General features: G+C 41.8%; 1 protein-coding gene across 1 annotated transcript; it reads right to left on the reverse strand.

Moving 5' to 3' along the window:
- Nucleotides 1–11,563: 11,563 nt before the first annotated feature.
- LOC141245881 (zona pellucida-like domain-containing protein 1) lies at nt 11,564–113,300 on the reverse strand. The gene is made up of 11 exons (XM_073669090.1): nt 113,246–113,300; nt 112,861–113,019; nt 99,272–99,501; nt 59,186–59,370; nt 55,815–55,887; nt 54,729–54,826; nt 34,495–34,575; nt 29,507–29,678; nt 23,844–23,952; nt 14,940–14,963; nt 11,564–11,780 (listed from the first exon to the last, which is right to left on the reverse strand). Exons 1-11 carry the CDS (start codon nt 113,298–113,300, stop codon nt 11,617–11,619), a joined length of 1,350 nt encoding a protein of 449 aa, XP_073525191.1. The 3' UTR covers nt 11,564–11,616.
- Between the last annotated feature and the right edge of the window lie 30,879 nt (nt 113,301–144,179).

Below are 144,179 nucleotides of genomic sequence, written 5' to 3' on the forward strand. Positions count from 1 at the left end.
ATTGCAGTCCGCAGCCACCCCGGAAAATGGCGCGTTCATAGAAGCGCCATCTTCTGGCGCTGTACCCAACTCATCCAGGGCCCTGATGCGGTGGCTCACTGGGTAATAAAGGGGTTAGGGCCAGCTTGGCATTATCAGCTGGCCCTAAGCCCGAAATTCATGGGGTCACGCCAATATTAGACATGACCACCATGAATTTCTAGTAAAGTATTTAAAAAAAACACAACACCCAGAAAAAAGTCCTTTAATTGAAATAAACACACAATTCTTTATTGTTCTAAATTAAACCATACTTACCATCACGCCCATTCCAGCTGAAGCCAACGATCTCCTGAAATAAAAGAAAAATAATAAAGCAACATCATCCTTACCTTTCCATGGTTCCCATGACAGCTTCAGCTCTGCTACATCGAGATGACAGGCTGGACCGCAGCAGAACGCTGCCATCCTGCCTGTCATCCCGCAGACACTGAGAAGCGCAGGCTTGCTTGCGCTCCACAGTGTCTCTCTGTGAGGGCATCCAGATGAGCCGAGTTAATGTCCAATGAACTCGGCTCACCTCATGCACGTCACTGACAGCGTGGGAAAATTCTCCTGCACTCAGCGCTTCAGCGTGGGAGAATTCTCACACTGAAGCGCTGAGTGCAGGAGAATTCTCCCACGCTGTCAGTGACGTGCAGGAGGTGAGCTGAGTTCATTGGACATGAGCTCACCTTATGCACGTCACTGACAGCGTGGGAAAATTCTCCTGCACTCAGCGCTTCAGCGGGAGAATTCTCACGCTGAAGCGCTGAGTGCAGGAGAATTCTCCCACGCTGTCAGTGACGTGCAGGAGGTGAGCTGAGTTCATTGGACATGAGCTCACCTTATGCACGTCACTGACAGCGTGGGAAAATTCTCCTGCACTCAGCGCTTCAGCGGGAGAATTCTCACGCTGAAGCGCTGAGTGCAGGAGAATTCTCCCACGCTGTCAGTGACGTGCATGAGGTGAGCCGAGTTCATTGGACATGAACTCGGCTCATCTGGATGTCGTCACAGAGAGACGCTGAGCAGCGCAAGTAAGCCTGTGCTTCTCAGTGTCTGCGGGATGAGAGGCTGGATGGCAGCGTTCTGCTGCGGTCCAGCCTGTCATCTCGATGTAGCAGAGCTGAAGCTGTCGTGGGAACCATGGAAAGGTAAGGATGAGGTTGCTTTATTATTTTTCTTTTATTGCAGGAGATCGTTGGCTTCAGCTGGAATGGGCGTGACGGTAAGTATGGTTTAATTTAGAACAATAAAGGATTGTGTCTTTATTTCAATTAAAGGACTTTATTCTGGGTGTTTGTGTTTTTTTTAACTTTGACTATGGGGTTAGTAATGGGGGTGTCTTATAGACGCCTCTCCATTACTAACCTGGGCTTGATGTCAGCTGGCATTATAAGCTGACATCAACCCCAACCCTATTACCCCCTGCCACCGCACCAGGGCAGCGTGGAAGAGCGAGGCTAAGTGCCAGAATTGGCGCATCCTATGAATGCGCCATTTCTGGGGCGGCTGACGGCTGGTGTTTCTAGCCTGGGAGGGGGCCAATATTCATGGCTCCCTTCCTGGGCTATTAATATCAGCCCCCAGCTGTCTGCCTAGCCTTTGCTAGCTATTAAATTAGGGGGGACCCCACGTCATTTTTTTTGGGGGGTCCCCCATTTTAATAGCTAGTAAAGGCTATGTATTCAGCTGGGGGCTGATATTAGTAGCCTGGGAAGCTCCGTGGGTATTACCCCCTTCCCAGGCTTCAAACATCTGCCCCAGCCGTCTGCTTAACCTCCGCTAGAGCCTAAAATTAAGGGGAACCCCACGCCAATTTTTTTAATAATAAATCCTTTATTTTAATACTAAATGACAAGTACAGTAACCAACACTATCACTGTACTTCATATATATGTGACTGACATGTTTCTATCTATCTAATCTATGTGTGAAGCTCTATTCTGTCTGTTATAAATTGTCGGGTACCGCTGCTGAATTGCCGGCCAGCTTTTTTAAAGAGATGGTGCATGAAAACACTATTATTTTTTTTCATAAATCCTTTACGCTAAATGACAAGTACAGTAAGCAACACTGTCACTGTACTTCGTATATATGTGGCTGACATGTTTCTATCTATCTAATCTATGTATGATGCTCTATTCTGTCTGTTATAAATTGTCGGGTACCGCTGCTGAATTGCCGGCCGGCTTTTTTAAAGAGACGGTGCATGAAAACACTATTATTTTTTTTGATAAATCCTTTACGCTAAATGACAAGTACAGTAAGCAGCACTTTCACTGTACTTCGTATATATGTGGCTGACATGTTTATATCTATCTAATCTATGTGTGAAGCTCTATTCTTTCGGTTCTAAATTGTCGGGTACAGGTGTATGCCGCTGCTGAATTGCCGGCTTTTCATGTTTCACTGTTGGCACTGTTCCCATCGATTTGGGCAATCACTGTAATGCCACAACCACCATGGCTGTGGCATTACAGTGAGTGGCAGACAATCCCTGCATGATTGGTGCTCTAAATAGCGCCAGACATGCAGGACACGCTTTTGGTGCACGAACAGTTATCGAACATAACCTCGAACAGCCGAATTTTTTGCAAATCGTTCGGGTTCGTCGAACAACTCGAACACCGCCCAAAACAGCTCGAATTTGAGATTGGCGAACAGTTCTAGTCGAACACCGCTCATCTCTACTTATCAGCACGCACACGTGTGTACTGTGAATCAGCTACATACTTCTTGATTGTGCGATGATCAGGATGAAGTGTCTTGGCAATGTTGATTGTAGTCATGCCTTGACCTAAACACTCCACAATTTGTTGCTTCTCAGCAGCCGACACATCCTTTTTCTTTCCCATTTTGGCAGAAAATGTAGGCTGCTTAATAATGTGGGACAGCCTTCTTAAGTAGTCTTGCCTTTCATTGGACACACCTGTCAAACTAATTAGCACAGGTGTCTGCAATTGCTTGCACTGATATAAAGAGCCCTGACACACATCACCATCAATGAGTTTAACTGACAAACAAACAAATTCTTACCTTATCACTCCTAAACACTTTTTGCATAATAATTTGGAACACAGTGTACATGTGCTTTTCCACAAAACACCAGTGGTTCACGTAGTGAATCTTACAGTTCTAACTTGCCAACCATGGTCTGTATGGAGTTGTTCAATAAAGGGCCCAAAATTAAGATAACATAGATGAGAGAGGTCTCTATGAATAGGAATTCCTAAGTATTTGATACCCTGTGAAGGCCAGGCAAAGGGAAAGTTGGACTGGATGGAATCCTGTATGGATTTGGGGAGGGAGACATCGAGGGCCTCAGACTTCGCTGCATTGATTTTAAAATTTGACCATGTAGCAAAGTGATCTATTTCAGCCATAACAGCAGGGATGGATATATGTGATTGAGTGATATATACTAGGACATCATCAGCAAATGAAGAGCACTTGTACTCGGTGCCTCCCACCTCAATCCACCTAATATTGGGGTTATGGCGAATTGATGAGAGTAGGTGCTCCGTCACTAGGATGTATAAGAGAGGGGACAGAGGACATCCCTGCCTTTTCCCATTGGTGATTATGAAAGGTGATGAAAATGTTCCATTTATCTTCAGCCTAGGTGACGTATTGCGATATAGGGCCGTGATTTTGGCTATAAAAGGGTCCCCTAGACCCCTACCCCAAGCTTTTTAAGAGAATAATATATGGCTTGCCAGGAGACTCTATGGAATGCTTTCTCAGCATCCAACGAGAGTATTTAATTACAAATTTTTAACTGCATCTAGCCCAGGAAATACTTTGTGCCTAGTAGCAGTGTATGCTAGTCAGCGGATTATCCCAGCTGTTAAGCAAGCTATACCACCTGTAGTTTGGACACTTAATTTTTTCAAAGGAAATGGTTCGGGCCCCCGGGACACTCAGTGAAGAGCATCGGGGAGGCACCCCAAGGCACAAGGGCTGGTACTGGTGGCAGGGTGCCTTGCGGTGGACCGCCAAGCTCGATCCTTATAAAAGCTTTTAACTGCAGCAGCTTTAGTGGACGCTACTGGAGCTGAAATTACCGCGGCTTCTGGCATGAGACTTGCCCTTCAATAGATCCTTGTAAAAGGATTTAAAGTGTACTCATTTAAATTAGAGAGACAATTTAAATTAAAAAGATTAGACCTGCCTCCACCGCAGGGGGGCTTGCTTGACCCACCAGCGGACAGGCACCAGTATTGGGAGAGGGGGGCTGGCCGTCAGGGTCCACCGCGGCTCTGGCACAAACCCGGCGACGCGGAGGTCGCACGGGCAGTAACGGACTGGCCGTGTTGGCTTCGCACTTTTTTGGTTTTAGAAGGGCATGACATGGCTATATCTGTGTCTCCCCCTCCTTTTTCTCCTCCACCTCTTTTCTTTTCGCATGACTATTTGTACTTGTTACTTTTCCATGTGTTAGTTGTGTCTTCTGAGCAGTTTGTCAGCTTTTGGACACCTTTGAAGTGTTTTCTATGTGTTTTCTATGTGTTTTTGTTTGCCTGCCATTGGTTTTAACGGTGTTCGAAGGTGTTCGACGAACAGTTCGATGAACAGTTTGGCGAACATACGGGTGTTCGACAATCCGAACCAAACTTGAACACTACGGGGGTGGCTCAACACTAGTGTTGAGTGCAAGTGCTCTCTACTTGAGTTTGCATCGGGTACTCGGGTATACACAATGTATCACGGGTGCTCGAGTGCCATGTTCGAGTCCCCGCCCCGCATGTTTCATGGTTGTTTGACACCCAAATAAAACATGCGGGGATCGCTCGTGCATGGCAGGCAATCCCAACAGCGGTTTTTTTGGCCGCGAAGCATACGGGACAGAGACTCGAACATGTCACTCCAACACCCGCAATACTCAGTGCATACCCGAGCACCCGATGCAAACTCAAGTAGCGAGCGCTTGCGTTCAACACTGGTCGCCATATCGTCATCATTTTTTTTTCTTTACTTTTGAAAAAATCCCAACCCCTACCCTAACCTTTACCCTAGCTCATCGCTAGCCCAACCCTAATAACAACCTCCACCTTAACCCTAGCCCAACTCTAACCCAAGCTCAACTCTAACCCAAGCTCAACCCTAACCCCAACCCTAATACAACCCTAACCCTAGCCCAACCCTAACCCTAGCACAACCCTAACCCTAGCCCAACCCTAACCCCAACCTTAATACAACCCTAACCCTAGCACAACCCTAACTCTAAAGTTGTTGTTTTTTGCCGTTCCTCATGTGGTATAAAGTGTTTAGACGACTTTATTCTTCGGGTCGGTGCGATTACAGCGATACCAGACTCATATCGGGTTTTTATGATTGACAGCTGTCACACACTAAAAGACGCTTTTTTGCAAAGACTAGTTTTTGCATCACCATATTTTGAGAGCTATTATTACTCCATATTTTGGACGACAGAGTTGTTTTTGCGGGACACGTTGACGCTTTTATTGGTATCATTTTCGGGCATGTGACATTTTTTGATCACTTTCTATTCCGGTTTTGGGAGGCAGAATAAACAAAAACCAGCAATTCCAGAATTGTTTTTTCTGTTTTTTTTTATGCCACTCTGCGTGTGGTAAAATTGATAAGGCAGCTTTATTCTTCGGGTCAGTACGTTTACAGCGATACCGCATTTATATCTTTTTTTTATGGTTTGGCGCTTTTACACAATAAAAACTATTTTCTAGAAAAAATAATTTTTTGTATCGCTTTATTCTGAGAGCTATAACTTTTATATTTTTTGGATGATGGAGCTGTGTGGTGGCTTAATTTTTGCGGGACAAGGTGACATTTTCAGCTGTATCATTTTTATTTACATTTGTCTTTTTGATCGCGTGTTATTCCATTTTTTGTTTGGAGGTATGATGATAAAGCATTGTTTTTTACTTCGATTTTTATTTTTTACCGTGTTCACTAAAGGAGTTAACTAGTGGGACAGTTTTATAGGTTAGGTCATTCTGGAAGCGGTGATACCAAATATGTGTACTTTTATTGGTTTATTTTTTTTTTTTTTCATAATAAATAAATATTATGTGTACAATATATTTTTATTTTTTGGGGATTATTTTTTTCTTTTTTTTATATTTTTTTATTTTTTTTTTCACTTTACTACACTTTTTTTTACTTTTACACATTGTCCCACTATGGGACTTTCACTTTTTTGTAGCCTGATTGGCTATATAGCATAGAGAGCAGCAGCTCCCTATGCCATGCAACCTGTCAACCTGTCAGTGCTGCTCACAGGGGAGACATTACTTTGGTCATGCACTGCGCGTGACCAAACTAACGTCCTGCCTCCTGGTGACCCGGATGTTGTCATGACGATATCGGGTCATCATGACAACATCCAGGAGCTGCCGCAGACATCGCTGGAGGCTGGAGAGGAGTTGAGTACCGGCGCTTACCTCCCTCCTTGCCCCCGCAATGCTGCGATCGACTTTGATCACAGCATTGTGGGGGTTAATGTGCAGGGAGCAGTGTGGGACCGCTCTCTCCACATAGCACCAGGTGTCATCTGTGACAATCAGCTGATACTTGGCGGTGATTGCCCTGCACCGCTTGTTTTTTTTTGTGAAACATTGTACTTTATGTTAGTGGTAAATTTAGGTCGATACATTTTGCGTCTATTTGTGAAAATATTGGAATTTTTCGCTAACATTTTTAAAAGTTCACAATTTTCAAATTTTCAATCCTTATATCCTTTAATCAGTTAGTCATGCTGTACAAAATAATTAAAAAATAAAACTTCTGCTATGTCTACTTTACATCTGCATAATTTTTCAAACATTATTTTATTTTGTTATGCTGTAAAAAATTCAGCTGCAATTTCTCATTTTTTTCAAGACATTTACAAAACCTGTTTCTTTAGGGACCTATTCAAATTTAAATGAACTTTGAGGGGCCTACAAATTAGAAAAACCCCAAAATTTATATCATCTTAAAAACCACAGCCTCAAATACTTCAAAACTGTTTTAACCCTTCAGGTGCTACACAGGAATTAATGCAAAGTGGAATAAAATAAATTGAAATTTTTCCTCTAAAATGTAGCTGCAGGCCAATATTTTTCTCTTTTAAAAGGAGCAGCACAAGAAAATGGACCCCAAAATTTGTTACCCAGTTTCTTCTGAGTATGCAGATATCCTACATGTAGTAAGAAACCTTTATTTTATTTGGACAAATGGCAGAGCTCATAAAGGAGTTAGCACCATTTGTATTTTGGAACTGAAATTTGGCTGAAATAGATTGCAGGTGCTATGTCGCATTTGCAGGACCCCTAAGGTGCCTAAACGGCAGAAACACCCCAAAATTGACCACATTTTGGAGACTACACCCCTCAAGGATTTTATCCAGGGGTATAGTGAGCATTTTGAAACCACAAGTATTACACAGAATTTGATCTGATTAAGTTGCCATATTGAAAAATTTTCATTTTATTCACTGAGGTCTAAGGGGTAACGTTTCTCCTTGTTGAGAGTGACATACCGGCTCTGGCATGTCAAGGTAAGGAGGCTTATTCACCGTGCAATGCTCCTCTGGGGAATTTAATATGCAAATTTCCTCTTCAGAGATGAAGAGGACTTGAACTCTATAGTGCCACCTGTTGAAAGTAGCAATCCTACAAAAGTGCATGTTAAATTTCCCAGAGGAGCATTGCATGGCGAATAAGCCTCACTACCTTGGCATGCCAGAGCTGGTATGTCACTCTACACAAGGAGAAAGGTTACCCCTTAGACCTCAGTCCCAATCCTCTCACCTAGCCCAATCAATTCTCATACTTTGCACTGATGAGGGTCAATAGCCCGAAACACTGTGTCTGCAAATTGAGATTCAGATTTGGCTTTTATCCTAAGTCATATTGCAAGACTTGTTAAAGGGTTGATTGTGACTTGTAGGATTGCTGCTTCCAATAGGAGGCACTATAGTGTTCAAGTTCTCTTCATCTCTGAAGAGGCAATTTGCAGATTTTTTTCACAAAATCTTTCACTTTTGTAAGAGGAAACACGAAAAAGCGGACCACAAAGTTTGTTACACACTTTTTTCTGAGTGTGGCGCTATCCCACATGTAGTCAAAAAGTACTGTTTGGATCCACGGCAGGGCTCAGCAGGGAAGAAGCAACATTTGGTATTTGGAATGTAAATTTGACTATAACAGATTGCTAACACTATATCTCATTTGCAGAGACCCTGAGGAATCAAAACTGCAAAAAACACCACAAGTGACCCCATTTTGGAAACTAGACCCATCAAGGAATTCATCTAGTGGTGTGTTGAGCATTTTGAACCTTTAAGTGCTTCCCAAAATTTTTTTTAAATGTAGATGTGAAAATAAAAATGTTTTTTATGTTGTTTTAACCCCAAATTTGTTATTTTCACAATAGACAATATGACAAAATGGACTCCATATTTTGTTACACAATGTTTCCTTAATGCAATCATATGTGGTCAAAAATTGATGTTTGAGCACATGGCATGGCTCAGAAAGTAAAGAGTGCTATTTGTTTTTTGAGCGTAAATTTGTTTGGAATAGACTGTGAATGCCATTTAGCATTTTCTAGACCCCTCAAGGAATTCATCTAAGGGTGTACTGAGCATTTATAACCTACAGGTGATTCACAAAACTTTTTAAAATTTATATGTGTAAACAAAAAATTACATTTTTTCCACTAAAATACTGCTTTAGCACCAAATTTATAATATACACAAGGAGTAATAGGAGAAAATAAACCCCATAATTTGTTCTGCAATATTTACCGAATGTGGCAGTTTCCCAGATGTGGTTGTACACTACTATTTGAGCACATGGTAGGAATCTTATGGGAAGGAGCGCTACTTGGCTTTTTGAACGCAGATTTTGTTTGAATAGCTTGTGGGTGCCATTAGCAGAGCCTCTGAATCCCAGATCAGCAGAAACACCACCAAGTGACCCCATATTGGAAACTTCATTGCTTAAGGAATTCATCTAGGTGTGTAGTGAGTGTTTTGAACCCACAGGTGCCTCACAGAAAATTATAACATTGGGTTGTGGAAATATAACATTTTAGTGGAAAAAATATAATTTTTTTATTTGCTACAAATTTGTTAGTTACACAAGAATTAATAGGTGAAACTGAAACCCACAATTTATTGCATAATTTGTCCTGAATGTCATAATGCCCCAAGTGTCATCAGAAAGTATTGTTAGACTACACATCAGAGCTGAGAAGGCAGGAGCGCTATTTGGCTTTTGGAGCACAGATTTTGCTGGAATAGTTTGGCGATGACATTTGCGAAGCTCCTAAGGTGCCAGAACAGCAGAAAACCCCAAAAATGACCCATTTGTAAAAAATAGCACCTCTTAATGAATTAATCTACTGCTGCAGTGACTATTTTGTAATAGCCACACCATGCTATTATTCTGGAGAATTGGAAATATACCAGTTTAGTGCCCATTCATTGTGCCCCCATACAGTGTAGTGCCCCCATATATTGTAGCGCACCCATACATTGTGCCCAGCTTGTGCTTCTGGAGACACGCACCCCATAAATTGTTAATCTGGCTCTTCCCACTACAATAATGCCAAACATGTGGCCACTTACTAAACTTTAGGCACAGTGGGGCTCAGAAGAAGGGGGACAGTTGGATTTGGGAGTTCAGAATTCACCGGATTTGATTTGAGAGGTAGCCATGTTGCTTTTTCATAGTCTTAAAAAAAAAGGCTGGTAGGAAGGGGTGTTCAGCGGTGTGGGGGCTCTGCTGACATTTTGTGAATGTTTGGAGCCCTTGCACTTTCCATGGTTTTCAAAGCAGTGGACTTCAGAAATATGGCCTCAGAGGTAGCGCATGTGCAGATTGAGGTCTTGAGAGCCGAGATCTCAGTGGCCGAGATCTCAATCTGCAAATGCGCTGCCTCTGGTGTCCATTTTCCTGAAGTCCACCACATTGAAAACCATCACAGCATTGCCACACTCCTGCCGCTGCCGCCAGATTCCTGCAGCAGCGACCCTAGGACCCCCCTCCACCGCAGCCGGTAAGACTCACCCCCATTTTCCCCCCAAATTTGGAGAAGGGGAGTGTGTCTCATAATGCGAAAAATACGGTATAACATATTTTTATGTTTTGCTATTTTTACACGCTGAAAACAATATTTTACAAAAATGTATTTGGTTTTGCATCACCATATTCTGAAAGCTATAACTTTTTTATTTTTTGCCGAATTAGCTATTTTAAGGCTTGTTCTTTGAAGAACAATTTGGTGTTTTCATTTATTCCATTTTTTTACAACTTTTAGTCACATTTTATTAAATTATTTTGTGTGTCAATATAATGAAAAAGTGACATTTTTAGTGTGTTTTAAATATTTTTTTTACGGTGTTCACTGTTTGTAAGAAATAACTTGACAATTTTATAGATTCAGTCATTCCAAACGCAAAAATACAAATTATGTGTATTTTTTCTGGTTTATTTTTGTTTTATCACAAAAGTTGCATTTTTAGCGGCGAATCAGCTTTTCGTGATTTTTGTGCACTTTTTGTGCTTTGTTTTACTTTTTTGCATATTTTAATTAACTGCTTTACTTTTTCGCTTAGTCCCACTGTGGGACATGAATGTTTTTTACTTTGATCACTGGTCTCATGCATTGCAGTACTCTTGTACTTCAGTGTATGAAGTGACCTACTGACAGAAACTGTTAGACCCTGCTTATAGCTGGGTCTAACAGGCCACTGTACCCTGGAGTCATCAGATAACCATGGTGTACCATAACAACAATCCTATCAAAGAGGGTCTTTTAACATCCTTTTAACCACTCAGATGTCGCTGTAGTGCTTGACAGCAGTATTTAAGGGGTTAATCGGCCCCGATCAGTTTCGAAGCCGGACGATACTGTAATAAACAGCTGTCACCTGTTGCAATTTTGCCCACGGGGGTCACTATTCACTTATTCCTGATCGCAATTTTAAAATAGTCATGAGGAAATAAGGCCCCATAACGGTCGTCATTTTAATATTTATCGGTTATCATCTAGGGGTTATTGGTTATAATGTAGTGAAAATCTAATTTGTTTAGTTTTTTTCTTTAACTTTCCTTTGCTTTTGCATTGATCAGTTAAAACAAGACCAGTAGCCTTCTGTACATAAAATAGAGTTCATATGTGTAAAAAAAAAAAGCTAGATCTAATGTGTCTTGCAGGTCTACAAATGTTGTTCTCTGCAAAAAAAAATCAGAATATGCTAATATGTGAAAACAATAGAGTCTGGGATGCACAGACTCAACAACTGCAGATACAGGTTTGCAAAATTGAGTCCATTTGCATAGCATTGGTTCTATGTGGTGATATAGCAACTGATTATACTGTACATAATAAGGTCCAACTTCCTGTAGTGGTTACAGCAAGGTGAATAATTAGATACACATTTCAAATGCCAAGTTACTTAGTCTTTATTGTCTAGCACATTGAGAATCAAATATATACATTGTAATTCCATTTAAATATTTCCACAATAATTAGTACGTCTATGGACTCATCTACATCGCTTCACAACTTATTAGTGACATATTTACTATGTCTAAAAACATACTGTCATAGAATCTTAATCTAATGAAAATTGTTCTTTTCTGGATATCTAGTTTTCTGCAGTCTCCTGTGCATAAGAAATGCAATGCCTCCCATGAGTGTACACAGCAAAGCTAGGAATCCAATAGTTATTCCCAAACCAACAGCAGTGCTCATAATTTCTTGAGAATCCTTTTTAGAATCGCCTAGAAGGTTAAAAACAATATATGTTAAAGAATAATAGATCACAAAAAAATTCTTAGCAAAATATGTTTTTATTGGAAAATATGTGTTTTTTTTATAAAGAAAAGCTAAATTTCCCATTTTAAAAATGATATACATGGGTAGATTCGTCAATGTGTGCATAACAGTTTTCTGGTGATCAATATTATGTAGCAAATACATTAGAAAATTATATAAGAATTCAGAGTCACACTGACTGAGACTAATTTATTCAAAATTTCCAGTTCTGTTCTACCTAGTTTAAGAATCCTGTTTGTATGATGTACCTGTACAATTAATTGTCCCTCAGCATAGACTATAGAAAACCCAAACTAATTCACAAAGGTTAAAAAGAGAATCTGAATTTGTTTAGCTGTTATAAGTGTGGAGCTGCTATGATGTTACATATGACTGAGCAAAATTCTACTAAAGCTTTTAACATATGGGCTCAAAAATTCACAGGAGATGCAAAAAGTTAAAATTCACATTTCAAATACAATTGATAGACTGATTTATATGCGCCCAGAACGGGATGGGGAAAAAATGGACAAATAATTCAGGGGGTTTTAATATTTGAATCTTGCACATCCAAACTACATCAAGATTCATAGTTGTTCACATGCAGTTTATAGGATTAATGATTTGTTCAGATTGGTTCCGATGAGTGTATATTATGTCCATGGGCTGTCTGTATATGGACAGCAGTCTGACAAATGCAAGTCAATGGGGTAGATGGTGTGCTTGTGAAAAATCACAACAAATAGTACTCTGATCTATTTTTCAGATCAGACTTGCCCATTAAACTCAACGGATGCCATATGAACACTATCCATATTTGATCCATTTTGTATAGATATATTGAAATTATTAATATAGAAAACTGTATTTGGTCTAGTAAAAATTTTTAATTACTGATGCTATATGGATGTTAAAAATGGATATATGAATGAATATATGGACAAAAAATCGTCTATGTTTTCTGGATGAAAACATGATTTTGCTGGTAGCTGTTATTTTTCAACAGCTGGAGTGCCAGTGATTATTGACCTTGGATCATTAGGCGGAAATCAGGGAAAAACCTTAGCATTTGGCAGCGACTTTGAACAAGGTTGATTTGGACAAAGAAAGTAAGTACTATTGCCTCTTTATGTTATAGTGATCTGACTATTCTTATTTCTCTGTCTACAGTTCACTACCGCATATATTGTATATGTAGTAGTTTGTTTTTCTTCCTCCACTACATAGAAGATCCAGCTAAGAATCCTGGATCACCAGTCTACATGCCAGTATGATTGTGTAAAATTATTCCTGACTGTCTAATTGTGGGATTGTTCTTTTGGCATTTTAATTTTCTGTCCAACTAGACAGTTATTTAGCATAACAATTTTCTTTTCTGTCAAGTTGACAAGTTTTTAGTAAAATTGTAGAAAATAAAAATAGTATTTAACAATTTTTTTTTAGATTATGTTAAGACATTTGTGACATGCAGAATTAGTGCTGCTGCTTCAAAAGCATCCAGCAACTATAAGAGTTAACAGTGTCACAAGAAACAGGAAATGTTGTGCTTCAGAAGCATCCAGCAACTAGAGGGGTTAACACTGTCACAGGAGACAGGGAATGTTTAGCAGAGCCGCAGGGGGATTGTGGGGATCTTGTTGAGTAGTCTGGCTGAAGCTGAAGAGAAAGGTGGTGTGTTATCTGGATCTGACAGAAGGCAACTGAACAGGATTCAGATCAGGAGAGAAACTAAACACAGGTTAGATAAACTCTCTGAACTAGCAGTGCAGAGTATTATAGGGCAGGAAGATAAGGATTGGAAGGAATCATGTCATAGGGATCTTCTCCCTCATCAAACCCTCCCCCCCTCCATCTCCATGCAGGATAAAGAATGCTGTGTACTATTGTGTCCTTGTGAGGGAAAAACCTGTGGTTGTGTATGCATAGAAGTGTGCTGCTAAGAGATCTAATCTATGCTGAATTATGTTACTGAAGAAACTGCAATACTGTGCCTTGTGAAGAAACTACTGTATTGTTACTGAAGTCGGTTGCTCAAGAAACTCAGACTCTACTGTGATGAAGATTGTTGCTGTAATATCCCTGAATTGCACTGGCCGTGCTTCAGATTAAATTCCACTGTTAAACTGTTAAAAAAGACTCTTGTCAGATGTGTCTGGTCAGCAATTGAATCTATCATGTGCCTGAGAGTAGCTGCAGCCTATGGTTGCCCTGAGTAATGGTTCCCCTAGGATTCCAAAGAATTCATGAAACCTATCTCTCCCTATCTGAATCTAGCGGCATATGTGTAACACATTCACAATGTTTAAGGCCACGTTCACATGTTCAGTATTAAGTCAGTATTGTACATGAGTATTTGTAAGCCAAAACCAGAAGTGGGTGATAAATGCAGAAGTGGTGACATGTTTCTATTATAATTTTCCTTTGTTCTACACCTGGTTTTGGCTTACAAATAATATAGCGGCATCATATTCCGCAGCACTTTAAATTTCAGAGGGGACTTGTACAGACAATAAAGACATAACAGAGTACATCATATAATTCAACAGATACCAAAATGAGTAAGGAGGACGCTGCTCACAAGCTTACAATCTATGAGGAAATAAGGGAGACTCAAAAAGTGAATGGTAAAAAGTACTTGTATTGTATGGTCCAGCCATCAATATAATCAATAGGGTATTCACATAACTATGTATGAACCGATCACCAGCCAGTATGTGTACAAGTACAGACACAGAGGGATGTTAAGTGCATGGAGGCTGTGTAAACAGATATTATGAAGGACAAGATTTGGAAGAAAATTTTGAAAGGGCAAAAAGGGAATAGTTAGATAAGTGAGGTGAGGTCATAGGCTAATCTTAAAGAAATGTGTTTTTTAGGGCACACTTAAAACTATGGGTATCGGGAATTAATACTGACCAAATACTGAACATATGAATGTAGCCTAAATGTGATTAGTCTTTCCTGAAACTAAAAATGAATTCCTCTTTTAGCTAAATTTTATCGATCTACTATGTAAAAAAAAATAGTTTTAAACATTTTAAAATTTATTTTCTTAATACATAACTTGCAAGTATGCATTTTACTTGTTTTTATTCAAAATGAGAAGGAAACTATTAAATACTTACTGGAGACTGAATTTTTTAATTCTTCTGTAAGGAAAAAAATTGTAAAAATTATTGATTATGTGATTTTACTATGCAATACTTTTGTCTTACAAGAACTGTCTAAAAATTACAGGAATATAATCATTTTCTGTGTGACCTAAAGAGACATTTTACAACTATTTTTAGCAATTTTCCATACATTAGTAGAATCAAATGATAGTAAAAAGACATAAAAACACAGGACTTTAAGACACATTCTTGCAGAATATTTTTGTTCACTCTATACAATGTTGATGCACACGTTAGTAAATGATGTCTGACAAAGCTAAAATGCTAATTGTATGGATGAACTTTCTTCGGACATTCTATTATTCAGCAATTCTATTGGCTAATACATCAATTTCCTTTGAAGAGGTAAAGACATTTTACTTTGATGGTAAAATTTACATTTTAAATGTAACTATTAAGCAGACTTTTGATGTCATATAGATAATTAAGATCATTGAATCCAGGGACAGCAGTCAACCGTTATCCCAAGTGGGCATAAGCACTTTGCTTTGCTCACCATGTCTCATCCACTGTCACTCACTTTACTAAGTAGCACTCTACTGCATGTGCAGAGTTAAAGATACGCCATATCCTATATAAATGAACCCCTTCACAGATAAGCTAGTCTTGGCCTTTAAGACAAACCATTTTTCACAATTTTTTTGTCATGTTCCAGGAGCCATAACTTTTTAATTTTCAAGCCAACCTAGCAATATGAAGGCTTCTTTCTTCCAGTTAAGGTGTATTTGTCAATGGCATTGCTTTGAGGTACATATAATTTATTAACAAACTTTTCTTAACTGTGTATAGAAGAATATAAACAAGACAGAAATTTTGCCCCAGTTTTTTTTGGGGGGTGGGGGGGCTTCAGGTGGGAAAACTCTTTTTTAATACTATTTTTATGACTTTCACCTTGCAGTATAATTGTCATGTTAACTTTTTTTGTAGGGCTATATAATTACTATGATACCCAATTTACAGTGCCTTGGAAAAGTATTCATTCATACTTTTCCAAATTTTTTCACATTATAACCACAAACTTAAATGTATTTTAGGTATTTTATTGGGATTTTATGTGACATACCAACACAAAATAGCAAGTATTTGTGAAGTATAAAGGAAATAATACATGATTTTCTAATTATTTAAAAATGTAAATCTGAAAATTGTGACAATCATTTGTATTCAGCTCCCCTGAGTCAATACTTTGTAGGGTAACCTTTTCCTGTAAATACTGGTGCAAGTTTTTTGGGGTATGTCTCTACAAGCTTTGCACTTTTAGATCCTGAAATTTTTGCCCATTCTTCTTTGCAAACTAGCCCTATCTCAGTGAGATTGGATGGAGAGCATCTGTGAACTGAATGTTTCAAGTCTTGCCACAGATTCTCAATGGTATTTAGGTCCAGACTTTAACTAGGCCATTCAAACACATGAATATGCCATGTAGTCCATTGTAGCTCTGGCAGTATGCTTGGCATTGTTGTCCTGAAGGAAGGTAAACCTATCCCAGGTTTCAAGTCTTTTGCAACCTCTAACAGGTTTTCCTCCAGGATTGCCCTGTATTTAACTCTATTCATTTTCCCATCAACTCTGACCATCTTTCCTGTCCCTGCTGGAGAAAAGCATCCACAAGGCATGTTGCTGCCACCATCATGTTTGACGGTTAGAATGTAGCTTTCAGGTTGATGTGTAGTGTTAGCTCCACACATAGCATTTTATACTGAGCCCAAAAAGTTCTACTTTGGTCTCATCTGACCAGAGCACCTTCTTCTACGTGCTAGCTGTGTCCCCTAAATGGCTTTCTGGAAACTGAAAATGGGCATTCTTATGGGTTCTTTCAAAATGGCTTCCTTCATGTCACTCTTCCATAAAGGCCAGATTTATGGAGTACACAACTAAGGGTGTGCTCACATCTGCATATAAAGTCGTGGAGTGCAATGTGAGAAAAAATCACATTGCACTCGCACCAATGTTATTCAATGAGGCAGTGTTCATCTGCGAGTTTTTCCTCACCTGGAATTGGGGTGAGGAAGAAAATTGCAGCATGCTGCGTATGACTGCATATGGCTGCGTAAAACAGCCGAGACTCACCAATGCAAGTCAATGGGTATGAGAAAAAAATCACACGGCACACAGGCCATTTGTGTGCCACCCGATTTTTACATACATATCTCATAGGAAACCCGACATTTCATCAGCCAAGTACAGTAAATTCACACCGTCAGAACAGAGAGATAGAAAGATGTCAGTGAGATATATTTAGTGCAGTGCGTGTGTTTACTGTACCTATAGTACAGACCAAAAGTTTGGACACACTTTCTCATTTAAAGATTTTTCTGTATTTTCATGACTATGGAAATTGTACATTCACACTGAAGGCATCAAAACTATGAATTAACACATGTGGAATTATATATTTAACAAAAAAGTGTGAAACAACTGAAAATATGTCTTATATTCTAGGTTCTTCAAAGTAGCCACCTTTTGCTTTGATGACTGCTTTGCACACTCTTGGCATTCTCTTGATGAGCTTCAAGAGGTAGTCACTGGAAATGGTCTTCCAACAATCTTGAAGGAGTTCCCAGAGATGCTTAGCACTTGTTGGCCCTTTTGCCTTCACTCAGTGGTCCAGCTCACCCCAAACCATCTCGATAGGGTTCAGGTCTGGTGACTGTGGAGGCCAGGTCATCTGGCGTAGCACCCCATCACTTTCCTTCTTGGTAAAATAGCCCTTACACAGCCTGGAGGTGTGTTTGGGGTCATTGTCCTGTTGCAAAATAAATGATGGTCCAACTAAACGCAAACCGGATGGAATAGCATGCCGCTGCAATATGCTGCAGTAGCCATGCTGGTTCAGTATGCCATGAATTTTGAATAAATCTGCAACAGTGTCACCAGCAAAGCACCCCCACACCATCACACCTCCTCCTCCATGCTTCACGGTGGGAACGAGGCATGTAGAGTCCATCTTTTCACCTTTTCTGCGCCGCACAAAGACACGGTGGTTGGAACCAAAGAACTCAAATTTGGACTCATCAGACCAAAGCACAGATTTCCACTGGTCTAATGTCCATTCCTTGTATTCTTTAGCCCAAGCAAGTCTCTTCTGCTTGTTGCCTGTCCTTAGCAGTGGTTTCCTAGCAGCTATTTTACCATGAAGGCCTGCTGCACAAAGTCTCCTCTTAACAGTTGTTGAAGAAATGTGTCTGCTGCTAGAACTCTGTGTGGCATTGACCTGGTCTCTAATCTGAGCTGCTGTAAACCTGTGATTTCTGAGGCTGGTGACTCGGGTAAACTAATCCTCAGAAGCAGAGGTGACTCTTGGTCTTCCTTTCCTGGGGCGGTCATCATGTGAACCAGTTTCTTTGTAGCGCTTGATGGTTTTTGCAACTGCACTTGGGGACACTTTCAAAGTTTGCCCAATTTTTCGCACTGACTGACCTTCATTTCTTAAAGTAATGATGGCCACTCATTTTTCTTTACTTAGCAGCTCTTTTCTTGCCATAATACAAATTCTAACAGTCTATTCAGTAGGACTATCAGCTGTGTATCCACCAGACTTCTGCACAACACTACTGATGGTCCCAACCCCATTTATAAGGCAAGAAATCCCACTTATTAAACCTAACAGGGCACATCTGTGAAGTGAAAACCATTTCCGGTGACTACCTCTTGAAGCTCATCAAGAGAATGCCAAGAGTGTGCAAAGCAGTCATCAAAGCAAAAGGTGGCTACTTTGAAGAACCTAGAATATAAGACATATTTTCAGTTGTTTCACACTTTTTTGTTAAGTATATAATTCCACATGTGTTAATTCATAGTTTTGATGCCTTCAGTGTGAATGTACAATTTTCATAGTCATGAAAATACAGAAAAATCTTTAAATGAAAAAGTGTGTCCAAACTTTTGGTCTATGCTGTATATTTAAATAATAATGAAATAAAAGAAAAAAAATGGCTTGGGGTCCCCCTTACCTTTAATAACCAGCTGAGGGAAAGCAGATGGATATGAGCTGGTGTTATTATTCTGGGAACGGGCCAAAAGCTTCCCAGCCTATTAATGTCAACTCACAGCTGTCTACTTAGCCTTTAGTGGTTATTAAAAAGGTGGGACCCTAAAAAAATTATGTGGAGTCCCCCCTATTTTTAGTAACCATCGAAGGCTAAGCAAACAGCTGCAGGCTGAAATTAATAGACTAGGAAGTGGTCATGGATATTGGCCACTTCCCTGACTAATAATACCAGCCTTCAGCCACCCCAGAAATGGCGCATTCATTAGATGTGCCAATCCTGGTGCTTAGCCTTGGCTCTTCCCAATTGCCCTAGTGCGTTGGCAATCAGGGTAATGGGTTTGAGGTTGATGTCAGCTGTGCAATGTCTGCTGATATCAAGCCCAGGGATTAGTAATGGAAAGACATCTATTAGACATCACCATTACTGACCCCATAGTCAAAATAAATAAGCATATACACAGAGAAGTCCTTTAATTGTAACAAGCACTCTCTGACAATTACCCTCTTTTACCCATTTATTACCATTATAAAATAAAATAATCCAAAGGGGTCCACCATAAATCCACAATAAGGATGTCCCATGATGATCCCTGACTCTGCTGCATCCGGAGGCTGTGGTGAGCGGTGACATCAGTAATTTGACCACTCACCATGGTCGCCGGAACACACTGAGAGTGAATCCAGCTGCTGTGACCAGTGCTGACGTCAGTAAGGTTATCGCAGTGCACAACCAACGAGCTGTGGTATTCATACTGACGTCACCACTTGCAGCAGTCTGTATCGGTATATAAGATTGTATATAAGATTGTTTTATTAGTTAGAAAACTAAATTGAAACGACATAGAGAATTACTGTATGTAAAAGTTGATATTAAAAACGCATTGCATTCGGATTTCATATGCATGTGATACGGATGTCATACGGATGATTGCTCAGAAAAAAACGCACATTCGCATAGCACTAGCATGACATATGGATGCTAGGTAAGAAAAAAAATACATGACAATCACCTGACAATCCAATTTTTCTGGCTGAGAATCTCGCGATTTTATATACGCAGATATATGCGAACCCTTATAGTACTCCCGACTGTACTGTGGATCTTTGCAGCTCCTTTAGAATGATCATGGACCTCCTGCTTGCTTCTCTAATTACTGCTTTCCTTGTTGGGAATGTCAGTTTAGGTGGACGGAAATGTCTTGGTAGGTTTGAAGTTGAGCCATACTCGTTCCATGTTTGTATGATGGATTGAACAGCTTTACTCTTCTCCACAACTTAATCCCTGTCCTAATGTGCTCTTTGGTTTTTATGATGTTGTTTAATCACTAATGTTCTCAAACAAACCTCTGAGGACTTCACAGAACAGCTCTAGTTATACTGAGAATAAATTACACATATGTACTAATTATGTGATTTCTGGAGACTGTTGGTCACTCAAGATTTTGTTTTGGGGTATCAGACTAAAAGGGGCAAAATACAATTGCATGTCACAATTTTCTGATTAAAATTTTTAAAAGTTATAAAACTATGTATCATTTCCTTTACACTTCACAAATACTTGCTACTTTGTGTTGGTATATCATATAAAATCCCAATAAAATGCTTTTAAGTTTGTGGGTATAATGTGAAAAAATGTGTAAAAGGTCACAGGGTATAAATACTTTTTCAAGACAGTATATTATTTTTATATTGTACTACTTTTGCTCAAAAGATCACTTAAACCCCTTCACTCCATGGGTATTTTTCATTTTTTTCTCCCCTTCTTCCAAGAGCCATAACTTTTTTAGATTTCCTTCAGTATAGCCATATGAGAAAAGAAACAAAAAAGCAGCCTCACCGTGTCATATTTATATGACTCAGTCCGTCTTATAATGTTCTGGGTCTACAACCAGTAGTCGTGATTTACGGCTTCACATAAGAAAATAATTTTGGTGAGTCCCAAAAATAATTAAAATCATGATTTTAATTATTTTTGGGACTCACCAAAATTATTTTCCTATAGCCATATGAGAGCTTGTTTTTTGCGGGACGAGTTGTACTACTGAATGGCACCATTGATTTTACCATATAGTGTACTGGAAAATGGGAAAAAAATTCCAAGTGCATTTATCATATTCACGGTATGGTAAAACTGACCTGGCAAAATGCTTAGTTTATTTTTTATTTAAGTGGTGAAAAATAATTCCGAAATTTATATGAAGAAAAGTTTTTACTTCTGTTGCCATTTACCGAGACCATATCATTTCCATTTTTCAGGATCTAGGGCTTTATGATGGCTTAATTTTTGTGCTTTGAACTGATATTTTTATTAATACCATTTTTGGATACATACAATGTTTTGATTGCCTCGTATGGCATTTTATTGCAATTTTGCAGCAGCCAAAAAAACATGATTCTGGGGTTCAGATTTTTCTTCTTGTTATGCCATTGATTAGTTTACTTTATATTTTGATAGATTAAACATTTTTGAATGCAGAAATACCAAATATGTGTATTTATTTTTTTAATTGTTTTATTTTAATGAGGCAAAAGGGGGATTTGAACTTTTGTGGTTTTTTTTCATTTTTTTAAACTTTTTTCACTTTTTATTGTATTAAATAGTCCTCCTACTTGAAGCTGCGTTATTCCGATTGTTTGTGCTATACAAAATAGTGCTTCACGGCCATGAGCCAACATTCCCAGGATTATTGTAATGACAGGCACGTGGGTCTTCTGCAGACCCCCAGCTTTTATGACAACCCATCAGCGCTCCCAATCATGGGACAGAGGCACCGATGTGTGGAATTTGTGCCGCTCTTCCGGCTGCCGCATGCTAAATCTCGCTGTCAGATATTGACTGCAGGATTCAACTGGTTAACAGCCACAAGTGGAGCTCCAATTTACCCACGGCAGTTAAAGGCAAATGAAAGATGATTAAATCAGGTGTCATATGTGGGGAAGCATAGGGGCTCAGTGCCAGAGCCAGCATCAAAGTCGGGGACGCAACATATGATGTAAATATATGTCATATGTCGTGAATGGGTTAAAGCAACCTTTTTTTTCATTATATTCTGTGAGTCATACCTTTTACACTTTCCTATTTACAAAGCTGTATGAGGGTTTATTTGTGTACAAAGCTGTAGTTTTTATTGTTATTTTTGGATATGTTCAATCTTTTGATCCCGTTTTCTTTCAGTTTTCTGACATACTTTTATATTTTTTTGCAGCATGTGGAATAATTAATAATATGAGTTTCATAGTCCAGTTCATTATAAATATTGGTCATCTAGAAATCTAGATGTAGGGAGCAGCGTATAATAGGGTGATACCCACCTAATGTGTTTCATCCAACAAGATCCAATATCAATAATGCGGAATTTCTGTTGGGGGTGGTGGTTTTTTGGTTTACATATATTTTTTTCTCATATTTAACATTTTTAGAACAATACTGGTTATTGGACTTGCCTACAATACTTGTTAGAGAACTTGAACATGCGAGTCTTTTATCACATAGATAATACACTACACTACTTATGTAGTACAGTGCATTATCCAGCCTTTCAGTGTAAGACTGACAGGTAGCTTATGAGACTTGCACTATCTGATAGGCTGTAGGAAATGTCAGTCCCAGAGACCATTGTTAGGCCAGTAAATTTGAAAATAATAAATAATACAAATAAAAATACATTAACAAAATGAGAGAAAATAAAAGACAGAAATAAAAAATTTTTCTTCCCATCATAAAATCACAGACCTATCTAAACCCCAAAACATGATTATAATACATTGTAATGAACACTGGTCTGCATGAGAATCTGCCTCTAGAGCTTATTTTAAATGAAAGTTGGAGTTACCAGTGTGATATGTAATAGTTACCACCAGTGTGATGTGTAACTAAGACTGAACAGTAGAACTGAATTTCATCTCATAACAAACGCGTAAGCAGTTGCAGCACTAACAGCTCCTGTATTACCACAATACTTCAACACTAGCAGAAGCTGAAGTACTAAAAGTACACATACAGATGTGTTAGTTAGGCTCGGGTCACATGTTCGTCGATTCTCTCATGTGAGAGAATCGGGGCCAATTATGCAAATACTCAGAGATCAAACTCTGACAGAGTTTAATCCGAGTGTCAGTGGACTTTGCTCTGATTCTCTCGCATAAGAGAATCGCAGCACAAATGCGGAGAAGACGTAGAAAGTAATTTCTCCATCTTCTCCAATGCCTGTATCCACGGTAATCGCACTGCACTTGGAGTGCTGTCCGATGTTTCACACGCACCCATAGACTTCTATGGGTGCGTATGAGCTGAGTCTCCCAGACACTCACAGCATGCTGCAATTGTTTTCACATGCTGAATCTGCATAAGAAAAAAATTGCAGATCTGTACTGCCCCATAGAATAACACTTGTCCGAGTGCTATGTGATAAAACATTGGATAGCACTCGTCCGTGTTATACGCTCATATGAGCGAGCCCTATAATCACACACAGCTCTGCAGTGAGATCAGGAGAGCAGACAGCAGCCATTACACATTACACTGGTAATGACCCCTTTGATTTAAAATGAGGTCTGGGATCAGATTCTCATTCAGATCAATAGCCGGCCCATAGGCTGAAACAGCTCATTTACATATATGAAAAATAGTGATTTTTCATCAGATTGCTGATATCAAGATATTATTTTATTCAGCTTTATTCAGCTGAACATATAAATGGCTTAAGATGATTCCCTTAAAGGGAGGAAGATAAGATGCATGTAAAACTATAATGAAGTTGTTGTTCACACTGCCATAGCCTTAAACATGATATAATGTGCCTTTTTTGCATTGATATCAATGGAAGGATTCAAGCATTATTTTGGTGGCAGTTATGCTTACTTACCATTATCAGTAGTGGTGACAATTCCTGGAGAAGTAATGGTTGCTGGGTCAGAAACTGTTCCTGAAGAGCTTGGCACAGCTCTAACATTCCTTTTTCTTCTTAAGCATGGCTGTAGGGTATTATTATTATTATCATTATTATTATTATTATTAGCGCTTTACATGTTTAAAAGGGGTATACATAGCAAACAACAAGTACAATAATTTGAACAAAAACGAGTCAGCAACTGGTACAGGAGGAGAAAGGACCCTGCCCATGAGGGCTCACAATCTACAAGGGATGGGTGAGGATATAGTAGGTGAGGGTAGAGATGGTCATGCAGTGAAATGGTGGAGCAAGGGTTACTGCAGGCTGTAGGCTTGTCGGAAGAGGTGGGTCTTCAGGTTCCTTTTGAAGGTTTCCACGGTAGGCGAGAGTCTGATATGTTGGGGTAGAGAATTCCAGAGTAGGGGGGATGCACGGGAGAAATCTTGTATGCGATTGTGGGAAGAGGAGATAAGAGCGGAGTAGAGAAGGAGATCTTGTGAGGGTCGGATGTTGCGTGCAGGTAAGTACCGGGAGACTAGGTCACAGATATATGGAGGAGACAGATTGTGGATGGCTTTGTATGCCATGGTTAGGGTTTTGAACTGGAGTCTCTGGGCAATGGGGAGCCAGTGAAGGGATTGACAGAGAGGAGAGGCAGGGGAATAGTGGGGGTCAGGTGGATTAGTCGGGCAGCAAAGTTTAGGATAGATTGCAGGGGTGCAAGAGTGTTGGAAGGGAGGCCACAGAGCAGGAGGTTGCAGTAGTCAAGGTGAGAGATGATGAGGCGCATGCCACTAGGGTTTTTGCAGATTCATGGTTGAGGAATGTGAGGATCTGGGCAATACTTTTGAGTTGGAGTCGGCAGGAAGTGGAAAGGGCTTGGATATGAGGTTTGAAGGAGACCTCAAAGTCAAGGGTTACCCCAAGGGACTGGGGAGAGTGGACAGCAATTGGCTTTGATAGATATGTCTGATGGGGGGGTTGAGAGAGATGATGGAAAGATGATGAATTCAGCTTTATCCATATTAAGTTTTAGGAATCTAGCAGAGAAGAAAGATGAAATAGCTACAGACATTGTGGGATTCTGGTTAGTAAGGAGTTGATATCAAGTCCAGAGAGGTAGATCTTTGTGTCGTCAGTATAGAGGTGAAACTGAAAGTCATGAAACCCTATGAGCTGTCCCAGGCTGAAGGTGTAGATGGAGAAGAACATGGGTCCTAGAACTGAGCCTTGGGGGACACCGACAGATAGGGGGTGAGATGAGGAGGTGGTGTGTGAGTGGGAGACACTGAATGTCCTGTCTTTTAGGTATGAGGAGATCCAAGATAGGGCCAAGTCTGCGATGCCGAGAGATGAGAGAGTTTGTAGTAAGAGGGAATGGTCTACTGTGTTAAAGGCAGATGACAGGTCCAAAAATAGAAGGACAGAGTAGTGTCGCTTGGATTTGGTGGTTAGTAGGTTGTTGGTGACTTTAGTCAGGGCAGTTTAAGTGGAGTGGTGCGGTTGGAAGCCAGATTGGAGGCAGTCAAAGAAGGGGCAGGAGGAGAGGTGGGAGGGCAGCTCGAGATGGACGTGTTTTTCCAGTAGTTTTGAGGCATAGGGGAGAAGTGATATGGGGCGATATCTAGTGAGAGAGGATGGGTCAAGGGATGGCTTTTTGAGGATGGGTGCGATCGAGGCATGTTTGAAGCATGAGGGGAAGACACCAGTTGTTAGTGACAGGTTGAAGAGGTGGGTTAGGGTTGGGATGAAGACTGTGGTAAGGTTTGGGATGAGGTGGGACGGGACTGGGGAAAGTTCACAGGTGGTGAGATGTGACTTGGAGAGTAAAGAGGAAAGTTGATCTTCCGTGATGGCGGAGAAGCTGGTTTTGGAGGAGGAAAGTTGAGTAGTTGTGAGGAGGGACTGTTTAGACTTATAAAAAAAGCTTTGTCTGATGGTGTCAATCTTCTGCTTGAAGAATGAGACAAAGTCTTCAGCTGAGATGAGTGGAGAGGGAGGGGGAGCTGGGGGATGGAGGAGAGAATTGAAAGTAGAAAGTAGATGAAGAAATTGTATCAAAAATTCTCCTACATTTATTGCTGAGCTCCATACTTGGCTATTTCCATTTGTCAAATAAACAATTCAGCATTCATGCATTATCATCCCCACAATCAAGTGTGAATACTGGATGCTCCTGAATGATGAAGGCCTGAAAGCCCAGACATTGATTAGTTTGATGAATTGTGCAAGTGAAACAATTCCTTTAAAGGGAAGGTGCCATAAAAAAAAATGTTTTTCAACAATTGCAAAAACGTAAAGTATTATTATTTTGATTCATTTTTCCAATATTAGCATATTTTTTTAATGGAGTAAAATATGAAAAATAATTTAAAAAGTTTGATATGTTCCACTTTGAAACACTAGGGGGAGCAGCTACTGAAATTTGGCATGAAAACCTTGTGTAGAGCTGGCATGCATTACGACTGCTGAAAATCTGGGCTGGATTTGCTCCATGTCTGATGTCTCCTCCTCCCCCCTCCCTTTCTGGGTGTTTACAAATGGATAAGAGACAATGAATTTAGGAATTAGGATCTCTCACAGTGAGGAGCCATTATTTTGTAGACACAAAGTGATACCAACACACAACTTCATGCAGATCCTTATGCAGCAAGGTCTGATATTAGTCTATGTGCCCACTTTGCGTAAATTAAGCAGAAATTTCTGCATCATTTCCGCATCCCCCTGCTGCGGGAAAGCGCAAGCCTAATTCACATGCGTTTTCCCGCAAAACACAAGTGCAAATCAAGCGTTTTTGCATGCATTTTAGCATGCACATTGTCAAGAGCTTTCCAAGCGATATTAGCATCACTTGGAAAAGTGCTTGACAGGTTGGTCACACTGCATAGTGCTTGACAAGTGTGACCAACTTTTTACTATTGATGCTGCATATGTGTCTTATCCTCCAGAGCTGCGGTCACTAGTCTGTGTCATCATGTAACAGAATAATGAATGCTGCTCTGGAGGTGACTGCAGAATAAGACATCACGTCTTATCCTCCAGAGCTGCACTCACTATTCTGTTGTTACATTGTGTCTTATCCTCTAGTCACCTCCAGAGCTGCGGTCACTATTCTGTGTCATCATGTAACAGAATAGTGAGTGCAGCTCTGGAGGTGACTGGAGAATAAGATGTGCTGTCTTATTCTCCAGTCACCTCCAGAGCAGCATTCACTATTCTGTCACATGATGACACAGAATAGTGACCGCAGCTCTGGAGGTGTCTGTCTTTGTACCCCAGCGTCTGTCTGTCTCTTGTGCCCCTCTCTCCCCCCACCCATCTCCACAGCTCAATCATACAGCCACTCATCTCTCACACAACCTATCTCCTGCTTGGAGCCGGCAGCATGAGCACAAGGCAGCTTCCTGGTGGAGGAGAAGGCCCCGCCCACTGCTGTGACATCATCCAGGGGGAAAGGAGCTCACAGCATAACTGTGGGCTTCAGAAAGATGGTGCCGATCTCCTCCCATAGGTGTGACCTGGACAGTCCAGTGGGCGTGCCCAGGTCACAGCTAAAGCTGTTTCAATGCAGCATATGCAGTCGGAGGCCGACTGCAGAGTCCTATGTAGAGGGGCTGCCATATTTGAGGTGTGCAACGGCTGTTACACACCAGCAAATGCAAATGGCAGCCCCCAGCTGTTGACTAAAATAATAATAATAAAAAAACGGTTCAAACAGTGAATTTAATTTTGTATTAAAAATAACTGATTATATAATCAATAATTATTAATACAAAAAAAAAACTGCGGCACCTTCCCTTTAATGAGCCTTTTAGTAGCACTTTGGGATTGAACACAGGGGCTCACTAGAATTCCACCTCTGTAAATTTTAACCTTGTAGGGACTCTTTTAACAACTACAGAGTGCTTAAAGTTAGCAACTCTTTTAAATGGAATAAATTAACCTTTTCATGAAATATATTACCAGGGTACATATGTGACTTTAAATAAAATAAATATAAGTGAAAAATTTTAGTGAAAATTTCTAGAAGTGAGCCAGTGCAGCAAATAACCTTCCACAGGGATGGTCTGCATGATATTTGAGCTCCACTATCAACATTATATATGAGCAAATTGATTTGACATGAATTTAATTTGTGTTTCATTTTTCACTGAATGTGATGAATGTCAAACAATTTGTGATTCGCTTCCCGTGAATCGCATAAAATAGTTGCCACTATTTTACACATTGTAGAAGATTACATCAGCCAGACAAGGCTCAGATGACTTCAGGTGTGGCCACACAGGCTTACCTATAATGCTGTGCGGCTATCACATAGTATAGCACAGCCAATCAGGAGGAATTATCATAGCCTGTATAAAAGCAGAGGCAGTGAATGCAGCAGCCATTTTATGGTGGATCAGCATAGTGAGGGGACCTCATAACTTAGCCATAAAGTTAAAAGAGAAATCCATAAAACACTGTACAAACTGTACTGCATGACAGTACATCAGGATTTTTATATGAAGATTAGTGTATGAAGAAACGGCTGTTGGATATCACCAGTTACCATCTGTTTACCCATAGCCATATATGTTGGGGTTAGTTTTACATTACTAAGGCTGTGTTTGGTTTAAAAAAAATTGAAAAGGGTTGAATACAGTCCTAGGAAACAAGTGGGTGTTACAAATGTTTTTTTCAGTGCAATTGGGAGCCTTGCAGTATTTTTGATTTGTGCTAGATTGACTCACAGCAGATCTATTCTTTTGAAAAAATTAGAATTTCCAAATATTCGCTCATCTCTAGTTAACACCTTTATTTTGACCACTAGGGCCACAGATTTAAAGGGAATCTGTCACGTGAAAAAATGCTATTAACCAGCAGATATGGATTTAATCTGCAGTTTAATAGCATTCTTAACATTATTCCTTCCGGTAGCATTCGACGTTAAGTCATGGGGTGGTGCCGGTGCTGCTTTAGTAACCACTCAGTATCTAGAGAGATGCGGCTGTAACCACGCCCTTGGCACTGACTGACAGCCGACCCTAATTCTGATAGAGCTGTCAGTCAGTGTCGGGGCCGCATTTACAACTGCCGCTCTCTATATACAGAGTTATGACTGAAACTGCACTGGCATAACCCCCATGACTGAAACCGGAATGTTGCCAGGAGAAATAAAATTAATTTCCTCCCAGCAAGGGGAGCCTAAGTGCTGGCACCAGGCATGTTCAGAACAATATTAATCTGCAGATTAACTGCATATCTGCAGGTTAATTGTGCTTTTTCACATGACAGGATCCCTTTAAATCTGACCAGGTGCAATACCTAAATGAAGCTTGTATATTCTCATTGTGATTTCATGTACACCCTCCAAGTAACACAGCTGCCACCTGTATGTTAAAAGAATATTAACAGCCTCTGGTGCAATTACTGTACTGACTATACGCCAATCTGAGATGGAGAAGTTAAAAAATGAGCCCCACTGAGACTAAAAAGATCTGAGTGTGGGTGACTAGAAATTGTCTCTCTATATAGTATGCACTATAGAGGCACAATATATTATTAGAAATAACAGAGTGAATGATGCATAAGGATTTAATCTTTTTTTCTGATTTTATACATGAACACAATAAAAAGTTAAACAATGTCATACTCACTGATTTAAATGTACTACAAGCAGATGTTTCACAGAGTCGTGTTATACAATGCAAGTAGAATGTGGACACTGGCTGCCCATATTGTTCTAGAAAACGGAAAGCTGTGAAATAAAACCGCGCAACTTGACTATCTCCATTAACTTTTATAAAAGTGAATTGGTCCTTGGTACATCTGAAAAACAAACATATATTGTTACTTTTACAGACAAGTTCAAAGCAAAAACACAATAAATTTAAAAATTAAAATATCTAAACACCAAAATAAGTCTGACATTTATAGAAGAAAGCAGAAAACATTAGCAAATAATTGGGCAAACAAACAGTATTTGTAGTTAGGGATGAGTGAACCTGAACTATAAAATTCGGGGTTCATACCGGACACCTAGTTTTTCCCTGAAGTACAGTTTACTGTTTGGGTTTGGTACCGAATAAAGTTTGTTTAAAGGCTACAGTACAGCCAATCAACAAGCTTTAAGGCTGTTAGCACTTCTGGAGCCATCAAAGCCATTCCAAGTATTGACATGGCTGTGATTGTCATTTGCAACACATGACCTTACCTGTCTAAATGCTGGATCACAGATAGCGCCGCAATTTCCTATCAGCCTGGTGGCGAGTGCCCTAACAGCCTTATGCAGCATGCCCTAACAGCCTGGTGCACAGTGTTCTTACAGCCCGGTGCAGCGTGCCCTAACAGCATGGTGCAGTGTGCCCTAACAGCCTGGTGCAGTGTGCCCTAACAGCCTGGTGCAGAGTGCCCTAACAACCCGGTGCAGAGTGCCATAATAGCCTGGTGAACTATTCCCTAACAAAGTGGTGCAGAGTGCCCTAACAGCGTGGTGCAGAGTGCCCTAACAGTCTTGTGCACAGTGCCCTAACAGCCTGGTGTTAAGTGCCCTAACAGGATAATGCATCAAGCATTTACAGCCTGGTGCAGAGTGCCATAACAGCCTGGTGTAGAGTGTCATAACAGCTTGGTTCAGCGTGCCCTTTACAACCTGGTGCACAGTGCCCTAACAGCCTGGTGCAGAGTGCCATAAAAGTCTGGTGCAGCATGCCCTAACAGCCTGGTGTTAAAGAAGTTGACCACTACTTTTTATGATTGCCCCAATCGATGGACCCTGTGCCCCTAAGTCTTTTTCTAATTACCTCCTGCTGTCCTTCTGGCTGCTCACAGGCATCACGCGACCCCCGGCTGCATCCGTTGATGTCGCGGCAACTGCAGTCAGGGATGACTTACTTCTGCGTTCCACGGTGGATGCTGGGCTGTGGGCGGGGTTACTCAGCACGTCACATCCAGCATCCACCGCGCGCTCTCCCTCTCCCCATTCATTGGGAAAGTGCGCAGTGGATGCTCGGTGGGACGCAAGGGGTAACCCCGCCCACAGCCCATCTTTTCCATCATTTTAAATGTGTGTTTATTTCTTCCGGCAGAACAGGGGTTAATCGGCCATGTTGGAATTCCCTGTGCTCACAGCTGAGCTCGGTTAGCCACTCCTTTTCCCTTTATAATCTGGTCTCTGATACAAATCCTTGTCAGAGCTAGCTTTTGCTGCATGGCTAACGGAGGGAGAGGAGTTCTTATGAGAAGGAGAGTTGAAGGAATTATTTGTGACTGTAGTCTGGAACAATTTTCATCTTCTATTTTCTCCATTTTTGGTGTATTCCCCAACCTTCACACCCCGATGCTTTCCTCTGTTAATTTTCTGTTTCCCTCGCTCTGTGTAACCCTGTTTGTCTGGTTGGTGTACTACGGTGCACAGTAGCGCCCCCTTCTCTGGGTGGGGGGGAGAGAACAGCTGGAGGGCTTACTCAGGAGTTAGGGCTAGGGTGGAGGCCCCGGCATGCTCACCTTCAGAGGTATCCCGGTGAATAGGGCAAGCTAGGGCGCCCCCTTGTGTTAGGGTCAGGGTAGGAGCCCCTGGTCCCTGGTCACCCGAAATCTGTTGCGTGACATACATGTTCTAAATGCCTAAAATGTCAAAGCCCCACTAGATATGACCCCTCATTGGTAGTTCATAAAACTTAACCTTTAATAATTAATTTACATTGTTAAAATATATGCATTGAATAGGGTGTAAATAAAATAATTCATATTTGCTCTAATAGAAAATTATATTTGTTTAGATTCTGTTCAGTAGCAACTGCTTATCTGTAATATTATACAGTGCTGGCCAAAAGTATTGGCACCCCTGCAATTCTGTCAGATAATACTCAGTTTCTTCCTGAAAATGATTGCAATCACAAATTCCTTGGTATTATTCTCTTCATTTAATTTGTCTTCAATGAAAAAAACACAAAAAGAATTGTCCTAAAGCCAAATTGGATAGAATTCCACACTAAACCTAAAAAAGGGGTGGACAAAAGTATTGGCACCCTTTGAAAAATCATGTGATGCTTCTCTAATTCGTGTAATTAACAGCACCTGTAACTTACCTTTTGCACCTAACAGGTGTTGGCAATAACTAAATCACACTTGCAGCCAGTTAACATGGATTAAAGTTGACTCAACTTCTGTCCTGTGTCCTTGTGTGTACCACATTGAGCATGGAGAAAAGAAAGAAGACCAAAGAACTGTCTGAGGACTTGAGAAACCAAATTGTGAGGAAGCATGAGCAATCTCAAGGCTACAAGTCCATCTCCAAAGACCTGAATGTTCCTGTGTCTTCCGTGTGCAGTGTCATCAAGAAGTTTAAAGCCCATGGCACTGTGGCTAACCTCCCTAGATGTGGACAGAAAAGAAAAATTGACGAGAGATTTCAACGCAAGATTGTGCGGATGGTGGATAAAGAACCTCGACTAACATCCAAACAAGTTCAAGCTGCCCTGCAGTCCGAGGGTACAACAGTGTCAACCCGTACTATCCGTCGACATCTGAATGAAAAGGGACTGTATGGTAGGATATCCAGGAAGACCCCACTTCTTACCCCGAGACATAAAAAAGCCAGGCTGGAGTTTGCCAAAACTTACCTGAGAAAGCCTAAAACGTTTTGGAAGAATGTTCTCTGGTCAGATGAGACAAAAGTAGAGCTGTTTGGGAAAAAGCATCAACATAGAGTGTACAGGAAAAAAAAGAGGCATTCAAAGAAAAGAACACGGTCCCTACGGTCAAACATGGCGGAGGTTCCCTGATGTTTTGGGGTTGCTTTGCTACCTCTGGCACTGGACTGCTTGACCGTGTGCATGACATTATGAAGTCTGAAGACTACCAACAAATTTTGCAGCATAATGTAGGGCCCAGTGTGAGAAAGCTGGGTCTCCCTCAGAGGTCATGGGTCTTCCAGCAGGACAATCACCCAAAACACACTTCTAAAAGCACTATAAAATGGTTTTAGAGAAAGCACTGGAGACTTCTAAGGTGGCCAGCAATGAGTCCAGACCTAAATCCCATAGAACACCTGTGGAGAGATCTCAAAATGGCAGTTTGGAGAAGGCACCCTTCAAATATCAGGGACCTGGAGCAGTTTGCCAAAGAAGAATGGTCTACAATTCCAGCAGAGCATTGTAAGAAACTCATTGATGGTTACCGGAAGCGGTTGTTCACAGTTATTTTGGCTAAAGGTTGTGCAACCAAGTATTAGGCTGAGGGTGCCAATACTTTTGTCCGTCCCTTTTTTGGAGTTTTGTGTGAAATGATCAATGATTTGATTTTTGCTTCATTTTTTTTTGTGTTTTTTCCTTGCAAGCAAATTAAATGAAGAGAATAATACCAAAGAATTTGTGATTGCAATCATTTTCAGGAAGAAACTGAGTATTATCTGACAGAATTGCAGGGGTGCCAATACTTTTGACCAGCACTGTAGATGACACCCTGGGGTGTCATCCAATGATAGATCAGCAAATAGTGATTGTATAAAACTTAAACATACAACACATATCCCCCTAACATGTTTTACCCAATACTCAGCAGAGGGATGGGAAAAAAATTTTCTCTGCTGTAGCAGTGGTCAGAATTCTGAACTGTGTATAAATTGTGAGAGATCAGAGAAAGATCAAAATCCATTTTGTGTCTGTCTTATCCATCTTGTCTTATAACTTCTGTGTAATGGTGATCCAATAACACTGATGGGTGGGGAAGTTTCACCTTTCTATTCAGACCCCTAAAGTTCCTACTGGCTCATAGTTCGGAGGGAACTTTTCCTTTGTCTGTGAACCTATTTAAAGTGCCTACATATGCTAATAAAGCAGAATTCTTATCTAGTATGCCATACAAGGCTGTAATGATTTCCTTGAGATCTCGAAACATACCTTAATATTTTGAGTTTGAGAGGCATAAAAGAGAGTCGATTGGTCTGATTGGCCTGCATGTGAGACCTAGTCCTCTATTGATAATCTTCTGCTGCTGATTGTATTGAAACTACAGCACAAAGGTTTATAAGTGATACATCACTAGAATCAGGGTTCCTGCCCTTACATCATGCTGCTCTCAGATTAAAGAACAAAAACATGCTGACAGATTCTCTTTAATTCAGAAAAAGTGAATTCAGGGCAGTTTGTGCTCTGTTATCCCATAAACCACAGCAGAGCATTGGGTATTCCGGATTCAAACTATTTTTTGGATATTATTCCAACATTATATTTTAAAATATTGATACATTGGCAATGTAGAGGTTTATGCATGCACTATTCTTCTAATAATGAAAATGTGAACCTATGCTTGGAGCTAACAAGAACTAGGCTACAATAATTAGATGCAAAAAGGGAAATTGTTACTGAAATAGTAAGGGTTTGGAAGAGGCAAATGCTACATTTTTCAAATTTGTGCATTAAGCATTAAAAGTGATATCACTCATAATTCACAATACTATACATATTCAGTGAGCAAGGATAAAACATTCCAGACAACATAAGAAGTCTTGTTTAAATAGCGGGGAACATATTGAAATGTTCACTGGACACTATGAGAGAATCTTTACATGGATTTTGAGCATTAGTCAACTTTACAGCATTTTGAAATTGCTAAAAAGAAGGAAAATACTAACTGTTCTTACCCAACAAACAGGTCATATTTAGTTGAATTAGTTGGGTATGGTGATACAGATGCATAACATTGATCCAGCAAAACATTGAACCTGCCAAAAGAGAATATATGTAAATGCTTTTTGCAATTTGTGTAATATTACTTTTTTATCTTATACTATTTTCTTCTAGTGTATAATGGACTATTTTAACCCCTTTACCACCCAAGGTGGTTTGCACGTTAATGACCAGGCCAATTTTTACAATTCTGACCACTGTCACTTTATGAGGTAATTACTCTGGAATGCTTCAACGGATCCCCCTGATTCTGAGAATGTTTTTTCGTGACATATTGTACTTCATGATTATGGTAAAATTTCTTTGTTATCACTTGCGTTTATTTGTGAAAAAAATGGAAATTTGGTGAAAATTTTGAAAATTTAGCAATTTTTAAAATTTGAATTTTTATGCCCTTAAATCAGAGAGATATGTAACACAAAATAGTTAATAAATAACATTTCCCACATGTCTACTTTACATCAGCACAATTTTGGAACCAAAATTTTTTTTTATTGGGGAGCTATAAGGGTTAAAAGTTGACCAGCGATTTCTCATTTTTCCAACAAAATTTACAAAACAATTTTTTTAGGGACCACATCATATTTAAAGTCACTTTGAGGGGTCTTTATGAGAGAAAATACACCATTCTAAAAACTGCACCCCTCAAGTTGCTCAAAACCACATTCAAGAACTTTATTAACCCTTCAGGTGCTTCACAGGAATTTTTGGAATGTGGAAGAAAAAAATTAACATGTAACTTTTTTCACAAAAATTAACATTTAATTTTTTTCACAAAAATGTTAGTTTAGACCCAATTTTTTTTTTTTTCGCAGGGGTAACAGGAAAAAATGGACCCCAAAATTTGTTGAGCAACTTCTCCTGAGTAAGCAGATACCCCATACATGGGGGAAAACCACTGTTTGGGCGCACGGCAGGGTTCGGAAGGGAAGGAGCGCCATTTGACTTTTTGAATGTAAAATTTGCTTGAATAATTAGCGGACGCCATGTTGCGTTTGGGGAGCCCCTGATGTTCCTAAACAGTGGAAACCCCCCACAAGTGACACCATTTTGGAAACTAGACCCCTCAGGGAACTTACCTAGATGTGTGGTGAGCACCTTGAACCCCCAGGTGCTTCACAGAAGTTTATAACATTGAGCCATAAAAATAAAATTTTCACATTTTTCCCACAAAAATGTTTTTCAGCCCCCACTTTTGCATTTTCATAAGGGTAACAGGAGAAATTGCACCATGCAGTTTGTTGTTCAATTTCTCCTGAGTAAGCAGATACCCCATATGTGGGGGAAAACCACTGTTTGGGCGCACGGCAGGGTTCGGAAGGGACGGAGCACCATTTGAATTTTTGAATGTAAAATTTGCTTGAATAATTAGCGGATGCCATGTTGCATTTGGGGAGCCCCTAATGTGCCTAAACAGTGGAAACCCCTCACAAGTGACACCATTTTGGAAACTAGACCCCTCAGGGAACTTATCTAGATGTGTGGTGAGCACCTTGAACCCCCAGGTGCTTCACAGAAGTTTATAACATTGAGTCGTAAAAATAAAATTTTCACATTTTTCCCACAAAAATGTTTTTCAGCCCCCACTTTTTCATTTTAATAAGGGTAACTGGAGAAATTGCACCATTCAGTTTGTTGTTCAATTTCTCCTGAGTAAGTAGAACCACTGTTTGAGCGCGAGGCAGGGTTCGAAAGGGAAGGAGCGCCATTTGACTTTTTGATTATAAAATTTGCTTGAATAATTAGCGGATGTGCCCCTGATGTGCCTAAATAGTGGAAACCCCCCCACAAGTGACACCACTTTGGAAACTAGACCCCTCAGGGAACTTATCTAGATGTGTGGTGAGCACCCTGAACCCCCAAGTCCTTTACAGAAGTTTATAACATGGAGCTGTGAAAATAAAAAAATCTAACTTTTTCCACAACAATGATGTTTTAGCCCCAATTTTTTTATTTTCACAAGGGTAAGAGGAGAAAATGGACCGCAAAAACTTTTGTGCAATTTCTTCTGAGTACGCCAATACCCCATATGTGGGGAAAATACAGTGTTTGGGCGCACGGCAGAGTTCAGAAGGGAAGGAGCACTGTGTGACTTTTTGAACGCAAAACTGGCTGGAATCGAGAGCGGACGCCATGTCGCGTTTGAAGAGCCCCTGATGTGCCTAAATAGTTGAAACCCCCCCACAAGTGACCCCATTTTGGAAACTACACCCCTCAAGAATTTTATCAAGGGGTATAGTGAACATTTTGAACACAGAATTTGATGACATTAGATCATCATATTGAATAAGTTGTCATTAGTCTTGAGCGCAAGTGCTCGCTACTTGAGTTTGCATCGGGTACTCAGGTATGCACCATGCATGATTGGTGCTCAAGTGAAATGCTCGAGTCCCCGCCCGTATGTTTCACGGTTATTAGACACCCAAAAAAAAACATGCGGGGATCGCTCGAGCATGGCAGGCAATCAATGCTAGGTTTTTTTGGCCGCGAGGCATATGGGGCGGAGACTCGAGCACCTGCGATACTCAATGCATACCCGAGCACCCTATGCAAACTCAAGTAGCGAGCACTTGCGTTCAACACGAGTTGCCATATCGTCATTTTTTTTTTTTTTTTATAAAAAAAACAACAACCCTAACCCCAACCCTAACCCAAACCTGACCGCAACCCTAACATTAGCATAACCCTAACCCCAACCCCAGCCCTAGCATTTATTTTTTACCCCGTTCCTCGTGCGGTATAAGTGATTAGACGACCCTATTCTTCGGGTCGGTGCGACTACAGAGATACCAGAATGATATCGGGTTTTTATGATTGACAGCTGTCACACACTAAAAGACACATATTTTGTAAAATCTAGTTTTTGCATCGCCATATTTTGAGAGCTATAATTTTTCCATATTTTGGTCGACAGAGTCAAGTGATGGCTTGTTTTTTGCGGGACAAGTTGACGTTTTTATTGGTGCCATTTTCAGGGATATGACATTTTTTGATCGCTTTCTATTCCAGCTTTGGGAAGCAGAAAAAACAAAAACCAACAATTCAGGAATTGTTTTTTTTTTAATTTTTTTATTCTACTCCGCGTGTGGTGAAATTGATATGGTAGCTTTATTCTTCGGGTTAGTACGTTTACAGTGGTACCACATTTATATTGTTTTTCTATGTTTTGGCGCTTTTACACAATAAAAGCCATTTTATAGAAAAAATTATTTTTTTCCATCGCTTTATTCTGAGAGCTATAACTTTTTGATTTTTTGAATGATGGAGATGTATGGTGGCTTGTTTTTTGCGGGACAAGATGATGTTTTCAGTGGTACCATTTTTATTTATACTCGTCTTTTTGATCGTGTGTTATTACATTTTTTGCTTGGCGGTATGATGATAAAGCATTGTTTTTTGCTTTGTTTTTTATTTTATTTTTTTACCGTGTACACTGAAGGTTTTAACTAGTGGGAAATTTTTATAGGTCTGGTCGTTCTGGATGCAGCGATTCCCAATATGTGTACTTTAATTGTTTTTTTGTTTTTTTTCTCATAATAATACACTGTGTTCCAAATTATTATGCAAATAATATTTTCTCAGATTTTCCCAAATTACCTATATGAATTGCAGTCATTGTAATTTTCCAGTCAAATAACTATTAGAGTACAATTGAAAGGTTTTTGTACAAACTGCCTATGATAACAGTATATTTCTAAAAAAATAAAAAACTCAAACTGCACTCAAAATGCATGTTCCAAATTATTATGCACAGCAGAGTTTTCAACCTTTTCATTTTAATAAAGAACAAAAAAATGGTCATTTTTGAAATTATAAGCATTAGCAGGTTATTACAAACTGAAATCAAACAGTTTTCAACTCAAAACTTTATTCTAGGTGATGTTACATTTGCACATAGGACCGCTTGTTCGAAAGGAGCTTCTGAACTCTCTCGTCCATTGAATTTGTCAGGTTTTGGATGGTTTCTGCTTCAATTGTTTTGCATGAGGACAGAATACCCTCCCACAGCTGTTGCTTAGATGTGAACTGCCTCCCGCCATCATAGACACTCCTTTTGATGATGCTCCAGAGGTTCACAATGGGGTTGAGGTCAGGGGAGCATGGGTGCCACACCATAAGTTTGTCCCCTTTTATGCCCATAGCAGCCAGAGATGCAGATGTGTTATGTGCAGCATGAGACGGGGCATTATCATGCATGAAAATGATCTTGTTGCGGAATGCATGGTTCTTCTTCTTGAACCATGGAAGGAAGTGCTGTTTGAGAAACTCAACATACATTATGGAGTTCATCTTTACCCCTTCAGGGATCCTAAAAGGGCTGACAATCTCTCTCCCCATGATTCCAGCCCAAAACATTACTCCACCTCCTCCTTGTTAGCGCCGTACCCATGTTTGCATGGGGTGTCCATCAACCAGCCATCCTCCACTCCATCCATCTGGACCATCGAGATCATTTCATGCATGATAATGCCCCGTCTCATGCTGCACATAACACATCTGCATCTCTGGCTGATATGGGCATAAAAGGGGACAAACTTATGGTGTGGCACCCATGCTCCCCTGACCTCAACCCCATTGAGAACCTCTGGAGCATCATCAAAAGGAGTGTCTATGATGGCGGGAGGCAGATCACATCTAAGCAACAGCTCTGGCAGGGTATTCTGCCCTCATGCAAAACAATTAAAGCAGAAACCATCCAAAACCTGACAAATTCAATGGACGAGAGAGTTCAGAAGCTCCTTTCGAACAAGCGGTTCTATGTGCAAATGTAACATCACCTAGAATAAAGTTTTGAGTTGAAAACTGTTTGATTTCAGTTTTTAATAACCTGCTAATGCTTATAATTTAAAAAATGACAATTTTTTTGTTCTTTATTAAAATGAAAATGTTGAAAACTCTGCTGTGCATAATAATTTGGAACATGCATTTTGAGTGCAGTTTGAGTTTTTTATTATTTTAAAAATATACTGTTATCATAGGCAGTTTGTACAAAAACCTTTCAATTGTACTCTAATAGTTATTTGACTGGAAAATTACAATGACTGCAATTCATTTAGGTAATTTGGGAAAATCTGAGAAAATATTATTTGCATAATAATTTGGAACACAGTGTATTTATTGATGGGTACATTATATTTTTATTTTTGGTGGATTATTTTATTTATTTTTTTTAAATATTTTTACAATTTATTTTTTTTTTTCACTTTCTGAGAGTTTTTACACTTTTTTACTTTGTTCCACTATGGGACTTTCACTTTTTTTATTCTGATCGCCTGCAAAGCATAGGGATGGAGCACGATCCCTGTGCTATGCAGGCAGTCAGTGCTGCACAGTGAGACGATTGTTTGCTCATGCACTGCGCATGAGCAAACAATCTTCCTGCTGTCTGGTGACCTGGATGTAGTCATGATGACATCGGGTCGTCATGGCAACACCCGGGAAGCCGCGGCAGACAGCGCTGGAGGCCGGAAGAGGAGGTGAGTATTGCAATCACCTCCCCTTGCCACCGCAATGCTGCAATCGACTTTGATTGCTGAATTGCGGGGGTTAATGTGCCGGGAGTGGTGCGGCACCACTCCCTGTACATAGTATCGGGTGTCAGCTGTGACAGTCAGCTGACACCCGGCGGCGATCGCGCCCGCAAAGCCTGTGTGCGCGCGCGATCGCCATGACGTACTAATACGGGTCAGGCTCTTAAGTCCCAGGGCACAGACGCATATTAATACGTCATGGGCTGTAAAGGGGTTAAACATATACACTGGATATGTTCACACAGAGTCTTTTTGCTGAGTGTTTTTAAGAGGAAACTGAGCAGAACTTCCAAGTTTTTGAGGAGTTTTATATATTTGAGGAGGATATGAAGAGTTATCTCTTTTTTTTTCCTTCAAAAACTCCTTGAAAAACTGTGAGTGCACATAGCCACTGTGTGCACAATTCTTAAGCAAGTGAGTATTTGGACGATATCAACATTTTTATGCATATTTTCCAACTTTAAGCTGTATAAACTTGTATGCTTATTTGCTAGAAGATCAGGTGATCTGCATTAGTATAATGAGAGAGGGTGCGGCCAAAGGACATTAACACCGTTTATTAAGATGTGCATAATTATTCAGCAGCTTGTTCTTCTCCGGCAAAATGTGACAAAAAAGAGATTTAAACCCTTCATCCTTAGAAATTTTTTTCTTGCTCGTTGTTTACTCCCCTTCGTCCAAGAGCCATAACTTTTTTATTTTTCCATCAATATCGCCATATGAGGGATTGTTTTTTTGCAGGACAAACTGTACTTTAGAATTTTATCATGTGATGTACTGACAAAAAAGTGGGAAAAAATTTCAAGCACAATGACATAGCAAAAGAAAATACGCAGATACCAAACATGCATAATTTTTTTTATGTAAGTGGAGAAAAAAAATGGAAATTTGAAAGAAAAAAATGTAGCTTTTGTCGCCATATTCAGAGAGCCATAATGTTTTCAATTTCGGCATATGGGTCTGTGTGAGGGCTTATTTTTTGAGCCCTGAGCTGATGTTGACACTGATACCATTTTTGTGTAGATGCAATGTTTTGATCTGCTCTTATTGCATTTTATTGCAATGATGCGGTGGCCATAAAAATGTAATTCTGACATTTTGATTTTTTTTCTTGCTGCGCCATTTACTGATCCGAATAATTTACTTTATATTTTCATAGATCGGACTTTTACGAACTGACAGCTGGCCCAAATGATGAGCTGCTGTCAGTCAGTACTAAGGGCGGTCAGTACGGTTACAGCTGCCAAACTCTATACACAGAGCGGTGACTGAACCCACGCTGGCTCCACCTCTGTGACTGAAACACGAATGCTGCCAGGAGGAATAAAGTTAATTTCGTCCCGGCAGTGGGGATTTAAGTGCAGGTGCTGGCAGGTTCAGAACGCTATTAATCTGCAGATTAACCCAATATCTGCAGGTTAATAGCATTTTTTCACGTGACAGGTTCCCTTTAAAGGTGTAAGAATATTTACATGGCCCTCTTCCTCACCTGACCTAAACCCTATTGAGAACTTGTGAGTCGTTCCTTAGTGGAGATTTAGGATGAAGGAAATCAGTACACCTCTCTGAATTTCTGAACAGTGTCTGGGGGTCTGTGGTTGGTGCTGCCCAAAAAGTTGATTGTTAAAAGATAAAGAAACTGACAGATAGTGTTGAGCCAACCCCGTAGTGTTCGAGTTCGGTTCGGTTCGTCGAACACCCGTGTGTTCGCCGAACTGTTCGTTGAACTGTTCGTCGAACACCTTCGAACACCGTTAAAACCAATGGCAGGCAAACAAAAACACATAGAAACACATAGAAAACACCTTCAAAGGTGTCCAAAAGCTGACAAACTGCTCAGAAGACACAACTAACACATGGAAAAGTGACAAGTACATATAGTCATGCGAAAAGAAAAGAGGTGGAGGAGTAAAAGGAGGGGGAGACACAGATATAGGCATGTCATGCCCTTCTAAAATCCAAAAAGTGAGAAGCCGACACGTTCAGTCCGCTCCTGCCCGTGCCACCTCCGCGTCGCCGGGTTTGTGCCAGAGCCGCGGTGAACCCTGACGGCCAGCCCCCCTCTCCCAATACTGGTGCCTGTCCGCTGGTGGGTCGAGCGAGCCCCCCTGTGGTGGAGGCAGCTCTAAGCTTTTTAATTTAAATTGTCTCTCTAATTTGAATGAATCCACTTTTTATCCATTTACAAGGATCTATTGGAGGGCAAGTCTCATGCCAGCAGCCGCGTAATTCCAGCTCCAGTAGCGTCCACTAAAGCTGCTGAAGTTAAAAAGCTTTTATAAGGATCGAGCTCAGCTGTCCACCGCAAGGCATCCTACTGCCAGTACCAGCCCCTATGCCTTGGGGTGCCTCCTGATGCTCTTCACTGAGTATCCCGTGGTCCCGAAGCATTTCCTTTGAAAAAATTAAGTGTCCAAACTACGGGTGGTGTAGCTTGCTTAACAGCCGGGATAATCCGCTGACTAGCAGACACTGCTACTAGGCACAAAGTATTTCCTGGGCTAGATGCAGTTAAAAATTTGTAATTAGATACTCTCGTTGGATGCTGAGAAAGCATTCCATAGAGTCTCCTGGCACGCCATATATGATTCTCTTAAAAAGCTTGGGGTAGGGGTCTAGGGGACCCTTTTATAGCCAAAATCACGGCCCTGTATCGCAATACGTCACCTAGGCTGAAGATAAATGGAACTGTAGCACCCTGAGGGCTCGGTTGCTACAGAGGTATTGCACCTCACCCAGAGGTGTGATATCTCACTCTCAGGTAAGGATGTAGTGTGGATCAGGACCCGACACCTGCATGCATTACACCACATTGCCGTGGGGCAGGGCGACCAATATGCCCCTGAGATGGGCACGACAGTCCCTGTCCCTGGCTGGAGTGGGGGGAGGGAACACTGAGGAAGGGTAACCCTGTAGTGCAGGAGCAGGGAGGAAGCAGTTCCTGGGTGCATTGAGAAGGGAGTATAAAAGGTGGGCACCATCTTAGTTCAGTGCAGAGAAGTCTGAGCAGAAGTGGCAGGGAGCAGGGGCTCTGCATGAGCTCTGCTCCGGAGGCGGGCCTAGTAACAGAGGCCCAGGCCTGGAAGAGGGAGAAGGAAGGAAGAGGAGCGGAGAAGGCTCCAGGAACGAGGAACGAAGGGATCCCAGGGGTGCGGACGGGCGAGTTGCCACCGCACGCCCGAATCCACCTGCGTGGAGGGGTCAGGCCAAAGGGGGAGACCGGTCCCCGAAACTAGTGGAGGCAGGAAACGACCCTCAGCTAGAAACAGGAGGCTGTGACATTTTATGTGGCGCAGCCCCTCGCTACACCCGCTAGGAATGCACCACATAGGGTCAGGGAAACTGCCGCCAAGTTTACCAAGAGGAGGCCCGAGGCAGCCGGACAGAAGGGTTGGTAAGAAAGGCCAGACAAAGGACACACAAAGGGGGTCCTGTGAAGCGCTCCAAAGTTATCTGGGAGTTGTCTGAGCCCCTCACCTGGTGAGCACAGTACGACGTGGGCAGCCGTTACCTGCAGACGTGGTCTGGATAATAAGAACTGTGAGTAAAGGCCCTGGACTGCATCACTGACTCCGTGTCGTTACTGCTGCTGCCCTGCACCATCACCCCCATCCCCCGCATACACTGCCCTGAGGCTATACTCCTCCCGTGGGGAGTTATGCTACGCTCTGCTGCACCCACAACACCAGCCTCAGCGGTCTGCCCTGGAGCGGCGGTTCACTCTGACCGCAATCCACGGGTGGCGTAGTCGGACATTTAAACATCAAAACCACATAAATAGTTCCGCCACTGGTTTGACCGCCCTGAGCCACGGAACCTGGTCGCCGCCACGGAGACTACAACCACCAGCATCCACCAAAAAGGGTCCGGCTCCGGGTGTCCCAAGGCCCAGGGGGCGCGTCAGAACATTTTCATCACCTTTCGCAATCACCAATGGGACAAGGCAGGGATGTTCTCTGTCCCCTCTCTTATACATCCTAGTGACGGAGCACCTGCTCTCATCAATTCGCCATAACCCCAATATTAGGTGGATTGAGGTGGGAGGCACCGAGTACAAGTGCTCTCTATTTGCTGATGATGTCCTAGTATATATCACTCAATCACATATATCCATCCATGCTGTTATGGCTGAAATAGATCACTTTGTTACATGGTCAAATTTTAAAATCAATGCAGCGAAGTCTGAGGCCCTCGATGTCTCCCTCCCCAAATCCATATAGGATTCCATCCAGTCCAGCTTTCCCTTTGCCTGGCCCTCACAGGGTATCAAATACTTAGGAATTCCTATTCATAGAGACCTCTCCCATCTATGTTATCTTAATTTTGGGCCCTTTACTGAACAACTCCATACAGACCACGGTTGGCAAGTTAGAACTGTAAGATTCACTACGTGAACCACTGGTGTTTTGTGGAAAAGCACATGTACACTGTGTTCCAAATTATTATGCAAAAAGTGTTTAGGAGTGATAAGGGAAGAATTTGTTTGTTTGTCAGTTAAACTCATTGATGGTGATGTGTGTCAGGGCTCTTTATATCACTGTAAGCAATTGCAGACACCTGTGCTAATTAGTTTGGCAGGTGTGTCCAATGAAAGGCAAGACTACTTAAGAAGGCTGTCTCACATTATTAAGCAGCCTACATTTTCTGCCAAAATGGGAAAGAAAAAGGATGTGTCGGCTGCTGAGAAGCAACAAATTGTGGAGTGTTTAGGTCAAGGCATGACTACAATCAACATTGTGCGATGATCAGGATGAAGTGTCTTGGCAATCAAGAAGTATGTAGCTGATTCACAGTACACACGTGTGCGTGCTGATAAGGGCAAATTGAGGACTCTTTCCTACAGGCAATTACATCAGGTTGAAAGAGCAGGGGCAAAAAAGCCTTGTCATAGCAGCAGACAAGTTTTTGAAGCTGCTGGTGCCTCCAACGTCCCCCGAACAACAAGATGCAGGGTCCTTAAGAGGTTTGCAGCTGTGCATACGCCATCCTGTCGACCTCCTCTATCCACTTCACACAAGCAGAAATGGCTCCAGTGGGCCAAACATTACATGAAGACTGATTTCAAAACTGTTTTGTTCACGGATGAGTGCCGTGCAGCGCTCGATGGTCCAGATGGATGGAGTGGAGGATGGCTGGTTGATGGACACCCCACGCAAACACGGCTACAGCGCCAACAAGGAGGAGGTGGAGTATTGTTTTGGGCTGGAATCATGGGGAGAGAGATTGTCGGCCCCTTTAGGATCCCTGAAGGCGCTAAAGATGAACTCCATAATGTATGTGGATTTTCTCAAACAGCACTTCCTGCCATGGTTCAAGAAGAAGAACCGTGTATTTCACAGCAAGATCATTTTTTTGCATGATAATGCACCATCTCATGCTGCACATAAAACATCTGCATCTCTGGCTGATATGGGCATAAAAGGGGACAAACTTATGGTGTGACCCCCATGCTCCCCTGACCTCTACCCCATTCAGAACCTTTGGAGCATCATTAAAAGGAGTGTCTATGATGGCGGGAGGCAGTTCACATCTAAGCAACAGCTCTGGGAGGGTATTCTGTCCTCATGCAAAACAATTGAAGCAGAAACCATCCAAAACCTGACAAATTCAATGGACGAGAGAGTTCAGAAGCTCCTTTCGAACAAGGGGTCCTATGTGAAAATGTAACATCACCTAGAATAAAGTTTTGAGTTGAAAACTGTTTGATTTCAGTTTCTAACAATCTGCTAATGCTTATAATTTCAAAAATGACCATTTTTTTGGTCTTTATTAAAATGAAAAGGTTGATCGAAAAGTTTGGGGGATCTAAGAGTGTGGCAACCCAGTAGTCATGATTACTTCGAATTCTGACAATATGAGGGTCATGCTGCAGGTAGTGCAGCAAGAAGGCACTTATGTGTCTTGCACATCTCGGAGCCCCAAAATTATTTTCCGGGCTAGATGCAGCTAAAAATTATTATTAATTTTAAATCTGGTGAAGCTTTAGTATAGATGGCCTAATAGGATCAGTGCTGCACACTGCTACAAAGCCCAAATTATTTTCCAGTCAAGATACAGATAAACATGATTAGTAATTTGAAAGCTTAAAACGGTTGGTAGGGTGATTTTAACCAATCATCAAGCTTTTACTCTCCCCAGGATGACACAGGGGTAGAAAAGTCATTTCGGATCCATGATTTGTTCATCTTTATGAACGTGAGTCTGTCTACATTATCAGTGGAGAGCCGCGTGCGCTTATCTGTCAGCACACCACCAGCAGCGCTGAACACACGTTCAGACAGAACGCTGGCTGCGGGGCATGACAAGATCTCCAAGGCATAAGTGGCTAGCTCCGGCCATTTATCCAGATTGGAAGCCCAAAAAGAGCAAGGGTCCAGTGACACAGTCATGGCTTCAATGTTTACTTGGAGATACTCCTGTACCATCGCCTCTAGGCGTTGACTATGTGTCAGACTTCTTGTCTCCTGTGGCCTTGCAAAGGATGGGCTAAAAAAGTGGTGAAATGATTCCGCAAAATTGATGTCACCAGCAGATACTGTGGTTCTGTTACGGTTTGATTGCTGAACACTTGACGGTCCCACGGTTGGCAAGTTGGAACTGTGAGATTCACTACGTGCACCACTGGTATTTTGTGGAAAAGCACATGTAAGATTCTGCAACAGTCTCTGCTGATACTCCTGCATGCGTGCATCCCTTTCTATGGCAGGAATAATTTCTGCAAATTTACTTTTGTACCGGGGATCTAACAGTGTGGCAACCCAGTAGTCAGGATTATTTCTAATTCTCACAATTCGAAGGTCATGTTGCAGGTAGTGCAGCAAGAAGGCACTCATGTGTGTTGCGCATCCAGGAGCACCAAGTCCCTGTTGTGTTGGTGGCGAGGAAACAATCATGCTTCCTTCCTCTGTCCTCTCCCCCCAACCTCGCACAACAGAAATGTGATCAAGGTCTCCCTCATCTGATGAGTCTTCCATCAGTTCGTCCTCCACTTCTTCCTGGGCTCCTGCACCTTCCTCACTAGTTTGGCTGCTACCATGCGCCCTGGTAAAACCATCTCCCCCACCCTCACATGCCTGCCGCCTTGGTGCTGCCGACCGTCTGGACCTTGCAGATGTTAGCCCTTCCGCATACAACTCCTCCTCCTCTGCTTCCTCCACCTCCTCTTGTGCCACCACCTGACTCCGAATTCTGTTTAACATGTGCTCCAGCATGTAAATCACCGGAATAGTCATGCTGATAATGGCATCGTCAGCACTAAACATCTTCGTCGCCATTTCAAAACTGTGCAGAAGGGTGCATAGGTCCCTGATCTGAGACCACTCCTCCAGCGTGATTTGCCCCACCTCTGAATCTCGTTGGCCCAGGCTATACGTCAGAACGTATTGCACCAGGGCTTGTCGGTGCTGCCACAGTCGCTGCAACATGTGCAGAGTTGAATTCCACCGGGTAGGCACATCGCATTTTAGCCGGTGAAGTTGCAGGCCAACGACTTCTGTAGAGATGTAAGTCGCTGAGCTGCGGGATGTGAATGGCGGAAGTGAGCACACAGCGACCGTGCCCTCTGCAGAAGGCCATCTAGTCTGGGATAGTGGGCTAAAAATTGCTGGACAACCAGGTTCAACACGTGAGCCATACAAGGCACGTGTGTGACATTCCCCGGCGAAGGGCCGCACCCAGGTTTGCAGCATTGTCGCACACGGCCTTCCCTGGTTTCAGGTCCAGTGGAGACAACCATTCATGAAATTGGTTCTCCAGAGCTGACCACAACTCCTCAGCTGTGTGACTCACATTTCCCAGACATTTCAATGTAAAAACCGCCTGATGACGTTGAGCCCTACTGCCAGCATAGTAAGGAGGTGTGCAGGATCCCTTCTGCGCAGTTAGAAAGCTTGTGGCATGACCAGACAGGCTTTGGATGCAGGTGGAAGACCGAGAGGAGGTTGAGGAGGCAGAAGCAGTGGAGGAACTTTGACATAAAGAGGATTGACGCACAACTCGTGGGGACGGCAAGACTTGGACAGCAGCCCCTTGTCCTGCTGTCACCATAGTTACCCAGTGCCCAGTCAGCGACATGTAACGCCCCTGTCCATACCTACTCGTCCAAGTGTCTGTGCTGAAATGCACCCTGTCACACACAGAGTTTCTCAAAGAAGCGGTGATGTTGTGTGCGACATGCTGGTGGAGCGCAGGCACACCTTTCTTTGAGAAGTAGTGCCGACTGGGCATCTGGTACTGGGGCACTGCGACGGACATATGGTCTCGAAAATCCTCTGTGTCCACCAGGCAGAAAGGCAGCATTTCTGTAGCCAAGAGCTTGCAGATGGTGAAATTCAACCTCTTAGCTTTCTCATGACTAGGAGGAAATCGTCTTTTACTTGTCCACATCTGAGGGACCGAGGGCTGGCTATTGTGCTTAGATGGGGTTGATAAGGGTGTCCCCGGCAAACTGCCGGTCTGTGAGGAAGATGCAGGCGGACATGTTAGGTTGCCTTGATCCAAAGGTGGTGCTATCGATGTCGGACAGCGCTCAACACCAGCTGGTGTTACCACCTCCAAAGAAAATGATGACCTGCCAATCACGCTGGCTGTTGCGGGTAAAGAGGTGGCAGGTCTGCGCCCCAAAACAGGTGTGACTGCTGTCCCCCCAGTCACAGAGGATGAAGAGGCCGCGGATGCACAAGCTATGGCAGACGGTGGTTGGCCCGGCTGGCTAGGCCGCATTGTAGCACGCTGAGCTTCCCACTGCAACTTATGCTTCATGTCCATGTGCCGGTTCATGCATGAAGTACTCAAACTATGTATTTTTTGGCCTCTACTTAGCTTTTGCTGACAAATGTTACAGATAACACGAGTTGGGTCATCTTTATCGATCTGAAAAAATGCCCAGGCTATGCAAGGCTTAGCACCCATGCGACCTGAAGAGCCACCACGACTTGTGGTGAGAGGCAGAGTTGTGTTTGAGGATGCAGTTGTTGACGTGCTTCCAGTACTACGTCTCTGTCCAGGAAGGCGCAACCTGACCTCGTCGTCACTAGCATCTTCCTCCACCTCCTCTGCTGACCTCATCTCTTGGCTGACTGTGGGTTGACAGTAAGTGGGATCTCCAACCTCATCATCATCACCCTGTGCGTTATCACACCCGTCGTCCTCAGAGCCAACCTGTTCCTTCCCTGACAAAAAACTAAAGTTGTCGCTCCAATCAGGTATTTGAGTCTTATCATCGTCTTCCTCATTGTCTCCACCAACAGGAGTTACAGTTTGGGAATGAGGGTCTACATTATGGTCAGAACCTTCTGCGTCTGGTCCTGGATCCGACTCATAAAGATTCTGGGCATCAGTGCAGATCATTTCCTCGTCTGGATTCACAGAAGCGCTGGAGTCGACCTCTGATTCCCAGGCTATAGTATGAGTAAACAGCTCTGCAGACTCAACCATCTGTTCTACCTCATACTCAGACGGGCAGCTGGAGATTTGGGAGCTGTGAGGAAGCAAGTGCGATTGGGGTGACACTTTGAGGACTGGAGTATTTGTGATGTTGAAGTTGATGTGGAGGAGAGCCCACTTAAAGGAGCACTTGATATCTGTTGAAGCACCTGCTGTTTTTGTGCCTCATCTGGAATTTGTAGCGATTGGCGTGGCCATAAGAAAGGGATCTTATCACATTGTCCGCTAAAAGAAGTAGACATTTTAGTTTGGCTGGAAGATGGTCTTTCTTCTGCAGATGTTACTGTTGCTTTAACACCTACCCCACGGATACAACCTTTTTTCCCCTTCCCAACACGCCTATTCCCCTTTCCACCAGCAGCAGGCCTTTTTCCATTCATTTTGGTGGTTAACTAATTCACAACTCTGGAGTTGTTTGCACAAAAAAACAATGGATGGGAACCGAGCAGAGCTGAGTGGCCAAACTGTGGTATTAGGCCAAAACTATTGGCTGGGTTAGATGCAGAAAAAAATTATATTCAATTTGCAACCTGATGGAGGTCAGTATAGATGGACTAATAGAACAAGTCCCACACACAGCTAGAAGCCCAAATATTTTTTCAGAGGTAGATGCAGAAATTTTTTTTATTCAGTTTGCAACCTGATGGAGGTCTGTATAGATGGATTAATAGAACAAGTCCCACACACAGCTACAAGCCCAATATTTTTTCAGAGGTAGATGCAGAAAAAAAATATATTCAGTTTGCAACCTGATGGAGGTCAGTATAGATGGACTAATAGAAAAAGTCCCACACACTGCTAGAAGGCCAAATATTTTTTCAGAGCTAGATGCAGACAAAAAATTATTTTGAATTTGCAACCTGATGGAGGTCAGTATAGGTGGACTAATAGAACAAGTCCCACACACTGCTAGAAGGCCAAAAATTTTTTCAGAGCTAGATGCAGAAAAAAATTATATTCAGTTTGCAACCTGATGGAGGTCTGTATAGATGGATTAATAGAACAAGTCCCACACACAGCTAGAAGCCCAAATATTTTTTCAGAGGTAGATGCAGATAAAAATTATTTTTAATTTGCAACCTGATGGAGGTCAGTATAGATGGACTAATACAACAAGTCCCACACACAGCTAGAAGCCCAATATTTTTTCAGAAGTAGATGCAGAAAAAAATATATTCAGTTTGCAACCTGATGGAGGTCAGTATAGATGGAGTAATAGAACAAGTCCCACACACAGCTAGAAGCCCAAATATTTTTTCAGAGGTAGATGCAGAAAAATTTTTTATTCAGTTTGCAACCTGATGGAGGTCTGTATAGATGGATTAATAGAACAAGTCCCACACACAGCTACAAGCCCAATTTTTTTTCAGAGGTAGATGCAGAAAAAAAATATATTCAGTTTGCAACATGATGGAGGTCAGAATAGATGGACTAATAGAGAAAGTCCCACACACTGCTAGAAGGCCAAATATTTTTTCAGAGCTAGATGCAGAAAAAAAATTATTTTGAATTTGCAACCTGATGGAGGTCAGTATAGGTGGACTAATAGAACAAGTCCCACACACAGCTAGAAGCCCAAATATTTTTTCAGAGGTAGATGCAGAAAAATTTTTTATTCAGTTTGCAACCTGATGGAGGTCTGTATAGATGGATTAATAGAACAAGTCCCACACACAGCTACAAGCCCAATTTTTTTTCAGAGGTAGATGCAGAAAAAAAATATATTCAGTTTGCAACATGATGGAGGTAAGAATAGATGGACTAATAGAGAAAGTCCCACACACTGCTAGAAGGCCAAATATTTTTTCAGAGCTAGATGCAGACAAAAAATTATTTTGAATTTGCAACCTGATGGAGGTCAGTATAGGTGGACTAATAGAACAAGTCCCACACACTGCTAGAAGGCCAAATATTTTTTCAGAGCTAGATGCAGAAAAAAATTATATTCAGTTTGCAACCTGATGGAGGTCTGTATAGATGGATTAATAGAACAAGTCCCACACACAGCTAGAAGCCCAAATATTTTTTCAGAGGTAGATGCAGATAAAAATTATTTTTAATTTGCAACCTGATGGAGGTCAGTATAGATGGACTAATAGAGAAAGTCCCACACACTGCTAGAAGGCCAAATATTTTTTCAGAGCTAGATGCAGATAAAAATTATTTTTAATTTGCAACCTGATGTTGGTCAGTATGGATGGACTAATAGAGAAAGTCCCACACACTGCTAGAAGGCCAAATATTTTTTCAGAGCTAGATGCAGATAAAAATTATCTTCAATTTGCAACCTGATGGAGGTCAGTATAGATGGACTAATAGAGAAAGTCCCACACACTGCTAGAAGGCCAAATATTTTTTCAGAGCTAGATGCAGATAAAAATTATTTTCAATTTGCAACCTGATGGAGGTCAGTATAGATGGACTAATAGAACAAGTCCCACACACAGCTAGAAGCCCAAATATTTTTTCAGAGGTACTGTAGATGCAGTTAAAAATTATTTTTAATTTGCAACCTGATGGAGGTCAGTATAGATGGACTAATAGAGAAAGTCCCACACACTGCTAGAAGGCCAAATATTTTTTCAGAGATAGATGCAGAAAAAAATTATATTCAGTTTGCAACCTGATGGAGGTCAGTATAGATGGACTAATAGAGAAAGTCCCACACACTGCTAGAAGGCCACATATTTTTTCAGAGGTAGATGCAGAAAAAAATATATTCAGTTTGCAACCTGATGGAGGTCTGTATAGATGGATTAATAGAACAAGTCCCACACACAGCTAGAAGCCCAATATTTTTTCAGAGGTAGATGCAGAAAAAAATATATTCAGTTTGCAACCTGATGGAGGTCAGTATGGATGGACTAATACAACAAGTCCCACACACAGCTAGAAGCCCAATATTTTTTTCAGAGCTAGATGCAGAAAAAAATTATATTCAATTTGCAACCTGATGGAGGTCAGTATAGATGGACTAATAGAATGATGCTATGCCCAAAAGATTTTACTTCACTAGGTGCAGTAAAAAAATTGGTATTCTATACACAGGTGGTATATCTTGCAACACAGATAGGCTACTCCACTGACTAACACACTCTGCAATAGGCCAAAAAGGATTAGCTTTGCTAGATTCAGCCAAATGCTGTGAAAAAAACTTGCACAGCACTGGCACAGACCTGCCTGGCAAAAACTGATAGGAACTGATGTAACCTAGTCCTGAAAAGGACTCCAATTACAATTAGTCTTTACTCCCACAATCTATCTATTTAAGAGCACAGACCTGCCTGATAAAAGTCGTAGGAAATGCTGTAACCTAGTCCTTAAAAGGACTGCAATCACAACTATTCCCTACTCCCAAGCTATCTGTAGATTTGTGCGAAAATTGGCTTGAAATTAACAAGGTATAGCGCACACAGCAACAGCGGTGCCGTCTAACACGCAGCTGCAGCAGTGAGAAAATGGTGGCGATGGGGAAAATGGCTTGGTCTTATAGGGCAAGGACATGTGACATACACTGCCAATGACACATGCCCTTGCTTGTGTGAAAAAAAGCACTTCACTCCGTGTGTGCGCTGCTGATAGGCTGACAGATTGCACCTCCCCACTGTAAATGCGGGAAAGAGAAAAAAAAAATGGAGATCTTCATTGTTCCTGCAGAGATCCATCCCCTGCCCCTCCCCCCACCCCACTGTACACTCAAACTGCGTATTAACATTAATTTTCATCATTACTGAGAAAAAATCCAGTTATGATTTTGGTGCACGAACAGTTATCGAACATAACCTCGAACAGCCGAATTTTTCTCAAATGTTCGTGTTCGCCGAACGGCTCGAACACCGCCCAAAACAGCTCGAATTTGAGATTGGCGAACAGTTCGAGTAGAATAACGCTCATCTCTACTGACAGACTCCATAAATGGAAGGCTTATGACTGTTATTGAAAGTATTGAAAGAGGTTTCTCTTTATAGATTTGGCTCACAAATACTAATGAAAAATGCAGACCAACTAGAATATTGCATTTGTGAATGAGATTAAAGTCTGTTTTTACATACAGTTTTTAATGCGTTTCAGCAATATTTCACTATTCTTTTTTTTGTAAAAACATTGCAACTAAATGTTAAGGTGCCCATACATACTAGACTGAAGTTAATTATAATGGTTGATGTCAACCATAACAAATGAAATTTAGCAGCATATGATTATTTTAGCTAGCTTTTTGGGTTATACGGCTGATGCACGAATGATTATTTAGTGAAAAGTGATTCATTCACTTGAAAGATCCTTCATCCTTTTACATCAATTATTATTTCCAGCAATACATTGACAATAACTTGAGCAACATAGTCGGACATGTATGACCACTTTAACAACTGTAATGGTCAACGTCAGCTATAGTTCAACATTACATTACCATTAATCAACTTTAACTAATGTCTATGGCCAATTTTTGTGCCAACTATCATTTTCAGTAATATATAATGTCTTTGTCCACCTTTATTTTAAAGTCTGTAATGAAAGATGAGATAGTCTACATCCAAATTGTTTTAGTTTTTTAGACATTTTTAGGTCAGTGGTGTTTTGGGTACAAATGTGTTAGGAACACAGTGTTGTAGCACTTACTAATTTATAAGTATTACAGGTTGGTAGAGGTAATTGACAAGTTTCTATGAGAGCGAGAGACCTGTCAATCACCAACAATGGTGTTGAAAAAAGCCAGCCAGGGTTGGGCTGGACAAGTCTTGTCTCCAGCTATGATCTTCATCTAGATCTTCCAACTATATTTTCTCTGAAATGCCAGAGTACTTCAGAGAAATACATTTCTGGCTGCAATCATGTAAGAAGTGTCCAAGGTTTGGGCACCATGAATCAGCTGACAGGTTCACTTGAAAAAGAATAAAGTTGTCTGAGGCCAATATAAATGAAGGCCACAATTGTGGACAGTACTTTGTTTGTGTGCTTGCTACTATGTCTCCACTTAACAAAGAGATAGCAATATCAATTCCTAATACGTATATACAGTATATAAGCATGCATAACAAATATGATGAAAATACTTATTTTTTATGCAAACAATTGCGCATTTGTTTTTTTTCTCAATTGACACTGAAAATTAATTTAAAAAAAATATATTTTTTGGTACCAACCTATAGTAATAAGTGTTTATCAATAAAAACATAGCAGGATTCACAATATTATGTAAAGTGTTTCCTTACTTTTGTGTTAAGTTGGTTGCCCTTACTTCTACATAGACTGTAGTGTTTATTTTGATTCCTGTTGGAGGAATGACAAGAGGTCTGCTATACAATTCATCCTGAAAGAAATATACATGAATGAAACTGAAATCTATTATAGGACAATATACATTTCTAATATTGATGCATTACAGTGACAATGTGTTTAGTTCCATTTCTTTACAATGGCTTGCAGTCGATAATGTAGCTTATAAGTAGCCACGTTTCAAGTGACTAATTGGTAACCAGATTTTTTTTTTGTCAGGACATGTAATGAAATATTTTATTTAGGCATTCTTATTCTATACAAGCAAGAAAAAAAAATTGAATCACAATGATTAAATAAAAATGGCAACATGATTTATCTTCAGAGGTGTATAATAATGTCAAGGAAATAAATTAATACAATTGCAAACAATGGCAAAACCTGTAAGCCTGTGAGCATATCAAAGATACATTCCTCATTCACATTAATAATTGTACTAATTGAGATAAAATGATAATAATATATTAAAGGGAATCTGTCAGTAGAATCAACGTTCCTGAGCCGCCTATATTGGCATGATGGTTATAGAAAGCTGAATAAAATGCTACCTTGATATTTGCCATCCAATGCCTTATTCCAGAGAAATCCACAATTTTTTTTTAAATATGTTTATGAGCTGTTAAGAATCTACCTCCAGAGCTTATTTTAAATGAAAGGGGGCATTACTAATGTACTATATAATGACTGACAGTCTGCTCTTCTGGTCTGCATGTCTCACTATGGAAATGCCCCTTGTCATTTAAAATAAGATTTGGAGTTAGACTCTTCAGGACATCTGTGTCCCGCCCATAGATCTTATCAACTCATTTACATATAAAGAAAAAGGTGGATATCTCAAGAATAACACATTGGATTGCAGATATCAAGATAACCTTTTATTCAGTTTTCCATGACCTGGATGCCCATATAGACAGATTAGGGGGGTTAATCCAACTGACAGATTCCCTTTAATATTGACCATAAAAATTCAGAGAATTCTAGTATAGAAAACAATACTCCAGCCTTAGGTGAGAAATACTTACTACATATAGCTGCATAGAGAGCGTGCTAATGAAGCTTCCATTATTGGTAATGACAGCTATATTATTCCCAGCCCTATAAAGAGAAATATTTGTCATTGCTACTCAGAAAAATATAAAATATGATATAAAGAGCATTTAGCTGAGTTAAATTCTACTGTAAGACAATCCCATTCCATGTCTTCTAATATGTTTCATGGACATCACCGAAACGGGTCCCCTATTCTTTATGATCTTCTAAGAGGAGCCAATTACAGCTGAAAAAAAACAGATGATGGATATGGCTTGGCTGTGTATTACAATGTTAACTCTATATTTAAATGGTTGGCATGTAATACTAAATGTACACTAGTCAAAGGTAGGATCCCTTAACTTACTGAGTTTAGAAATTTCTGCATCATGTATCACAGTCAGGTGCATAAACATGCACAGCTATGCAGTTTCCATATACAAACATTGGTAGCAAATAATTGCTCCATGGAAGCACCAAGGTATCAATGGCGCTATATAAATAAATAATAATAATAATAATTTGGGTTGAACTGAAGATCTCAGCATGGCACTGTCATAGAGTGCTACTTTTTTTTCTAGTCAGTTTATATTATTTCTGATCTGCCCTGGGTAATTTTATGCACTAATATTAGAAAGTGAAAATGTCAAGGAGTAAGAACAGCTCAGTCATGAAACAGTAAAACATGTAAAATCACCAAGTACTAAAACTTTTAAAGAAAAAAAATCATCTATTTCCTATTGCATCACTTATTACAAAGTCCAAAACAGCCTTTGGAAGTGATATAAGAAGTAAACCACAGATCCAGTGGACTCTTCAACAATCTTGCAATATAGATTAAGCAGAAGCCTATAGAATCTACCCTACCAGAATATATAGTGCCTATTTTAAAATATGGTTTGTGTTACTTTATTCAGGGCAAAGTTCTTTGTTTCTAGTGATGGATAATGGTAATGCTACAACATATTAAAACTTTTAGGCAGTCATATAATTCCAACCAAAAAGTACACAGTTGTCTACAGTTTGACAATAACTTAGAGATAACCAATTCTATTTCCAGCATGACTGTGGTACTGTCAACAAAGTTAGGCCCATAGTTAAATTAATAGATATACTGTGCATAAATTCAAGTGATTAGCACACAGCCTTAACATCATCCAACCCTTTTGGCAAGAGTTGGAATTGCCAACATTATTTCCAGTGTTAGCATCAGCATCCAGCAAGAAGAGGGAAATGCCAAGGTTTACTGGAGGAAAAAGAGAGAGGACACCTCAGCATTGTGAGAGGGCTCATGGGATATTTGACTCTTAGTCAACCTCTACTTGTACCTCGGCTCTGCCATGTCCCAAATTCAGGATGATAACTAAGGGAAACAGAACACTGAGCCACAGGCTACAGGTCTTTGAGTGAGTTATCTATGCCTAAGAAGCTCAATAATATTCTTCTTCACAATTACCAAGTGCTGGTAGATATCAATATTTCTCTAAATGACAGCACAATATAGGAAGGAACAAAGATCAAAAGTAAGAATGAATGTGGAAAGGTAAAAAAAAAAAACTTCTAGCTAACCGAAAAGTACAGTAGCTACATTTTTCAGCAGTAAAAGAGTAAAATAATTAATTTAAATTTTCAGTATACAGATATAGCTTCTCTCCTTCTTATGGATTTACATCTTTGTTAAAAATTAAAGGAAATGACAGGAAAACATTATTGTATCACTTAAGGGCCCACCTAAACCTTGATCTGATCCTAATTAGTGCTGACATCACAAATGGTCTATTGGCTGAAAAGGCACGAATTCTCACAAACACCAGAAAATTTTGTGGTTGCCTTTCTGAAGGAACTCAGACTGTTATATTCATAAAAGGGACCTAATTTTATAATAGCGATTACAGGTTTTGGAATGTTATAACTAACACATATGATGTGAAGATCATGTGTCTACATACTTTCAGTAACATGGTGTATGCAAGATCAAACTGGCCCACTAAGGAACAGCAGAATACCCAATGGTTCCATGTGCAGGAGTGGGCCCCGCACCTCCTAATATGCGCTAGGCCCCTATATATAGCAGGTGTGTGACAGGTATCATTACCCCTTGAGAAAGGCAAAGCGCCGAAACGCGCGTTGGGGACGGCCTCAGCGTGGTGGTCTGGTATATAACGCTCTGGGAAGTATATAATAGGCTTATTTGATCCATGGTGACATATGTCCAAATATGAGCTATACTCATATCCAATTTTTGGCATTTATTCCCAATATGTATGTAGAGTGCAATAATTGAAATACTATGTGCCACCATACTTGATGGCCGTTGAGTGTTTTTATAATATGTATCCTTTTTGTATCATGTCCTGTTTATACGATGCATGTGTAATAAAGCATTTTTAAAGTGACAACATCACCATCTTTGTCGTCCATTTTGGCTTTGGCCACTCCCCCACATATCATATGCATGACGACTGGTGTATTATCAGTGCTCTCTTTTGAGCAGCAACATTGTTTATCAATGTACTATGCTTTGCTGCTGTGGTGTTCTTTCAGCCATATTTTTATTCTCCTAATATGTGCAGTAGTTAGCACAATACACTTGATTCACTGTGAACAGACAAAAGCAGCATCACATCAATCAATTAACAAACTACCCAGTTTCCTATTGCAAAGAAAAATAGATACATTTGTAAATGAGGGTAGTGTAATATTAGCATGCAAATGAACTGTGGACCCCCAGCGTCAATATCACTGGTAGAACTGTGACAGGCTAGTCCTACACTGTGTATGTACAACTGGATGAGCATTCCTTTCAAACCCTTAGGGATTGTTTTTTTCATTTGTGTGCTTTTGTTTGTTTTCTCCTCCCTTTCTTCCAAGAGCTATAACTTTAATATTTTATCCATCAGCACAGCCATACAAAGGACTGATTTTTGCTCGATAATTTGTACTATTCATTTTTCCATACAATGTACTGAAAAACATAAATTCCAGTTTGGACAAAATGGTGGAACAAAATGCAATCCTACCATTGTATTTTTGGGTTTTGTTTTTACGCATTCATTATATGGTAAAAATTACCAGGTAATATGATTCTTTAGGTTAGCATGAATAAGACAACACCAAACTTTTATGGTTTCTTTATTATATTACTTGCTAATAAAAAAAAATCCAGAACTTTGAAAAACAAAGCACAGTTACGTCCATTTGTGCAAAGGGGTAAATTATACCTAGACAGACTTGCAATGTAATAATGCTGGATGAAAATCTCTATTAATGTTGTACAAACAAAATATATTAAACTCAATAATTTATAATTAGTGGTGTATATGAAGTTAAATAAAACTTGTTTGTGTTCTCCTTTGCAACTTACACATCCAGCCGCGTGTTGTTCATAAGGTATTCCAGTGGATAACTGCAGGAATACAAATACTTCAGTTCTGGACTCCGGGTGATGACTCCCACAGTTGGATCTTTTGACTTTATTATGCCACTGATATTAACAGTTTGTATTGAGGAAAAGGTACTGAAAATGCCGTCACCATTTACATCAGTTATCTAGGAAAATGAAAAAAATGTAATTGCTTGGTAATATGTATATCTAATGTATAATTTCAAATATACTACTGGATAGCAAGCCAATGATTTTCTAAAACACTTCTGTGCCAAAGACAGAAACATGCATTATTATTATTATTATTATTATTATTATTTATTTATTTATTGTTATAGCGCCATTTATTCCATGGCGCTTTACATGTGAAAAGGGGTATTCATAGCAAAAACAAGTACAATAATATTGAACACAATGTGACAGCGACTGGTACAGAAGGAGCGAGGACCCTGCCCGCGAGGGCTCACAATCTATGCATGTACTGTATGTGTGTGTATATGTATATGTATATATACAGGGTGGTCCAAAAGTAGGTGGCCAGAAAATAATAACATTTATTTTGATTTATATATAAAATTATATTTACTAACACAAGTATAACATTGACAATTAAATTTTATTCTGAACAATAATGCAAAAGCCCTTAAATTTTATCAACGCAGGTGCTCAAACTGTTTTCCATTACAATTTGCACAGCTTTGAAGTCTGCTTCTTACGCTTCGACAAACTTTGGGTATTAATTTCTTGAAATGCGTCTCTTATGTAATTTTTCAAATCACTGACACTTTTTGGTTTTCGACTATAAACTTTGTCCTTGAGTACTCCCCAAAAGAAAAAATCCATTGGGGACAAGTCTGGTGAACGTGCCAGCCAATTAAGTGGGCCTCTTTGGCCAATCCATTTATTAGGAAATGTTTCATCAAGATACTCGCGGACTACTCTTGAATAATGTGGAGGGGCCCCATCTTGTTGGAAATAAAGGTCATTTGAATTAGGCTGTTGCTGTAACTGGGGAACAACTTGATTCATTAGCATTTCGAGATACTTATCTCCTGTGACTGTTCCATCAAAAAATACTGGTCCTAAAACACCAAAACTTGAAATACCACTCCAAACATTGACATCAGGCTGATTTAGTTGTTGCTCTAATGTTAAATGCATGTTCTCATTATACCAGTAAATACAATTATCTCTGTTAATATGGCCGGATAATTTGAAAGAAGCTTCATCACTCCACATAATGTTATTTAAAATTACTGGATTTTCTTCAATTTTGTTAAGCATAAGCTCACTTAATTGCAGCTGCCTGTCTGGATCATCCTCCAATAAACCATGAATTAGACGTGGACGATAATCTTTAAACCCAATAGATTTCAGGATTCGCATGATAGAAGCTTGTGAAATTTCCAATTCCAAAGAGACTCTTCTGGTGGACTTTTTTGGACTCTGAAAAAATGTTTCAGCAACAAGTTGTTTATTATCTTCTGTACAGACTGTTTTGGGTCGACCAGTTTTTGGAGCATTAAGGATTGAGCCAGTGGTATTGAATTTGTCACGAATGCGGTAAATGGTTTGTCTCTTTGGGGCTTGAGTACCAAATGTTTCAACCCAATTTGCTCTAACGGTTTCAGCATTTTGAGATTTTCAATACTCTGTTAAAATCCATTTTCTTTGATCTGTATTTAAATTATTTGCCATTATGTGTTATCTGAATTATCTGAAAAGAAAACAGATTTGGGGGAGATCTATCTGTGAAAACTAGATCTGTGAAACTGGCTCAGTTGCCCTTAGCAATCAATCAGATTCCACCTTTCCACCATGTTTGATATATCTCCCCCTTCATAACCTTATTTCTGTTCACCTACTTTTGGACCACCATGTATACATATATATATATATATATATATATATATATATATATATATATATATACACACGCACTGTAAAGTGGAGAAATATGTATGCATATATGTATATATTGGTCAAAACGCTCACTTACCTAATAATCGTGCACACAATGTACTGTATATATAAATATATGGTTGGAGGCTGGATCAGTAATGTGCACAGACCTCCACTTTGACTCAGACGCCAGCAAGGTGGAGCACTGCTTTAGGCTGGTATTATTACAGATAAGATAGTTGGACTTTTTTGGGTTGATGATCGACTCAAAATCAACCCCAAACTCTCCTGACAGTTTTTATAAAACACTTTCTTCAACAAATGGTACAGGAAAAGTCTGCATCTTTCAAAAATACCATGATTTTTATTCAGTAAAATGCTCCATGGCATACATCAAAGTAGTGCAGTCCTTGGCTAGCCAGTAAAGGCCTTAAAGATGAAAGATTAATTACATGGCCCCTTCCTCACCTGACTTAAACCCTATTGAGAACTCCTGGGTACTTCATTAAATTGGAGATTTAGAGTGAAAGAAAACAATACACCTATCTGAACAGTGTCAAGGAGGCTGTGGTTGGTGCTGTCCAAACAGTTGATCAACAGATTACAAAATTTACAGACTGCATGAATGGAAGTGCTATGACTGTTATTGAAAAGATGGTTGGCTATATTGGTAAGTGATATTTTTTTTTTAGAAATGTCAGAAGTTTATATTTGCACAGTTTAATTTGTTTGGTTATTATATATAGTAAGCATAGATTCATATATAATATATATAATATACACACGTGGTCAAAATTGTTGGCAGCCCTCATTTAATGAAAGAAAAACCCACAATGGTAACAGAAATGACTTGAATCTGACAAAAGTAATAAATTAGAAATCTATGAAAATGAACAAATGAAAGTCAGACATTGCTTTTTAACACTGCTTCCACAGAATTTAAAAAAAAAATAAACTCATGAAATAAGCCTGGACCGAAATGATGGTACCCCTGAAAATAATGTGACAAAAGGGACATGTTAAATCAAGTTGTGTCCACTAAATAGCATCACAGGTGTCTACAATCTTGTAATCAGTCAGTGGGCCTGTATATAGGGCTACAGATACTCACTGTGCTGTTTGGTGGCATGGTGTATACCACACTCAACATTGACCAGAGGAAGCAAAGGAAAGAGGTGTCTCAGGAGATAAGAAAGAAAATTATAGACAAGCATGTTAAAGGTAAAGGTTATAAGACCATCTGCAAGCAGCTTGATGTTCCTGTGACTAGAGTTGCACATATTATTCAGAAATTTAAGATCCATTGGACTGTAGCCAACCTCCCTGGACGTAGCCGCAAGAGGAAAATTGATGACAAATCAAAGAGACGGATAATATGAATGGTAACAAAAGAGCCCAGGAAAACTTCTAAAGAGATTAAAGGTGAACTTCAAGCTCAAGGAACATCAGTGTCAGATAGCACCATCCGTCATTGCCTGATCCAAAGTGGACTTCGTGGGAGACGACCATTGTTGAAAAAAAATCATAAAAAAGCCAGACTGGAATTTGCCAAACTACATGTTGACAAGCCACAAAGCTTCTGGGAGAATGTACTATGGACAGATGAGACAAAAATGGAAGTTTTTGGCTAGGCACATTAGCTCTATGTTCACAGAGGGAAAAATGAAGCATATCAAAAAAAGAACACGGTCCCTACTGTGAAACAAGGAGAAGTCTCTTATGTTCTGGGGCTGCTTTGCTGCATCTGGCACAGGTTGTCTTGAATATGTGTAGGGTACAATGAAATCTCAAGACTTTCAAGGGATTCTAGAGAGAAATGTGGTGCCCAGTGTCAGAAAGCTTGGTCTCAGTCACAGGTCATGGGTCTTGCAACAGGACAGTGACCCAAAACACACAGCTAGAAACACCCAAGAATGGCTAAGACTAAAACATTGGACTATTCTGAAGTGGCCTTCTATGAGCCCTGACCTAAATCTTATTGAGCACCTTTGGAAAGAGCTGAAACATGCTGTCTGGAAAGGCAACCTTCAAGCACGAGACAACAGGAGCAGTTTGCTCATGAGGAGTGGGCCAAAACACCTGTCGAGAGGTGCAGAAGTCTCATTGACAGTTACAGGAATTGTTTGATTGCAGTGATTGCCTCAAAAGGTTGTTCAACAAAATATTAAGTTAAGGGTACCATCATTTCTGTCCAGGCTTATTTCATGAGTTAAATTTTCTTTTAAATTCTATCGAAGCAGGGTTGAAAAGCAATGTCTGACTTTCATTTGTTCATTTTCATAGATTTTTAATTTATTATTACTTTTGTCAGATTCAAGTTATTTCTGTGACCATTGTGGGTATTTCTTTCATTAAAAGAGGGGCACCAACAATTTTGACCACATCTGTATAGATATATATATATATATATATATATATATATATATATACAGTACAGACCAAAGGTTTGGACACACCTTCTCATTTAAAGATTTTTCTATATTTTCATGACTATGAGAATTGTACATTCACAATGAAGGCATCAAAACTATGAATTAACACATGTGGAATTATATACTTAACAAAAAAGTGTGAAACAACTGAAAATATGTCTTATATTCTAGGTTCTTCAAAGTAGCCACCTTTTGCTTTGATGACTGCTTTGCTCACTCTTGGCATTCTCTTGATGAGCTTCAAGAGGTAGTCACCGGAAATGGTTTTCACTTCACAGGTGTGCCCTGTCAGGTTTAATAAGTGGGATTTCTTGCCTTATGAATGGGGTTGGGACCATCAGTTGTGTTGTGCAGAAGTCTGGTGGATACACAGCTGATAGTCCTACTGAATAGACTATTAGAATTTGTATTATGGCAAGAAAAAAGCAGCTAAGTAAAGAAAAACGAGTGGCCATCAATACTAGAGTTTAGCCACCCCGTAGTGTTCGAGTTCTGTTCGGTTCGTCGAACACCCTTATGTTCGCCGAACTGTTCGTCGAGCTGTTCGTCGAACACAGTCGAACACCATTAAAACCAATGGCAGGCAAACAAAAACACATAGAAACACATAGAAAACACCTTCAAAGGTGTCCAAAACCTGACAAACTGCTCAGAAGACACAACTAACACATGGAAAAGTGACAAGTACATATAGTCATGCGAAAAGAAAAGAGGTGGAGGAGTAAAAGGAGGGGGAGACACAGATATAGGCATGTCATGCCCTTCTAAAACCAAAAAAGAAAAAAGTGCGAAGCTGACACGGCCAGTCCGTTCCTGCCCGTGTGACCACCATGTCGCCGGGTTTGTGCCAGAGCTGTGGTGGACCCTGATGGCCAGCCCCCCTCTCCCAATACTGGTGCCTGTCCACTGGTGGGTCGAGCAAGCCCCCCTGCGGTGGAGGCAGGTCTAAGATTTTTAATTTAAATTGTCTCTGTAATTTGAAAGAGTACACTTTAAATCCTTTTACAAGGATCTATTGGAGGGCAAGTCTGATTCCATCAGCCGCGGGAATTCCAGCTCCAGTAGCGTCCACTAAAGCTGCTGCAGTTAAAAAGCTTTTATAAGGATCGAGCTTGGCGGTCCTCCGCAAGGCGTCCTACCGCCAGTCCCAGCCCCTGTGCCTTGGGGTGCCTCCCCGATGCTCTTTATTGAGTGTCCCGGGGGCCCGAAGCATTTCCTTTGGAAAAATGAAGGGTCCAAACTACAGGTGGTGTAGCTTGCTTAACAGGTGGGATAATCGGCTGAGGAGCAAACACTGCTACTAGGTCCAAAGTATTTCCTGGGCTAGATGCAGTTAAAAATTTGTAATTAGATCTACAGGCGGTGGCTGCTCCGCTGACTAGCAGACACTACTACAAGGTCCAAAGTATTGCCTGGGCTAGATGCAGTTAAAAATTTGTAATTAGATACTCTCCTTGGATGCTGAGAAAGCATTCCATAGAGTCTCCTGGCATGCCATATATTACTCTCTTAAAAAGCTTGGGGTAGGGGTCTAGGGGACCCCTTTATAGCCAAAATAATGGCCCTGTATCGCAATCCGTCAGGTAGGCTGAAGATAAATGGAATATTTTCATCTCCTTTCATAATCACCAATGGGACAAGGCAGTGATGTCCTCTGTCCCCTCTCTTATACATCCTAGTGATGGAGCACCTGCTCTCATCCATTCGCGATAACCCCAATATTAGGTGGATTGAGGTGGGAGGCACCGAGTACAAGTGCTCTGCATTTGCTGATGATGTCCTAGTATATATCACTCAATCACAAATATCCATCCCTGCTGTTATGCCTGAAATAGATCACTTTGTTACATGGTCAAATTTTAAAATCAATGCAGCGAAGTCTGAGGCCCTTGGTGTCTCCCTCCCCCAATCCATACAGGATTCCATCCAGTCCAACTTTCCCTTTGCCTGGCCCTCACAGGGTATCAAATACTTAGGAATTCGTATTCATAGAGACCTCTCCCGTCTATTTTATCTTAATTTTGGGCCCTTTATTGAACAACTCCATAAAGATCTTACTTCTTGGACGGTGAAGGATTTTTCCTGATTCGGCAGAATAAGTATACTAAAAATGAAAATCCAACCTAAACTCTTATACCTCTTCCAAACCATTCCCGTGGTAATTCCCTCAAATTTTTGGAAAAGACTACGCAGTAGCTTTTAGTCTCCCCAGGATGACACAGGTGGGGCAGATGGTGGTTGTCCCGGCCCGCTAGGCCGCATTGTAGCACAGTGAGCTTCGCACTGCAACTTATGCTTCATATCCATGTGACGGTTCATGCATGAAGTACTCAAACTATGTATTTTTTGGCCTCTACTTAGCTTTTGGTGACAAATGTTACAGATAACACGAGTTGGGTCATCCTTAGCGATCTGAAAAAATGCACAGGCTATGCAAGGTTTAGAGCCCATGCGACTCTGCTACTAGCAATACTATCAAATGATTGGCTGGGTTAGATGCAGAGCGTCTGGGTTTGGTTGGGGGTCCCCACAGTCTGCCTAGACTAGATGCAGTTAAAAATTCGCATTAGATACACAGGCGGTGCAGCTAGCTTCGCAGCTGGGCTAATACGCCCAAAGTATTGGTAGACTCTATACTAAATAAGGAAGGATTCACTGACTGTGGTGGCCCCTCCATGGGCCGTGGCGATTGGTGGAGATTTGGTGGATGATTATAGGAGAAAGCTCCTTAATAGAGAAAGTTGGTGGATTTATACTTTAAATACACGTGTACCAGCGGGTTTAAACGTCAGCCATGATTTGATGTATCATTATGAGTGATCATTTATAGATTATTGTTATATATATATGTTCATTTTTTCTTCTTTTCTTTTTCTTTTTGATTATTTACATTTATATGCATTGCTTCTATGCTATATGATTTTAACATGGTATGTGTGTTTACATTTCTGATTAACTCAGCCTTGAACAGGTGCATAGCAGGACATGACATATAAATACCACTTCCTTGCTGTTTTTTTGCTATGCAATGATTAAGAACTCGTATATATATTGTGCAGAAAGAAGGGTGAAAGTCCGCCCAGGCGGGAGGAAATTGGAGTTTCATAACACATATTTGAACTGGAGAGGTATTAGAGGCCTGCAATGGCCACAGGTACTAATGGAGGTAATCAAGGTAGGGAGAGAGGCTAGAGGTCCGGTCATCTTAGTTATACAGGCTGGGGGAAACGACATAGCTTATCACAAGAGCGCATAACGAATGGCAATAATGAAACTAGACCCTGAGCGCTTCAGAGAATTTTTCACAAAACTAACTATAGTATGGTCAGAGATTGTGCCGAGAGCGGAATGGCAAGATGCGTGAGACATCACGGCCATCGAATGGACATGGCAGGTAATAAATATTCGGATGGCAATATTTATAAGAGACAGAGGCTGTGTAGTGATACGACACCGACAACTGGAAGGAGATAAAGCAGGCCTCATACGGCCCGACGGTGTTCACTTAATGGATATTGGACTGGAAATATTACTGTCAGGACTCCAGGATGGAGTGGAACAAGCGTTAAGAGTGATGGATGGGGGTCGGAGTCCTGCATATAAGTAAGCAGGATCCTCCGTTGCCTGGAAATAGAAAGGACATGTTGGAGAGTTACACTTGTTGGCCAACTTGCCGTTGTGGAGACTGGAGACACAGGGCATGTTGCAACAAGCTGAATTATTTTAGAAATAAAATGCATTTCTAATGGAATGAGTATAAACAGTTAATAAAGCTGTGAACGATCTTCACCCATCCAGTTGTAAGAGTTACATGATTGTATTGTCAATGAAAGGGGGCGTTAGGGGGCTGAGCGTCTGGGTTTGGTTAGGGGTCCCCACAGTCTGCCTAGGCTAGATGCAGTTAAAAATCATTATTAGATACACAGGCGGTACAGCTTGCTTCGCAGCTGGGTTTCTACGCTGACTAGCAGACACTGAAGCTTTGGAGCAGACCTCTGAGTAAACAGCTCTTCAGACTCAACCATCTGTGTTACCCCAAGCCATAGTGTGTGTATTTTCTTACGGTTTAAAGGGGGGGGGGACCCAACCCACCTCTAATTGATGATGGCAACGTCACGTAAAACAAAGCAAGGGGACTCCAAAAAGAGTCTCCATTTTTTCCAAAAATTTGTGGCACAGACACCACTTAAGTGGCATCAATTGCCCCAGAGTTGCTTAAAACGGTGGGTTAGAATGAGTACCACACACTGGTACTATGCTCAAAATTATTTTCCAGACAAGATGCAGCTAAAAATTATTAGTAATTTGCAAGCTGGTGGAGCTTAGTATAGATGGCATAATAGAGTGAGTACCGCACTCTGCTACAGGCCCAAAATTATTTTCCAGACAAGATGCAGCTAAAAATTACTAGTAATTTGCAAGCTGGTGGAGCTTAGTATAGATGGCATAATAGAATGAGTACCGCACACTGCTATTGGCCCAAAATTAATTTCCAGACAAGATGCAGCTAAAAATCACTAGTAATTTGCAAGCTTGTGGAGCTTAGTATAGATGGCATAATAGAATGAGTACCGCACACTGCTACAGGCCCAAAATTATTTTCCAGACAAGATGCAGCTAAAAATTATTAGTAATTTGAAAGCTTAAAACGGTTGGTGAGGTGATTTTACGAAATCCTCAAGCTTTTACTCTCCCCAGGATGACACAGGGGTAGAAAAGTCCTTGCGGATCCATGATTTGCTCATCTTTATGAACGTGAGTCTGTCTACATTCTCAGCGGACAGCCGCGTGCGCTTATCTGTCAGCACACCACCAGCAGCGCTGAACACACGTTCTGAGAGAATGGTGGCTGCGGGGCATGACAAGATCTCCAAGGCGTAAGTGGCGAGCTCCGGCCATTTATCCAGATTGGAAGCCCAAAAAGAGCATGGGTCCAGTGACACAGTCATGGCTTCGATGTTTACTTGGAGATACTCCTGTACCATCGTCTCTAGGCGTTGACTATGTGTCAGACTTCTTGTCTCCTGTGGCCTTGCAAAGGATGGGCTAAAAAAGCTGTGAAATGATTCCGCAAAATTGCTGTTACCAGCAGATACTGTGTTTCTGTTACGGTTTGAGTGCTGAACACTCGACAGTCCCACGGTTGGCAAGTTGGAACTGTGAGAATCACTACGTGCACCACTGGTGTTTTGTGGAAAAGCACATGTAAGATTCTGCAACAGTCTCTGCTGATACTCCTGCATGCGTGAATCCCTTTCTATGGCAGGAATGATTTCGGCAAAATTACTTTTGTACCGGGGATCTAAGAGTGTGGCAACCCAGTAGTCAGGATTATTTCGAATTCTGACAATTCGAGGGTCATGTTGCAGGTAGTGCAGCAAGAAGGCACTCATGTGTCTTGCGCATCCAGGAGCACCAAGTCCCTGTTGTGTTGGTGGCGAGGTAACAATCATGCTTCCTTCCTCTGCCCTCTCCCCCCAACCTCGCACAACAGAAATGTGATCAAGGTCTCCCTCATCTGATGGGTCTTCCATTACTTCGTCCTCCACTTATTCCTGTGCTCCTGCACCTTCCTCACTAGTTTGGCTGCTCCATGCGCCCTGGTAAATCCATCTCCCCCACCCTCACATGCCTGCCGCCTTGGTGCTGCCGACCGTCTGGACCTTGCAGATGTTAGCCCTTCCGCATACAACTCCTCCTCCTCTACTTCCTCCACCTCCACCCCTTCTTGTCGCACCACCTGACTCCGAATTCTGTTAAACATGTGCTCCAGCATGTAAATCACCGGAATAGTCATGCTGATAATGGCATCGTCAGCACTAAACATCTTCGTCGCCATTTCAAAACTGTGCAGAAGGGTGCATAGGTCCCTGATCTGAGACCACTCCTCCAGCGTGATTTGCCCCACCTCTGGATCCCGTTGGCTCAGGCTATATGCCAGAACGTATTGCACCAGGGCTTCTTGGTGCTGCCACAGTCGCTGCAACATGTGCAGAGTTGAATTCCACCGGGTAGGCACATCGCATTTTAGCCGGTGAAGTGGCAGGCCCAACGACTTCGGTAGAGATGTAAGTCGCTGAGCTGCGGGATGCGAACGGCGGAAGTGAGCACACAGCGACTGTGCACTCTGCAGAAAGCCATCTAGTCCGGCATAGTGGCCTAAAAATTGCTGGACAACCAGGTTCAACATGTGAGCCGTACAAGGCACGTGTGTGACATTGCCCCGGTGAAGCGCCGCACCGAGGTTTGCAGCATTGTCGCACACGGCCTTTCCTGGTTTCAGGTCCAGTGGAGACAACCATTCATGAAACTGGTTCTCCAGAGCTGACCACAACTCCTCAGCTGTGTGACTCACATTTCCCAGACATTTCAAAGTAAAAACCGCCTGATGACGTTGAGCCCTGCTGCCAGCATAGTAAGGAGGTGTGCAGGATCCCTTCTGCGCAGTTAGAAAGCGTGTGGCATGACCAGACAGGCTTTGGGTGCAGGTGGAGGACCGAGAGGAGGTTGAGGAGGCAGAAGCAGTGGAGGAACTTTGAGATAAAGAGGATTGACGCACAACTCGTGGGGACGGCAAGACTTGGACAGCAGCCAGTTGTCCTGCTGTCACCATAGTTACCCAGTGCCCAGTCAGCGACATGTAACGCCCCTGTCCATGCCTACTCGTCCAAGTGTCTGTGGTGAAATGCACCCTGTCACACACAGAGTTTCTCAAAGAAGCGGTGATGTTGTGTGCGACATGCTGGTGGAGCGCAGGCACACCTTTCTTTGAGAAGTAGTGCCGACTGGGCATCTGGTTCTGGGGCACTGCGACGGACATAAGGTCTCGAAAATCTTCTGTGTCCACCAGGCAGAAAGGCAGCATTTCTGTAGCCAAGAGCTTGCAGATGGTGAAATTCAACCTCTTAGCTTTCTCATGCCTAGGAGGAAATGGTCTTTTACTTGTACACATCTGAGGGACCGAGGGCTGGCTATGGTGCTTAGACGGGGTTGAGTAGGGTGTCCCCGGCAAACTGACGGTCTGTGAGGAAGATGCAGGCTGACATGTTAGGTTTAGTGTTGAGCCACCCCCGTAGTGTTCGAGTTCGGTTCGGTTCGTCGAACACCCGTGTGTTCGCCGAACTGTTCGTCGAACACCTTCGAACACCGTTAAAACCAATGGCAGGCAAACAAAAACACATAGAAACACATAGAAAACACCTTCAAAGGTGTCCAAAAGCTGACAAACTGCTCAGAAGACATAACTAACACATGGAAAAGTGACAAGTACATATAGTCATGCGAAAATAAAAGAGGTGGAGGAGTAAAAGGAGGGGGAGACACAGATATAGGCATGTCATGCCCTTCTAAAATCCAAAAAGTGAGAAGCCGACACGGCCAGTCCGCTCCTGCCCGTGCCACCTCCGTGTCGCCGGGTTTGTGCCAGAGCCGCGGTGAACCCTAATGGCCAGCCCCCCTCTCCCAATACTGGTGCCTGTCCGCTGGTGGGTCGAGCGAGCCCCCCTGTGGTGGAGGCAGCTCTAAGCTTTTTAATTTAAATTGTCTCTCTAATTTGAATGAATACACTTTAAATCCATTTACAAGGATCTATTTTTAGGGCAAGTCTCATGCCAGCAGCCGCGTAATTCCAGCTCCAGTAGCGTCCACTAAAGCTGCTGCAGTTAAAAAGCTTTTATAAGGATCGAGCTCGGCTGTCCACCGCAAGGCATCCTACTGCCAGTCCCAGCCCCTATGCCTTGGGGTGCCTCCTGATGCTCTTCACTGAGGATCCCATGGTCCCGAAGCATTTCCTTTGAAAAAATTAAGTGTCTAAACTACAGGTGGTGTAGCTTGCTTAACAGCCGGGATAATCCGCTGACTAGCAGACACTGCTACTAGGCACAAAGTATTTCCTGGGCTAGATGCAGTTAAAAATTTGTAATTAGATACTCTCGTTGGATGCTGAGAAAGCATTCCATAGAGTCTCCTGGCACGCCATATATGATTCTCTTAAAAAGCTTGGGGTAGGGGTCTAGGGGACCCTTTTATAGCCAAAATCACGGCCCTGTATCACAATACGTCACCTAGGCTGAAGATAAATGGAACTGTAGCACAGTGAGGGCTCGGTTGCTACAGAGGTATTGCACCTCACTCAGAGGTGTGATATCTCACTCTCAGGTAAGGATGGAGTGTGGATCAAGACCCGACACCTGCATGCATTACACCACATTGCCGTGGGGCAGGGCGACCAATATGCCTCTGAGATGGGCACGACAGTCCCTGTCCCTGGCTGGAGTGGGGGGAGGGAACACTGAGGAAGGGGAACCCTGTAGTGCAGGAGCAGGGAGGAAGCAGTTCCTGGGTGCATTGAGAAGGGAGTATAAAAGGTGGGCACCATCTTAGTTCAGTGCAGAGAAGTCTGAGCAGAAGTGGCAGGGAGCAGGGGCTCTGCATGAGCTCTGCTCCGGAGGCGGGCCTAGTAACAGAGGCCCAGGCCTGGAAGAGGGAGAAGGAAGGAAGAGGAGCGGAGAAGGCTCCAGGAACGAGGAATGAAGGGATCCCAGGGGTGCGGACGGTCGTGTCGCCACCGCACGCCCGAATCCACCTGCGTGGAGGGGTCAGGCCAAAGGGGCAAACCGGTCCCCGAAACTAGTGGAGGCAGGAAACGACCCTCAGCTAGAAACCGGAGGCTGTGACATTTTATGTGGCGCAGCCCCTCGCTACACCCGCTAGGAAGGCACCACATAGGGTCAGGGAAACTGGCGCCAAGTTTACCAAGAGGAGGCCCGAGGCAGCCGGACAGAAGGGTTGGTAAGAAAGGCCAGACAAAGGACACACAAAGGGGGTCCTGTGAAGCGCTCCAAAGTTATCTGGGAGTTGTCTGAGCCCCTCACCTGGTGAGCACAGTACGACGTGAGCAGCCGTTACCTGCAGACGTGGTCTGGATAATAAGAACTGTGAGTAAAGGCCCTGGACTGCATCACTGACTCCGTGTCGTTACTGCTGCTGCCCTGCACCATCACCCCCATCCTCCGCATACACTGCCCTGAGGCTATACTCCTCCTGTGGGGAGTTATGCTACGCTCTGCTGCACCCACAACACCAGCCTCAGCGGTCTGCCCTGCAGCGGCGGCTCACTCTGACCGCAATCCACGGGTGGCGTAGTCGGACATTTAAACATCAAAACCACATAAATAGTTCCGCCACTGGTTTGACCACCCTGAGCCACAGAACCGGGTCGCCGCCACGAAGACTACAACCACCAGCATCCACCAAAAAGGGTCCGGCTCCGGGTGTCCCAAGGCCCAGGGGGTGCATCAGAAAATTTTCATCACCTTTCACAATCACCAATGGGACAAGGCAGGGATGTCCTCTGTCCCCTCTCTTATACATCCTAGTGACGGAGCACCTGCTCTAATCAATTCGCCATAACCCCAATATTAGGTGGATTGAGGTGGGAGGCACCGAGTACAAGTGCTCTCTCTTTGCTGATGATGTCCTAGTATATATCACTCAATCACATATATCCATCCATGCTGTTATGGCTGAAATAGATCACTTTGTTACATGGTCAAATTTTAAAATCAATGCAGCGAAGTCTGAGGCCCTCGATGTCTCCCTCCCCAAATCCATATAGGATTCCATCCAGTCCAACTTTCCCTTTGCCTGGCCCTCACAGGGTATCAAATACTTAGGAATTCCTATTCATAGAGACCTCTCCCATCTATGTTATCTTAATTTTGGGCCCTTTATTCAACAACTCCATACAGACCACGGTTGGCAAGTTAGAACTGTAAGATTCACTACGTGAACCACTGGTGTTTTGTGGAAAAGCACATGTACACTGTGTTCCAAATTATTATGCAAAAAGTGTTTAGGAGTGATAAGGGAAGAATTTGTTTGTTTGTCAGTTAAACTCATTGATGGTGATGTGTGTCAGGGCTCTTTATATCACTGTAAGCAATTGCAGACACCAGTGCTAATTAGTTTGTCAGGTGTGTCCAATGAAAGGCAAGACTACTTAAGAAGGCTTTCTCACATTATTCAGCAGCCTACATTTTCTGCCAAAATGGGAAAGAAAAAGGATGTGTCGGCTGCTGAGAAGCAACAAATTGTGGAGTATTTAGGTCAAGGCATGACTACAATCAACATTGTGCGATGATCAGGATGAAGTGTCTTGGCAATCAAGAAGTATGTAGCTGATTCACAGTACACACGTGTGCGTGCTGATAAGGGCAAATTGAGGACTCTTTCCTACAGGCAATTACGTCAGGTTGAAAGAGCAGCGGCAAAAAAGACTTGTCATAGCAGCAGACAAGTTTTTGAAGCTGCTTGTGCCTCCAACGTCCCCCGAACAACAAAATGCAGGGTCCTTCAGAGGTTTGCAGCTGTGCATACGCCATCCTGTCGACCTCCTCTATCCACTTCCCACAAGCAGAAACGGCTCCAGTGGGCCAAACATTACATGAAGACTGATTTCAAAACTGTTTTGTTGACGGATGAGTGCCGTGCAGCGCTCGATGGTCCAGATGGATGGAGTGGAGGATGGCTGGTTGATAGACACCCCACGCAAACACGGCTACAGCGCCAACAAGGAGGAGGTGGAGTAATGTTTTGGGCTGGAATCATGGGGAGAGAGATTGTCGGCCCCTTTAGGATCCCTGAAGGCGCTAAAGATGAACTCCATAATGTATGTGGATTTTCTCAAACAGCACTTCCTGCCATGGTTCAAGAAGAAGAACCGTGTATTTCACAGCAAGATCATTTTTCTGCATGATAATGCACCATCTCATGCTGCACATAAAACATCTGCATCTCTGGCTGATATGGGCATAAAAGGGGACAAACTTATGGTGTGACCCCCATGCTCCCCTGACCTCTACCCCATTCAGAACCTTTGGAGCATCATTAAAAGGAGTGTCTATGATGGCGGGAGGCAGTTCACATCTAAGCAACAGCTCTGGGAGGGTATTCTGTCCTCATGCAAAACAATTGAAGCAGAAACCATCCAAAACCTGACAAATTCAATGGACGAGAGAGTTCAGAAGCTCCTTTCGAACAAGGGTTCCTATGTGAAAATGTAACATCACCTAGAATAAAGTTTTGAGATGAAAACTGTTTGATTTCAGTTTCTAACAACCTGCTAATGCTTATAATTTCAAAAATGACCATTTTTTTGGTCTTTATTAAAATGAAAAGGTTGATCGAAAAGTTTGGGGGATCTAAGAGTGTGGCAACCCAGTAGTCATGATTACTTCGAATTCTGACAATATGAGGGTCATGCTGCAGGTAGTGCAGCAAGAAGGCACTTATGTGTCTTGCGCATCTCGGAGCCCCAAAATTATTTTCCGGGCTAGATGCAGCTAAAAATTATTTTTAATTTTAAATCTGGTGGAGCTTATTATAGATGGCCTAATAGGATCAGTGCTGCACACTGCTACAAAGCCCAAATTATTTTCCAGTCAAGATACAGATAAACATGATTAGTAATTTGAAAGCTTAAAACGGTTGGTAGGGTGATTTTAAACAATCATCAAGCTTTTACTCTCCCCAGGATGACACAGGGGTAGAAAAGTCGTTTCGGATCCATGATTTGTTCATCTTTATGAACGTGAGTCTGTCTACATTATCAGTGGAGAGCCGCGTGCGCTTATCTGTCAGCATACCACCAGCAGCGCTGAACACACGTTCAGACAGAACGCTGGCTGCGGGGCATGACAAGATCTCCAAGGCGTAAGTGGCTAGCTCCGGCCATTTATCCAGATTGGAAGCCCAAAAAGAGCAAGGGTCCAGTGACACAGTCGTGCCTTCAATGTTTACTTGGAGATACTCCTGTACCATCGTCTCTAGGCGTTGACTATGTGTCAGACTTCTTGTCTCCTGTGGCCTTGCAAAGGATGGGCTAAAAAAGTGGTGAAATGATTCCGCAAAATTGATGTTACCACCAGATACTGTGGTTCTGTTACGGTTTGAGTGCTGAACACTTGACGGTCCCACGGTTGGCAAGTTCTAACTGTGAGATTCACTACGTGCACCACTGGTATTTTGTGGAAAAGCACATGTAAGATTCTGCAACAGTCTCTGCTGATACTCCTGCATGCGTGAATCCCTTTCTATGGCAGGAATAATTTCTACAAATTTACTTTTGTACCGGGGATCTAACAGTGCGGCAAACCAGTAGTCAGGATTATTTCTAATTCTCACAATTCGAGGGTCATGTTGCAGGTAGTGCAGCAAGAAGGCACTCATGTGTGTTGCGCATCCAGGAGCACCAAGTCCCTGTTGTGTTGGTGGCGAGGTAACAATCATGCTTCCTTCCTCTGTCCTCTCCCCCCAACCTCGCACAACAGAAATGTGATCAAGGTCTCCCTCATCTGATGAGTCTTCCATCAGTTCGTCCTCCACTTCTTCCTGGGCTCCTGCACCTTCCTCACTAGTTTGGCTGCTACCATGCGCCCTGGTAAAACCATCTCCCGCACCCTCACATGCCTGCCGCCTTGGTGCTGCCGACCGTCTGGACCTTGCAGATGTTAGCCCTTCCGCATACAACTCCTGCTCCTCTACTTCATCCACCTCCTCTTGTGCCACCACCTGACTCCGAATTCTGTTTAACATGTGCTCCAGCATGTAAATCACCGGAATAGTCATGCTGATAATGGCATCGTCAGCACTAAACATCTTCGTCGCCATTTCAAAACTGTGCAGAAGGGTGCATAGGTCCCTGATCTGAGACCACTCCTCCAGCGTGATTTGCCCCACCTCTGAATCTCGTTGGCCCAGGCTATACGTGAGAACGTATTGCACCAGGGCTTGTCGGTGCTGCCACAGTCGCTGCAACATGTGCAGAGTTGAATTCCACCGGGTAGGCACATCGCATTTTAGCCGGTGAAGTGGCAGGCCCAACGACTTCTGTAGAGATGTAAGTCGCTGAGCTGCGGGATGCGAACGGCGGAAGTGAGCACACAGCGACCGTGCCCTCTGCAGAAGGCCATCTAGTCTGGGATAGTGGGCTAAAAATTGCTGGACAACCAGGTTCAACACGTGAGCCATACAAGGCACGTGTGTGACATTGCCCCGGCGAAGGGCCGCACCCAGGTCTGCAGCATTGTCGCACACGGCCTTCCCTGGTTTCAGGTCCAGTGGAGACAACCATTCATGAAATTGGTTCTCCAGAGCTGACCACAACTCCTCAGCTGTGTGACTCACATTTCCCAGACATTTCAATGTAAAAACCGCCTGATGACGTTGAGCCCTACTGCCAGCATAGTAAGGAGGTGTGCAGGATCCCTTCTGCGCAGTTAGAAAGCTTGTGGCATGACCAGACAGGCTTTGGGTGCAGGTGGAAGACCGAGAGGAGTTTGAGGAGGCAGAAGCAGTGGAGGAACTTTGACATAAAGAGGATTGACGCACAACTCGTGGGGACGGCAAGACTTGGACAGCAGCCCCTTGTCCTGCTGTCACCATAGTTACCCAGTGCCCAGTCAGCGACATGTAACGCCCCTGTCCATGCCTACTCGTCCAAGTGTCTGTGGTGAAATGCACCCTGTCACACACAGAGTTTCTCAAAGAAGCGGTGATGTTGTGTGCGACATGCTGGTGGAGCGCAGGCACACCTTTCTTTGAGAAGTAGTGCCGACTGGGCATCTGGTACTGGGGCACTGCGACGGACATAAGGTCTCGAAAATCCTCTGTGTCCACCAGGCGGAAAGGCAGCATTTCTGTAGCCAAGAGCTTGCAGATGGTGAAATTCAACCTCTTAGCTTTCTCATGGCTAGGAGGAAATGGTCTTTTACTTGTCCACATCTGAGGGACCGAGGGCTGGCTATTGTGCTTAGACGGGGTTGATAAGGGTGTCCCCGGCAAACTGCCGGTCTGTGAGGAAGATGCAGGCGGACATGTTAGGTTGCCTTGATCCAAAGGTGGTGCTATCGATGTCGGACAGCGCTCAACACCAGCTACTGTTACCACCTCCAAAGAAAATGATGACCTGCCAATCACGCTGGCTGTTGCGGGTAAAGAGGTGGCAGGTCTGCGCCCCAAAACAGGTGTGACTGCTGTCCCCCCAGTCACAGAGGATGAAGAGGCCGCGGATGCACAAGATATGGCAGACGGTGGTTGGCCCGGCCGGCTAGGCCGCATTGTAGCACACTGAGCTTCCCACTGCAACTTATGCTTCATGTCCATGTGCCGGTTCATGCATGAAGTACTCAAACTATGTATTTTTTGGCCTCTACTTAGCTTTTGCTGACAAATGTTACAGATAACACGAGTTGGGTCATCTTTATCGATCTGAAAAAATGCCCAGGCTATGCAAGGCTTAGCACCCATGCGACCTGAAGAGCCACCACGACTTGTGGTGAGAGGCAGAGTTGTGTTTGAGGATGCAGTTGTTGACGTGCTTCCAGTACTACGTCTCTGTCCAGGAAGGCGCAACCTGACCTCGTCGTCACTAGCATCTTCCTCCACCTCCTCTGCTGACCTCATCTCTTGGCTGACTGTGGGTTGACAGTAAGTGGGATCTCCAACCTCATCATCATCACCCTGTGTGTTATCACACCCGTCGTCCTCAGAGCCAACCTGTTCCTGCCCTGACAAAAAACTAAAGTTGTCGCTCCAATCAGGTATGAGTCTTATCATCGTCTTCCTCATTGTCTCCACCAACAGGAGTTACAGTTTGGGAATTAGGGTCTACATTATGGTCAGAACCTTCTGCGTCTGGTCCTGGATCCGACTCATAAAGATTCTGGGCATCAGTGCAGATCATTTCCTCGTCTGGATTCACAGAAGCGCTGGAGTCGACCTCTGATTCCCAGGCTATAGTATGAGTAAACAGCTCTGCAGACTCAACCATCTGTTCTACCTCATACTCAGACGGGCAGCTGGAGATTTGGGAGCTGTGAGGAGGCAAGTGCGATTTGGGTGACACCTTTGAGGACTGGAGTATTTGTGATGTTGAAGTTGATGTGGAGGAGAGCCCACTTAAAGGAGCACTTGATATCCGTTGAAGCACCTGCTGTTTTTGTGCCTCATCTGGAATTTGTAGCGATTGGCGTGGCCGTAAGAAAGGGATCTTATCACATTGTCCGCTAAAAGAAGTAGACATTTTAGTTTGGCTGGAAGATGGTCTTTCTTCTGCAGATGTTACTGTTGCTTTAACACCTACCCCATGGACACAACCTTTTTTCCCCTTCCCAACACGCCTATTCCCCTTTCCACCAGCAGCAGGCCTTTTTCCACTCATTTTGGTGGTTAACTAATTCACAACTCTGGAGTTGTTTGCACAAAAAAACAATGGATGGTAACCGAGCAGAGCTGAGTGGCCAAACTGTGGTATTAGGCCAAAACTATTGGCTGGGTTAGATGCAGAAAAAAATATATTCAGTTTGCAACCTGATGGAGGTCAGTATAGATGGACTAATAGAGAAAGTCCGACACACTGCTACAAGGCCAAATATTTTTTCAGAGGTAGATGCAGAAAAAAATTATATTCAGTTTGCAACCTGATGGAGGTCTGTATAGATGGATTAATAGAACAAGACCCACACACAGCTAGAAGCCCAATATTTTTTCAGAGGTAGATGCAGAAAAACATATATTCAGTTTGCAACCTGATGGAGGTCAGTATAGATGGACTAATACAACAAGTCCCACACACAGCTAGAAGCCCAAATATTTTTTCAGAGGTACTGTAGATGCAGATAAAAATTATTTTTAATTTGCAACCTGATGGAGGTCAGTATAGATGGACTAATACAACAAGTCCCACACACAGCTAGAAGCCCAAATATTTTTTCAGAGGTACTGTAGATGCAGATACAAATTATTTTTAATTTGCAACCTGATGGAGGTCAGTATAGATGGACTAATACAACAAGTCCCACACACAGCTAGAAGCCCAAATATTTTTTCAGAGGTACTGTAGATGCAGATAAAAATTATTTTTAATTTGCAACCTGATGGAGGTCAGTATAGATGGACTAATAGAGAAAGTCCGACACACTGCTAGAAGGCCAAATATTTTTTCAGAGCTAGATGCAGAAAAAAATTATATTCAGTTTGCAACCTGATGGAGGTCAGTATAGATGGATTAATAGAACAAGACCCACACACAGCTAGAAGCCCAATATTTTTTCAGAGGTAGATGCAGAAAAAAATATATTCAGTTTGCAACCTGATGGAGGTCAGTATAGATGGACTAATACAACAAGTCCCACACACAGCTAGGAGCCCAAATATTTTTTCAGAGGTACTGTAGATGCAGATAAAAATTATTTTTAATTTGCAACCTGATGGAGGTCAGTATAGATGGACTAATACAACAAGTCCCACACACAGCTAGAAGCCCAAATATTTTTTCAGAGGTACTGTAGATGCAGATACAAATTATTTTTAATTTGCAACCTGATGGAGGTCAGTATAGATGGACTAATACAACAAGTCCCACACACAGCTAGAAGCCCAAATATTTTTTCAGAGGTAGATGTAGAAAAAAATATATTCAGTTTGCAACCTGATGGAGGTCAGTATAGATGGACTAATACAACAAGTCCCACACACAGCTAGAAGCCCAAATATTTTTTCAGAGGTACTGTAGATGCAGATACAAATTATTTTTAATTTGCAACCTGATGGAGGTCAGTATAGATGGACTAATACAACAAGTCCCACACACAGCTAGAAGCCCAAATATTTTTTCAGAGGTACTGTAGATGCAGATAAAAATTATTTTTAATTTGCAACCTGATGGAGGTCAGTATAGATGGACTAATACAACAAGTCCCACACACAGCTAGAAGCCCAAATATTTTTTCAGAGGTACTGTAGATGCAGATACAAATTATTTTTAATTTGCAACCTGATGGAGGTCAGTATAGATGGACTAATACAACAAGTCCCACACACAGCTAGAAGCCCAAATATTTTTTCAGAGGTAGATGCAGAAAAAAATATATTCAGTTTGCAACCTGATGGAGGTCAGTATAGATGGACTAATACAACAAGTCCCACACACAGCTAGAAGCCCAAATATTTTTTCAGAGGTACTGTAGATGCAGATACAAATTATTTTTAATTTGCAACCTGATGGAGGTCAGTATAGATGGACTAATACAACAAGTCCCACACACAGCTAGAAGCCCAAATATTTTTTCAGAGGTACTGTAGATGCAGATAAAAATTATTTTTAATTTGCAACCTGATGGAGGTCAGTATAGATGGACTAATAGAGAAAGTCCGACACACTGCTAGAAGGCCAAATATTTTTTCAGAGCTAGATGCAGAAAAAAATTATATTCAGTTTGCAACCTGATGGAGGTCAGTATAGATGGATTCATAGAACAAGACCCACACACAGCTAGAAGCCCAATATTTTTTCAGAGGTAGATGCAGAAAAAAATATATTCAGTTTTCAACCTGATGGAGGTCAGTATAGATGGACTAATACAACAAGTCCCACACACAGCTAGAAGCCCAAATATTTTTTCAGAGGTACTGTAGATGCAGATAAAAATTATTTTTAATTTGCAACCTGATGGAGGTCAGTATAGATGGACTAATACAACAAGTCCCACACACAGCTAGAAGCCCAAATATTTTTTCAGAGGTACTGTAGATGCAGATACAAATTATTTTTAATTTGCAACCTGATGGAGGTCAGTATAGATGGACTAATACAACAAGTCCCACACACAGCTAGAAGCCCAAATATTTTTTCAGAGGTAGATGCAGAAAAAAATATATTCAGTTTGCAACCTGATGGAGGTCAGTATAGATGGACTAATACAACAAGTCCCACACACAGCTAGAAGCCCAAATATTTTTTCAGAGGTACTGTAGATGCAGATAAAAATTATTTTTCATTTGCAACCTGATGGAGGTCAGTATAGATGGACTAATACAACAAGTCCCACACACAGCTAGAAGCCCAAATATTTTTTTCAGAGGTACTGTAGATGCAGATACAAATTATTTTTAATTTGCAACCTGATGGAGGTCAGTATAGATGGACTAATAGAGAAAGTCCGACACACTGCTAGAAGGCCAAATATTTTTTCAGAGCTAGATGCAGAAAAAAATTATATTCAGTGTGCAACCTGATGGAGGTCAGTATAGATGGATTAATAGAACAAGTCCCACACACAGCTAGAAGCCCAAATATTTTTTCAGAGGTACTGTAGATGCAGATACAAATTATTTTTAATTTGCAACCTGATGGAGGTCAGTATAGATGGACTAATACAACAAGTCCCACACACAGCTAGAAGCCCAAATATTTTTTCAGAGGTAGATGCAGAAAAAAATATATTCAGTTTGCAACCTGATGGAGGTCAGTATAGATGGACTAATACAACAAGTCCCACACACAGCTAGAAGCCCAAATATTTTTTCAGAGGTACTGTAGATGCAGATACAAATTATTTTTAATTTGCAACCTGATGGAGGTCAGTATAGATGGACTAATACAACAAGTCCCACACACAGCTAGAAGCCCAAATATTTTTTCAGAGGTACTGTAGATGCAGATAAAAATTATTTTTAATTTGCAACCTGATGGAGGTCAGTATAGATGGACTAATAGAGAAAGTCCGACACACTGCTAGAAGGCCAAATATTTTTTCAGAGCTAGATGCAGAAAAAAATTATATTCAGTTTGCAACCTGATGGAGGTCAGTATAGATGGATTAATAGAACAAGACCCACACACAGCTAGAAGCCCAATATTTTTTCAGAGGTAGATGCAGAAAAAAATATATTCAGTTTGCAACCTGATGGAGGTCAGTATAGATGGACTAATACAACAAGTCCCACACACAGCTAGAAGCCCAAATATTTTTTCAGAGGTACTGTAGATGCAGATAAAAATTATTTTTAATTTGCAACCTGATGGAGGTCAGTATAGATGGACTAATACAACAAGTCCCACACACAGCTAGAAGCCCAAATATTTTTTCAGAGGTACTGTAGATGCAGATACAAATTATTTTTAATTTGCAACCTGATGGAGGTCAGTATAGATGGACTAATACAACAAGTCCCACACACAGCTAGAAGCCCAAATATTTTTTCAGAGGTAGATGCAGAAAAAAATATATTCAGTTTGCAACCTGATGGAGGTCAGTATAGATGGACTAATACAACAAGTCCCACACACAGCTAGAAGCCCAAATATTTTTTCAGAGGTACTGTAGATGCAGATAAAAATTATTTTTAATTTGCAACCTGATGGAGGTCAGTATAGATGGACTAATACAACAAGTCCCACACACAGCTAGAAGCCCAAATATTTTTTCAGAGGTACTGTAGATGCAGATAAAAATTATTTTTAATTTGCAACCTGATGGAGGTCAGTATAGATGGACTAATACAACAAGTCCCACACACAGCTAGAAGCCCAAATATTTTTTCAGAGGTACTGTAGATGCAGATACAAATTATTTTTAATTTGCAACCTGATGGAGGTCAGTATAGATGGACTAATACAACAAGTCCCACACACAGCTAGAAGCCCAAATATTTTTTCAGAGGTAGATGCAGAAAAAAATATATTCAGTTTGCAACCTGATGGAGGTCAGTATAGATGGACTAATACAACAAGTCCCACACACAGCTAGAAGCCCAAATATTTTTTCAGAGGTACTGTAGATGCAGATACAAATTATTTTTAATTTGCAACCTGATGGAGGTCAGTATAGATGGACTAATACAACAAGTCCCACACACAGCTAGAAGCCCAAATATTTTTTCAGAGGTACTGTAGATGCAGATAAAAATTATTTTTAATTTGCAACCTGATGGAGGTCAGTATAGATGGACTAATAGAGCAAGTCCGACACACTGCTAGAAGGCCAAATATTTTTTCAGAGCTAGATGCAGAAAAAAATTATATTCAGTTTGCAACCTGATGGAGGTCAGTATAGATGGATTCATAGAACAAGACCCACACACAGCTAGAAGCCCAATATTTTTTCAGAGGTAGATGCAGAAAAAAATATATTCAGTTTGCAACCTGATGGAGGTCAGTATAGATGGACTAATACAACAAGTCCCACACACAGCTAGAAGCCCAAATATTTTTTCAGAGGTACTGTAGATGCAGATAAAAATTATTTTTAATTTGCAACCTGATGGAGGTCAGTATAGATGGACTAATACAACAAGTCCCACACACAGCTAGAAGCCCAAATATTTTTTCAGAGGTACTGTAGATGCAGATACAAATTATTTTTAATTTGCAACCTGATGGAGGTCAGTATAGATGGACTAATACAACAAGTCCCACACACAGCTAGAAGCCCAAATATTTTTTCAGAGGTAGATGCAGAAAAAAATATATTCAGTTTGCAACCTGATGGAGGTCAGTATAGATGGACTAATACAACAAGTCCCACACACAGCTAGAAGCCCAAATATTTTTTCAGAGGTACTGTAGATGCAGATAAAAATTATTTTTAATTTGCAACCTGATGGAGGTCAGTATAGATGGACTAATACAACAAGTCCCACACACAGCTAGAAGCCCAAATATTTTTTTCAGAGGTACTGTAGATGCAGATACAAATTATTTTTAATTTGCAACCTGATGGAGGTCAGTATAGATGGACTAATAGAGAAAGTCCGACACACTGCTAGAAGGCCAAATATTTTTTCAGAGCTAGATGCAGAAAAAAATTATATTCAGTTTGCAACCTGATGGAGGTCAGTATAGATGGATTAATAGAACAAGTCCCACACACAGCTAGAAGCCCAAATATTTTTTCAGAGGTACTGTAGATGCAGATACAAATTATTTTTAATTTGCAACCTGATGGAGGTCAGTATAGATGGACTAATACAACAAGTCCCACACACAGCTAGAAGCCCAAATATTTTTTCAGAGGTAGATGCAGAAAAAAATATATTCAGTTTGCAACCTGATGGAGGTCAGTATAGATGGACTAATAGAGAAAGTCCGACACACTGCTAGAAGGCCAAATATTTTTTCAGAGCTAGATGCAGAAAAAAATTATATTCAGTTTGCAACCTGATGGAGGTCAGTATAGATGGATTAATAGAACAAGACCCACACACAGCTAGAAGCCCAATATTTTTTCAGAGGTACATGCAGAAAAAAATATATTCAGTTTGCAACCTGATGGAGGTCAGTATAGATGGACTAATACAACAAGTCCCACACACAGCTAGAAGCCCAAATATTTTTTCAGAGGTACTGTAGATGCAGATAAAAATTATTTTTAATTTGCAACCTGATGGAGGTCAGTATAGATGGACTAATACAACAAGTCCCACACACAGCTAGAAGCCCAAATATTTTTTCAGAGGTACTGTAGATGCAGATACAAATTATTTTTAATTTGCAACCTGATGGAGGTCAGTATAGATGGACTAATACAACAAGTCCCACACACAGCTAGAAGCCCAAATATTTTTTCAGAGGTAGATGCAGAAAAAAATATATTCAGTTTGCAACCTGATGGAGGTCAGTATAGATGGACTAATACAACAAGTCCCACACACAGCTAGAAGCCCAAATATTTTTTCAGAGGTACTGTAGATGCAGATAAAAATTATTTTTAATTTGCAACCTGATGGAGGTCAGTATAGATGGACTAATACAACAAGTCCCACACACAGCTAGAAGCCCAAATATTTTTTTCAGAGGTACTGTAGATGCAGATACAAATTATTTTTAATTTGCAACCTGATGGAGGTCAGTATAGATGGACTAATAGAGAAAGTCCGACACACTGCTAGAAGGCCAAATATTTTTTCAGAGCTAGATGCAGAAAAAAATTATATTCAGTTTGCAACCTGATGGAGGTCAGAATAGATGGATTAATAGAACAAGTCCCACACACAGCTAGAAGCCCAAATATTTTTTCAGAGGTACTGTAGATGCAGATACAAATTATTTTTAATTTGCAACCTGATGGAGGTCAGTATAGATGGACTAATACAACAAGTCCCACACACAGCTAGAAGCCCAAATATTTTTTCAGAGGTAGATGCAGAAAAAAATATATTCAGTTTGCAACCTGATGGAGGTCAGTATAGATGGACTAATACAACAAGTCCCACACACAGCTAGAAGCCCAAATATTTTTTCAGAGGTACTGTAGATGCAGATAAAAATTATTTTTAATTTGCAACCTGATGGAGGTCAGTATAGATGGACTAATACAACAAGTCCCACACACAGCTAGAAGCCCAAATATTTTTTCAGAGGTACTGTAGATGCAGATACAAATTATTTTTAATTTGCAACCTGATGGAGGTCAGTATAGATGGACTAATAGAGAAAGTCCGACACACTGCTAGAAGGCCAAATATTTTTTCAGAGCTAGATGCAGAAAAAAATTATATTCAGTTTGCAACCTGATGGAGGTCAGTATAGATGGATTAATAGAACAAGACCCACACACAGCTAGAAGCCCAAATATTTTTTCAGAGGTAGATGCAGAAAAAAATATATTCAGTTTGCAACCTCATGGAGGTCAGTATAGATGGACTAATACAACAAGTCCCACACACAGCTAGAAGCCCAAATATTTTTTCAGAGGTACTGTAGATGCAGATAAAAATTAGTTTTAATTTGCAACCTGATGGAGGTCAGTATAGATGGACTAATATAATGATGCTATGCCCAAAAGATTTTACTTCACTAGGTGCAGTAAAAAAATTGGTATTCTATACACAGGTGGTATATCTTGCAGCACAGATAGGCTACTCCACTGACTAACACACTCTGCAATAGGCCAAAAAGGATTAGCTTTGCTAGATTCAGCCAAATGCTGTGAAAAAAACTTGCACAGCACTGGCACAGACCTGCCTAGCAAAAACTGATAGGAACTGATGTAACCTAGTCCTGAAAAGGACTCCAATTACAATTAGTCTTTACTCCCACAACCTATCTATTTAAGAGCACAGACCTCCATGATAAAAGTCGTAGGAAATGCTGTAACCTAGTCCTTAAAAGGACTGCAATCACAACTATTCCCTACTCCCAAGCTATCGGTATATTTGTGCGAAAATTGGCTTGAAAATAACAAGGTATAGCGCACACAGCAACAGCGGTGCCGTCTAACATGCAGCTGCAGCAGTGAGAAAATGGTGGCGACGGGGAAAATGGCTTGGTCTTATAGGGCAAGGACATGTGACATACACTGCCAATGACACATGCCCTTGCTTGTGTGAAAAAAAGCACTTCGCTCCGTGTGTGCGCTGCTGATAGGCTGACAGATTGCACCTCCCCACTGCAAATGCGGGAAAGAGAAAAAAAAATGGAGATCTTCATTGTTCCTGCAGAGATCCATCCCCTGCCCCTCCCCCCACCCCGCTGTACACTCAAACTGCGTATTAACATTAATTTTCATCATTACTGAGAAAAAATCCAGTTATAATTTTGGTGCACGAACAGTTATCGAACATAACCTCGAACAGCCGAATTTTTATCAAATTGTTCGTGTTCGCCGAACGGCTCGAACACCGCACAAAACAGCTCGAATTTGAGATTGGCGAACAGTTCGAGTAGAACAACGCTCATCTCTAGTTAGGTTGCCTTGATCCAAAGGTGGTGCTCTCGATGTCGGAGAGCGCTCAACACCAGCTGGTGTTTCCACCTCCAAATAAAATGATGACCTGCCAATCAAGCTGGCTGTTGCGGGTAAAGAGGTGGCAGGTCTGCGTCCCAAAACAGGTGTGACTGCTGTCCCCCAGTCACAGAGGATGAAGAGGCCGTGGATGCACAAGATGGGGCAGACGGTGGTTGGCCCGGCCCGCTAGGCCGCATTGTAGCACAGTGAGCTTCCCACTGCAACTTATGCTTCATATACATGTGACGGTTCATGCATGAAGTACTCAAACTATGGGTTTTTTGGCCTCTTCTTAGCTTTTGGTGACAAATGTTACAGATAACACAATTTGGGTCATCCTTATCGATATGAAAAAATGCCCAGGCTATGGAAGGCTTAGCACCCATGCGACCTTAAGAGCCACCACGACTTGTGGTCAGAGGCAGAGTTGTGTTTGAGGATACAGTTGTTGACGTGCTTCCAGTACTGTGTCTCTGTCCAGGAAGGCACAACCTGACTTCGTCGTCACTAGCATACTCCTCCACCTCCTCTGCTGACCTCATCGACTGGCTGACTGTGGGTTGACAGTAAGTGGGTTCTGCAACTTCTTCATCATCACCCTGTGTGTTCTCACACCCATCGTCCTCAGAGCCAACCTCTTCCTGCCCTGACAAAAAACTCAAGTTGTCGCTCCAATCAGGTATTTGAGTCTCATCATCGTCTTCCTCATTGTCTCCACCAACAGGAGTTACAGTATGGGAACGAGGGTCTACATTATGGTCAGAACCTTCTGCATCTGGTCCTGGATCCGACTCATAAAGATTCTGGGCATCAGTGCAGATCATTTCCTCGTCTGGATTCACAGAAGCTCTGGAGCCGACCTCTGATACCCAGGCTATAGTATGAGTAAACAGCTCTGCAGACTCAACCATCTGTTCTACCCCATACTCAGATGGGCAGCTGGAGACTTGGGAGCTGTGAGGAAGCAAGTGCGATTGGGGTGACACCTCTGAGGACTGGAGTATTTGTGATGTTGAAGTTGAGGTGGAGGAGAGCCCACTTAAAGGAGCACTTGATATCCGTTGAAGCACCTGCTGTTTTTGTGCCTCATCTGAAATTTGTAGTGATTGGCTTGGCCGTAAGAAAGGGATCGTATCACATTGTCCGCTAAAAGAAGTAGACTTCTTAGTTTGGCTGGAAGATGGTCTTTCTTCTGTAGATGTTACTGTTGCTTTAACACCTACCCCACGGACACAACCTTTTTTTCCCTTCCCAACACGCCTATTCCCCTTTCCACCAGCAGCAGGCCTTTTTCCATTAATTTTGGTGGTTAACTAATTGACAACTCTGGAGTTGTTTGCACAGAAAACGATGGATGGCAACCGAGCAGAGCTGAGTGGCCAAACTGTGGTATTAGCCCAAAAGGATTGGCTGCGTTAGATGCAGTAAAACAATTTTATTACATACACAGGTGGTGGAGCTTAGTTTAGATGGACTAATAGAATGAGTCCCACACACTGCTACAAGCCCAAAACTATTTTCCGAGCTAGATGCAGATAAAAATTATTTGTAATTTGCAAGCTGGTGGAGCTTAGTATAGATGGCCTAATAGAATGATGCTATGCCCAAAAGGTTTTACTTGGCTAGGTGCAGTAAAAAAAAATTTATTCTATACACAGGTGGTGTAGCTTGCAACACAGATACGCTACTCCACTGACTAACACACACTGCAAGAGGCCAAAAAGGATTTGCTTAGCTAGATTTAGCCAAATGCTGTGAAAAATACTTGCACAGCACTGGCACAGACCTGCCTGGCAAAAAGTCCTAGGAAATGCTGTAACCTAGTCCTCAAAAGGACTGCAATTACAACTAGTCCCTACTCCCAAGCTGTCTATTTAAGAGCACAGACCTGCCTGCTAAAAGTCGCAGGAAATGCTGTAACCTAGTCCTCAAAAGGACTTCAATTATAAGTAGACCCTACTCCCAACCTATCTATTTAAGAGCACAGACCTGCCTTCTAAAAGTCGTGGGAAATGCTGTAACCTAGTCCTCAAAAGGACTGCAATCACAACTATTTCCTACTCCCAAGCTATCTGTATATTTCTGAGAAAATTGGCTTGAAATTAACACTGAAAGTATAGCGCACACAGCAACAGCGGTGCCGTCTAACACGCAGCTGCAGCGGTGAGAAAATGGTGGCGACGGGGAAAATGGCTGGGTCTTATAGGGCAAGGACATGTGACATACATAGCCAATGACACATGCCCTTGCATGTGTGGAAAAAAAGCAGTTCACTCCATGTGTGCGCTTCTGATAGGCTGACAGATTGCACCTCCCCACTGTAAATGCGGGAAAGAGAAAATAAAATGGAGATCTTCATTATTTATGCAGAGATCCATCCCCTGCCCTTCCCCCTGCCCCGCTGTACACTCAAACTGCGTATTAACATTGATTATCAGCATTACTGTGAAAAAATCCAGTTATGATTTTGGTGCACGAACAGTTATCGAACATAACCTCGAACAGCCGGATTTTTTTCAAATCGTTCGTGTTCGCCGAACGGCTCGAACACAGCTCAAAACAGCTCGAATTTGAGATTGGCGAACAGTTCGAGTCGAACACCGCTCATCTCTAATCATTACTTTAAGAAATGAAGGTCAGTCAGTCCGAAAAATTGGGAAAACTTTGAAAGTGTCCCCAAGTGGAGTTGCAAAAACCATCAAGCGCTACAAAGAAACTGGCTCACATGTGGACCGCCCCAGGAAAGGAAGACCAAGAGTCACCTCTGCTTCTGAGGATAAGTTTATCCGAGTCACCAGCCTCAGAAATCACAGGTTAACAGCAGCTCAGATTAGAGACCAGGTCAATGCCACACAGAGTTCTAGCAGCAGACACATCTCTCCAACAACTGTTAAGAGGAGACTTTGTGCTGCAGGCCTTCATGGTAAAATAGCTGCTAGGAAACCACTGCTAAGGACAGGCAACAAGCAGAAGAGACTTGTTTGGGCTAAAGAACACAAGGAATGGACATTAGACCAGTGGAAATCTGTGCTTTGGTCTGATGAGTCCAAATTTGAGATCTTTGGTTCCAACCAACGTGTCTTTGTGTGACGCAGAAAACGTGAACGGATGGACTCTACATGCCTGGTTCCCACCGTGAAGCATGGAGAAGGAGGTGTGCTGGTGTGGGGGGGCTTTGCTGGTGACACTGTTGCGGATTTATTCAAAATTGAAGGCATACTGAACCAGCATGGCTACCACAGCATCTTGCAGCGGCATGCTATTCCATCAGGTTTGCGTTTAGTAGGACCATCATTTATTTTTCAACAGGACAATGACCCCAAACACTCCTCCAGGCTGTGTAAGTGCTATTTGACCAAGAAGGAGAGTGATGGGGTGCTACGCCAGATGACCTGGCCTCCACAGTCACCAGACCTGAACCCAATCGAAATGGTTTGGGGTGAGCTGGACCGCAGAGTGAAGGCAAAAGGGCCAACAAGTGCTAAGCATCTCTCGGAACTCCTTCAAGATTGTTGGAAGACCATTTCTGGCGACTACCTCTTGAAGCTCATCAAGAGTAGAGATGAGCGGTGTTCGACTAGAACTGTTCGCCAATCTCAAATTCGAGCTGTTTTGGGCGGTGTTGTTCGACGAACCCGAACGATTTGCAAAAAATTCGGCTGTTCGAGGTTATGTTCGATAACTGTTCGTGCACCAAAAGCGTGTTCTGCATGTCTGGCGCTATTTAGAGCACCAATCATGCAGGGATTGTCTGCCACTCACTGTAATGCCACAGCCATGGTGGTTGTGGCATTACAGTGATTGCCCAAATCGATGGGAACAGTGCCAACAGTGAAACATGAAAAGCCGGCAATTCAGCAGCGGCATACACCGGTACCCGACAATTTAGAACCGAAAGAATAGAGCTTCACACATAGATTAGATAGATAGAAACATGTCAGCCACATATATACGAAGTACAGTGAAAGTGCTGCTTACTGTACTTGTCATTTAGCGTAAAGGATTTATCAAAAAAAATAATAGTGTTTTCATGCACCGTCTCTTTAAAAAAGCCGGCCGGCAATTCAGCAGTGGTACCCGACAATTTAGAAAAGAAGGAATAGAGAATCACACATAGATTAGATAGATAGAAACATGTCAGTCACATATATATGAAGTACAGTGACAGTGTTGATTACTGTACTTGTCATTTAGTGTAAAGGATTTATTAAAAAAAATAATAGTGTTTTCATGCACCGTCTCTTTAAAAAATCCGGCCGGCAATTCAGCATCTGTACCCAACAATTTAGAATAGAAGGAATAGAGAATCACACATAGATTAGATAGATAGAAACATGTCAGTCACATATATATGGAGTACAGTGACAGTGTTGCTTACTGTACTTGTCATTTAGTGTAAAGGATTTATTAAAAAAAATAATAGTGTTTTCATGCACCGTCTCTTTAAGAAAGCCGGCCGGCAATTCAGCATCTGTACCCGACAATTTATAACAGACAGAATAGAGCTTCACACATAGATTAGATAGATAGAAACATGTCAGTCACATATATATGAAGTACAGTGATAGTGTTGGTTACTGTACTTGTCATTTAGCATTAAAATAAAGGATTTATTATTAAAAAAATTGTCGTGGGGTTCCCCTTAATTTTAGGCTCTAGCGGAGGTTAAGCAGATGGCTGGGGCAGATGTTTGAAGCCTGGGAAGGGGGTAATACCCACGGAGCTTCCCAGGCTACTAATATCAGCCCCCAGCTGAATACATAGCCTTTACTAGCTATTAAAATGGGGGACCCCCCAAAAAAAATGACGTGGGGTCCCCCCTAATTTAAGAGCTAGCAAAGGCTAGGCAGACAGCTGGGGGCTGATATTAATAGCCCAGGAAGGGAGCCATGAATATTGGCCCCCTCCCAGGCTAGAAACACCAGCCGTCAGCCGCCCCAGAAATGGCGCATTCATAGGATGCGCCAATTCTGGCACTTAGCCTCGCTCTTCCACGCTGCCCTGGTGCGGTGGCAGGGGGTAATAGGGTTGGGGTTGATGTCAGCTTATAATGCCAGCTGACATCAAGCCCAGGTTAGTAATGGAGAGGCGTCTATAAGACACCCCCATTACTAACCCCATAGTCAAAGTTAAAAAAAACACAAACACCCAGAATAAAGTCCTTTAATTGAAATAAAGACACAATCCTTTATTGTTCTAAATTAAACCATACTTACCGTCACGCCCATTCCAGCTGAAGCCAACGATCTCCTGCAATAAAAGAAAAATAATAAAGCAACATCATCCTTACCTTTCCATGGTTCCCACGACAGCTTCAGCTCTGCTACATCGAGATGACAGGCTGGACGGCAGCAGAACGCTGCCATCCAGCCTGTCATCCCGCAGACACTGAGAAGCGCAGGCATGCTTGCGCTCTGCAGTGTCTGGCTGTGACGGCATCCAGATGAGCCGAGTTCATGTCCAATGAACTCGGCGCACCTCATGCATGTCACTGACAGCGTGGGAGAATTCTCCTGCACTCAGCACTTCAGCGTGAGAATTCTCCCACGCTGTCAGTGACGTACATGAGGTCAGCTGAGTTCATTGGACATGAATGAGCTCACCTCATGCACTTCACTGACAGCCGCAACCAATCACCGATCTTGGCTCCACATTTAAACACCGCTGAGCTGATTGGTCGCCGACGCTGGGCGCGACCAATCACCGATTTTGGCGCCACATTTAAATAGCGTCCGCGACCAATCAGTACAGCGGTGTTTAAATGTGGAGCCAAGATGGGTGATTGGTCGCGGCCGATATTTAAATTTGGCGCCCAAATCGGTGATTGGTCGCGGGCAGCGCCCGCGACCAATCAGCGATTTTTAACACAAATGTCCAGACCTTTGTAACACCATGCGGATACTGTGGGGAGATCAGCAGCTAGGGTGTGAAGGGAGGACCGGGGAGCGGCGCTGCTGGTCGGGATACTTCTGCTGCGAGTACCCGCTCATGTCCCGGGTTCTCGGAGCGGAAGTATCCAACCAGGCAGCGCCGCTGACATCCATGCGGCTAGGGTGTGAAGGGAGGACCGGGGAGCGGCGCTGACATCCAATTGGTCGCGGCCGCTATTTAAATGTGCTGCACAAATCGGTGATTGGTCGCCGTCTTGACCGCGACCAATCACTGATCTTGCCGCCAAAGTTAAACACTACTGTGCTGATTGGTCGCGGACGCTGCCCGCGACCAATCACCGATTTGTGCGCCAAATTTAAAAATCAGCCTCATGCACGTCACTGACAGCGTGGGAAAATTCTCCTGCACTCAGCGCGAGAATTCTCCCACGCTGTCAGTGACGTACATGAGGTGAGCCGAGTTCATTGTCGGCTCATCTTTATGCCGTCACAGTCAGACACTGCAGAGCGCAAGCATGCCTGCGCTTCTCAGTGTCTGCGGGATGACAGGCTGGATGGCAGCGTTCTGCTGCGGTCCAGCCTGTCATCTCGATGTAGCAGAGCTGAAGCTGTCGTGGGAACCATGGAAAGGTAAGGATGATGTTGCTTTATTATTTTTCATTTATTGCAGGAGATCGTTGGCTTCAGCTGGAATGGGCGTGGTGGTAAGTATGGTTTAATTTAGAACAATAAAGGATTGTGTCTTTATTTCAATTAAAGGACTTTATTCTGGGTGTTTGTGTTTTCTTTTAACTTTGACTATGGGGTTAGTAATGGGGGTGTCTTATAGACGCCTCTCCATTACAAACCTGGGCTTGATGTCAGCTGGCATTATAAGCTGACATCAACCCCAGCCCTATTACCCCACTGCCACCTCTACAGGGCAGTGGGAAGAGCGAGACTACGTGCCAGAATTGGCGCATCCTATGAATGCGCCATTTCTGGGGCGGCTGACGGCTGGTGTTTCTAGCCTGGGAGGGGGCCAATATTCATGGCTCCCTTCCTGGGCTATTAATATCAGCCCCCAGCTGTCTGCCTAGCCTTTGCTAGCTATTAAATTAGGGGGGACCCCACGTCATTTTTTTGGGGGGGTCCCCCATTTTAATAGCTAGTAAAGGCTATGTATTCAGCTGGGGGCTCATATTAGTAGCCTGGGAAGCTCCGTGGGTATTACCCCCTTCCCAGGCTTCAAACATCTGCCCCAGCTGTCTGCTTAACCTCCGCTAGAGACTAAAATTAAGGGGAACCCCACGCCAATTTTTTTTAATAATAAATCCTTTATTTTAATACTAAATGACAAGTACAGTAACCAACACTATCACTGTACTTCATATATATGTGACTGACATGTTTCTATCTATCTAATCTATGTGTGAAGCTCTATTCTGTCTGTTATAAATTGTCGGGTACAGATGCTGAATTGCCGGCCGGCTTTTTTTAAAGAGACAGTGCATGAAAACACTATTATATTTTTTAATAAATCCTTTACACTAAATGACAAGTACAGTAAGCAACACTGTCACTGTACTTCATATATATGTGACTGACATGTTTCTATCTATCTAATCTATGTGTGAGGCTCTATTTCTTCTTGTCTAAATTGTCGGGTACCGGTGTATGCCGCTGCTGAATTGCCGGCCGGCTTTTTTAAAGAAAGCGTCTTCTGAGCAGTTTGTCAGCTTTTGGACACCTTTGAAGGTGTTTTCTATGTGTTTCTATGTGTTTTTGTTTGCCTGCCATTGGTTTTAACGGTGTTCGACGGTGTTCTAAGGTGTTCGACGAACAGTTCGACGAACAGTTCCTCGAACATCCCGGTGTTCGACGAACCGAACCGAACCCGAACACTACGGGGGTGGCTCAACACTAATCAAGAGAATGCCAAGAGTGTGCAAAGCAGTCATCAAAGCAAAAGGTGGCTACTTTGAAGAACCTAGAATATAAGACATATTTTCAGTTGTTTCACACTTTTTTGTTAAGTATATAATTCCACATGTGTTAATTCATAGTTTTGATGCCTTCAGTATGAATGTACAATTTTCATAGTAAAGAAAATACAGAAAAATCTTTAAATGAGAAGGTGTGTCCAAACTTTTGGTCTGTACTGTATATACATATATATACTAGCTATTGAGCCCGCTCTACGCCTGGGTGGTGAGAATTTTTATTGGTATATGATCTCCCATGCTGGTTTGTGCTGCCCGATCCTGGTATTTGTGCTCCCCAATCCTGTTCTCCCATCCTGTTATGTGCTGCCCTTTTCTCTATCCTGGTACGCATGGCACCCCTCACCCCCAATCCTGGTACCCATGGCACCCCTCAGCCTCTATCCGGGTATGCATGGCACCCCTCACCCTCAATACTGGTACGCATGGCACCCCTCACCCTCAATCCTGGTATGCATGGTACCCCTCATCCCTATCCTGGTATACACGGTACTCCTCATCCCTATCCTGGTATGCATGGCCCCTCATCTGAATCCTGGTATGCATGGCACCCCTCATCCCAAATTTGATATACATGGCACCCCTCATCCAAATCCTGGTATGTATGGCACCCCTCATCCCCCAATCCTGGAATGCATGGCACCCCCATCCCCCAATCCTTGTATGTATGGTACTCAATCTCTCATCCTGGTATGCATGTCTTTCTCATCCCCCAATCCTGGTATGCATGGCACTCCTCATCCCTCAATCCTGGTATGCATGGTACCCCTCATCTCCCAATCCTTGTATGCATGGTACCCCTCATTCCCCAATCCTGGTATGAATGGCCCCCATCATCCCCCTATCCTGGTATGCATGGCCCCCCTCATCCCCCAATACTGGTATGTATGGTACCCCTCATCCCTCAATCCTGGTGTGCGTGGCCCCCTCATCCCACAATCCTGGTATATATGGTCCCCTCACCCCCCAATCCTTGTATGCATGGTCCCCTCACCCCCAATCCTTGAATGCATGGTCCCCTCACCCCTCAATCCTGGTATGCATGGTCCCCTCACCCCTCAATCCTGGTATGTATGGTACCCCTCATCCCCCAATCCTGGCATGTATGGTACCCCTCATCCCCCAATCCTGGCATGTATGGTACCCTTCATCCCCCAATCCTGGTATGCATGGTCCCCTCATCCCCCAATCCTGATATTCATGGTCACCTCATCCCCCCAATCCTGGTATGTGTGGCCCCCTCATCCCTCAATTTTGGTATGCATGGTACCCCTCATCCCCCAATCCTGGTATGTGTGGCCCCTCATCCCCCAATACTGGTATGTGTGGCCCCCTCATCCCTTAATCCTGGCATGTGTGGCCCCCTCATCCCCTAATCCTGATATGTATGGCACCCCTCATCCCTTTCACACTGCGCACATACAAAAAAATAAACACTTATACTCACCTTTCTTCCCTGTGCTCCAGCGCTGCGGTGTCCTGTTCTGTCGGAGGCTGGGGAGAGAGTACATTGCCGGAGCACCGCGCTGTCCGGCGCCATTTTGCTGAAGACGCACTGCAAATGTGTCTTCAGTAAAATGGTGCCGGATAGCGCTATGCACATGCACCGATTGCGACGCCTTTACTCCGTCCCTGGTCTCCTGCGAGAAGAGAGACACTGCGGCAATGCTCCACCCGGTCAGGTAAGTATGTAAGTATGGCGCTGGAGATCGCGGTATGCGTTCAGTGTCTACGAATACCGCGATCTCCGGCGCCATACACTCCTCTTACCTGTAACGGCTCCATGCGTTCTTCTGTCTGGAGCCAGACTGCGCATCGCGCATGCACAGTCTATAGAGGCTTCAGACAGAGGGATGCTTGGACGATTTTATTATAGATGTACAGGCAGCTCTTGACTTATGTACATCTGACATACATAAAACACCTAGTTACGAGCATCAGATGTTAAAAAAAAAAATTCTCACCTTACTGCTCCCCTCTGTGGCTGCCTGCTGTCCGGTCCTCTTTTTTACAACTCTGCTTGCTGGATCTCTGGCCAATTCTTCATAGGCCAGAATTTCTGGCCACATCCAGGTGCCAGAGGTCACTGTGTGTCATAAGGTCGCAAAGTTGACGTTGTGAACTTATGACGTTCAGTAACATCTGAGGCTTGAATGTGGCAAAAAGTTCAGAATTAAAGGGTATAAAGCAGGACAATCTACGTGCTATGGCAGTAAAAGAAGAACCAGATGGCATGGTTACTGCATATCATAAGGTTGCAATGTCAACTTTCCGACCTTATGACACGCTGTGACCTGAATGTGGTAAGAAGATCTGATCTATACTGATGATGCCAAAGATGCAGCATCAGTATAGGTACGTGCCCAACTCTCGGCAGGCAAGGTCATGCTCACAGTATTTTGGGATCAGCACAGAGTAGTATTGATGGACTTCCTTGCAAAGGGTACCATGATCACTGAGGCATATTATGCTTCACTGCTGTGGAAATTGCGGAAGGCCATAAAAACCAAGAGACGTGGCATGCTCACCAAAGGTGTCCACCTTCTGCAAGACATTGCACCAGTTCACAACTCACATGTTGCCCAAATTGAAGCATGCTCCTGTGACATTGAAATTTTACCGCATCATCCTTATTTACCCGACCTCGCACCATCGAACTTTCACCTCTTTCCAAAAATGAAGTAATTTTTGAAGGCCAAGCATTTTCCAGATGATGAGACTCTGATTTCTGAAGTCACAACGTGGCTTTTGGATCAACCTGTCGACTTCTACAAGCAAGGTATTTTACAGTTGCTTAAAGAGATGGAAGAAGTGTGTGTCCCTAGGTGGCACCTATGTAGAGAAGAACTAATAACTGTGCCAAGTTTCATTGCTCTCAGTCCACAGAAAGTGGGTCAGGGGAAATCTTTAATGAATGCTCCTCGTAAGATCCCTGTGGGAGGAGAGTCAGCACAGCTGTGTTTAGCTGTGTCACATCACAAACCCTTCTACCAGCTCTCCTAGCATTGTTAGCTCTGCTATACTGATCTTCTACCACACTGCCTGTCCAGAGATGAGAGCTCAAAAAGGGTCAGTATTACACGTTTGTTGTGCTCAACTTGTAATCATTCTGCATTGAGATCAAAGCAGGGTATCATAATTTATCACGCAGTAGTAGTCCAGACCAGGTAGATTACGACTCATGCAGGAGGTTAGATCAGGAGATCAGAGCTATATAATTACATTATCATTACATATCACACACTGAGAAAGCTATGGTGAGTGTGTTTTTCTTTCCTTTGAGTGTTTCTGCATGTTTATGATTGGTCATCATAACATAGGGAGAAAAAGTACACGCCCGTGGTGAAAATTGTCTAATAATGCAGACTTAGACAACAAAAAGGTAATTCATTAGGTGCCAAATACTATGAATTCAAATGTCTCCATAGCAGAGAGGTAAAATTAAACAAAAAAAAATATTTTAATCCACTTTCTCGGCCACTATTGCATCTAGTGTCCAATTGAAGCTGAGAAATTTAGTGAAAGGTCCTATTTAATGGTTGTAAAAGTTTTGAAATGATTCTTTTTAGCTTGATTATTTTAGAAGATAAAAACCTGGCATTTATAACAGTTGTATATAGAGTTTATATATCCACTTTATAGAAATATTAGAAATATAAAAATATACACAGGCAGTTACTAAGTTACGAACTAAGTTCTGTAGGTTTATTCTTAAATTTAATTTGTATATAGGTTGGAATAGGACCAGCAAAAAAAAAGAAAAAATATTGCTAATTCACCGCTGACCTTTCTTTTACCGCCATAGCACATAGAATATCCAGTCTCTTCACTTTAATTCTGAACTTTTTGCCACATTCAAGCCTCAGATGTTACTGAACGTCATAAGTTCACAACGTCAACTTTGTGACATTATAACACACAGTGACCTCTGGCACAGAGGGGAGCAGTAAGGTGAGAATTTTTTTTTTCTTTTTGACATCTGACATTCGTAACTAGGGGTTTTACGTATGTCAGATGTACATAAGTTGAGAACTGTCTGTACATATATATATATAAATATATATTTACTATATATCTGCCGTGAATCCTGAGTGATGCAATCATATTACTGCTATGGATTTTTATAAAACATATAGTCAGGATTTTTTCCCCCTACAATGCCTTTCTACATGTCTACAAATTACATATTTGAAAGGTTGAAAAATGACTTGAAAATATGAAATGATAATCTGAATATTCAAGCAAATTGTTAGCATATATAATACAAAATATGTCAAAATTGAGGCCTTACCTGGAATGAACTTCTACAAGTTGAACTGTCATTGATTGAAAAAACAAACTTCAAGAACGGTACTGAATCCATTACACCAGATAAATCAATTGCACCCTGACAACTTGGGTCAGAAAAAACGTCATTCATATAAAGTTGGCTTTCATTATACCCAGCATAGTAAACGGGGCACAAGTAAATGTAGAGTTCAATTTGCTGTGGACCGCACGTCACTAAGATGTCATTATAGTCTGCAAGAAAAATGAAAAATATATATATTGAAAATAAAATTCTACCAATGTTTTGTCAAATAAATTTATGGAAAATATTTTATAATCATAACATAATTTGCCCTATTAAACATTAAAAAAAATCTAATTAACCAAATAAACTACAAAGTCTTACCAAGGAATATGTTAGCAGATTTTGCACTGACTTTAAGGCACTATGTTCCTGAAGGTTCTTTAAACTTAAAGGGAATATATCACCAGGTTTTTGCTATGTAAGCTGAAGCACCATGATGTAATGGAAGATAGCCTGATTACAGTGATATGTCACTTACTGGGCTGTGTTTTACTGTTGCAATAGAATCAGTTTTTTTATCGGCAGGATATACAGGTCAATTTGCCTTGGGTCCCCTAGTACATCCATGCCGCCAGCACTGATTAGCAGTTTTCTCTAACTATACATTGTACACAGAAAGCTGTCAATCAGTGAAGTGGACGGGGTTATACAAAGCTAAATCTGCAACAGAGAAAAGTGTGATTCTGTCTTAATTGCTGCACCCAATAAACTAAGTGATACATCTTTAGAATTAGGGTCTCTGTCCCTACCTCCTGCTGCTGTCAGATTACATAGTAAAAAGCAAAAAAGGAAGAAAGAGACAATGTAATATGGAAATGCACACGTATGAGTCAATAGTGTTAAATCAAAAAAATTCCAAAATTTATTAATGTACACTGACACAAACATGCTAAAACCAATTTAAAAAAAACATACAAAAAGACCATGTCCACAAGTAATCAATAACCTGAAAGTACAGATAATGACATAGATCAATTGCTAGGTACACTCTTCCATAAGAACATGTTACAAATAACCGCCATACATCAGATACTCCAGTTTGGTTAAACAAAATGGCAGGTATAGAGGATCATATAGGCAGAAACATGTAGGTATATAGTATAATAAAGATATAGAACTCAAGACCAGACGTCCCTGGAGAGAATATTAAACCTCAGTATAACACCTACAGTACAGACCAAAAGTTTGGACACACCTTCTCATTTAAAGATTTTTCTTTATTTTCATGACTATGAAAATTGAACATTCACACTGAAGGCATCAAAACTATGAATTAACACATGTGGAATTATATACTTAACAAAAAAGTGTGAAACAACTGAAAATATGTCTTATATTCTAGGTTCTTCAAAGTAGCCACCTTTTGCTTTGATGACTGCTTTGCACACTCTTGGCATTCTCTTGATGAGCTTCAAGAGGTAGTCACCGGAAATGATTTTCACTTCACAGGTGTGCCCTGTCAGGTTTAATAAGTGGGATTTCTTGCCTTATAAATGGGGTTGGGACCATCAGTTGTGTTGTGCAGAAGTCTGGTGGATATACAGCTGATAGTCCTACTGAATAGACTGTTCGAATTTGTATTATGGCAAGAAAAAAGCAGCTAAATAAAGAAAAACGAGTGGCCATCATTACTGTAAGAAATGAAGGTCAGTCAGTCCGAAATATTGGGAAAACTTTGAAAGTGTCCCCAAGTGCATTTGCAAAAACCATCAAGCGCTACAAAGAAACTGGCTCACATGAGGAAAGGAAGACCAGGACTCACCTCTATTTCTGAGGATAAGTTTATCCGAGTCACCAGCCTTAGAAATCGCAGGTTAACAGCAGCTCAGATTAGAGACCAGGTCAATGCCACACAGAGTTCTAGCAGCAGACACATCTCTACAAGAACTGTTAAGAGGAGACTTTGTGCTGCAGGCCTTCATGGTAAAATAGCTGCTAGGAAACCACTGCTAAGGACAGGCAACAAGCAGAAGAGACTTGTTTGGGCTAAAGAACACAAGGAATGGACATTAGACCAGTGGAAATATGTGCTTTGGTCTGATGAGTCCAAATCTGAGATCTTTGGTTCCAACCACCGTGTCTTTGTGCGATGCAGAAAAGGTGAACGGATGGACTCTACATGCCTGGTTCCCACCGTAAAGCATTGAGGAGGAGGTGTGATGGTGTGGGGGGGCTTTGCTGGTGACACTGTTGGGGATTTATTCAAAATTGAAGGCATACTGAACCAGCATGGCTACCACAGCATCTTGCAGCGGCATGCTATTCCATCCGGTTTGCGTTTAGTTGGACCATCATTTATTTTTCAACAGGACAATGACCCCAAACACACCTCCAGCCTGTGTAAGGGCTATTTGACCAAGAAGGAGAGTGATGGGGGGCTACGCCAGATGACCTGGCCTCCACAGTCACCAGATCTGAACCCTATCGAGATGGTTTGGGGTGAGCTGGACCGCAGAGTGAAGGCAAAAGGGCCAACAAGTGCTAAGCATCTCAGGGAACTCCTTCAAGATTGTTGGAAGACCATTTCTGGTGACTACCTCTTGAAGCTCATCAAGAGAATGCCAAGAGTGTGCAAAGCAGTCATCAAAGCAAAAGGTGGCTACTTTGAAGAACCTAGAATATAAGACATATTTTCAGTTGTTTCACACTTTTTTGTTAAGTATATAATTCCACATGTGTTAATTCATAGTTTTGATGCCTTCAGTGTGAATGTACAATTTTCATAGTCAAGAAAATACAGAAAAATCTTTAAATGAGAAGGTGTGTCCAAACTTTTGGTCTGTACTGTTTATAATGGCTCATATAGCACATATATAACTATATAAATCCATTGTGCGGGCAAAAAAACTGAAATGCAGACTAATATAGCCACTCCAACCTGTCAGAGGCAGTGTTATTCATATAGATCCCCATGTGGTGGGATGAAGAGGAATGCATGTGGATATGGCAGGGAAAATGGGAGAGGGACCATAGGAGTGAGCGAAGCCCACACGTATCGCCGTCAATACGGCTTCATCAGGGCAGGTCCTGATGCTTGAGTGTCAATGCACATATATACACAATGTGATTACCTGGTTCCACAATCTGGTGTGCGGGGTGCACTATCCCCGAAGCAGGAAAAGGAAGTAAGTGAAAGAACAAGTCACATGACACCTACCCATAAGGCAAAGCGCTGTCAGCGCCTACACAGACCAATGGAAAAACAAGTGTGGGCAAAAACGCCCACACACAATATGGAACGTCGGTGAACAAGGGACTGAATGCATATGTCAATGCGAGCATGGATTCTCCTGCAGGATGGTAAAGGTTACATGCAAACCAACAGATGTGAAAGTATGCATAATAAGTAAAGTAGGAAAAGGAAGGGAAAGAAAGAACGATCTGAGATAACTAATATATAGCCCAATAAGATATGGGATATTTAACCCAAATAGTCATCATTGAAGATCCATATATTGAAGGGGAAAAAAAAGGAAATAATGAATATGAGGAGAAAGATGTGCGCGTCCAGGTGCACATGGACGTGCACATCAGAGAATGTAACATGCAACATGCACAGCGGCAAATTTGTATACATTATCTGGTATATACTCTCTTTATCCACTTTCCTTGGTCAGGGGAGCCTATTCTTGGTGCCACTGTGTGTTATATATTATTTCTTGGATTGGGACTTGCGAGAATCGGCCTGGCGGGCTCAGACCACAAATGTGTTCCAGGTGAATGAAGTTCCCACTGCCAATTCAGCCTTTGAGGACCTATCGGTCAAACTTACTAGAGCTCATAAGACTGTGATTAGATTGCATTTGAATATCCGTAGCTTAGAGGACTACCTAAGGGTTAACATCGTACCGTGAGGTCTGAGAGTTTCTATCTTCCCGTCATGGAAGCCTTCCCCTACATTCAAACAAACATGGGTGAATGTTCCAATATCATTATTAATATGTTGTTGGAACACAACAGAGCACTATTTATAGCTACTAAGACATCTATCAAGGAATTAGAAGCTAAACTCTTGGGATTCAACAGTGAACAAGCTACCCCCTTTAAATTTAAGCTTAAAGAAATCCTGGACAAATATGAACAGGAGGTGATCAATAAAAAAGAAAGCAAGTTTTTCCATGATCGTACTGACTTTGACAAGCAGACAGTCTTTAAATGGAGACATCTTGGTAATAGACGCCAGATCAGGGGATCTAGATCTATGTCTACCTCTTCAGACAATGAGCCGCTGTCGGCTCCCCCCAGTTCTAGTGAAGGTTTTTTATCCTCAAGCGACTCAGACGCCGCACTAGACGTGGACGCAAACATAGGACAGCGACCCGTGCGAATAACCAGAAACAAAGGTCACACATCTCCATTCCAGTACAACCGGAATCAGAATTTCAAACGCAACTGAATGATCGACGCTCCTCCTCCCTTATTCAGGATGATACTATTATTGACACCCACTATGAGAACATCGAACAGGTAAATACTCCAACAATACTTATCAACCTGTATAACTACACTTTGTCTGCATGTGAAATATCATTATTGGAAAGGGGACTTACCTTTTCACCCACACAAGGGCTTGATAAATTTTCACTTACTAAAGACTTGTATCTATTCTGTAGAAAATTGATCCTTCAAGTGATCCGCAGAAAACCTGATATCACCCTGAAATTACCGGAGGACGAGAGCCAGACCTTCAGAGACCTATTGGACCTTCTTAATGAGAATCAATCAGCTATAGGTAGGCGGATGTTTCCACAAAAGGCTAAATCTGCGGTTAGTCTCTCTTTTGCCTTAGTACCTGCTGTAAAAATCTTTTTTGACCTCGTTAGGAGGGATATCATGAAAATGTCAGTACATACATCTTCTCCCTCTAACATTACACCAACCGAGAGGAAGGCATTGCTTGGACTTAAAAATAACAATAGTTTACTAATCAAGGAGGCAGACAAGGGGGGCAACGTTGTCATCTGGCACATACACCTCTATCTGGAGGAGGCTTCGAGACAACTCAGCAACCCCCGGTTCTACCAGAGATTGCCCTCAGATCCAACACAGGTATGTCTTAAACGATTCCGAGGGCTACTAAATCAAGCCTGTGATCTTGGAGTCATCTCCCCAAATGAAAAGAAAGTTATTGAGGTAGAAAATCCTGTAACACCTAAGGTGCATAAGGATATCGAGCGGCCACCAGGTATACCCATCGTTTCTAGCATAGGGAGCCTCTGTGAACATGCTGGTTTTATGTGGATTTCTTCTTACAGCCTTTGGCTATTTCTTTACCCTCGTATATCAGGGACTCTTCCCACTTTATCTAAATATGCCGTAACATCACCCTTCCAGACAAATCATTAATCGCTACTTGCGATATAGAATGATTATACTCCAATATTGCTCATAAGGATGGTGTTACAGCTCTCACCTTCTTTATTGATCGAATGGACGATCAAAATCACATGCATAACTCTTTTATTATTGATTTACTAAACTTCATACTCTGTCATAACTATTTCTTGTTAGATAGACAATACTACCATCAAATCTCAGGCGTGGCAATGGGCGCACAGTGTGCGCCTGAGTATGCAAATACCTTCTTAGGATGGTGGGAGGAAACGGTGGTGTCTCAGATGACGGCCTTCCAACAATGGGTATCCCACTGGCACAGTTACATAGACGATGTCTTCTTTGTTTGGTTGGGCACAGTGGAAGATTGCTCACAATTCATCTGTGACTTGAACCATAGCACCCATAACATCTTAACCCACTCTATTTCGTCTAGTACCGCCACGTTTCTGGACCTAAGGATTACCATCTCGGAAAGGAGACTGATTACGGATCTTTTTCGCAAACCCACCTCCACCAACAGCTTGCTCCTCTATAACAACTTCCATCCATCACATACTTGGAAAGGGATTCCTGTCGGTCAGTTCCTGCGTATCCAACGGAATAATCCAAGACGCTGACTTCTATAAACAGACGAGGGAGCTAGCAGAGAGTCTCAAGCAAAGGGGATACCCCAAAAATATCATATTGAGGGCTTTCCAAAGGGCAAAGATTCAAAACCTGGAATCCCTCTTGCCCCCACGTCATCAACCATCGGACACTGCGCCCAGGTTCATTACCAGTTACTGTATGGGTTGAAATCAGGTGAGGAATATTTTAAATCAACATTGGTATTTACTCACCTTTGATACACAAACTTCTTTTATTGTTAGTCCTAAACCCCTGATGGCTTCCAGGAGGGACCCCAATCTTTGTGATTTGCTCATGTCCAGCCATTTTGTTAGACCTACTGTCAGGCTGAACCGTGGTTTCTCCTTGAGAGGTTCCTTTCCTTGTGGTGATTGCAACATCTGCCCCTACATGTGTCCCACAATAAATTATTTTTGTAATCATTTGGACAATCAGCATCATCCACTTAGATCGTACATTAAGTGCAAGACGAAAAATGTCATCTATGCAATTATTTGCTCCTGCCCTAAAGTATATGTAGGCCAAACATCCCAAGAACTGAGGAGGCGGGCTCAGAAACATCTATCTACTATACATTTAGCATCTTCGGATTTTAGGAAAGAAAAAACACTTACCCCTATAGCCTCACACTTCTTGACAGAACATCGTGACAAACCTCATAATGTTTCTATCTTTGGCTCACAGAAAATCCACAACAACAACATAGGTGGTAGTAACCATAAATTATTATTACTCATGGAATCCAGGGGAATATTTACACTATGCTCGGTTGCTCCATTGGGACTCAACAAAGAACTCATCTACACTGGCTTTCTGGGTTAACCTGGATCAAGACTATGGATCCGCCTCCTCATTCATCTTTGTTGTCTTCTTGCTCTTTTCTTTGGATTTCTCTCTGGATAGGACTACCTTATTCTATAAAGGACAGGAATCAAACTCCTAAAAAATTGTTGCAACATCCCAGTAATGCCTTATCTGACTGGCATGAATTATCTTTGGGGTCCTTAATCAATTTGCATTGCATATATGAACTGGGTAATGGACTCTATTAATAAAGACATTCCTGGAAGATTATATCATGTCGCTAGAGCTTCTCCTATCTTGATCTGTTGCTACATAGAATTGACAGGAAGTCAATCTCATTACATCAAAAAATATATATTCCCTTTATCCTACTTATTTATCATTTGGTTTATTTTATATTGCTCATGCGGTACCCCTTTGGTACCCTTTTCTCTTGGGGACATACCGCCCCCAACCAATTATGGGCCGTGATATGTGGCCCTGAATAAATCTTAGAATCTCTATATACAGTATACATTACTAAACATATTTGTCCCATTATGTTTTATTGGTGACTTTTTGTCCTCAGGGATTTGAACATGCACATGTATATAATAATGTCGCTGTGCATGTTGCATGTTACATTCTCTGATGTGCGCATCCATGTGCACCTGGACGCGCACATCTTTCTCCTCATATTCATTATTTCCTTTTGTTTTCCCCTTGAATACATGGATCTTCAATGATGACTATTTGGGTTAAATATCCCATATCTTATTGGGCTATGTATTAGTTATCTCTGATCGTTCTTTCTTCCCCTTCCTTTTCCTTCTTTACTCATTATGCATACTTTCACATCTGTTGGTTTGTATTTAATCTTTACCATCCTGCACGAGAATCCATGCTCGCATTGACATATGCATTCAGTCCCTTGTTCACCGACGCTCCATATTGTTTGTGGGCGTTTTTGCCCACACTTGTTTTTCCATTGGTCTGTGCAGGCGCTGACAGTGCATTGCCTTATGGGTAGGTGTCATGTGATATCTCACATGTGACTTGTTCTTTCACTTACTTCCTCTTCCTGCTCCGAAGATAGTGCACCCTGCACACCGGATTGTGGAACCAGGTAATCACATTGTGTATATATATATGTATATATGTGCATTGACCCTCAAGCATCAGGACCTGCCCTGATGAAGCCGTATTGACGGCGATACGTGTGGGCTTCGCTCACTCCTATGGTCCCTCTCCCATTTTCCCTGCTATATCCACATGCATTCCTCTTCATCCCACCACATAGGTATCTATGAATAATACTGCATTTGACAGGTTGAAGTGGCTACACTAGTCTGCATTTCAGGTTTTTTGCCCGCACAATGGATTTGTATAGTTATATGTGTGTTATATGAGCCATTATATAGGTGTTATACTGAGGTTAAATATTCTCTCCAGGGACTCCTGGTCTTGAGTTCTATATCTTTATTATTCTATCTACCTACATGTTTCTGCCTATATGATCCTCTATACCTGCCATTTTGTTTAACCAAACTGCAGTATTTGATGTATGGCGGTTATTTGTAATATGTTCTTATGGGAGAGTGTACCTAGCAATTGATCTATGTCATTATCTGTACTTTCAGGTTATAGATTACTTGTGGACATGGTCTTTTTGCATGGTTTCTGTTTTTAATTGGTTTTAGCATGTTTGTGTCAGTGTACATTAATACATTTTGGAATTTTTTGATTTAACACTATTGACTCATAGGTGTGCATTTCCATATTACATTGTCTCTTTCTTCTTTTTTTGCTTCATATTATCTTGTCAATGTAGGTATTTTGCACCTGGTCATTTTTTGCTCTATGATTGGCACTGGTGCACTCCATTTACATATATTTATCGTAGATTACATAGTAAAAACCCGCTGATCGATTCCCTTTAAATATGTGGTCATTTCTTAATTTAGAACACTGAATTTACCTATCCGGTCCAGTTGATTTAATTTTCAACATGTTGTTGGTGGCTTGATGTTGCCTGCATATCAAATCATTTCACCATGTTAGAAAAGTTGATTTGTAAACCTCAGCCAGTTTATAGCTTGTCTAATGTCTGACAGTCTGCTTTTTGTCAGTAGCAGTATTTTACCAGCTCTTAGAATGGTTCTCTGTTTTTGCAAAGTTAGAGTAGTTACTAGGCAAGAATGACCCTCTATGTTATGCATATGCCATTACAAGGAAAACCTTTGTAATGTCATACACTGGTGAATTTTTACAGATACTTAAAAATTACTTATATATTAATTTTCATTATTTTATCATAATTTGCCATACTTTTTACTTAATATTCTTGTGTTTTGCACAGATTTAGTGAAAAATAAAAACACAGCTAATTCTGTGCTTCTCCAACTTGAGTGTCAGGTGCTTGACACTAGAATGTACTGTATATGTCAGCATTTGCTACCACCACTAATTAGCTCATTAGTCATAATAAGGTCATTGATAGTGAATGCTAAAATCAATTATAGGTACATATCATCATTTACAAGCTGCTACAAATAGCTCTATGTGTACATTTTGTAAATGAGAAAAAAAATGACATATTAAAAGTGAAAAAAAACCTAAGGCAACACAGATACTCAAGATTTTTCAGAATATTTGCTTTGAACAATCCATGATCATGTAAAATAATTGTATTCTCTTAACTAACCCGTTAGTCATAATAGTGCAAGCAACTTAGTAGACACAACTTCGAAAAAGGAAAGTAGTAAAAAAAGGAATTGGCCATTAAGATTGTTGTTATCATGGCATTTTTTCAGACACTGTAAATATTGGTAAATATTGTTTGAACCACCCTGGCACTTCCATGGAGTCTTGAAATTGATGTGAGAGCTGAGCAAGAAAAACAAAGATGGCAGTCTGGACTAAGCACTATATTGGGGATTGCCAGTCTTTTCAGCTATTTTTATTATAGTGTAAGGTTTTTAGGAGGCAAAAGAAGAGGAACAAACATTGGACTTTGTTTTCCTCCACTGAAATTTTTCATTAAAACTTAAAGAACATACAATACCCCATATTTATCATATGGATGGCTGGACAATACACTACAAGCATTTTTTCCCTTTGGTGTCACCCCTATTTCCTCATAATTTGTAAGCTTGAAAGAAGAGGTCTTCACTCTACTTGGTATTTGTTGAATTATGTGTTACTCGGTAATGTATTGTGTTTGTACATGTCTCCTCTGTATTGTAGAGTGCTTCAAAATAAAGGGTTGTAAAAATAAAATTATTATTATACCATTGTCAGGTACTCTGCACTGATTAATTACTTAAAGGTGTTTCCCATTTAATTCATTTATTAACTATTCACAGAATAGGTGAAAAATGTATAATTGGTGGAGGCCCAACCGCTGGGACAACCAAGAATTCTAGAAATGAGGGTTACAAGTGTCTTGTTTGATAAGTGCCAAATGTGGATAGATGGTAAGTAAAGATGAGCAAATTGGTTAAAAGCAAATTATATTTGCCTTGAATGTTCCAAAAAATTCTGATTCTCCTCAATCTATTTTTTCTTTTAATTTGCCATATGTGCATTCTGCAGGCCATTGACTGATCTTCCACTGTGTCTGGCATTTCTTTTTATACAGCAGGTGACGTACTCTTTAGGCCTCTTCCCTATGTGCCAGGTCTGTCAGTGCTGAGTAGGCCATCACAACGCACATTGTCCAATGCACTGATTAGGTCTTAAACGTTAAATATCACAAAGTTGTGAGTGATGTGAAGAGCTGTGTCGGGATATCAGAAGCCTACCTGGTGCCAGAATCATAGCCGCAGGGTGAAGATGCCCACAGAGATTTCAGCAGATTCAGATTAGCTTATCAGATAAAGGTAAATGTAATTAGTGATAAACCTGATCTAATATATCTTTACAACATTTAACATTGTTTTTTCCTAATGCTGCATCAGGCTCATATATATACCAGACTTCATCTTGAATCATTGGACTTGAATTTCATATGAATGCATATTTATTTTTGCATGTCTTGTCTTGAAATTTTTTAGACTGTTTTTTTTCCTGATGGGAACTGTTAAAAAAGGAAAACTACCTAGGTGTTTGTAAATGTTTTTTTGATCTCTAAAATGTTTTGGTGCTATAGTGATTCATAGTATTACACACACAACAATACTGATCCCCACAAAACATTCCACTTGACTGGCAGAATGAAACGTAAGTGCTCATGGTTTGCTATTGAAAATTTTACTATCAGATAGATTGGATGAATGAAGCCCAATAATGATTATCCTGTAATAGAAGCGGGTTTATATTTTCATGCTTATTTTTCAGGTTATGTTTTATATTTTATCTATGGACTATACATTTATTGTGAAATTTTTATTGCTAGCTAGTTGGTCACCTTACATGGGTGCACTCATCGAGACAACCAAGCCTTGTGCATATACACTTTGAGGGTATCATTAAAGGGCTTTCCCTGTTTGGAACCTTTTGCTATGAGCAGAAAGCCACTGAGAAGAACAATCCTCACTCTAGAGGCCTCCAGTAGGAATAATGCAGGAATAAATCTTGACCTGCAGCAATCAGATGACAGCAGCTTTTATCAACTGTGAGGTGAATACTTAAAGAAGCCCTCCTATGAATATTTTTTTAATTAATTCTGTGTATATGTGCATGTAATGCAGTGTGAGTGTATTAATACACTCACCTACCGTGGTTTACTCTAGGATCTGCACTACTTTGTTCCATTTTTCAGTGACATCACAGCTCTGCGTGACCCAGGAGTGGCTGTTACAATGTAAGTCTATGGAGTGTCATAACAAGGCTTCATTGGCTTATACTGTAAAGCCCCCTTAACACGTCGGTATAATACCACCAGGGGTTCCGTCTGAATCATGCATATCAGAGATTTACATGGAAACTGCGGTGTAAGCGCTCTGCGTAGAGCGCAGGATAAATGTGAGCCGAGCAATACTGCAATACTGCAAACTTTGGCATGCAGAATGAACAAATCAACAGCAGGTGAAGAATTGGCTTTATTTATTTTTTACGCCGTTCCTCGTGCAGTATAAGTGATTAGACGACTTTATTCTTTGGGTCAGTGCAATTACAGTGGTACGATATTTATATCGGGTTTTTTGTTTGGCTGCTGTCACACACTAAAGACGCTTTTTACTGCAAAAACTAGTTTTTACAACGCCATATTTTGAGAGCTATAATATTACTATATTTCTGCAGACAGAGTCATGTGAGGGCTTGTTTTTTGCGGGACGTTTTGAAGTTTTTATTGGTACCATTTTTGGGCACATGACATTTTTTGATCACTTTCGATTCCGATTTTTGTGGAGGCAGAATGAACAAAAACCAGCAATTCAGGAATTTTTTTTTGTGTTCTTTTATGTTGTTCTGCATGTAGCGATGATGATGATGATGAAATGATAAGGCAGATTTATTATTCGGGTCAGTACGATTACAGCGATACCACATTTATATAGTTTTTTTATGTTCTTATTTTTTTTCTTTACAGCGTTCACTGAAGGGGTTAACTAATGTGATATTTTTATAGATCGATGTGTTCCAGATGTGGCAATACCAAATATGTGTAATTATTTTTTTACATAAAAATGTGTATTTATTAGTGTAATATTTTTATTATTTTTAAATATTTTTTTTATATTTTTATAATATATAATGATAATTTTTATAATATATTATATTTTTAAATTTGTTTTTCACTTTTTTCAATGCACTAGCTGATCTGAAGGCAGAGGGAACTCCCGTCCCTCTGCCTGCCACCTGAATGTTGCAATCATAATCGATCGCAGCATTTAGGTGATTAACAGCCAGGGGCGGTGCTGACACCACTTCTTGTTGCTAGTGCAGTAACTCAGCCACTGGCAGCGCTGAGCTCCTGCTCTAATTGGGTAGGAGGTGCTGATATTTCAGCATCCCCTGTGCGATCATGCTGTCATCAGTCAGTCAGATTGATTGACCGATCACAGCGATCTGGGTGTAGAGACCGATGATATGGGTCCCTGCACCTGCTCCCGTGCCGCTCAGCTGTCAGTGACAGCTGTCGGCACTGAACTGTCACTACATGATTACGTGCGATGACAGTTCAAAGTCATGGTGGGCATAGCCCATCCTGGTGTGGGAACTGACACCCGCTCATGACGGGCTATGTCCGTCATTGGACATAAAGGGGTTAAAGTGCTGAGATGTCACTAATAAGCAGAGAAGAACAGTGCTGGATCCCAGAGAAAGCGGTGGTAGGTGAGTATAATAATACACTCACATTACACTACATGCACGTATACACAGAATTAATGAAAAAACTATTAATATGAGGGCTTCTTTAAAAAATAGAGTGCTGCAGTTATCATTATTAAAATACAAATTAGTTATGAAATTCATGGAGAAATAAATCTGATTTTTAATTTGCACAACACGCTCACTTACTTCTTTGCATTTGTACCACTTAGTTAATAAACAGTTAATCTGAGTCAATAAACCTCTAGTGAAAAAATGCAGATCTTTAATTGCCTTCAATACCTTATAATCTACAAAAGTTATTACATTCATAGCTAACAGCCCATTATGATGATATTTGGAGTTTCATCTTTTTATCTGGTTCAAAGACCATTAAAGTGTCTGTAAGTACCTAAGCATAAGAGGATTTCTTTCAAACAGCTGATTTAGATATTGCATTTTAGCTTAAATATCTATTATTTTATACATGTACATGAATTAAACTTTAATTTATTTTACATTACCTGGTGCTCTGAGAGTGTTCCCACAGTCATTTATGGTAATGCATTGATATCCATGAATTAGAAAAAACAGCACAATATAAACAAAGTTCTGCTTTGATCCACTTCCCGATGACAAGTCCTTAAATGAAATAATAAACAACCATTTTACTTTAACATTATCTACACAAAATGTAGTTAAATGTTGGTTTAGTATTTCCTGTTCAGAAAAAAATAGATTTCTGAGGTTTTAACGCCCAAATCTATTCCTGCCAAAAAAAAGGTCACAATAGGTTTGATTTTAAAGGTGCAGGTGCAGATGTTACAGTGGATTGGGAAACATGTGGTGTGCTCAGTGAAACAAACACAGCAGGGATGTCCGCTTCCATTACAGCTGACCGGCTCTCACTCTGCCTTACTGGAGCGGGTAGAGAACCAGAAGTTCTGCGGTGGTAGACCTGCATGCTAATATTTGGCACGGTAACAGAGGAGGAAGAAGAAGCAGAGGATGCAGTTGATGGGGCAGCTGATGGTTGTTGTGGTCCCATGGTCCGCATTTCAGCTCAGTGAGATTCCCAGCGTAACGCATGTTGTTTGCGCATGTGAAATTTCATGCATGTAGTAGTCAAATTATTTCAGTTTTTCCCTCTACTGAACTGAGTTTTTTATTGCGAAGTTTGCAGATAATGTTAGTTGGCTCATCCCTTGCGGTGACAAAAAAGCCCCAGGCTAGACAACCATTGCTGTCCCTGCGAGCTGCAGACCCACGATTGCTGCTGGCCACAGCCACTGTTGTGTCTAAGGATGCAGTGCTCCTCATGCTTGCATCACTACGTGTCTGCGCCATAGGGCGAAAGGTAAACTCCTCGTTTTCCTCCTCCACCTCCTCAGATGAGCTACTTGGCTGCCTGACTCTGGATTCACACCATGTACAACCTTCAACCTCATCATCATAAAATGTGTTATCGCATAACCTCAGGTATCTGAGTCTCATCAGGATCACCTCCCTCCCCGGTGGTTAACATCTGGTGATGAGGGTCAGGAACCTGCTCAGACCCTACTCCGTCCTGCCCCAATCCAACCTAAAATAAATTTCGCTAACATTACCACCTACCACACGTATACATTGAACACCAAGCCTATTCCCCCTTCAACCACTACCTCTCTTTTTCCCACTCATGTTGCTCAGATACTGTGGTAAGAGCATGCTATTAGCAACATAAAATTTGATTTTTTTGTGGACTCTGCCTAACAAGACAAAAAATCTATTTTTTAACTCTGAAAACAGCCGAGGTTCACAGCCACTAAGATAGTAGGTGGCTTTTAGCAGAGTGTATCACGTTTGCGACACAAAAAAATCTTTTGTGGACTCTGCCTAGCAAGACAAAAAAATCTATATTTTAACTCTGAAAACAGCCGAGGTTCATCACCACTAAGATAGTAGGTGGCTTTTAGCAGAGTGTATCATGTTTGCGACACAAAAAAATATTTTATGGACTCTGCCAGCCGACAGAAAAAATATATTTGTTTCATTGTGCATACAGATGAAGTTCACCCACCAAAAAATGACAAACTGGGCTAACACAGCTTGCACTATCACATTAGCAAACGAAAAAATAAGGTTTTTGTGCTATGCACTCTGAAGCTCAGCACAGACAAGCTCTGCAGACAGCTGAATTTCAACCCCACAAAATCAAAAAGAGGCCTACAAGGGCTTGCTTGCTTTATCACATTAGCAAGTGCAAAAATAGATTGAAGGTATACTCCTGCATAGAGAAGAATACAACACTGTTCTATGACACGGGCCCTGTTCTTTCTTTCAGAATCTCAGTAATGTGCTGTAAGGTCAATTGAACAGGTACACAGCACAGGACTTCTCTACACTATCTGACTTCCACACAAGCACCCTTCTATCTAGCTAATATCTCTTATTACACAGGAGCACACTGAGTAGCATCTGTCTCCAGCAGTGACATGGATAAAATGGCGCTGAGGGAACATGGCCACTTTTTATATAGAGAGGACATGTGATTTCAGCATCCAATTGCAGAAGCCTTTGTGTCTGAACAGTGTGGATGCTTCCTGCGCTCTGATTGGCTAGCCGTGCTTTACTGACTTAAAGTTTTCGCCTACAGGAAGAAAAAAAAATTACAAGCGCACCGCTGATCTGACCTGTTCTGAGATATCACCTGGCCCCCCCACTCATCTACCACGTCCCCCCGCTCATCATACACAAGCACTGTGCTAGCAAAACTGTTAAAAACTCTGTAGTTGCCCCTCAATCACGTTCCCACATTTATTCGCCGAATGTTCCCGAATTTAGGAAATTTTGCTCTCATTTCGGATCACGAATCCGAATGTGCCATATTCGTGTTGAATTTAAGTTGTAAGTTTGGATTTCGAACAAATTCACTCATCACTACTGGTGACTTCATATGTAGCAAAGATCACCTTTGCCCCTTATGGAGCATGGCGCAGATGCAACTGTTAAATCAGTAATTTATATATCTGTATCACTCTATGGCATAATGTCCAATTCAATTTCTAATAATTCCAGAAATGGACTCATCAGAAAGTAAAATAATGAGATTTATTACTCTAGCTGCTAATTTATTCATCATAATGAACTACTAATTAGCAACAAATTTAGCATCCCAAGAAAATACTTGGAGATTCAGTCTCTGGTGATGGGTCAAAGCAGAGATCATGATGCATATCATGCTAACAGATGGACAAATATTACAAAAGAAATTGGTGATTATTAACATCTGTAAAAAATATATATATAAACATTTCAACTATGCAAAGAACACAGAGATTGGGCTACTAAACTTCTGACAGTACCATTGACCAAACTGGAAGTTAACCCTGACCTCCTGAAAATATTTGTACAGTGGTACAGATGGACTCCACACTGTAGCAAGCGACTACACATATTGGCAAAGCAGTTGCTGATGTATTTAGCTCACTGAGCAGTGACATATAATTGTATATAATTGAATATAATTGTATTTTATTCTCAGTTAAGAGCAATACTACGTATGAATTATGAGTTTTCTCCCTCTGTGTATAGATAATAGTGCTCTCATTTACTGGCAGCAAACAAATTTGACTTGGAATAGAACTCGCCATTTACAGATTTTTTTAAAGTCACTTTTTTTTTTTGTCTTGTGGTATTTGTTGCCTTATTTTGTGCCAAATTCTTCAAAATTACTCTTGTGGGTTTAATAATTTTCGTCAATTTCTAATTTTTGTCTTTTAACTTTTTTTTGTGCCTTTTTAGACCCAAAAGTCGCATGAGTCATGAAAATGTTGCACACAACTTTAAAATCTATGAAAACATTTCTAGCATACAAAAATTGCAGGGATCTGGAATACATTTGCACAAAAATGTTGCAGCTTTTTAAAAAGTCGGAATTGAGCAAATGGCGGCAAATATCTGGAAAACAAAAATCGCACCCTCAATTGCAAACAGAAAAAACACACACAAATGAACAAGAAAAAAAAACTTTAAAACCGGCATAACTAAAAGAAAGAATTTGGCACAAATCAGGTTTAAAACACTAAAATCTAGACAAAAAACTGACTTGAAAGCAATAGTAAATTGGGCCCAAAGTATATTAGAGGATGGTAGACATTTTTATTTTTAGAGTGGCTATGCTATGTTTACATAAAACAAGATGCCTTAATATTTTGGAGGTTTGATTTTTATCTTTACAGTTCTTGAATATTTAATATCAAGCAGGGTGTAATAATATTTATACAATCGCTCACATTTGGAGAAACTCCAGTCATTTATAGAGAAAGAAAAATTGCAATAATCTTGAAGTTTATAATATCTTCCCATTATACTTCCCAGAGATATGAACATAACAGAAATGTATCCAGCCATGTGCCATCAAAAGCACAAACAATTATATATAATGGTTTCTTCGTGTGTGCAATGTTATGAGTCAAAGCTCTTCTAGAACAATCATATTTCTGTTATTTACTTCCTACAACTAGACTAACTTTTATCTTCAAACATAAAGTAAAACTCCAAAAGGCAAGGAAAATAATTAGTAGGTTCTTGTTATGAATACACAAGTAGAATCCTTAAAACCATTTCTGAATATGTGATCTAGCTAGTCATCATATCTAATACAAGTACAATGAACTATTAGTAGTATAAGTAGATTTTAACTACTACGTCTGGAAAAGAGGATATTTTGTCTTGAAAATGCCATATTTTCTAATATGACTCTCGGTAGCACAACCTAGGTTCATATTCTGTTACAATTAATGTTAGCAGAGGATTGATCATGGCATGGAAGCTTTGCATAGACATCTGGAATTATATGCTGATGATCTTGGAATAACATTTTACAAGAAATGATTCCTAAATAGGTCGCTATAATGTTTTATGCCAGTTTTACTCATTTTCTTCTTAGATAATGCTTTTTTATTACAATATTTTAATTCTGTACAACATGAATTCACTTAGGAGAACTCACTGCATTATTTCCGCTATAGACACCAGAATTACTATATTACATGAACGTATGTAATCTAATGCACATATGTATCTAATGCACAGTTTGTACATGTGTTTTGCCATATTTTTAGATTGATGGTGAACCATTGTGAGCTGCATTTCGGAGAATGCATGTAGAAAATAATGCACAAAGATTTGTTTCTCTTTGCTTCTGTACATTTTTTTTTATTTTTCAGTGACTATTAATAAAGGATATCTACCTTCACAACAACTTGTATTGCTTCAGTTCACCCAAAACAAAAATTAAATGACTGCATATAGTCTTGATTTATAAATCTCACACCATTGTGTCCACAGCTCAGAAACATACATTGTACTGTATCTTCATGGTTAGAGACTGCAAATTCAGTGTAGCCTGATACTGCAATCACTCTTTTTTCAGTTTGTTCATTTCATATGTAACCTGCTCATTGCTAACTTTGCTAAAGCAGGGGTCAGATGCAGGTTCAGGCTATATAAGGTTTTTTTGCAGTTGGTAACCATTGAAAGACCTTATCTGCATAGCATATTAAGACACAAAACTAGTATATTTGTAAGAAAGATTTTTTACACATTTGTCTGTTTTATGACATTGCCAAGAATAGAAAATGTTCAAATTATGGTGAAAATGCTCTTTAAAGGGAACAAGTCATGTCCTCAAATACTATTAAGCAGCAGACAAAGTTTAGTCTGCACTTTGATAGTGTTAAAATTAGAGATGAGTGAACACATTTGAGTGTTAATTAAATCTACTAAAAATTTGCAAAAATCTGCATTCACCAAAATGCAGATTTTTTTGTAATTCGCTACCATGTGGATTCAGTAAAATGGCACACGTACCTGATATCCAGGTATCATAACGCCCTGGAGGGTTCTGCTCAGGTGAGCGGGAGGTCAACCGCGTTATGAGGTCAAGCCAGCCCACCTGACTGAATGCTGGCGGCTCCCGGGTGGAATAAAGTTAATTTTGTCCTGGTAGCCGAGCTTTCAGTAAGGCGGCCAGGCAGCATTGTAATGCTATTGACCTGCAGATTAACCCTATTGTATATCTACAAATTAACAGCTTTTAATAACATGACAGGTTCCCTTTAAATTGTGCCACTTGCGTTTCTAGAACTCGTTCATGTAGCTTAGATCTTTATCTCATATTGTTTGTTCAGACTGTAAACATTTCTACAAGTTGTCACAAAAGTTATGGTTTTGTGTTCTAATTGCCAATTCTGTATCATCAGAAGTAGAAATCAGAAGGAAAAACTAAAAAATATTCTAGAAAAATAACTTCATTTAAATGCATTTAAATATATTCTTCTAACATCCCCTCGTCTGGATTGTTTACTTGTTTCTGTTTTTGTTAATAAGTAATTGAAAAAAGGTTTTTCCAACATCGCTAAGACATGAAAAGATTGATCACATCTATTTACTGCTTTCAAGCAAATACTTTTTTTCTAATAAATGCAGAAAAAGAACAATTTCTCTGTGGCAGAACTAGCACAGAACACACATAAATTACCATTTTATGATCTGTTTATTTAAAGAAATATGAAGTCAGTGATAACTTACCATGTCTGTTGGAGAGCTCTCCTGTCTTATCTTCAGTAATAGGTTTATTTTAGGAGTCAGCTTATAATGTATGTGCTATGTGTTCTACAGTGCAGACTTTATATACACATACATTGGGGAAATGCCTGCATCATACTTGACAACCAATATGTACTACACTAATAAAGCATATTGTTTTTGGAGTTATTCAGTTGAGGGAAAGGAAAGGTGAGAATAAAGCAATTGTATAAATCTAACAATAATTGTCACAAAATGTCCACCCTTCTGAATTGATTGAATTATTACAAAGCGTATATTTGCTTCCTGACCCAGTAACCTGATAGAAGGTTTAAACAGGAATATTCACCGTATTATTATGTACCACAGACAGGATGCAAGATATATCCATGTCATGGTTTATAGTTAGGCATTTAAGAAAAGAATTACATGAAAATAAACCATGTAAACTCCTTGCTTCCTGAGCAGATTATGTTTCATTAAATGTTTGGATTTTACTGAATGTTAACAATTAAATCAGTTCAGTTTCAGTGTATTTAGAGCTGACATTACCAGATAGGCTTGTTTTTACCAGTGTATTTGGATTTTGGTCAGTGGGGCATTCCTTTTTATTCATGTTGAATAGTTTGTTATTTTTAGAATAATTATGCTATTAATGTGTAAAATAGTTATAGAGTAACTGACATTTCAATTTTTACTTGAAAAATCAATATTAAACATGAAACTAGGCAACTTTGATATATATCTTATCAGAGAAATTTACTTTTTCTCCTCCTGAGCTGATCATTCATTTTAAAACTTCTCAATTCCTGGGTAAAATCTGTATTCAGTGAAGACAGATTTTCCCATTACTGAGATAGGAGATGATAGTTGCAACTGATGAGATTCTATGGAAAAAGGAGGAGCCAGAAACAGAGCTCCTCCCTCTCTCTCCCTCTCCTCGCTACATAAAATCTCTTCCATATCAAATGATATCTTCTATCTCAGTAATGTAAATATCTGCTTTCACTCAATACAGATTTTACCCATAAATTGAGAATTGTGAAAAGGAATGCTAAGTCCTAGTGGAGAAGGAAGTTCCTTATTTTCATGTGTGGTATTGATTTATAAAATAAAACTTAAAACGACTTTTGCTCTTCAATAATATAGACATTATCATTATCTAACTAAATATTTTTATAATCACATAAGATAACCCCAAGCTAGACTTTATATTAGTATTTTCTACTATTTCTTTTTATAAGAAGTGAGCAGGAGCTTCTAATACAGTAAAGAAACCTATAAAAGCAAGTTCTCTGAAGGCCAATGTATAAAAATAGAGTTAAACCTTTATATATATAGACACACACATAAACTCACCTATACACACAGAATGGTGGCGTCTCCTCTTCCTTTTCCTCCTCCTGAAATTTTATCCTTTTCCTTTTATTTATTTTCTTTTTATTTGGAGCAAAAACACTGCAAAAATACAGCAAATCTGCAATCACTTAATACCTGCTTTTTTATACTGTTTTTGATTGACTTCACGGAAGTCAATGGATGAAATGGATGAAAAGACGCTGAAATAATTGACATGCTGCAGATTTGAATCTGCATCAAATCTGCAAGTCACAGGTAAGCAACATGTGCATGACACTTCAGGATTCTCATTCACTTTGCTGGCATCAGGAATTGCTTCAGGTATTGTGACAAATCTGTGCAGCAAAAAATGCAGCACAAATGCGGCAAAAATGCAACATGCAAACAATGACAAGTGGTTGAAATATATAAATATAATTAATACATGTATGATATTAAAGTGCTAGTGAAAAATTAAAATATTTAAAATGAAAGATAATAAATGAAAAACAAAATAAGCAAGGGCAAAATGTTAGGTTTGAAGTGTGTAAATTCATGCAAAGTAAAACCGAATTGGCATCAAATTCTTTAATTGTACACATGATCGATGATGAGTCTTTCACATGTAGTGGAAAAAATCTTCACTCCAGAATGTCTGTGATTAAGGATGCAAAGTAAGATGAAGAGATTAAAAGCATGTACAAAATATAAAAATACAAACTATTAAAAGTGTTATATGCTAAGGGAAGGACGATCAACGGAATGGGGCTCAGCTACTGTTCTCATTGAGACCCTGTGGTTGCAAAATATTAAGTGTCTAGATCCATTTGCTCTCTTTTTGTGCAACTTAGGCTGCCACCACAGGTATTAGGGAGGAAATCATCTATACCCCTTAACCATAAGATTGTGGTATTATATGGCTGGAGCAGCTTGAAGTGTTTTGGGATTCAACGTAGTTGGTATCCTAAATTTCTCTGGCTGTTGGAAGTATGTCCCTGACATCTTCCCTAACTCAGGTTTTAAGTTCACAGGTAGTGAGTCCCAGTTACAGTGGTGTGAAAAAGTGTTTGCCCCCTTCCTAATTTCTTATTCTTTAGCATGTTTGTCACACTTGTTTCAGATCACAAAACAAATTTAAATATTAGACAAAGATAACACAAGTAAACACAATATGCAGTTTTTAAATGAAGGTGTCTATTAATAAGGGAAAAAGAAATCCAAACTTACAGGGCCCTATGTGAAAAAGTGATTCCCCCTTTATAATATGAATTAACTGTAGTTTATCACATCTTTGGGAAGCTGAGTTCGATTTCCCTAGCCACACACAGGCCTCATTACTGCCACACCTGTTTTCAATCAAGAAATCACTTAAATAGGATCTGCCTGACAAAATAAAGTAGACCAAAAGATCCTCAAAAGCTACACATCATGCTAAAATTCAAAGAAATTCAAGAACAAATGAGAAACAAGGTAATTGAGAGTTATCATGATAAACCTATCTGTCGACCATATAACACATGGTCCACAAATCCCTGTAGTAGAAGCAAGACCAAAAAGAACTATTTTGGAGAGAGAAATTCAAATGTGAAGGAGAAAAGATATTTTTCTCCCCCAATACAGGTAATAATTTAATCTACTTATAAGTACTCTCCAAACAGACATACATGAGGGATTTAAATGATAAATATATACTTTATTGGAAAAATATTAATATCATAAAAAATACAATCAATATAAATAGTGAAGGACAAAATGAGGGCAACAAGGGAAGGGGGGAAGACAGCTGGAGAGTAGTGGAGTAGGATGGATAATATAGCAAAGAGACTAACACCCCAAATTAGCATTCAATGCATAACAGATGTTAGTATACTGCCAATGGATGAAAATCCTAACACTGACCATATCTGATGATAATAGTTAAAAATCCTATGAGGGAAGCTGAAAAAATATCTAGCATAAGACCGATAACCCTGTATATAAAATACATACAGTTTAGATACCAGAGCGGTTAAATGCAATCAAATGAGCTGTAATCATGGTAGTTACGCTATGAAATGTACGTATCAGTAAATCATGAATACAGGCATTAGGCTTCCATTACCTTGGGTCATGTCAGTGGGATCCAAGGCAGCGTAGGAGAGAATGCTGGGGGTGTAAAGCAGCCTCGACGTGCGTTTCACCCGGAAGTGGCTTCGTCAGGAGGCGTGGCTGTCATGAGGAGAGAGGTCACCTTATGTACCAGAATGTACCAATCGGAATTCGGCACGCAATAATGTCCCGCCCCTGGCGATGACGCGGATGTCCGCGCGTCACACACGGTCAGGAAGGAGCTGGAATACCTCCCACATCACCACGTCAACGCGGTCCGTCTGAGACGCCACCGGGATGGAGGCACATGTGCGCAGAAACAGGTGTGTTTGGATTCAGAGGGCGCATCAGAAAGCCTGAATAAGCAGGCAACAGGCTTTGGGAGGCTCAGCACCATGCAAACACACACAGTGGCCACCTCACTGCGTCGCAAAGTGCTGGGCGTCCATCAGCGCTAAAACAGCAGTCATGAGCAGCCCTGGATGGTGGGGGGGGCATATTAATATCTCTTTTTTGCATTGAGAGAAAAATTGTCCTGTATGGGCAATATCCGCCCCATGCAAATCGATCTAAAAGTAATTGATTAATAAAGGAGTATAAAGGGATATATAGATAATGAGCCATAAGAGCCACATTCAGAAATATAATGTAATGAGAAACCCCCCACCGTAGGAGCAATATATGAAAGTCTACAGAATTTCAAAAGTCTAATTCCATCACAGTAGATGAGTTACCAATCAAAAAATACATATCACGGTTATTGAATTAATACATCACAAATATATCCTCCTATGAAGTGGCCATATATTATCCCATGACTGATATAATCGTCATATATGTATAATGATTAATTGTTCAGGGAAAAAAGAAATTAACATCTGAGAGGTATTCTTACTTTAACAAGTACTATGAAAATAATACTTGTGATGTAATTCTAGTCATCAGGGTTGACTGCTCGAGATTGCATGAGCTGTATTCAATAGTTCATATCTTCTGTCAAGTTGATGCATATGTCAGACTCTTTCAAGCCGTTTAATGCCTCCATATCACCATAACATAGCACACCTAAATCAAGTGGATTATTAGAGAAAAAGAAATATAAGTAACATGTAATAAATAAAACACAAAAGGTGTCAATCTAAAAATAGTGCAGCACTTGTTATTATAAAAAAGACTTGAAACTGACCATATCATTTAATCCTTTAGGGGCAATCGTGTCCAATAGCACAATCCACCGTGTTTCTTTCTGAAGCAGCTTCTTTTTAGTATTCCCACCTCTGATGCCCATGTATACATGGTCAATGCCCCGAACAATCAGGCCTCGTGGGTAGCCTCTGTGGATTTCCAAGAAATGTTTAGGTATTGTTTTGAGGGATTGTAAGTCAGTACAGGAAGAGGCGTTATTTATATCTCTTATGTGTTCTTGTATGCGAACCTTCAAGGCTCTAGCGGTCATGCCAATGTAAATTAATCCACATGGGCAAGTTAGGTGGTAGATGACTGCTTCGGTGTTGCATGTGATGTGGTGGACTGTGCGAAAGGACTTTTCCCCGCCGGAATTACAGAAATGTGATGCTCTAGGAAGGAATCTGAATACCGAACATTTATCGCAGAAGAAGCTGCCCCACGGGGGGGCCTTTACTTCTGAATGGAGAAGGACTTTTTGATGGGATATAATGACTCCTGGTTAGTAGGTCACTCAATGTATTTGACCTATGCCAGGTCATAGCTGGTTGATTGGGAAGCTGAGATTTCAGATGTTTATCAGTTAATAGAACTGACCAATGTCTTGTCAAAATGTTTTTGATATCTGTCCAATTATTATTAAATGTGGTTATAAATCTAGGATATGAGTTTTCTGAAAATTCTCTGCCTCTAGATTTTGAGTTGGTAGCAAGAAGACTTTGTCTATTGGAATTTTTGGCCCTCATATAAGCTCCATTGATATCACGGATATTATAACCTCTATTTAAGAACCTCCTAGAGATGTCCTGCGCTTGGTTTTTAAACTTGTCATCGCTCGAACAGATACGACGGGCTCTAAGATACTGACCGATAGGAATTGAACATTTTAGTTTGGGGGGATGAGACGAAGTAAAATGCAGTAGAGAATACGTGGAAGTCTCCTTACGGAAGATGTCAGTACCAATTCTTCCGTCTTCCATTCTAATAATGAATATATCCAAAAAGTCAATATGAAACTGACAATATTTATGAGTTCATTTAATGATTAGCTTATTATTATTTAGATGATAGAGGAATTTGTCTAGTTGCGACGTGGAGCCCTGCCAGATGAAAAGCACGTCATCTATATAGCGTGACCAGGAGATGACTGACTCATGACCGGGTGTTTCAAGGACCGTGTCTCTTTCCCACAGCCCCAGGAAAAGATTAGCATACGAGGGCGCACAACACGCCCCCATCACTGTCCCCCGGAGCTGTAGGAAGGGTCGGTCCTTGAACACGAAAAAATTGTGTGTTAAAATGAACTCTAGGAGTTACAATATAAAATACATACAGTTTAGATACCAGAACGGTTAAATGCAATCAAATGAGCTGTAATCATGGTAGTTATGCTATGAAATGTACGTATCAGTAAATCATGAATACAGGCATTAGGCTTCCATTACCTTGGGTCATGTCAGTGGGATCCAAGGCAGCGTGGGAGTGAATGCTGGGGGTGTAAAGCAGTCTTGACGCACGTTTCGCCCGGAAGTGGCTTCGTCAGGAGGCGTGGCTATCATGAGGAGAGGGGACACCTTATGTACCAGAATGTACCAATCAGAATTCGGAACGTAATAATGTCCCGCCCCCGGCGATGACGCGGACGCCCGCGCGTCACACGCAGTCAGGAAGTAGCTGGAATACCTCCCACATCATCACGTCAACGCGGTTCGTCCAAGAAGCTGTCGGGACGGAGGCACATGTGCACAGAAATAGGTGTGTTTGGATTCAGAGGGCGCATCAGAAAGCCTGAATAAGCAGGCAAAAGGCTGTGGGAGGCTCAGCACCATGCAAACACACAGAGTGGCCACCTCACTGCGTCGCAAAGTGCTGGGCGTCCATCAGCGCTAAAACAGCAGTCATGAGCAGCCCTGGATGGTAGGGGGGGGACATATTAATATCTCTTCTTTGCACTGAGAGAAAAATTGTCCTGTATGGGCAATATCCGCCTCATGCAAATCGATCTAAAAGTAATTGATTACTAAAGGAGTATAAAGGGATATATAGATAATGAGCCATAAGAGCCACATTCAGAAATATAATGTAATGAGAAACCCCCCACCGTAGGAGTAATATATGAAAGTCTACAGAATTTCAAAAAGTCAAATTCCATCACAGTAGATGAGTAACCAATCAAAAAATTCATATCACGGTTATTGAATTAATACATCACAAATATATCCTCCTATAAAGTGGCCATATTGAGATGGTGTGGCATGACCTTAAATGGAACCTGTCATGTCCTTTGTACTATCTAAACTGCTTCCACTGTGTTGTGCATCACTAACACCCCTTTTTCATTACAATCAGTCTAATCATGTGTAAAAACTAGTAATGAGCGAACATGCTCGCCACTGCTCGGTACTCGCTCGAGCATCACTGTGCTCGACAAACTTGGCACTTGGCGAGTATTTCCAAATTGATCGGGCGGGAACTCGGGTACCCTCCCTGCATGTTTGGCGATCTTTAGAGAGTAAATCAACAAGCAGGGATTGCCTGCCACGCACTGTAATGCCGTAGCCATGTTGGTTGTGGGCATTACAGTGATTGGCTGGCCGTACAGCATCATCAGGTCTACATAAGACCTTGCGCCGCTATGCTCGTCACAGTCTACACCGGAATCAGGCAGAGTAGGGAGAGGTGCTGCTGCATCAGGGAGAGATTTGCTTGTTTATAGTTAGTATAGGTATTCCACAACATTTATATATATATATATATACTGTATATCCAACTGAACTAGCAGTCCTTCTGAGCACTAATCCAGCCGCATATATTCAGTGGTGATAGCAGGAGTTAGGCAGGCAGGGTATGTGGCAAACTGCAGTGCATGATACAGCACAAGAGGGTTCATTGAATGTCTTGTTAGTATAGGTATTCCACAACATATATACAGTGGGGGAAAAAAAGTATTTAGTCAGCCACCAATTGTGCAAGTTCTCCCGCTTAAAAAGATGAGAGAGGCTTGTAATTGACATCATAGGTAGACCTCAACTATGAGAGACAAAATGAGAAAACAAATCTTGAAAATCACATTGTCTGATTTGGAAAGAATTTTTCTAAAATTTTGGTGGAAAATAAGTATTTGGTCAATGGCAAAAGTTCATCTCAATACTTTGTTATATATCCTTTGTTGGCAATGACAGAGGTAAAACATTTTCTGTAAGTCTTCACAAGGTTGGCACACACTGCTGCTGGTCTGTTGGCCAATTCCTCCATGCAGATCTCCTCTAGAGCAGTGATGTTTTGGGGCTGTCACTGGGCAACACGGACTTTCAACTCCCTCCAAAGGTTTTTTATAGGGTTTAGAACTCGAGACTCGCTAGGCCACTCAAGGACCTTGAAATTCTTCTTACAAAGCCACTCCTTTGTTGCCCTGGCGGTGTGCTTGGGATCATTGTCATGCTGAAAGACACAGCCACGTTTCATCTTCAATGCCCTTGCTGATGGAAGGAGGTTTGCACTCAAAATCTCACGATACATGGCCCCATTCATTCTTTTATGTACACGGATCAGTCGTCCTGGTCCCTTGGCAGACAAACAGCCCCAAAGCATGATGTTGCCACCCCCATGCTTCACAGTAGGTATGGTGTTCTTTGCATGCAACTCAGCATTCTTTCTCCTCCAAACACGACGAGTTGTGTTTCTACCAAACAGTTCTACTTTGGTTTCATCTGACCATATGACATTCTCCCAATACTCTTCTGGATCATCCAAATGCTCTCTAGCAAACATCAGATGGGCCCGGACATGTAATGGTTTAAGCAAGGGGGCACGTCTGGCACTGCAGGATCTGAGTCCCTGGCGGCGTAGTGTGTTGCCGATAGCAGCCTGTATAACGTTGGTCCCAGCTCACTGCAGGTCATTAACTACCACTCCCCCCGTGTGGTTCTTGGATTTTTGCTCACCGTTCTTGAGATCATTTTGACCCCACAGGGTGAGATCTTGTGTGGAGCCCCAGATCAAGGGAGATTATCAGTGGTCTTGTATGTTTTCCATTTTCTAATTATTGCTCCCACAGTTGATTTCTTCACACCAAGTTGCTTGCCTATTGCAGATTCAGTCTTCCCAGCCTGGTGCAGGGCTACAATTTTGTTGCTAGTATCCTTCGACAGCTCTTTGGTCTTCACCATAGTGGAGTTTGGAGTGTGACTGTTTGAGGTTGCAGGCAGGTGTCTTTTATACTGATAACAAGTTCAAACAGGTGCCAGTACAACAGGTAATGAGTGGAGGATGGATGAGCCTCTTAAAGAAGAAGTTACAAGTCTGTGAGAGCCAGAAATCTTGCTTGTTTGTAACTGAACAAATACTTATTTTCCACCAAAATTTGAAAAAAAAAATTCTTTCCAAATCAGACAATGTGATTTTCAGGATTTGTTTTCTCATTTTGTCTCTCAATGTGTAGATCTACCTATGATGTCAATTACAGGCCTATCTCATCTTTTTAAGTGGGAGAACTTGCACAATTGGTGGCTGACTAAATACTTTTTTTCCCCACCGTATATATATATATATATATATATATATATATATATATATATATATATCCATTTGAACTAACAGTCCTTCTGAGGACTAATCAAGCTGCATATAATCAGTGCTAGGCAGGCAGGCAGTGTATGTGGCAGACTGCAGTGTATGATACAGCACAAAAAGGGTCCATTGAACATGCTGTCTGCTCCAGCTGTAATAATTACAGATATTTGTAGACATAGCCCCAGATATCAGTGGCCAGGGCAAATTTTTTTTTTCATCTTAATTCTGGTTATTTGCTTAAAAAGCAATCCAGAGTACACCATTTTTTCTGCTCCATTTGCTTGTTCTCACTGCAGAATAAAGCCAGATCTGTTTCATATTTCAGCAATAAAAATCCAGAAATTTGAACTGAACAAAATATTGGCCTCCTTTTCCATTCTGTTGCAATGTGTCAGTCAATCTATTCACACTAGGTTTCTGTGAAGAATAGTATTAGTAAATTACCTATAAGACTGTTTCAAAATCAGACATTTCTTCCATTTCCATTCTGTTGCAGTGTGTCGGTCAAGTTATTCACACTGGGTGTCTGTGAAGAATAGTATTAGTAAATTACAGGCCTGCTATTTAAAACCGTGGTTCTGTCAGACGTATCACATATATAACAGCGTTCAAAATTCAGCCATTTCTGCCTTCCATTTCATTGCAGTGTGTCGGTCAAGCTATTCACACTAGGTTTCTGTGAAGAATAGTGTTAGTAAATTATAGACCTGCTATTTAAAACCGTGGTTCTCCTTTACACATATCACCTATAAGACTGTTCCAAAATCAGACATTTCTTTCATTTTCATTCCGTTGCAGTGTTTAAGTCAAGCTATTCAGACTAGGTGTCTGTGAAGAATAGTATTAGTAAATTAAAGGCCTGCTATTTAAAACCGTGGTTCTCTGTCAGACATATCACCTATAAGAGTGTTCCAAAATCAACCATTTCTTCCATTTCCATTCTTTTGCAGTATGTCGGTCAAGATATTCACACAAGGTCTCTGTGTAGAATAATATTAGTAAATTACAGGCCTACTAATTAAAATCATGGTTCTCTGTCAGACGTATCACAAATAACTGTATTCCAAAATCAGGCATTTCTCGTGAACATGGAAAATATTGTCCTCCATTTAAAAAGGGCAAGGTGCGTGGCAAGGGATGGGGAAGTGGACGTGATGGTGCATGCAGAGGCTGAGGCCGAAGACATGGCCGTGGACAAGGTGAAATTGTGCCACAAAAACACTCACATCTTGTCGCTCGACCTTTCTGTTCCAATTACTAGGGGACCACAGAACACCACTTTTGAACACAGAGCAGTGTCAAAAGGTTGCTGGTTGGATACCAGATAATGCTTCCAGTCACTTTGCCACCACCACCCTGTCTTCCACACTGTCAAGTCTCAGAAGCCGTGAGTCTGGACTGCATATTCCTCACCCTGACCCTTCTTCCTCCCACTATGCCGAGTGCCCGGAGACAACTGATCTCACACTTGGACACTCAGAAGAGCTGTTCACTTTTCCATTTGTAGATTCAGGCCTCTCGCCCAGCCAGCTTCAATTGAGTCAAGAGGAGAACACGTGTAGCGATGCCCAAATATTGGAGCAGCCACGGTCACATGATGGCGATGGTGGGAAAGTGCAATTACTGTAGAATGAGGTGGATGATGATAATGGTGAGACACAATTGCCAGAAAGGAGGAGGACCAGGGTGCGGAATTGGAAGACAAGGTGGTGGATGATATAGTAACTGACCCAACCTGGCAGGGGGACATACAGAATGAGGACAGCAGCACACAGGAGGAGGGAGGCGTAGCACCACAATAGACAGGAAGAAGCAGTGTGGTTGCCGCAAACAAGGTGTGAAAGTGCCAACACGATGGAAGTTGCCAGTACAATTGTTAGGTCTTCCCGAGTCTGGTTATTTTTTAAAGACTCTGCAGATAACCCCAAAAAGGCCATTTGCACCACCTGCAAGGCCAGCATCAGCAGGGGTAGCAAAATTAGCAGCCTGACCACCACTAGCATGATTGGGCACATGGCAGAAAAGCACTCAACTTTGTGGGCCGAACCCCAGGGTCCAGCAACAGTGTCTGCGGGTGACACCACTGCTTCTTCCGCTGTTGTGCGTGCATGCCATTCCCCTGTCCATGACACATGCCAAGATGCCTCCTGCTCTGCACCTGTGGTTAAACACTTTCAACTAGCACCATCGGCAAGCACATCCATGTCCTGGTCCCAGCACAGCGTTCAGTTGTCTCTACCCCAGTCCTTGGAATGCAAGCGCAAATATGCAGCCAACGCCCCACAGGCCACACTATTAAATTCACACATTTCGCTAATGCTTGAGCTCAAAATGTTGCCTTTTAGGCTCATGGAGATGGAAGCTTTCCGCAAACTGATGGTGGCAGCCGTCCCTCGCTACTCGGTACCCAGATGCCACTATGTCTCCCGGTGTGCCGTCCCTGCATTACATGAGCACGTGTCCCACAATGCTTTCAACAATGCAGTTACTGGGAAAGTCCACCTAACCTTGGACACGTGGACAAGTGCTTGTGGGCAGGGATTGTACATCTCACTGAAAGCACACTGGGTTAATATAGTGAAAGCCGGGACCCAGTCAGACCTTGGGACGGAACACATCCTCCTGACTCCGAGGATTGCAGGCCCTGGGTCAATCAGGGTTGCCCCCACATTCTACAGCTCCTGCATCTCCTCCTCTTCAGCCTCCATCTCCGAAATGGCCACATCAGTCGCAAGCTGGAAGCACTGCAGCACTGCCTCGGCCAAGAGGCAATAGGCTGTGTTGAAGCTAATATGCTTAGGTGACAAACCGCACAACGCTGAAGAGTTGTGGACAGCTCTGAAAGAGCAGGCAGATCTGTGGCTGACACCGCTGAACCTACAGCCAGGCATGGTCGTGTGTGACAATGGCCGAAACCTGGTGGCGGCTCTGAAGAGTAGCGAGCTCACACACGTACCATGTCTGGACTATGTCCTTAACCTCGTGGTTCAGCGGTTTCTCAAAACCTACCCAGATCTGCCAGATCTGCTTGTCAAAGTATGCCGCCTGTGTGCCAATTTTACAAAAGTCACCTACAGCTTCCGCTGCCCTTGCCATGCTTCAGCAGCTTTTGCAGCTTCCAGCTCACCGACTTATCTGCGATGTCCCCATGCGTTGGAACTCTACATTGCAGATGTTGGGAAGGATTTGTGAGCAGAAGAGGGCAGTTGTTGACTACCAGTATTAACAATGCCATAGGTATTCAGTTCAGACTTCACACATACTGTAAGACCTCAGGAGTGAACATGGATGTCAGACATATGTACCATCCTCCAAAACTTTGAGAACTCCACCAAGATGGTGAGCGGCAATGATGCCATAATTACCATTACCATGCCGCTTTTCTGTCTTCTAAAATGCTCTCTGCTCACAATTAAAGAGGATGCATTGCAGGCGGAGCACGATGAGATGGAGCAAGGAACCATACAGGGTGATTCCACACAGCCCAGCCTCATTCCATTGGATTGGGTGACTATGAGAAAGAGGAGGAGGAGGAAGAACAGGAGCTAGTTTCCTGCGCTATAGACTGTACTACCTGCACAACTGTCATACCATCTATACAGCGTGGATGGCCTGAAGACAGGGAGGAGGAGGAAGAGGAGGAGGATGAGAAGGAGAGCATGGTCAGTTGTCCTCTTGGTGAGGACACAGAAGTCTTGCCTCTTTGCAGTCTGGCACACATGGCTGAGTTTATTTTACATTGCCTTTCCCATGACCCTCGCGTTGTCCAAATTTTAGGTGACAGTCTTATAAAAATGAACAAGGGCTGGAATGGGCCAGACTTCTCAACACCACCGAATGATAGCAGCATAACCTAAACTCAATAACATTGTCTATTTTTGTGAGGTCTAATTCTTTTCCCATGCACCTCTGTCTTCACACCCAGACATGAGTATACGCTTCCTGATTTTGTCTATTTGCTCTTGTCCTCCTCCTTTCTCGCATTCTCCACCACGATATCACCACCATATGTACCATATCAACATATCTAAATATCCTGCAAGGGATATTGGAGCTCCTCCAAGTCTTTGACAGCCAATCCTTAACTGCATTACCACTTCCTAATAATGGGAACATTGTTTTCAGGTGTCCCTCCAACCTCTACGTCTCTTGCAAGGGGCATTGGAGTTCCTCCAAATTTTTGACAGCCATTGCTTCAGTGCATAGGCAAACAGTATGGGAGACCCACTTCCTAAAAATGGGAACATTGTTTTAAGGAGGCATTCTGACCTCTACGACTCTTGCAAGTGGCATTGGAGTGCCTCCACATTTTTGACAGCCATTGCAGTCACTGCATAGGCAAACAGTATGGGAGACCCCCTCTCATTTCTAATGGGAATATGTCATTACTGAGGCCTACCTCTATATTTTGGCAGCCATTGGACTCACTGCAAACCCTATAACTGAAGAGCAGACCCTCTCCTTTCTAATGGGAGCATGTTGTTACTGTGGCCCAGCTCTATGTGTCTTTAAATTGTTAGTAGAGATGAGCGTTGTTCTACTCGAACTGTTCGCCAATCTCAAATTCGAGCTGTTTTGGGCGGTGTTCGAGCCGTTCGGCGAACACGAACGATTTGAGAAAAATTCGGCTGTTCGAGGTTATGTTCGATAACTGTTCATGCACCAAAATCATAACTGGATTTTTTCTCAGTAATGATGAAAATTAATGTTAATACGCAGTTTGAGTGTACAGCGGGGTGGGGGGAGGGGCAGGGGATGGATCTCTGCAGGAATAATGAAGATCTCCATTTTTTTTTCTCTTTCCCGCATTTGCAGTGGGGAGGTGCAGTCTGACAGCCTATCAGCAGCGCACACACGGAGCGAACTGCTGTTTTTCACACAAGCAAGGGCATGTGTCCTTGGCAGTGTATGTCACATGTCCTTGCCCTATAAGACCAAGCCATTTTCCCCATCGCCACCATTTTCTCACTGCTGCAGCTGCGTGTTAGATGGCACCGCTGTTGCTGTGTGCGCTATACCTTGTTAATTTCAAGCCAATTTTCGCACAAATCTACAGATAGCTTGGGAGTAGGGAAGAGTTGTGATTGCAGTCCTTTTAAGGACTAGGTTACAGCATTTCCTACGACTTTTATCAGGCAGGTCTGTGCTCTTAAATAGATAGATTGTGGGAGTAAAGACTAATTGTAATTGCAGTCCTTTTCAGGACTAGGTTACATCAGTTCCTATCAGTTTTTGCCAGGCAGGTCTGTGCCAGTGCTGTGCAAGTTTTTTTTCACAGCATTTGGCTGAATCTAGCAAAGCTAATCCTTTTTGGCCTATTGCAGAGTGTGTTAGTCAGTGGAGTAGCCTATCTGTGTTGCAAGATATACCACCTGTGTATAGAATACCAATTTTTTTACTGCACCTAGTGAAGTAAAATCTTTTGAGCATAGCATCATTCTATTAGTCCATCTATACTGACCTCCATCAGGTTGCAAATTGAATATAATTTTTTTCTGCATCTAGCTCTGAAAAAATATTTGGGCTTCTAGCAGTGTGTGGGACTTGTTCTATTAGTACATCTATACTGACCTCCATCAGGTTGCAAACTGAATATAATTTTTTTCTGCATCTAGCTCTGAAAAAATATTTGGCCTTCTAGTAGTGTGTGGGACTTTCTCTATTAGTCCATCTATACTGACCTTCATCAGGTTGCAAATTAAAAATAATTTTTATCTGCATCTAGCTCTGAAAAAATATTTGGCCTTCTAGCAGTGTGTGGGACTTTCTCTATTAGTCCATCTATACTGACCTCCATCAGGTTGCAAATTAAAAATAATTTTTATCTGCATCTACCTCTGAAAAAATATTTGGGCTTCTAGCTGTGTGTGGGACTTGTTCTATTAGTCCATCTATACTGACCTCCATCAGGTTGCAAACTAAATATAATTTTTTTCTGCATCTAGCTCTGAAAAAATATTTGGCCTTCTAGCAGTGTGTGGGACTTTCTCTATTAGTCCATCTCTACTGACCTCCATCAGGTTGCAAATTGAAAATAATTTTTATCTGCATCTAGCGCTGAAAAAATATTTGGCCTTCTAGCAGTGTGTGGGACTTTCTCTATTAGTCCATCTATACTGACCTCCATCAGGTTGCAAATTAAAAATAATTTTTATCTGCATCTAGCTCTGAAAAAATATTTGGCCTTCTAGCAGTGTGTGGGACTTTCTCTATTAGTCCATATATACTGACCTCCATCAGGTTGCAAATTAAAAATAATTTTTATCTGCATCTACCTCTGAAAAAATATTTGGGCTTCTAGCTGTGTATGGGACTTGTTCTATTAGTCCATCTATACTGACCTCCATCAGGTTGCAAACTGAATATAATTTTTTTCTGCATCTAGCTCTGAAAAAATATTTGGCCTTCTAGCAGTGTGTGGGACTTTCTCTATTAGTCCATCTATACTGACCTCCATCAGGTTGCAAATTAAAAATAATTTTTTTTCTGCATCTACCTCTGAAAAAATATTGGGCTTCTAGCTGTGTGGGGGACTTGTTCTATTAATCCATCTATACAGACCTCCATCAGGTTGCAAACTGAATATATTTTTTTTCTGCATCTACCTCTGAAAAAATATTGGGCTTCTAGCTGTGTGTGGGACTTGTTCTATTAATCCATCTATACAGACCTCCATCAGGTTGCAAACTGAATATAATTTTTTTCTGCATCTAGCTCTGAAAAAATAGTTGGCCTTCTAGCAGTGTGTGGGACTTTCTCTATTAGTCCATCTATACTGACCTCCATCAGGTTGCAAATTAAAAATAATTTTTATCTGCATCTAGCTCTGAAAAAATATTTGGCCTTCTAGAAGTGTGTGGGACTTTCTCTATTAGTCCATCTATACTGACCTCCATCAGGTTGCAAATTAAAAATAATTTTTATCTGCATCTACCTCTGAAAAAATATTTGGGCTTCTAGCTGTGTGTGGGACTTGTTCTATTAGTCCATCTATACTGACCTCCATCAGGTTGCAAACTGAATATAATTTTTTTCTGCATCTAGCTCTGAAAAAATATTTGGCCTTCTAGTAGTGTGTGGGACTTTCTCTATTAGTCCATCTATACTGACCTCCATCAGGTTGCAAACTGAATATAATTTTTTTCTTCATCTAGCTCTGAAAAAATATTTGGCCTTCTAGCAGTGTGTGGGACTTTCTCTATTAGTCCATCTATACTGACCTCCATCAGGTTGCAAATTAAAAATAATTTTTATCTGCATCTAGCTCTGAAAAAATATTTGGCCTTCTAGCAGTGTGTGGGACTTTCTCTATTAGTCCATCTATACTGACCTCCATCAGGTTGCAAATTAAAAATAATTTTTATCTGCATCTACCTCTGAAAAAATATTTGGGCTTGTAGCTGTGTGTGGGACTTGTTCTATTAATCCATCTATACAGACCTCCATCAGGTTGCAAACTGAATAAAAAAAATTTCTGCATCTACCTCTGAAAAAATATTTGGGCTTCTAGCTGTGTGTGGGACTTGTTCTATTAGTCCATCTATACTGACCTCCATCAGGTTGCAAATTGAATATAATTTTTTTCTGCATCTAACCCAGCCAATAGTTTTGGCCTAATACCACAGTTTGGCCACTCAGCTCTGCTCGGTTCCCATCCATTGTTTTTTTGTGCAAACAACTCCAGAGTTGTGAATTAGTTAACCACCAAAATGAGTGGAAAAAGGCCTGCTGCTGGTGGAAAGGGGAATAGGCGTGTTGGGAAGGGGAAAAAAGGTTGTGTCCGTGGGGTAGGTGTTAAAGCAGCAGTAACATCTGCAGAAGAAAGACCATCTTCCAGTCAAACTAAAATGTCTACTTCTTTTAGCGGACAATGTGATAAGATCCCTTTCTTACGGCCACACCAATAGCTACAAATTCCAGATGAGGCACAAAAACAGCAGGTGCTTCAACGGATATCAAGTGCTCCTTTAAGTGGGCTCTCCTCCACATCAACTTCAACATCACAAATACTCCAGTCCTCAAAGGTGTCACCCCAATCGCACTTGCTTCCTCACAGCTCCCAAATCTCCAGCTGCCCATCTGAGTATGAGGTAGAACAGATGGTTGAGTCTGCAGAGCTGTTTACTCATACTATAGCCTGGGAATCAGAGGTCGACTCCAGCGCTTCTGTGAATCCAGACGAGGAAATGATCTGCACTGATGCCCAGAATCTTTATGAGTCGGATCCAGGACCAGACGCAGAAGGTTCTGACCATAATGTAGACCCTCATTCCCAAACTGTAACTCCTGTTGGTGGAGACAATGAGGAAGACGATGATGAGACTCAAATACCTGATTGGAGCGACAACTTTAGTTTTTTGTCAGGGCAGGAACAGGTTGGCTCTGAGGACGACGGGTGTGATAACGCACAGGGTGATGATGATGAGGTTGGAGATCCCACTTACTGTCAACCCACAGTCAGCCAAGAGATGAGGTCAGCAGAGGAGGTGGAGGAAGATGCTAGTGACGACGAGGTCAGGTTGCGCCTTCCTGGACAGAGACGTAGTACTGTAAGCACGTCAACAGCTGCATCCTCAAACACAACTCTGCCTTTCACCACAAGTCGTGGTGGCTCTTCAGGTCGCATGGGTGCTAAGCCTTGCATAGCCTGGGCATTTTTCAGATCGATAAAGATGACCCAACTCGTGTTATCTGTAACATTTGTCAGCAAAAGCTAAGTAGAGGCCAAAAAATACATAGTTTGAGTACTTCATGCATGAACCGGCACATGGACTTGAAGCATAAGTTGCAGTGGGAAGCTCAGTGAGCTACAATTCGGCCTAGCCGGCCGGGCCAACCACCGTCTGCCATATCTTGTGCATCCGCGGCCTCTTCATCCTCTGTGACTGGGGGAACAGCAGTCACACCTGTTTTGGGGCGCAGACCTGCCACCTCTTTACCCGCAACAGCCAGCGTGATTGGCAGGTCATCATTTTCTTTGGAGGTGGTAACACCAGCTGGTGTTGAGCGCTGTCCGACATCGATAACACCACCTTTGGATCAAGGCAACCTAACATGTCCGCCTGCATCTTCCTCACAGACTGGCAGTTTGCCGGGGACACCCTTATCAACCCCGTCTAAGCACAATAGCCAGCCCTCGGTCCCTCAGATGTGGACAAGTAAAAGACCATTTCCTCCTAGCCATGAGAAAGCTAAGAGGTTGAATTTCACCATCTGCAAGCTCTTGGCTACAGAAATGCTGCCTTTCCGCCTGGTGGACACAGAGGATTTTCGAGACCTTATGTCTGTCGAGGTGCCCCAGTACCAGATGCCCAGTCGGCACTACTTCTCAAAGAAAGGTGTGCCTGCGTTCCACCAGCATGTCGCACACAACATCACCGCTTCTTTGAGAAACTCTGTGTGTGACAGGGTGCATTTCACCACAGACACTTGGACGAGTAGGCATGGACAGGGGCGTTACATGTCGCTGACTGGGCACTGGGTAACTATGGTGACATCAGGACAAGGGGCTGCTGTCCAAGTCTTGCCGTCCCCACGAGTTGTGCGTCAATCCTCTTTATGTCAAAGTTCCTCCACTGCTTCTGCCTCCTCAACCTCCTCTCGGTCTTCCACCTGCACCCAAAGCCTGTCTGGTCATGCCACAAGCTTTCTAACTGCGCAGAAGGGATCCTGCACACCTCCTTACTATGCTGGCAGTAGGGCTCAACGTCATCAGGCGGGTTTTTACTTTGAAATGTCTGGGAAATGTGAGTCACACAGCTGAGGAGTTGTGGTCAGCTCTGGAGAACCAATTTCATGAATGGTTGTCTCCACTGGACCTGAAAACAGGGAAGGCCGTGTGCGACAATGCTGCAAACCTGGGTGCGGCCCTTCGCCCGGGCAATGTCACACACATGCCTTGTATGGCTCAAGTGTTGAACCTGGTTGTCCAGCTCACTTCCGCCGTTCGCATCCCGCAGCTCAGCGACTTACATCTCTACAGAAGTCGTTGGGCCTGCCACTTCACCGGCTAAAATGCGATGTGCCTTCCCGGTGGAATTCAACTCTGCACATGTTGCAGCGACTGTGGCAGCACCGACAAGCCCTGGTGCAATACGTTCTGACGTATAGCCTGGGCCAACGAGATCCAGAGGTGGGGCAAATCACGCTGGAGGAGTGGTCTCAGATCTGCGCCTTCTGCACAGTTTTGAAATGGCGACGAAGATGTTTAGTGCTGACGATGCCATTATCAGCATGACTATTCCGGTGATTTACATGCTGGAGCACATGTTAAACAGAATTCGGAGTCAGGTGGTGGCACAAGAGGAGGTGGAGGAAGTAGAGGAGGAGGAGTTGTATGCGGAAGGGCTAACATCTGCAAGGTCCAGACGGTCGGCAGCACCAAGGCGGCAGGCATGTGAGGGTGGGGGTGATGGTTTTACCAGGGCGCATGGTAGCAGCCAAACTAGTGAGGAAGGTGCAGGAGCCCAGGAAGAAGTGGAGGACGAACTGATGGAAGACTCATCAGATGAGGGAGACCTTGATCACATTTCTGTTGTGCGAGGTTGGAGGGAGAGGACAGAGGAAGGAAGCATGATTGTTACCTCGCCACCAACACAATAGGGACTTGGTGCTCCTGGATGCGCAACACACATGAGTGCCTTCTTGCTGCACTACCTGCAACATGACCCTCGAATTGTGAGAATTAGAAATAATCCTGACTACTGGGTTGCCACACTGTTAGATCCCCGGTACAAAAGTAAATTTGCAGAAATTATTCCTGCCATAGAAAGGGATGCACGCATGCAGGAGTATCAGCAGAGACTGTTGCAGAATCTTACATGGGCTTTTCCACAAAACACCAGTGGTGCACGTAGTGAATCTCACAGTTCCAACTTGCCAACCGTGGGACCGTCAAGTGTTCAGCACTCAAACCGTAACAGAACCACAGTATCTGCTGGTAACATCAATTTTGCGGAATCATTTCACCACTTTTTTAGCCCATCCTTTGCAAGGCCACAGGAGACAAGAAGTCTGACACATAGTCAACGCCTAGAGACGATGGTACAGGAGTATCTCCAAGTAAACATTGAAGCCATGACTGTGTCACTGGACCCTTGCTCTTTTTGGGCTTCCAATCTGGATAAATGGCCGGAGCTAGCCACTTACGCCTTGGAGATCTTGTCATGCCCCGCAGCCAGCGTTCTGTCTGAACGTGTGTTCAGCGCTGCTGGTGGTGTGCTGACAGATAAGCGCACGCGGCTCTCCACTGATAATGTAGACAGACTCACGTTCATAAAGATGAACAAATCATGGATCCGAAACGACTTTTCTACCCCTGTGTCATCCTGGGGAGAGTAAAAGCTTGATGATTGGTTAAAATCACCCTACCAACCGTTTTAAGCTTTCAAATTACTAATCATGTTTATCTGTATCTTGGCTGGAAAATAATTTGGGCTTTGTAGCAGTGTGCAGCACTGATTCTATTAGGCCATCTATAATAAGCTCCACCAGATTTAAAATTACTAATCATGTTTATCTGTATCTTGGCTGGAAAATACTTTGGGCTTTGTAGCAGTGTGCAGCACTGATCCTATTAGGCCATCTATACTAAGCTCCACCAGATTTAAAATTAATAATAATTTTTAGCTGCATCTAGCCCGGAAAATAATTTTGGGGCTCCGAGATGCGCAAGACACATAAGTGCCTTCTTGCTGCACTACCTGCAACATGACCCTCATATTGTCAGAATTCGAAGTAATCATGACTACTGGGTTGCCACACTCTTAGATCCCCCAAACTTTTCGATCAACCTTTTCATTTTAATAAAGACCAAAAAAATGGTCATTTTTGAAATTATAAGCATTAGCAGGTTATTAGAAACTGAAATCAAACAGTTTTCAACTCAAAACTTTATTCTAGGTGATGTTACATTTTCACATAGGACCCCTTGTTCGAAAGGAGCTTCTGAACTCTCTCGTCCATTGAATTTGTCAGGTTTTGGATGGTTTCTGCTTCAATTGTTTTGCATGAGGACAGAATACCCTCCCAGAGGTGTTGCTTAGATGTGAACTGCCTCCCGCCATCATAGACACTCCTTTTGATGATGCTCCAGAGGTTCTGAATGGGGTAGAGGTCAGGGGAGCATGGGGGTCACACCATAAGTTTGTCCCCTTTTATGCCCATATCAGCCAGAGATGCAGATGTTTTATGTGCAGCATGAGATGGTGCATTATCATGCAAAAAAATGATCTTGCTGTGAAATACACGGTTCTTCTTCTTGAACCATGGCAGGAAGTGCTGTTTGAGAAAATCCACATACATTATGGAGTTCATCTTTAGCGCCTTCAGGGATCCTAAAGGGGCCGACAATCTCTCTCCCCATGATTCCAGCCCAAAACATTACTCCACCTCCTCCTTGTTGGCGCTGTAGCCGTGTTTGCGTGGGGTGTCCATCAACCAGCCATCCTCCACTCCATCCATCTGGACCATTGAGCGCTGCACGGCACTCATCCGTGAACAAAACAGTTTTGAAATCAGTCTTCATATAATGTTTAGCCCACTGGAGCCGTTTCTGCTTGTGTGAAGTGGATAGAGGAGGTCGACAGGATGGCGTATGCACACCTGCAAACCTCTGAAGGACCCTGCATCTTGTTGTTCGGGGGACGTTGGAGGCACCAGCAGCTTCAAAAACTTGTCTGCTGCTATGACAAGGCTTTTTTGCCGCTGCTCTTTTAACCTGACGTAATTGCCTGTAGGAAAGAGTCCTCAATTTGCCCTTATCAGCACGCACACGTTTGTACTGTGAATCAGCTACATACTTCTTGATTGCCAAGACACTTCATCCTGATCATCGCACAATGTTGATTGTAGTCATGCCTTGACCTAAACACTCCACAATTTGTTGCTTCTCAGCAGCCGACACATCCTTTTTCTTTCCCATTTTGGCAGAAAATGTAGGCTGCTTAATAATGTGAGACAGCCTTCTTAAGTAGTTTTGCCTTTCATTGGACACACCTGCCAAACTAATTAGCACAGGTGTCTGCAATTGCTTACAGTGATATAAAGAGCCCTGACACACATCACCATCAATGAGTTTAACTGACAAACAAACAAATTCTTCCCTTATCACTCCTAAACACTTTTTGCATAATAATTTGGAACACAGTGTACATGTGCTTTTCCACAAAACACCAGTGGTTCACGTAGTGAATCTTACAGTTCTAACTTGCCAACCGTGGTCTGTATGGAGTTGTTCAATAAAGGGCCCAAAATTAAGATAACATAGATGGGAGAGGTCTCTATGAATAGGAATTCCTAAGTATTTGATACCCTGTGAGGGCCAGGCAAAGGGAAAGTTGGACTGGATGGAATCCTATATGGATTTGGGGAGGGAGACATCGAGGGCCTCAGACTTCGCTACATTGATTTTAAAATTTGACCATGTAACAAAGTGATCTATTTTAGCCATAACAGCATGGATGGATATATGTGATTGAGTGATATATACTAGGACATCATCAGCAAATAGAGAGCACTTGTACTCGGTGCCTCCCACCTCAATCCACCTAATATTGGGGTTATGGCAAATTGATGAGAGCAGGTGCTCCGTCACTAGGATGTATTAGAGAGGGGACAGAGGACATCCCTGCCTTGTCCCATTGGTGATTGTGAAAGGTGATGAAAATGTTCTGATGCACCCCCTGGGCCTTGGGACACCCGGAGCCGGACCCTTTTTGGTGGATGCTGGTGGTTGTAGTCTTCGTGGCGGCGACCCGGTTCCGTGGCTCAGGGTGGTCAAACCAGTGGCGGAACTATTTATGTGGTTTTGATGTTTAAATGTCCGACTACGCCACCCGTGGATTGCGGTCAGAGTGAACCGCCGCTGCAGGGCAGACCGCTGAGGCTGGTGTTGTGGGTGCAGCAGAGCATAGCATAACTCCCCACGGGAGGAGTATAGCCTCAGGGCAGTGTATGCGGAGGATGGGGGTGATGGTGCAGGGCAGCAGCAGTAACGACACGGAGTCAGTGATGCAGTCCAGGGCCTTTACTCACAGTTCTTATTATCCAGACCACGTCTGCAGGTAACGGCTGCCCACGTCGTACTGTGCTCACCAGGTGAGGGGCTCAGACAACTCCCAGATAACTTTGGAGCACTTCACAGGACCCCCTTTGTGTGTCCTTTGTCTGGCCTTTCTTACCAACCCTTCTGTCCGGCTGCCTCGGGCCTCCTCTTGGTAAACTTGGCGCCAGTTTCCCTGACCCTATGTGGTGCCTTCCTAGCGGGTGTAGCGAGGGGCTGCGCCACATAAAATGTCAGAGCCTCCGGTTTCTAGCTGAGGGTCGTTTCCTACCTCCACTAGTTTCGGGGACCGGTCTCCCCCTTTGGCCTGACCCCTCCACGCAGGTGAATTCGGGCGTGCGGTGGCGACTCGCCCGTCCACACCCCTGGGATCCCTTCATTCCTCATTCCTGGAGCCTTCTCCGCTCCTCTTCCTTCCTTCTCCCTCTTCCAGGCCTGGGCCTCTGTTACTAGGCCCGCCTGCGGAGCAGAGCTCATGCAGAGCCCCTGCTCCCTGCCACTTCTGCTCAGACTTCTCTGCACTGAACTAAGATGGTGCCCACCTTTTATACTCCCTTCTCAATGCACCCAGGAACTGCTTCCTCCCTGCTCCTGCACTACAGGGTTCCCCTTCCTCAGTGTTCCCTCCCCCCACTCCAGCCAGGGACAGGGACTGTCGTGCCCATCTCAGAGGCATATTGGTCGCCCTTCCCCACGGCAATGTGGTGTAATGCATGCAGGTGTCGGGTCCTGATCCACACTCCATCCTTACCTGAGAGTGAGATATCACACCTCTGGGTGAGGTGCAATACCTCTGTAGCAACCGAGCCCTCAGGGTGCTACAGTTCCATTTATCTTCAGCCTAGGTGACGTATTGTGATACAGGGCCGTGATTTTTGCTATAAAAGGGTCCCCTAGACCCCTACCCCAAGCTTTTTAAGAGAATCATATATGGCGTGCCAGGAGACTCTATGGAATGCTTTCTCAGCATCCAACGAGAGTATCTAATTACAAATTTTGAACTGCATCTAGCCCAGGAAATACTTTGTGCCTAGTAGCAGTGTCTGCTAGTCAGCGGATTATCCCGGCTGTTAAGCAAGCTACACCACCTGTAGTTTGGACACTTAATTTTTTCAAAGGAAATGCTTCGGGACCACGGGATACTCAGTGAAGAGCATCAGGAGGCACCCCAAGGCATAGGGGCTGGGACTGGCAGTAGGATGCCTTGCGGTGGACAGCCGAGCTCGATCCTTATAAAAGCTTTTTAACTGCAGCAGCTTTAGTGGACGCTACTGGAGCTGGAATTACGCGGCTGTTGGCATGAGACTTGCCCTCCAATAGATACTTGTAAATGGATTTAAAGTGTATTCATTCAAATTAGAGAGACAATTTAAATTAAAAAGTTTAGAGCTGCCTCCACCACAGGGGGGCTCGCTCGACCCACCAGCGGACAGGCACCAGTATTGGGAGAGGGGGGCTGGCCGTCAGGGTTCACCGCGGCTCTGGCACAAACCCGGCGACACGGAGGTGGCACGGGCAGGAGCGGACTGAACGTGTCGGCTTCTCACTTTTTGGATTTTAGAAGGGCATGACATGCCTATATTTGTGTCTCCCCCTCCTTTTACTCCTCCACCTCTTTTCTTTTCGCATGACTATATGTACTTGTCACTTTTCCATGTGTTAGTTGTGTCTTCTGAGCAGTTTGTCAGCTTTTGGACACCTTTGAAGGTGTTTTCTATGTGTTTCTATGTGTTTTTGTTTGCCTGCCATTGGTTTTAACGGTGTTCGAAGGTGTTCGACGAACAGTTCGACGAACAGTTCGGCGAACACACGGGTGTTCGACGAACCGAACCGAACTCGAACACTACGGGGGTGGCTCAACGCTAATTGTTAGTGAGGTTTTTCGTAAATTTTGGCAGCCGTTGCACTCACTGCATACCCTTTAACTGAATAGCAGACTCTCTCCTTTCTAATGGGAACATGTCGTACTTGTTACTGTGGCCCAGCTCTATGTGTCTTTAAATTGTTAGTAGGGTTTTTCCTACATTT

Source organism: Phyllobates terribilis, unplaced genomic scaffold, assembly GCF_046119375.1.
Source record: "Phyllobates terribilis strain yellow unplaced genomic scaffold, ASM4611937v1 Scaffold_2__4_contigs__length_985480577, whole genome shotgun sequence".
In the NCBI taxonomy this organism is placed as follows: Eukaryota; Metazoa; Chordata; class Amphibia; order Anura; family Dendrobatidae; genus Phyllobates; species Phyllobates terribilis.

What these genes read in the sequence shown, in the direction of transcription:
- LOC141245881 (XM_073669090.1), bottom strand. Translation starts at nt 113,300, where the DNA reads ATGCAGGTCTACCACCGCAGAACTTCTGGTTCTCTACCCGCTCCAGTA. An exon ending in GCAACCAACTTAACACAAAA is followed by an intron (nt 34,576 to 54,728) that starts GTAAGGAAACAC and finishes CTCTTTTGGCAG; the next exon opens with GTTCAATGTTTTGCTGGATC. An exon ending in AAATATGACCTGTTTGTTGG is followed by an intron (nt 29,679 to 34,494) that starts GTAAGAACAGTT and finishes TTTGTTTTTCAG; the next exon opens with ATGTACCAAGGACCAATTCA.